Source organism: Lepidochelys olivacea (genome assembly GCF_965140295.1).
Source record: "Lepidochelys olivacea isolate rLepOli2 genome assembly, chromosome: 1".
NCBI classification, from domain to species: domain Eukaryota; kingdom Metazoa; phylum Chordata; order Testudines; family Cheloniidae; genus Lepidochelys; species Lepidochelys olivacea.
In genome coordinates, this window is record NC_140411.1 from 56,896,446 (window position 1) to 57,015,988 (window position 119,543).

The window sequence follows — 119,543 nt, forward strand, 5'->3', positions numbered from 1 at the left end:
GATAACGGGGGTAATATTTTGTACCTTGGGGAAGTTTTGACCTAAGCTGGTAAAGATAAGCTTAGGAGGTTTTTCATGCAGGTCCCCACATCTGTACCCTAGAGTTCAGAGTGGGGGAGGAACCGTGACAAATGTATTCCTTCCACCTGTTTTCTCTATACCTCTGAAGAGTCTGTTATTCCAATAAATGGCTGGAGTAAAGAACCTGAGTCAAACTGGCTTGCCTGCCACTGTTTGCATCTCCAGTGTGTGCAGTGACTTCGCTAAAAGTGTTGAACAAGTGCAGCAGTGTCTAATCCCATTTGTTTAATATCCTCTGGTGAAATAAACACACCTACGGAGAAGGTTCTCCAGGAATCAACAGACATGGACAAGTTAATTTCCTTTTTCCTTTTGTTTGCAAAGTATATCTTAATTAAATAGCCATTTTGTTCCATGGGTTTTGTTCTTAATTTATTTGTATCTTGCTGTAGTATCTGTCAACTTGTTTAAGCAAAAATAAAAAGACAACATTTGTTAAGGAGAAAGAGCATTACAGTGAAGGAGAGAAGACAAGAGGTCTTTCACTGGCTTCTACAGGTGTGTAGAATACTGCAACAATAGTTTTTGCTAGTACTCAAATTTGTTAATGAATTGACCACACTAGCAACCCTCTTCTGTTTATTTTCTACAATGCTTTTCTGTTCCTTTCCACACGTTTGTGCAATCTCAAGCTTTCCTGGCACCCATAGTATCAGAAAGCAAATGGCGAAGTTTTGTTTGTGAGGAATCACAAAAAACAAATTGTAAACAAGTACTCATTCCAGAATTGCTCATGCTCTCCTCATCTAATCAGGGAACACAAAAAGCACCACATGACTTATCTGACCAGTTACAACCAATCAACACAGTTCAATAGTGTGATGGAGTGTGTCAATGCCGCACTGGGCAAGCAGGGGTTAACCAGTCACTTTGGACCCAAGAGGCCACGCCCTCTTGCCTCTGCTGCACATGCTCCAGTTGGAGGGAGTAGATAAAAGGGAACATCTCACACCAGTCCTGGCTGCTGGAGGAGGAAGATGGATGTGCATTGCTGGCTCCTGCTGAGGTACCGCCAGCCTTCCAGATTACAGAATCAAGTCTCCCTGACTAGATTACGAGGGATTCCTATCTATGGAGGCTGACTGAGATGTCAAGCCTCTGCCCGGGAGGACAAGCCCAAAGTGGTCTTAGAGGTAGGAAGTGACCAAGGGAATATATGGGGAGCTGATACTTGAATCCTAAAGAGGGAGACTGCAGGCTTCACAGGGCCCTGGGTCAGAACCTGGTGGAGCAGGGTGGGCTTGGCACTGACAAGTGGCTATTACTGCTAGAGACCCCAGCTATAGACTAGTTAGTCTGTCCCCTCCCACCTGGGGGCTGAAGCCCTGTTTGTGATTGTTTGCCACAGCCAGGAGGCTCAGGAGCTATAGACAGTTTGTCTGTTCAGTCCCTCCCTGTGGGCCAGAACCCCTGATTGTTTGTCTGGCCCAGCTGAGAGTCCTGATGACTGTGTGGTGGAGTGTATCAACGCCACACTGGGCAAGCCGGGGCACCCACCCTCCAATGGATGCACGGAGCCCCATGACAAATAGTAAATTTTAAAGATATGCTGAAAACTGTTTACAACCTAGGTTAAAAAACTTGTGAAACAATTCATTAAATAGTGTTGAACAACAGATGTTAGAGGATAACATGCTCTGCTGGTGGATGGTCCACAAGCAGAAAAAGAGGCTAAATTGACTGGATTCATGATTCAGTATAAATTATTCATTGAGCACTGCTCTTTTCAGTGCTCTATAAAATAAAATCTGTCCAATTTCCTCTGTGTCACACTATCATTTCCATTTGCTTTCCCGGGGGGGTGTATTGGACAAAACAATGACATCAAAGCACTTTCTAGTAATTAAAAAGGAATGCATGCTCACAAGTTAAGCCATAGGATTTCCCTCCTGCCCCAAACAGCTGGAACCTGGTTTCCATTATTGCTTTTATTATAAACCAACCGGTTTTGCAGCTCTTCTCTCACACCCCCGCCCTACAGTGTTGCAATGAGTCATTCAGATCACCAGTTTCTCAACACTTAAAGTACTTGTTTCATCTTCTTCATTTGAACCAAAATATCCAGGCAGGTCAATCATCCATTGCTCCGATTCTGTTAAGCCAAAAGAATTATTATTGTAAAAGGCAAATTCAGGGTCTGTGGGGAAGCTCTGGCATTTCTCCTTTCTGTACTGGAGAGGGCTTAGAGCACTGCCTTGCTGGTAATTATCTTTCAGAGTTGAGATGGGTTCTTTCCTCAAAGCTCCTCGATAGTTTGGTGAAGGGCCCCTCCTACTTCTGTTTGGCTCTGGTTTGTCAGCTCCTGCTACTTGGCCTGCAGGCTGACGGTCACTGATCAGATCCGGCCTCCTCACTGGAGGACCCCCTTTGTGCCGGTATTTTGTGCCATAGCTCAGTGGTTCACCAGTTAACAGAGTGCAAGGAGACTGGTCAAACTTTTCAGAACTTGGATCAGCATCTTTAGATGTCGGCCGGGACTTGTCTACCAGTGCCTGACCCCAAGTTCTGGTCCTGGAGCTATAAAGAGGAATCTGCCGTGAGGTAAGAGTGGACATGCTCCGTTCCCTATAGGGCCTGACCTTTTTAGTTTCATGGAAACTGGCTGTTCTTCTGAACTGTGGGTTTCTGTGACAGCCTCTCTCCAATGGCTCCCCTTTGTTATCTTGGTATTTCAGGTGAGCTCGTCTAATGAGGGTCTGACTAGGGCTTGTTACAGGATTGGCCTGTGACAGTACAGAGTCCACCCTAGAATTAGATTTTTCCCTAGGGAATTTGAGATGATTGACTGGCTGATCCAGAAATGGAGATTTGATCCTGAATTTGTGTGCAGCAGCCTCCTCCTGGTTTTCTGTGCCCAGGGGAAGCACAGCTGTGGCATCGATAACGGTGTCAGTCAGAGGCGTCTGAGATACATGATACACCTTTGTGGTTTCAGTCAGGCCTTTCTTCTTCATCTCTTTCAGCTGTTGCTGTGCAAGGCGATAGCTGAAAATTGGAGGGATTATTTTTTGAGCATTTGACTGAAAACTGTCACTGACAGAGGTGTCGTCGTCTTGAGCAAACTGAAGGCTCTTCCTGCAGGTCAAAGGTATGTTAACAGGCTCTCCAGCATGTGCTGGAGGTGCTTCGCTGCCCTCTGAAAAGCTCCCCCGTTGCTTGCCGGCTTGACAGATGTTTTCTTCATCCGAGTTTTTGTGGAAGCTGGGTGAATGGACAGAGTTATGGCGCACAGAGGTGCTGCACTTCTGAGCTCTGCAGAGCTTCCTCCACAGGGTGATGAGAACAGTGGCTAGGATTATGAACAAGCACAAGGAGATGCCAGTGATGGTGACTACGTTATTAGCTTTCTGGTCCTCTTGGTGCTGTACAGAAGGAGGGGGTGTAGGCTTTATAACTGTAACAAAGAGTGAACACATTCTGTTATCAATGTTGCATTTTCACTGGACATTTGGAGTTTTAGATAAGATACTTTACAATTAAGAAAAAGAATCAATGAATAAAATACATTAAATTGTCTATTTGCCAGCATGTCCCTTGCTCACATCTGTCTTCAGATAAAAGCGGATAAACTTTGGTTTGCGGCAGCAAATCCACCTACTTTATATTGAGGGCGCTGCAGACTTGCCTACCTTTTAAACTTCATTTGCTTACCTACCTTTGCTAGTCTCACCTCTTTTCATGATGCCAGAAGAATATTTTATACACCTGGCCCTAATGTTAGGTTTGAGTTTCACAAATCCAGTGAGAAGCTTTTTGCAAGAGTTGGCAGGGTTTCTATGAAAGGAGCAACCTCATAGAGGCAGTGTGACCAACTGGAGGGGATGTCAGGCTCTGCCATTGGTCTGCTAGCTGACCTTGGGCAAGTCACATCACTACCCGTGCCTCAGTTTCCTCATCTGTAAAACAGTGATAAAGATACTTGCCCTTTTTGGAATAGCACTTGGAAATCTACAGATGAAAAGTGCTATCTAGGAGTTAACAATTTGCTACTGGAATTGATATATTAGGTCAGCCTAGTGGCTGATTTTAGGGTTTGTGAAAGGTATTTGTTCCCCTCATGCCAGGCAGATCCCCGATGTGAAAGGTAAGTGGCTTGACAGCCCTGAGGTCTAGAGAGAAGATGGACAGCATAAGCAGTGGCAGCACAAATTTCCCCACCTTGCCCTGAGAATGTTTCTCAGACTCTCACCCAGCGTTTCACCTCTGAGTCAGACAACTGAGTATTCTCCATGCCCGTTCAGTTCTGGGCTAAGAAGGGGTCTTGGGTTTTTTAGTATTGATATTTGTCTGTTATGAACTGGAGATGGACTTTCAAGAGAAATCCTGGTAACAATACCTTGCACAGCTATAGTGAGGTTCTCAAAGCATTTTACAAACATTAATTAGGCCTCACAGCACACCTGGACAAGTATTATACCCATGTTACCAAAGAATAAACCAAGGTGCAGAGAGATTGATTTGCTGGTGACTTTGGGCAAAATCACTCAGAGAACCCCAAAATCCTGGCTCTGAATCTACTTTTCTAGCCATTAGACAATACTCCTTTTCTAGTTTCTATCTAGCTTAGCTTTCTATTTAGTGCCTGTTATCATGGTGTTCAAACACTAATTTCTTATAGGCCACTAAACAGTTTTCTGATGGTAATGTTCAATTGTTACTGCCCAGACCTGGACAGAAATCAGTTATCTAAAAGTGAAAGGCTCAGGTATCCCTTTACCAGTCCCTCACCCCATCCAGTATCCACTCTACGCATTTACATGTATGTTATGGAGTGTCCACCATATAAATTCCCAGAATGCTTTTCAGTGTTCCACAATGACTGCTCAACTAACTGCAGTGTACATGCAGAATTCATAGCTGCAGTCACCAAACCACATGTGTACTCCCAAATTCAGGAAAACACTTTTTCCTTCCCACGGCCTTGTAAAATGCCACCTGGATAATTAGCTTGTTATTTATACCATATTTTTGGCTCAACAGATCCATAAGGAATGCACCTGCAGTGTGGCATGGTCACTAATTCAGGAAGTCTAGCAGTTCATTTTAATAATAACTTGTACATTCATTTCCAGATGTAAAGTCAAAAAAGCTGTACTCAGTTGGTCACTAGAGGCTCGCTGTCTAAGTAGCACTACAAAATTCTTAGTCACACGGTGGGAGGTGTGGGGAAAGATGATGCCATCAGAAGAGAGCCAAATTCTGGTCTTGTTTAAGTGTGACTGTGGCTGTGATTGAAACCCCTGGAGTTACTCCAGATTTATACCAGTGGAAAAGAGAAGAATATGGATCTGAATGTTTTAGTTGTTGTTTTGCTTCTCTCCTCACTTTCTTTTCTCACTGCTGTTTGTTGATCTTTTCTATTTATTTATGCTTTCCCTCTTCAGCCCTTCCACCAGGGTTCCAACCCTCTGTGCTGGCTTCTGTTACACTTGCTCCATCTACTGGACTAACGAATACAAATACAATAATGCTGAAACAGACTCTCCTAGATGGACCAGAGTCACAGCAGAGGATGGTCTGACACTATTATTTACAGAACAAGGTCAGCAGTACCCAGAGCTGGAGCACAATGTGAAAACATCTTTTAAATTCTACACAAGATTAAATAATTCAGGCATAATTCTGTAGTGGCACAAATCTGATTTTGGAGCAGGAAGATCAGAAAACAAGTGTAAAGGTAATTTGGCAGGGACACAGTAAGCTAGTATAACTTGCATAGCTGAGACATTCTGTGGGTATACAAAATGGGTGCACATTGATTTATGCACGGAGGGGAAGAGTGTAGCAGGAACAATGTTTCAATGTTGATAAATGCAAAGTAATGCACACTGGAAAACATAATCCCAACTATACATATAAAATGATGGGGTCTAAATTGGCAGTTACCACTCAAGAAAGAGATCTTGGAGTCATTGTGGATAGTTCTCTGAAGACATCCACTCAATGTGCAGCAGCAGTCAAAAAAGCGAACAGAATGTTGGGAATCATTCAGAAAGGGATAGATAATAAGACAGAAAATATCTTGTTGCCTCTATATAAATCCATGGTACCCCCACATCTTGAATACTGTGTACAGATGTGGTCGCCCCATCTCAAAAAAGATATATTGGAATTGGAAAAGGTTCAGAAAAGGGCAACAAAAATGATTAGAGGTATGAAACGGCTACCACATGAGGAGAGATTAATAAGACTGGGACTTTTCAACTGGAAAAGAGACAACTAAGGGGAGCGGGGGGGGGAACATGATAGAGGTCTACAAAATCATGACTTGTGTGGAAAAAGTAAATAAGGAAGTGTTATTTACTCCTTCTCATAACACAAGAACTAGGAGTCCCCAAATGAAATTAATAGGCAGCAGGTTTAAAACAAACAAGAGGAAGTATTTCTTCACACAACGCACAGTCAACCTGTGGAACTCCTTGCCAGAGGATATTGTGAAAGCCAAGACTATAACAGGGTTCAAAAAAGAGGTCCATCAATGGCTATTGTCCAGGATGGCCAGGGATGGTGTCCCTAGCCTCTGTTTGCCAGAAGCTGGGAATGGGCAACTGGGGATGGATCACTTGATAATTATCTGTTCTGTTCATTCCCTCTGGGGCACCTGGCGTTGGTCACAGTTGGAAGACAGGATACTGGGCTAGAGGGACCTTTGGTCTGACCCAGTATGGCTGTTACGTTCTAAAGGAAGTGTAGCAGATGACTGTTACACTTGGGAGAGTGGGAGTCAATCTGGGTTTGCAGGCCCAGATAAAAATGCTAAGGGCTGACTAACAGGAAGTACTTAGCGTCTGACGCTGTCAGGTACCATATGGCGTGCTCTCTCTCTATATATATATCTATATATGGCTATACATATGGTTAATGTATTCTCAATCTGTTCCACACAAACTTCCAGTTTTATCATATTTGAAATAAATTTTCATTATTGGCAGTATATATATTTTTCATATATTTTGAAATACATTAAAAATCTCTCTCCTCTGTTCAGAAGCTAGTGATAAAGCTGGACTGTGTGTGACTCTTTACTGGCTTCCTTTGCCTGAGCAACTGTGACAGACTGAGCCAGCCCAGATTGATCCCTATTGTGACCAGTGACCTCTCCCGCAATACTCAACACCAATACTCCCTTCCTTGTTGGCAGATGTGATGCCAACGTGGAATCCACCTTCATGGTATGAGTGTCCCTGGACCAGCCATTCTGCCTGTATCTCTCTATCCCCAGCAAACACACAGATGGACAGTACTGCATAGGTTTTCATCAGCCAGTTGGTGGAATTTACTCCAGGGATCCTGGCCACAATGTAGTCAATGGGAGTTTTCCATTGACCTGAATGTGGCCAGGATTTCATCCCCAGTGACTAAGAAGTCACAAGAACTGGTTTAAATGCTTTAGTTTCTCAAACCTATTATAATATGCATTTTGTCTTTTTCCCAGAGAAAGCAGACGCATGTCAAGGAGAAAAGCTCTAAAGAAAGCAGGACCACATACTAGAACATTCCTCTAGAGAGCACAGCGAAGTCTCTTTTGGTGTCCCAACACAGCCTGGTTTTGCTGGCAGTGATGTAAGACATTCTCTGTGTCGCTCACGGACACCATCCCCACAGGTCACGCTGCAAGGACTCCAGGGCTGCCACAGGCTCCATGTTTCTGTGGATATGTGAGATCACAGCAATGAGGAATGCAGCCAGACTCATTTCATCTTACAGCAAAGCTTTCAACTATCCCTCCTTTATATAAAAACTGATCAACCCCAACTCTGCAATTATAACCCTGTAAAGTAAATAGCTACCGGGGCCTGCGCCTGCTCCCATTGGAGTCAGGGGCAATGCTTCCATCACCTCCCATGGCAGCAGGATTGCACTCCTACTCTGTTAACTAAGGCCAGCAGGATATGCCTTGTACAACAGCAAATGGAAATGAATCCACAAGTCTTTCTAACGACTTAGAAGTTTAGGCATTTATAGGGTCCAGTTCCTACCTTGTGTACGCTGGTTTTACATTAGCATAGCTATTGATTTCAGCGGGGTTACCCCTGATTTATACTGCTGGGAGAGGAGTCCGAGGCCCAAAGGGACTATTGAAAAAGCAGTGTTGGTTTCTCTCCTGTTATCTTCATAACACACAAATTATGTTGAACCACTAGTTTAACAGTTTTTTAGAAGTCCTAATCTTTTATTGTTTGAGGGGGCACTCAAGGAGTTTTAGGATGAAAATTTAAGTTTTTTTTAAGGGGGCAAGGTTCAAGGAAGAATGCATTTTCATTATTTTAAATGCAATGAAAGCAGTTTTTTGTTTGAATTTCAGTATCCTCTTGCTGTGTTCATAACTCAAACTTTACAGCACTGAGAATCCAGAAGCTGAAAGTGACCATGCCTGCCAACTTTTGAATGCTATAAATAACATTAGGAAAGAAAAATACAACACCCTTAAACACTAATAAAATTCATTAGTCCTGGTGTGATTTTTTTTTGGAGAGACAGAACAATGTGTGATAGATATCTTGGGATTGTCCCCATTAAATATTATTAGTTGGCTTATAGGAACTGATTTGAAATGGACCAGAAATAAAACCATTAAACTGACTATTTTCATTATTTAGGAGGAGTAAAATGCAAAAAGTAAAACTACATAAATGATGGGAAAGTAAATTAGGGTTTTCTTAATTCTCTGTAATAATTCTGGTGTTGCTATTACTAATACAGGTCATGAAATTTAGTTTTAATTACATGATTCTTAACCTTATAGTGTCCCTATGACTCTTGCTTTAACCCCTGATTCATGAACTGTTTACACAAATCTAAAGAATGTGGTTGTATGACAGAGATGGAGGTTATGGTACATTAGGTGTAGTATTGTTCATGCTGTGTTATTACTTGCAAAGGACCAAAGGGGAAAATGCAACTGTATTTAAATATGAGGCTTTTAACTGCTTTGGGCCCCAATCCTGTAAATACTTGCAAACATGCCAACATCAGTAAATGTACACAGGTGAGTAGTCCTATTGAACTCAGGGATTACTTACATGCTTGAAGTTACTCACATGCATAAATGATTGCAAGATTGGAGCCTTAGGTTATCAGCTTACTCTCTTTTATATGCCTCTGTGACAAGTGTGTCATGCATATGTGGGATACACCTTGGTTTTACCCCTGTTAATCTCATTCAGTTATAGGAACAGATACTGCAAGATGTTGAGCTCCCCAATTGCTGCTCACTTTAGTGGGAGATGAGGGTCAGATCACATGATCAGGCTCAGCGACTAAATAAAATACACACAATTTAAATCAAAGATATTTTCTAATTTCAGGCCCTCTCCTGTAAGGTACCAATTCTCCTCATCTCTGCAATGATTTCAGTAGGAGCCGAGAGTGCACAATTCCTTACAGAAGACACTTGGGTCTGAATCCACAAAAGGACCAGGGTAGTGCAATGCTGCACTTCACAACACTCTACTTTTAGGCACCTAGAAAATCACAGGAAGGACAAGGTAATCTGAAAAACCTGAGTTAAGTGCTCAGATTCCCCATACAATGAACTGGGAGAGACAGGTTTCAGAGTGGTAGCCATGTGAGTCTGTATCAGCAAAAACAATGAGTCCTTGTGGCACCTTAGAGTCTAACTAATTTATTTGGGCCTAAGCTGTTGTGGGCTAAAACCCTCTTCATCAGATGCATTGAGTGAAAAATACAGAGGAAGGTATAAACACACAGCACATGAAAAGATGGGAGTTGCCTTACCAAGTTTGGGGGGGCGGGGGGGGGGTCAGTGCTAACGAGCCAATTCATTTAATGTGGAAGTGGGCTATTCTCAAATGTTGACAAGAAGGGGTGAATAACAAGGGAGGAAAAATCACTTTTGTAGTGCTAATGAGGCAAATGTAATCAAGGTGGCCCATTTAAAACAGTTGACAAGAAGGTGTGAGTATCAGCAGGGGGAAATTAATTTTTGTAGTGACAGACACCTTAGAATGTAATCCGCAAAAGCCAGCCTGCGAGACAAGGAGCTGCCTACAGTAGCTAATGGGGAAATGCTGACAAGATGGATGTTTCCTAAACCCCTCCCCTCTCATGGAGTTAGATGCCTAATTCCAGGCTGTAGCGAGGCACCTATCTGTGCTGGCGATTCCCTACCAGGAACCTCTCTCCTGGAGTCAGGTGGGTTTGGTGTCTAAGCTGCTTCTTGCCAGAATGAGTGAGGTGCCTGCCTCATGCCACATAAGATGGCTGGAAGAGGTGGTGATACTGGTGCCACCCACCTTGCTGTTTTAGCCCCATGGTGAGAGCACTCGCCTGGGATGTGGAAGACACAGGTTCAATTCTCCCTCTGCCTGAGGAGGAGAACACTTTTGAACAGAGGTCTCCCTCCCTCCATCTCTTGGGAGCCTTCTCTAACGACTGAGCTAGGGGATATTCTGATATCAGGCCCCCTCCATCTCCCCTGCTGAAGCTCTTCCATTGTATATAAAAGCTTAGCATTGGGCCAGAGACAGAATGAGTCTAGAGTCTTGTGGATAGGGCACCCACCTGGGGAGGGGGAACCCCCAAAATCCAGCCCCCCCCTCCTCCAAAGACTAATCATTTATCCAAAGTGGAACAGCTTCAAGAGGAGAGATTGAGGGAGCCCCCTATAAGACTGTCCCATGGATCAGTGGTTAGAGTACTCTCGTGGGAGACCTCCGTGCAAATCATTTCTTCCACACAGGCAGAGAGGAATTGAACTTGTCTCCCATAGCCAGGCTGAGCGTTCTAACAAGCAGGGGTGAAAGTAAGTCTAGAGACTTACCAGTACGGGGCTGGGCTGGGGCCGGCTCTGGCCCCTGGAAGGGGCGGGGCTGGGGGAGGTCAGAGCCAGCCCCGGCCCATCCCGTACCAGCAAGTGCCTCCCTCCCCCTCCCTGGGGTAACAATAGCAGCTGGGGGTTCTGGCAGTGGTTTAAAGGGCCCAGGGCAGTAGTGGTGGCCAGAACCCTGGGCCCTTTAAATAGTCTCCAGAGCCCCCGCCACCGCTTCCCCAGGGCTCCGGGGACAGGGCTCCGGCTGCCGCTACCGCCCCGGGCCCTTTAAATCGCCGCCCCAGCCCCGCCGCCACTACCCCAGGGCTCCAGCAGCGGGGCTCTGGCAGCAATTTCAAGGGCCGGGGGCTCCAGCTGCTGCTGGGAGCTGCAGGCCCTTTAAATTGCGCCTGGGGAAGCCGATCCACCCCGGTACGGCGCACCGGCTCTTGCCAGTACACCGTACCGGGGCGTACCGGCTTCCTTTCACCTCTGGCTAAAAGTTACAAGGTGGGGAGGCAATGGCACCACCACCTTCTCCAGCCAGATTTTGAATGGGACCTGTCTACCAGATGGGGCCTTATGAGTGAGAGCGCTGGAGGAACACCCATCTTTTCCCCCAGGTTATGAATCGCTCCGGGGCTTAGACATGAGAGAGGTGTACACGCACCTAGAGTGGGGCAGCAGTACACGTGACCAGAGGTAGAAACTTAGGTGGTAAGGAACTTTTACAGCAGAAATTTAGGTGCCAAGTGAGTTAGGCACCTACAGGTTAGGGGGCAGCCTAGCGGGTGTTTCGTGAATCGCAGTGAAGCCTAAAAGCAGAGCGTAGGCACCTAAGTCTGGGGTTCAGGCTCCTAGGTACCTTTGTGGCTCTGGGCCTAAGCACCTTGCAGGTTTGGAGCTCACAATAATCAAAAAGTCTCTCATGGGAGGAAATTACTTCTGTGAAAGATAATAGTTTTAAGCTTCGAATCTTTCCTTACAATCTACTAGAATTACAAAAAACAAAGGAAAAAAGAAAGTAAAGCACAACTTATTTTTCTCCATGGACACAAAATCATTAAGACAAATGGATCTAAAGAGCCAGGGGAAAATCTTTACTACAGAAGAAGACACAGACTGTAAACTAACTGTTAAATGTGAATTTTAAATGTAAAATTGGGGAGCCTATCAACATGCAGGTGTTTAACTGATGAGTTAGACAATTTGAAACACATTGGCAATTCGGGAGTCATGAAAAACAAACACAAGTGAGTGACTGTTTTAATTGTTTTGTGTAGCATCTCTCTCCAATTGTGTGTTTCATTCTCAACTTGCAATGGGATGCTATAATATAGCATGTTATCCAACAGAACAATCAACTCAGATTAATTTTCCCACCCAAAATGACCCCTCTAAAAATTGTACATTCAGTGCTCTTGCAAAGTTATTGCAAGAAGTTAAGGGCTGTCCATATTAGTACATCACATCAGATGTATAAAAAACTTATCTGGAATATGGAGAGTAAGGACCTGCTCCTTCTCCTATTGATGTAAATGGGAACAGGATTGGGCCCTAAGAGACTTGGAAAGCAGGCATAGTTTTGTAGTAATGGAGCAGTCTTGCACATAAGATCTCTTTTCTAATACTGTCATAACTGGTTACTTTGAATTAATCTGCAAATTCTATTTTTATCCCAATTAAAACCACATCAGCTAAATGTGTCAGATATGGATTCAGGCTATAAAACTAGATGGTTCTCAGATCTTCCTAGGGATTAGAATACTCACAGAATAAGGGGGTTTGATTAATATAATCTTACTTACTCAGGGACCTGGTGGAACAAATTTAGATGGAACTTTACCCGTGTCTCATCCTTTTCCTAGATACTGCTCTTCTGCTCCCTTCCCTTGGTAACTACTGCCCCTTCTTATGGTGGCTCTGCCCCTGTTCCCTTTCACCCTTCTTTGGTAGCAGCTGTACTCTCAAGGTGCTACTAACCACCTTCTCCTTATCCCTTTGTATTGCTCACTAAGAACACTAGGGATCAAAATTGAGCCCTGATGTAAGAAAGCACAACTCTCATTGGATTTAATGGGAATTGCATGCAGGCTGAACTTATCCTCAGGTATAACTAAGTGTAATGGGGTGAAATTAAGACCAGAAAGGTCAAGAAAACCTTCCCAATTATGAGTGCTATTGATACTATTTTTGATTATTTTTAGTAGAGTAAAGCCCAGAAACGTCAAATGGGATCAGGACTAGAACATGGAATATTCTCTCAAGCAAATTGGTGAAAGCCTTGTTGCTTGGGACATTTTAAAAGAGTACTGGACAAAACACAGGAGAACATAGTGAAGAGAACAAACTTCCGGCGACCCAGGTAATGCATACACTGGCCTAACAGGAATTTTGTATCTCACACTTCTATGGTATAGAACCAAACTAGATAGATAGATTAGCTGGATGATTTTACTAAAATCAACAGAGAAGCAGTTAACTTTTGACATTTAAGGTGCTATCATTAAGCTTCAGAGTTAGCACCCCATTGAGATGAATAGTCAGAGTGGCCACACCCATCTGAGCTATTGTCTCACGGCCCCTCTCTTTGCAGGTTTAGGAAAACTGCACAACCTTGGTTCACATTTAAAAGGTTTATTTCACAACCTTAGACAGGATAGACTTTTTTTAAACAAACGCTGACATTGTTTAAAAATGGATGGGTCTGAGATGAGAGTACTGGAATGGCATTTTGGTCTGTTCAGGGTTACCTAGAGATCTGTATTTACTACTCAGAGGATGTATGAGGAACTCCCTCTTCACAGGCATCACTAATGCTCTTGGGTGCCACAGCATAAGAGATGCATTCTGTACCCTTCCACCCATAATGCAGCACAAGGTGACCTAATCTCCTTGGTATGGGGTCCAGGATCTCAAAGCCAGATCTGTGCTCAAACTGCCCATTGGGCCAGAATCACAAAAGGATAATAGGTTACTCTATTTCTTCTTCTACATCTTACAAAAGAAAAATATTAACACATCTGTCTTTATTTCACAAATGCAGTCTGTCATGGGATCAAGGTCTTTAGACACAACACAGTCCCAAGCCAGGCTGAAGCACAGCCAGATCATTCAGGAGAGGGGCTTCATGACAAAGTTCTGACTTGGAATGCCACTCCAGCTCATGCAGAAGCAGCAAAGATTTCCATCTTTGTACTGTCTTCAGATGGCTGCACCCTTCACAGAATAACTTGTGCATCTAGAATGCTGCCATGGGCCTTTGAAGTCCTGCAGACACTGCCACAAAGTCAGATGTCCTGCAGTCTAATTAATTTGAAGTTGACATTTTATTTACAGTTACGTGGTATAGGGTTGCTTTTATCCGCTCTGTACAAGTAACTTGTCAGTCACTTACATAAATCCTTTCTTCACATGTGTAGCCTGATTCTTTCTGCTGGAGCTCATAAATACATTACTATAGTGAAAGCAAAGGCTACAAAGCAAATTGCAGGGAGTCATAACAAAGTGAATCCCACAAAATAAAACAGAAATAATGGGCACTGGAATGTATCTGTCTGACTCGATACTTATATAGACCACAGAACTGTAGCATCCAAGCACCTAGGTAGGGGAAAGAAATATAAATAATCTTTCTCCTTCTTCTAGCTATGGAAGAATTGCCTTGATTAATGAATGAATTTTTTAAATGTTTTGTGTGTGTCAGACACAGAGTAATGAGGGAAACTGAAGTTGATGAGATGAGTTTTCCATGCAGTGAGCGTAGAAGTAATTTTCAGGCTATACACTGGTAACTGAAAAGTTAGTAGTTTTACTTCATTCTGTTTTGTAGGTTTTAAAACAGCATAGCAGCACAACTGTAATTAAGCCACAGACAGTATAGCATCTCCTTACTTTATGAAGGACTGAAATTATAAAGCTCGTGTTAATTTTAGAGACTGTCAATCTATGAGGAGCTCTAAAATTCCAGTTTTGTCACTTCAACACACAAGAGAAGACAGAGGAAACATTCGTTCAAGAGACTGTTAAAATTAGGGATGGGCCAGAATCGGAAGCTCTAATCTAAAACACTTTGAATTTTGTGGGAGTGACAATTGGTTATATCCCTGGATTTGAATCTGACCTATGAATTTGATTCCAGGTCAGGTCCAAAACTAGAACGATCTCATTTTCACATTGTGGACTAGGATCAACAGAAACTGCACAATAGCTCATGAGAATGGAGTGGCGTCTGTCCCTGGGTTATCCTTGAACATAAACCACCCGCAAAACCCCATCCCCATCTAAACACCACCTCCTTAGCCAGTCTCTAGTTACAACTGCCCTCCATGAATCAGTAGTGATTTTGACACTCACCTCTCCCCTCCATGATACTGTGAGCACTACCAAACCTGGGATTCCAATCTACCATTCCCAACTGAAAGACTGCCAAAGAAACCTATGAGCTATGCACCCAGGAGAGAGTTCTTCCATCATGGCCAAATCCTGATCACATTAGCAAAACTCCCAGTAATTTCAAATGGGCGCGAAATTGGCCCCTAGCCACTATAGCAGTTTCTCATGTAATTCTTTGCGATTACCAGATTTTAGTTCCTATTGGGACTAGATATCCAGATAATCCACTGGCATGGCAGGTTTGGACTCGTGGTTAGAGTACCTCTAATGTAGTGGTGACATTAAACCATTGCAGTACCACCTGTTATCAACTATCCTGGTGTATCTGTTCACACACAAACAGAATTTTATTCCATCAGCAGTTAATCATGACTTATTTTGTCTGGTGCTATGAGACTCAAAAAGCTACAACTTCATCAATCCAGGTTATCATCCTTATTGACAATATAGAAGGATGGTCATTTTCCTACAGGGTTTCTAATTAAAGACGGAAAATGTCAATACAAACCTATATTCCTTCGGATCACCATACATTCCTTAACTCTTGGGGGCGATTGGCTTTGGCTTGAAATGTCAAAAAGTTCAAAGCAATATTTATTTTTCCCCATGTCAAACAAAGTGCAGTTAAATTCTGTTCTGTTGCTCCCTGGGCGTAGGACATTTTCATCTAGCCACATCGTTCTTTCACCAGGACGTCTGAGAGCTTCCTTATACACAGCAACCTTCCCATTGATGGCCATGCATGGAGGGGAGACAATAAACACCAGAATGGACGACTTGCACATCACTTCTGGTGCCACCACTAACTTGTATCCAAATTTGTGGATGAGGTCTATGGGCCCTGTTGAGGTGATGACTGAGTTGGTCTCCAATGATTTCAGTAACACAGTGACATACATGTCTTGATCAATAGGTGGGCAGTCAAACTCAACCCACTGGGATCCAGAGAGAAAGATTCCTTTGGTAGTTCGCATTCCCAATGCCTCATCAGAGCTTAATCTTCCTAGTTCATAAAGGCTGTTGGTGAATATCACGTCCAATGAAACCACTCTCTCATTCATAGCACACAGTTGTTTGTTCGTGAAAAGTCCAACCTGAAGGAAACTCCTGAGCGCCTCAGAGGTCCTGTTCAAGTCAATGTGAAATACAGGCCATTCCACACTTAGGAGGGTGCTCCCACCCCTCCAGTGGATTTCAGTGCCATTATCAATCTCAGAGATCATTCTGAACCAATAGTCCCCAGCACTCTTGAAATAGAAACATTCAAACCCTACCATTCCCTGTAACTGGCTTGGTGGAAGCTGTTTTTTTGCAATCGTCTGGTTGGTGCTGGCATTCAGCAGTAGGATGGATACATTCTTTGCTGTCACATTACCATTGACAAAGTACTGAAAATCAACAGACACTGTGTCGTTACTTAAGGCTACATGACACGGTCGCTCCAAGAGGAGATATTCCATTTCACCAAGAACTGAAAGAAAACAGTTTCACAAGATTGTTAATAAGCAAAAAGAAAAGTGAATACCACACATTTCATTAATATTATGGACAATCAGCTGCTTTAAGAAGTGGTGCCCAATCCTTTCAAAGCAAATGAATCAATTTAGTCGAGTAAGACCTTGGCTATACCAACTGGCGCTCACCCCTTTCCATTCATGCAGAGCTGTGGTTTGGAGCAAGTCAAGCTCCATCAGAAATTACAGTGTGCACAACGGGAAGAGCAGAGAACATCAGTCACACAAGCCTGAAGTATCAGAGCAGGTGATGTCTAGCAGCAATTGGAAACCACTGCTTTACAATTAATAACCATTTTATTTATAAAGCTTAATTACAGGACAACCTTACAGAAAAGATCCCTTAAAAATTCATATCTTAGTTATGAAGGCCTTTTGTAGTTCCCAACTTTAAAATCTATCAAGCAAAAGTAATCTGAGGTCCCACTTCTGAATTATCCTTCTTTATCTTTTATTCAAAATCAAGATCTCTCCCAGCTTCACAATGTCCTGCTGCTGTTCCACTTACTTTTACTATAATGAAAAAAAATAGAATTGGAGTTTCTAAAAGCAGAAGTGTAGAAAATACCACCCAAGTTATACAAATTAACAATACTATATGATGCTTTTTGAAGCCACTTTTCATACTGCTAGTTTACAAATCTTTCATAGAATCATAGAAGTGTAGCATTGGAAGGGACCTCAAGAAGTCTTCTAGTCCAGTCCCCTGCACTCAAGGCAGGACTAAGAATTATCTAGACCATCCTGACAGGTGTTTGTCTAACCTGCTCTTAAAAACCTCCAATGACAGAGATTCCACAACCACCCTAGGCAATTTATTCCAGTGCTTAACTCCCCTGACATTTAGGAAGTTTTTCCTAATGTCCAACCTAAACCTCCCTTGCTGCAATTTAAGCCCCTTGCTTCTTGTCCTATCCTCAGAGGTTAAGAACAACAATTTTTCTCCCTCCTCCTTGTGAAAAACCTTTCATGTATTTGAAAACTGTTATCATGGCCCCCCTCAATCTTCTCCAGACTGAACAAACCCAGTTTTTTCAATCCACCCTCATAGGTCAGGTTTTCTAGACCTTTAATCATTTATAATTAATCATTAATCCTCTGGATTTTCTGTAATTTTTCCACATCTTTCCTGAAATGTGACACCCAGAACTGTACACAATACTCCAGTTGAGGCCTTATCAGTGGGGAGAAGAGCAGAAGAATTACTTCTTGTGTCTTGCTTACAACACTCCTGCTAATGCATCCCAGAACGATGATTGCTTTTTTTTGCAACAGTGTTACACTCTTGACTCATTTAGCTTGTGATCCACTATAACCCCCAGATCCCTTTCCATAGTACTCCTTCCTAGGTAGTCATTTTTCATGTGTGCAATTGATTGTTCCTTCCTAAGTGGAGTACTTTGCATTTGTTCTTATTGAATTTCATCCTATTTACTTCAGACCATTTCTCCAGTTTGTCCAGATCATTTTGGATTTTATTCCTGTCCACCAAAGCTCTTGCAACCCCTCCCAGATTGGTATTGTCAGCAAAATTTATAAGTGAACTCTCTATGCCATTATCTAAATCACTGATGAAGATATTGAACAGATCAGACCCAGGACTGATTCCTGCAGGATCCCATTTGATATGCCCTTCCAGTTTGACTGTGAACCACTGGTAATGATGGTTTTCCAACCAGTTATGCATCCACCTTATAGTAGCCCCATCTAGGTTGGACTTCCCTCTTTTGTTTATGAGAAAGTCAATGTGAGACAGTATCAAAAGCCTTACTAAACTCAAGATATACCAAATCTACCACTTCCCCCCATCCGCAAGGCTTGTTACTCTGTCAAAGAAAGCTATTAGGTTGGTTTGACATGATTTGTTCTTGACAAATCCATGCTGACTGTTATTTATCACCTTATTATCTTCTAGGTGTTTGCAAATTGATTGCTTAATTATTTGCTCCATTATCTTTCTGGTTATTGAAGTTAAACTGACCGGTCAATAATTCCCCAGGTTGTCCTTATTTCCCTTTTTATAGACTGGCACTATATTTGCCCTTTTCTAGTCCTCTGGAATCACTCCCGTCTTCCCTGAGTTTTCAAAGATAATTGCTAATGGCTCAGATATCTCCTCAGTCAGCTCCTTGAGTATTCTAGGATGTATATCATCAGGCCCTGGCAACATGAAGACAGTAACTAGTCTAAGTAATATTTAACTTGTTCTTCTTTTATTTTAGCCTCAGATCCTAACTCATTTTCACTGGCATTCACTAGGTTAGACATCCAATCACCACCAACCTTTTTGGTGAAAACTGAAACAAAAAAGTCTGTTAGCACTTCTGCCATTTCCACATTTTCTGTGATTATTTCCCACCCCACTCTCCTCACTGAGAATGGGCTTACGCTGTCCTTAGTCTCCCTCTTGCTTCTAATGGATTTATAGAATGTTTTCTTGTTACCCTTTATGTCTCTAGCTAGTTTAATCTCATTTTGTGCCTTGGGCTTCCTAATTTTGTCCTTACATACTCGTGTTATTTGTTTATATTCAGCCTTTGTAATTTGACCTAGTTTCCACTTTTTGTAGGTCTCTCTTTTGAGCTTCAAATCATTGACTAATTAAGCCAGAGTGGTCTCTTCCCATCTTTCCTGTGCAGTGGGATAGTTGGCTCTTGTTCCCTTAATAAGGTCTCTTTGAAAAACTCATTTTATTTTACTAATTTACATCACAGAGATGCTTGAGGAGTGAAAGAGCTGAAAATAAAAGCAATGATAACAGCAGCATTTTTTCCCCATCTAAGATGTGGTGCAGCATGTCGAAATGACGTCATTTCATTATAAACGGAGTGGTTTTACTTTAAATCTAATTGTGGCATGAGCATGCTTGTACAGGTTATCAAATTATTCTGGAACATGCTTTGACTAGCAGGGAAAGACAATATCTAACGCACAGGACCTAGAGAGATCCCAGTTCTGCTATAATTCTCCTGTGAGACCGCAGGCAACTCACTTAGGAATCTGAGGCACAGAGAAGTTATCTGCAAAATGAGAATGACACTTATCTGCCTCACAGGGGTGCTGTGCTTTGGGACTTACTTCGTTAATATCTGTAAAATGCTTTGAGATTCTTGGATGGACATCTACATGCCATCACAAAAAACAAATGTCCCCATTTCTATTGTGAGCTAGATTACATCCCAAACTGTTACAATTGAAAGGCCTGTTAAATGTAGAACTGATCTCTTGTCATAGTGCTGGGAGCAAAGATGTGGGTTTGTGTAACGGGGCAGGTGCAGTATTTAATAACTGTCTGTAATTCAGTTTCTCACACATATTTTGAGAGCAAATAGCTGTAAATTTTGCACCATTTATATCTGGTCTTCATCTTTTTGGCCAGTGTGCAGCTTGTTACCACACCACATCCATAGAAGCAGACTAAATCAGGACTCCAAACTTTTCAAGGCTGTACACTAAGGTTGAGCAATGCATAGCTTAATTTTCTTGCTTGAGCTTGAAAATGTACTGAGAGTCAAAATACCAACTTCACTTAATTTAAATGTCAGGGATAACATTTTCAAAACATCTAAGTGAATTAGGAGCTTAAACCCCATTTTCAAAGTGAATTAGACACTTAGTAACTCATGTCTCTCTGAAAAGTCAATGGTTTTTAAGCACCTAGGTGCCTGTCACTTTTGAAAACTGGCATTTAGGGCTCCTACATCACTGAAGTGCATTGGAAAAAATTTTCATTGCTCTACATTCCCCCACTTCCTTTGAATTATGTGAACTACAGTGATATAGAAGGTTTGCCATACAACATTGCTCAGTTAGTTACTGGTGACAGCCAGGATTGCTTGCTGATACCCACAGAAATCTGTTCAGTATATTATGTTTCTTATTCTGAACAAATCCACAGCTGGAGAAGGTCCTCCTTCCGTTCAGATACAAATACAGCCTTCAGTTAAGTCATTTACATTTTTCACAAGTCCAGGACTATATTTCTGGGCACTCTTGAGATGGATTCTGTGCATGTTCCCAATGAACCAGATCATCTGTTAACACCACTACACATTAACATTTTCAAATGACTTTAGTTAAATATCTACAGTACGCCTTTTAGAGTTACAATACTCACCATAATCACAGAGCACAACTAACAATAGATTTGAAAAATCTTTCAACATCTGTTTCATTCTGATCAGTGGGCTCCCAGGTCCTTTTATTCCTCATGTCCTTTTTCACCCCCAAAGCGCACACACTTTTTTCAAGAACACCTGAAAATTAAAACTTCAAAAAATTAGAACCCTGTTGAATTTGCTTCATAAAAGAAAAAAACCCGGAACATTAGTTGAAAAACTTTTGACAAATACTTAATATCTCCATTTCCTCTTCTATCCACCTTACAATCAGCTACATATCTCCAGTGCACCTAGACATGCATGGCTACAATTCAGTATATAACAAAGTTCACCTCCGCAATGTCAGTTCCTGTATCAGAACAATGAGATTTTCTTATCGCTTTACCCTTCCAACCAACCTGTTAAGGTCTGGATAGCAATCCCATTGCAAAGACTGCAGTAGTCAGCTTTTATATAAGGATCATAGAATCATAGAATATCAGGGTTGGAAGGGACCTCAGGAGGTCATCTAGTCCAACCCCCTGCTCAAAAGCAGGACCCATCCCCAATTAAATCATCCCAGCCAGGGCTTTGTCAAGCCTGACCTTAAAAACTTCTAAGGAAGGAGATTCCACCACCTCCCTAGGCAACGCATTCCAGTGTTTCACCACCCTCCTAGTGAAAAAGTTTTTCCTAATATCCAACCTAAACCTCCCCCACTGCAACTTGAGACTATTACTCCTTGTCCTGTCCTCTTCCACCACCAAGAATAGTCTAGAACCATCCTCTCTGGAATCACCTCTCAGGTAGTTGAAAGCAGCTATCAAATCCCCCCTCATTCTTCTCTTCTGCAGACTAAACAATCCCAGCTCCCTCAGCCTCTCCTCATAAGTCATGTGTTCCAGACCCCTAATCATTTTTGTTGCTCTTCGCTGGACTCTCTCCAATTTATCCACATCCTTCTTGTAGTGTGGGGCCCAAAACTGGACACAGTACTCCAGATGAGGCCTCACCAATGTCGAATAGAGGGGGACGATCACGTCCCTCGATCTGCTCGCTATGCCCCTACTTATACATCCCAAAATGCCATTGGCCTTCTTGGCAACAAGGGCACACTGCTGACTCATATCCAGCTTCTCGTCCACTGTCACCCCTAGGTCCTTTTCCGCAGAACTGCTGCCTAGCCATTCGGTCCCTAGTCTGTAGCTGTGCATTGGGTTCTTCCGTCCTAAGTGCAGGACCTTGCACTTATCCTTATTGAAACTCATCAGATTTCTTTTGGCCCAATCCTCCAATTTGTCTAGGTCCCTCTGTATCCTATCCCTGCCCTCCAGCGTATCTATCACTCCTCCCAGTTTAGTATCATCGGCAAATTTGCTGAGAGTGCAATCCACACCATCCTCCAGATCATTTATGAAGATATTGAACAAAACCGGCCCCAGGACCGACCCCTGGGGCACTCCACTGGACACCGGCTGCCAACTAGACATGGAGCCATTGATCACTACCCGTTGAGCCCGACAATCTAGCCAACTTTCTACCCACCTTATAGTGCATTCATCCAGCCCATACTACTTTAACTTGCTGACAAGAATACTGTGGGAGACAGTGTCAAAAGCTTTGCTAAAGTCAAGAAACAATACATCCACTGCTTTCCCTTCATCCACAGAACCAGTAATCTCATCATAGAAGGCGATTAGATTAGTCAGGCATGACCTTTGCTTGGTGAATCCATGCTGACTGTTCCTGATCACTTTCCTCTCATGTAAGTGCTTCAGGATTGATTCTTTGAGGACCTGCTCCATGATTTTTCCGGGGACTGAAGTGAGGCTGACTGGCCTGTAGTTCCCAGGATCCTCCTTCTTCCCTTTTTTAAAGATTGGCACTACATTAGCCTTTTTCCAGTCATCCGGGACTTCCCCCGTTCGTCATGAGTTTTCAAAGATAATGGCCAATGGCTCTGCAATCACAGCCGCCAGTTCCTTTAGCACTTCGGATGCAACTCGTCCGGCCCCATGGACTTGTGCATGTCCAGCTTTTCTAAATAGTCCCTAACCACCTCTTTCTCCACAGAGGGCTGGCCATCTATTCCCCATATTGTGATGCCCAGAGCAGCAGTCTGGGAGCTGACCTTGTTCGTGACGACAGAGGCAAAAAAAGCATTGAGTACATTAGCTTTTTCCACATCCTCTGTCACTAGGTTGCCTCCCTCAGTCATTAAGGGGCCCACACTTTCCTTGGCTTTCTTCTGGTTGCCAACATACCTGAAGAAACCCTTCTTGTTACTCTTAACATCTCTCGCTAGCTGCAGCTCCAGGTGCGATTTGGCCCTCCTAATTTCATTCCTACATGCCCGAGCAATATTTTTATACTCTTCCCTGGTCATATGTCCAACCTTCCACTTCTTGTAAGCTTCTTTTTTATGCTTAAGATCCGCTAGGATTTCACCGTTAAGCCAAACTGGTCGCCTGCCATATTTACTACTCTTTCGACACATCGGGATGGTTTGTCCCTGTAACCTCAACAGGGATTCCTTGAAATACAGCCAGCTCTCCTGGACTCCTTTCCCCTTCATGTTAGTCCCCCAGGGGATCCTACCCATCCATTCTCTGAGGGAGTCGAAGTCTGCTTTCCTGAAGTCCAGGGTCCGTATCCTGCTGCTTACCTTTCTTCCCTGTGTCAGGATCCTGAACTCAACCAACTCATGGTCACTGCCTCCCAGATTCCCATCCACTTTTGCTTCCCCTACTAATTCTTCCCGGTTTGTGAGCAGCAGATCAAGAGAAGCTCCCCCCCTAGTTGGCTCCTCTAGCACTTGCACCAGGAAATTGTCCCCTACGCTTTCCAAAAACTTCCTGGATTGTCTGTGCACCGCTGTATTGCTCTCCCAGCAGATATCAGGAAAATTAAAGTCACCCAGGATCTCGATGCATTAAAGCAGGGGTTCTCAAACTTCATTGCACCGTGACCCTCCTTCTGCCAAAAAACATTACTGCATGACCCCAGGAGGGGAGACCAAAGTCTGAGCCTGCCCAAGCCCTGCCGCCCCGGATCAGGGTGGGGGCCAAAGCTGAACCCCGAGTCCCGCCTCCCTGGGCCGAAGCCCTTGCTCTTCGGCCCCAGGCATTGGGCTCCAGCAAGTCTAACATGAGCCCTGGTGACCCCATAAAATAGGGTCCTGACCCACTTTGGGGTCCTGACCCACAGTTTGAGAACCGCTGCGCTAAAGCAACAGGATTCATATAAAGTACAGATTGGTTAAAACTGAGAATACAACATGGATTCTGACCTCTGCACACATAGGCACTGAGAGATTATTGCTAGTGTTCATTGAATCATAGGACTGGAAGGGACCTGGAGAGGTCATCTACTCCAGTTCCCTGCAGTCATGGCAGGAGTAAGTATTATCTAGACCAGAGGTGGGCAAACTACGGCCTGCGGGCCACATCCTGCCCGGCCCCTGAGCTCCCGGCCGCTCCCCTGCTGTCCCCCCTCCCCTGCAGCCTGAGCGGGCCGTGCTGTGCCACCAGCGCTCTGGCCCACTGCTCTTGCTGGGCAGTGTGGTGGCGTGACTGGCTCTGGCATGGTAAGGGGGCGGGGGGTCCCGGGGCAGCAGTCAGGGGGCGGTTGGATGGGTCAGGGGTTCTGGGGGGGGCACTCAGGGAGTGGGGGGGTTGGATGGGTGGGAGGTTTTTTTGGGGGGGGCTCAGGGAATAGGGGGGGTTGGATAGGGCGTGGGAGTCCCAGGGGGCCTGTCAGGAGTTGGGGGTGTGGATAGGGATTGGGGCAGTCAGGGGTTAGATAGGGGATGAGGTCCTGGGGGGCAATTCGGGGTGGGGGTCCAAGGAGGGAGCGGTCAGGGGACAACGAGCAGGGGGGTTGGAGGGGTCAGGGATTCTGAGGGGGGGCAGATAGAGTGTGGGGGCCAGGCTGTTTCGGGAGGCACAGCCTTCCCTACCCGGCCCTCCATATAGTTTTGCAACCCCGATGTAGCCCTCGAGCCAAAAAGTTTGCCCACCCCTGATCTAGACCATCCCTGACAGGTGTTTGTCTACCCTGCTCTTAAAAAATCTCCAATGATGGAGATTCCACAACCTCCCTAGGCAATTTATTCCAGCGCTTGCATATATAAAACCATCAATAACTTTGCTTTCTGTTAACTGTTTTGTTTGTGTTTAAAGAGAATCCTCATTAGCACAAAAATGAATCAATATAAATCTGTCATTGATTCTCAGACTTCCCTTTTGGTTCAGGTTTATCAATATATTTAATAATCACTGTTAGATCTACAATTTGTTTGCACATCCTTGATATTAATCAGAGGGGGAAGGTGCTAAAATTTGGAGTTTCACCATCTATTTTATTGGTGAATCAGATATTTTAAGTCTAAATTTTGTCAGTTTCACCTGCAGTTGATTGTGCCACAATTATAGATGCCATTTTTGACAATTCGTCCTACAATGCATATTTTTTATTTTCGTTCCACTTATATAGATTAATCACAATTTTGTTTTAAAGTAAATCGAGTAAATCTCCATGAAGCTTGTAGTAAAAAAAAGTAGGACCATGACTATGATCGCAGCAGCAACAATTTGTTTGAAAAGGAAGTTACAATCAACCCAAAAGATAAGACCCTCCCAAAAGGCACTATTATCAAAGAAAGGCTATTATTATTATTTGCATTATAATGGTGTCTACCCTACTGTGCTAGATACTGTACAAACACAATGAAGAATGAGTTCTGGCTCGATAGAGTTTATAATCTAATTTTAAGATGAGAGAACACAGGTAGATACAACCAATAGATGGGGGAAGAGCACAAAGGTGACAGTGAGACAGTTTTAAGTCTCTCAGTCACAAGCAGACCATTCAATTGGTCAGTAATCGTAAACACAGTGAGTTCATTTAATATTGACAAGATTGTTAAAGTCATTGATCTAGAATATAGGAGGAATATCACATAAAAGTTTGTTATTTTCTTGGTTTCTTCTCCTGTATTCCCCATGTCCATCCTTCCTCCACATTCTCTTACCCAGCAGAGAGACTGATTAATAGTAGCATGCACAGCTTTGCAAAGCAATAAGTAAAGGGTAATATGATAATAAAGCCACATATATCTGAAGAATGTAATCATCACTGAGTCCAAGGCCTTAACAGGATTCTAAAAAGGATTAGACATTGATATAGGTAGTGAGAACATCCACAGTTATATTAGAGAGGATGCAGATTATACAGTGATAATTAAGCCTTATGTCTCAAGACATAAATTCACTGCTAAAGGTTAAAATGGGCAGATTATTCCATAACTGCCTTTTATGGGTATTCTTGCACTTCCCTTTGCAACATGTGGTACTGGCCATCGTCAGGGACAACATACCAGATCAGGTGGACTGTAAGTCCTGTATGGCAATTCCTCCATTCCTACCATAAGAACATAAGGATGGCCATATTGGGTCAGACCAAAGGTCCATCTAGCCCAGTATCTTGTCTTCTGACAGTGGCCAATGCCAGATGCTTCAGCAGGAATGAACAGAACAGGACAATTGGCTGTGAGTGACCCCAGTGTGTTAGGGAGGGAGTGCATCGGAGGTGAGGGGTGGCTGTGAGTGACTCCAGTGTGCGTGTGTGTGAGGTTGTCTTGAGGATAGGGGTGACGGTGGTGAATGCCTCAGTTTCCCCATCTGTAAAATGTGGATACTGACCTTCTGTGCAAAGCGCTTTGAGACCTAATGATGAAAATCATTAGATAAGAGCTAGGTATTATTATTATATCTCTGTGCCTCTGTTTCCCATCCCACCCTTTGCCTGTCTTGTCTATTTAGAGTATAAACCTATCGGGGCAAGGATTCTCTCTTACAAAGCATATGCACAGCACCTAGCACAATGGAGGTCCCAGAATTAGTTGGGGTCTTTAGGTGCTACTGTAATGCAAATAATAATTGCAACCTTCTCTTTTTTGGCCTTTACCCTTTTCATCTATTCAAAATTCCCCTGATAAAATCATCTCCTTAAATCCTTTCCAGTCTTTTAGGACAGGGATTCTCAACCAGGACTATGTGTACCCCCGGGGATATGCAGAGATTTTCCGGGGGTATGTCAACTCATCTACGTATTTCCCTAGCTTTACAACAGGCTACATAAACAGCACTAGCGAAGTCAGTACAAACTAAAATTTCATACAGTGACTTGTTTATATTACTCTACATAATATACACTGAAATGTAAGTACAATATTTATATTCCAGTGGATTTATTTTATAATTATATGGTAAAAATGAGAAAGTCAGCAATTTTTCAGTTATAGCATGCTGTCACACTTGTATTTTTATGTCTGATTTTTGTAAGCAAGTTGTTTTTCAGTGAGGTGAAACTTGGGGGTATGGAAAACAAATCAGACTCCTGAAAAGGGTACAGTAGTCTGGAAAGGTTCAGAGCCACTGTTTTAGGCTGTACCTACATGGAGAATTTTAGAAATTCTCCCACCATTGGCCTAGTACCAATGCTGCTCAACTGGTGGAAGCACTAATACAGATCAAGTGCCAGTGTGTTTACCACTGATTTGTCTAGATCTGCTCAGAGAAGGCTTCAATACAGTGATAAAAATGTTTGCATGCAGTCTACACTAGTGTTCTCACCTTCGCTAACACTGCTGGAGCATCAGCAGTTGGTGACCAACTGTGAAAGAACTGCTAAAAACTCTCAGTGTAGTGAAGAGCTTGCAGTCTCACATTTCAAGTTCTGAGCTTCAGTTTCAATCCTATACCCGTTTACATCTCTGCTCTCATTTCTTCCTGTTCCCTCTGGCTCCATACACATGCCTCAATCCTCTCCCCTTATTGCTCCCTCCATCTTTTTCTCCCATCTCAGCCTGGTGCAAATATTGACAGACTAGTATATTTAAGTCAAGTGGACTTATGGGACACAGCCTGCTAAATTTACATAGACTGTTTTCACCTATTCAAATGAGTTTTCCCACATACTAAAAATTACAGGACTCTTGCTTCATAGTCATGCTGCTGACTCTACTGATTTTATATAAAATAGATAGAAAACTCTTTACCACCCAGTGGATTCCTTTAATTTCCGGATCCGTTTTTACAGCAACTGCCAAAGATCCAAGAGCCAGTGTGATGGCACAAATATCTGTTCATTACCAGCTTCTGTAGGAGAATCATTATATTATGCAGCAAATATTCCCTCTTTGTAAAGGAAGGTAAGTCTTCATATAAAGCAGATTATATACTACACTTCAAAGGGCCTTCAATAGTTAACCAGATACTTAATGAACACTACTTGAGGATTTAGTTCAATAAGGTTATAAAATGAACTTGACTTAAAGCAACATCTTTCCACTCTCACAATTCTGACCCACTTCAGTGTTAAGGGGAGCAGCAATTTTGGTGGCTCCCGCACTTCTCCCAACAGCAAGTGCCCACCCTCCTCCTCCCTCTCAGATCCCCAATCTTCTCTTGCTCCCCTTTACCCACCCTGAGAAGCCTTGGAACCGCACCCCTCCTCTGCAATAGACAAAGAGATCCATTCATCTCACCTGAGCTATCAGCCACTTCCCTCCTGCTTCTCTACCCAGATAAGATGCTGACACCATGCCAGTGCCTCCCTGTCCTCAGCAACTTCTTGGACTCAGGAGCAGGGTGGGACCAAGCAGTGGGAGGAGGAGTGGCACACTGAGCAGGCAGACTTGGAGGATGAGAGGAGTTCCGGAGACAGGCAAGCGAATAGTCTCAAGTCTGGACTGGCTCCTCTCAAGACTCATGATTGAGCCTCTCCTCCACAGCAGCTCTTTCATCCACACTATAGTGTCCCCTAGCAGCTCATCAGGAAACTGGCCAGGGACACTGTCAGGAACAAAATAAAAATGGTCGGGGAAAATAAAATTTTACAAAATCTAAGACCAACAGAAATGTTGCCAGGATTTTTTTAAAATCTGGTGAAAAACAGTGTGCTTAATGTTTGTTCATTAATAAATGTTCTTCAACAGTCTCTGCAAACTAAACATTGAAGCATCTTACTAGTGCTGGAGAACTTGAGTGTGAAATCAACCAGAAACTCAATATCAGCACAAGTATGAAACTGGCTGACAAGTTCCTTTATATTGCCCAACATGAAAAGAATGCAAACGGTATAAACTGTGAAAAGAAAATATTATTTTAAAGTTTCTTATTTCTAATTATCTATACTTCAGGAAAGGTGACTAATTATTTTTAACCAGTAGCTCTTTAACTGCCTTTAGGATTAGCTGATTTCTTAAGGGTTAAGATCTGCTGGGAATTTCAGATCTTCTAATATAAACCCCCAACTCATTATAATCAACAGAGCAGTCTAGGTGGCATCATATTTTATCAAAACCTGATCAGTGTTGGACATATGAGCAAGACAATTTTGCATTGTTATTGTATGTGGTTTTATTCAAATTAGAAGTCTTGTCTTGAGTTGAAAGACACTAATGGCACTAGAAATGCCATGTGTAAGAAAGATATTACTACAAAGATGGTAAAGTCTGCTTCCACCAACATTTGGGGCCTAATCTCACTAAGTGCTGAGCTTTTATTGACATCAGTATGGCTAGGGAGCTCAGCACCTCACAGCAAGTAGCCAGCAACCTTCAGCCTCAGGACGTCTAGAACTAGTTTAGAGATCATATATATGGATGAGATTTCCTTTTGAAGGACTGCTGCGAGGAATGAATGATGAGTTTACTATATATCAAAGGATTTGGAAGAACTTTCAAGGAAGAATAAATAATGAATGTCAAGAATTAAATATACTGTATTGCCTTTGGTGGCATCAGAGATGGAATTCAAGCATCCAGTCTTTTACCCTTATGGGTTTCTTTTCTTTCCCTTTTAAAATATTTTCTGTGCTATTTAATTCTTCCTGGACTCCACTCATTAATGATGCTTTTCTGAAATCAAGGGAGCTACACAGCACCCTGGGAAGTATGTCAGTTTCACAGATGGAGAATTAAAGTACAGGGATTCAAACCAAATCCTCAAGGGTGTTTAGGCGCCTAATTTCCATTGATTCCAATGGAAGTTAGGAGCCTAAGTACTTTTTGAGGATCTAGGCCTAAGTGATTTGCCCAAGGTTTCATAAGAAGCCTCTGACAGAACTTGACAACAGATCTCCCGAGTCTCAATCCAGTGGTTTAAATGAGAGGCCATGCTCAGTAAAAACAAGAGTCCAACTATAGATGAGAGTTTGTCTTTGGTGCATTTCCATGTAGGCTGGTTATAAGTTTTCAACTAGCAGGGTTATCGAAGCTTCTCACTGACTAAATGGTAGCAGATGACAGAACGAGGAGTAATGGTCTCAAGTTGCAGTGGGGGAGGTTTAGATTGGATATTAGGAAAAACTTTTTCACTAAGAGGGTGGTGAAACACTGGAATGCGTTACCTAGGGAGGTGGTAGAATCTCCTTCCTTAGAGGTTTTTAAGGTCAGGCTTGACAAAGCCCTGGCTGGGATGATTTAACTGGGAATTGGTCCTGCTTCGAGCAGGGGGTTGGACTAGATGACCTTCTGGGGTCCCTTCCAACCCTGATATTCTATGATTCTATGATAAACAGGTACATATCAGAGCACTTCTCATAACACATTTTCAAAGAAGGTCCAATGGAAAAAGGATGAAGGATAAAGACTGGTATAAATATTGTATGTATTGAGATTGGTTGGTCAGCAGAAGTTAGAACTAGTTTGGCTCAGTAACACTAAATTTCCAGATTATTTTTTCTATGCTGTAACATGAAAACATTTTAGCCACAAGTAGCTGCATTCTCACATTTTTCTGCAGGTCCCATTGCTTTAAGGAACTTCTGTACTTGAGGGCACAGCTGTATATGTGTGGGGAAAAAAAGTGTTTTGTTTTAGTTTTTTTTAAAAAAAAAGTAGGGGGGGTGGAAAGGCTAACTGAGGTTGGAAAAAAGGTGTTAAGAGAAATGCAGTGTGCTATATTTTTAACTGTAGCACAAACAACATTAGCCAAGGGAATTAAAAAAAAAAGCTTATATGACTGTTTGCATCAAGATATTGGAAATATTTTCATGTGAATTTTTTTTTAAAGACGACGAAAAGTAAGTATTTAATTTAAATTCACTACTATGACGAAGTAAAGGTCTGCAGAAGCGTGCATCATTGCCAATTATCTTGAGGGCTACACTGCTACAATCCCAAAGAAACGAATGAGGCTGCACCGGCGCCGCTGAAGGCAGGATCTGTCCCATTGTCTGAAAAAGGCAGCGTGGAGCCCCAGGGAAGAGAACCGAGAAGGAACAGCCCGCGTTTAGTTAGGCGTTTGCACGAACCGGGTCCCTTCTGCCTGGGGAAATTGCGGCCGTAACGGCAAGCCCCTGTTAGGAGCACGCACTGAGCCAGCCAGCTGTCACACGACGCCAAGTCGGGGGCTGCTGCCGACCGGCAGGACGCGGATCTTTCGGAGGATCCTGCCGGCGCTGCGGCCAAGCGGACACCGTTTCCAGCGCTCCGCGCAGGACCCAAGCGCAGGGGAGCAGACGCATCCCGCCCACCCGCTGCCCGTGTCAGGAGCAATGGGCTGCAAACCCCGCCAGGCGCCCGAGCCTGGGGGCGAAGCGAGCCCTTACCTGAAGGGAAGGACGCCTCTCTCCCGCCGAGCCCGGCTCCGCCGCCGCCGCCGCCGCCCAGTGGGACGCGTCCCGGCCGAGCTGAGCTAGTCCCGCGCCCGGGCTGAGGGCGCGCCGCCCCGCGGCTGACTGGCACCGCTCTGTCAACGCCCCCGCGGCGCGGCGCTCCCCTGGCCGGGCGGAGCAGCTGGAAGCGCCAGGGGGCGCCGGATGGAGACGGGAAGCCCTGCCCGGGAGAGGGAGGTTCACGCCTCTGCGGCGCGTCCCACTCCCGCCCCGCCCCGCCCCAGAGAGCGGGCAGGGACCGCGGGCCCCGAAGCGTTGGCTGGCCCATGCACCGACCCCTCTGCCGAGGACCCACTGGAGCCCACAGCCAGGCCCTAAGCGGCCGGGCAGCCTATTAGCCCGACGCGGCCTATTGCAGCATAGGTCAGCCCCGCAGGGCTCAGGGGCAGAAGCTGAATGCAGGCCGAGGTAAAATAGTTTAACTCTCTCACTCCTTATGGACTATAACAGGGTTCAAAAAGAAACTAGATCAATTCATGGAGGATCGGTCCATCAATGGCTAGGAGCTGGGATGGTGTCCCTAGCCTCTGTCCCCCAAAAGATGGCAGATGATGGATCACTTGATGATTACCTGGTCTGTTCATTCCCTCTGGGGCCCCTGGCATTGGCCACTGTTGGAAGACAGGATACTGGGCTAGATGGACCTTTGGTCTGACCTAGTGGGGCCGTTCTTATGGAGGCTTCTTCTGTGTTTCAGACATTTAAATTTGCAAACCACCTCCTTAGTACAAACTCAGTACAGATTCTTCCTCAGTCCGATCCTCCCAACTTAACAGCAACCCCTACTCCAAATGAGGTCAGCCTAGAGAAACTGTTTGAGCTATTTTAGTCAACACAATCCAGGTGGTCTAAGGATTAAATGTGTCTCCAGCATCTACTTCAAAGTAAATGCTTCAGTAAAATGCTCCTCTCCTAGTGGAAAAACAAACACAGAGAAAAGGGTGGGCTGGCAGGGGGCCTGGGATCTCAATGCCAAGTGCCAATACTATGCACACTCCACCAGCCACTCAGCCAAATGGCCTGGCCCTGTCTTCTCCTGAACTCCTCCAGGTTTTGTGTCTTATGGTGGGTGTGAAGAATAAGCCGGATGCGACACACATGTTAAAACCAGGACACCATTAACCATTTAAACTGCCCCTTCAAAGCATGATGGCCAAAATTTTCAAACCCAATTGCCTAAAGTTAAGCACTGAAAACCACATTTCAGTGCCTACATCAGTAGCCTGATTTTCAGAGGCACCGTACCACAGCTCCCATTAAAAGCACTGAGAACCATGAGTGTCAGCACCTCTGAAAAAATTAGGCCACTTCTATTAGGCACTTATAAATATTGATTTATTTACCTAAATGTAAGCCCCATGCTTGAATAATACAGATATTGTTTTTATTGTTGTCTAAGAGTGGGAAGGTAGCAGGGGAATCTTCAAAAAACTTCTTACAGCTGAAGTATAAAATTGAAGACATAGCACTAAAATGCTTCAGTTAAGCCAGAGCAGCAGCCCCTAATATTTGTAGCACAGATATGAACCTGAAGCTACTGCATTTATGGCTATTCCTTGTACTCAAGATTTATAGAGAGCACTTAGATACTATTATGAAGGACAATTAAGAAAGGGATACTTAATTAAAAACTACCTTCTTGCAGAAAGACATTGTAGAGTAAAACAAATTCTTCCTTCTGTTTTGTGCAATGAACTGACCCCATGTACTTAAGATCACTGCTAAAACTAGTGTCCTTATTGCTTGGGTTACATCTCTCTCTCTCTCAATCTGCATAAATCTATCAATATTTGTTATATGTAAAGAATCTTTCTGCTTTCAGGCACTCAGATTCTATGGTGATGGACATGTTATAAGAACATGAACATAAATTATTTTGTATTTTTGTCTGAAAATATGCAAAAGAAGTTTTGGGTTTTTACAGTTAACTTATCTCAAATGATTAGGAAGATCAAGCATCCAAAAACATTGAGTATTTCTTGCCTCACCCAATATTGAAATCATGCAATTGGTACCTTTCATCTAACTATCCAGCAATTCCGCTGCAGCTCCCCCCCATCCCCCCCCCCCTTTCCCAGGTTCACTCATTGTGAAAGTCTCTCTATTTTGATCAACATAAGTTAAAATCTTTTCCACATGGTAATCTTGGTCCAGGGTGTTTTAAGCTTCAAAGGCAGACTGCCATCTGGAGTGCTGTCAGAAACATTCAGAAAGCTAGATAAATACTTGCATAGTAATTTGGACAATTTTCTGGAAAGCAAAGAGTAAAGTGTTACAGTAATAAAGACCTTTCAAACCTATGTTCCTCATCCTGACTTAGACAACCCAAGCATAGATATATGCTAACAACATTGGTCATCTCTTCCCCCACAGAAACTGATGGACATGTGGTTTCTTTATGCAGCCATGATGACCACCCATGTTTTAGTACTTGTAAAAGTTTGTTTGTTTGGGGGTCCAGTTCTCAAATCTCACTTGATATTACGGAGTTCTAACACCACTAAATGGCAAAGCACAAGCAGCAGCCATGCAAGCTGTCTCTCACTTTCTCAGGGACAAGACTCAGGTGAGATGAGGAGAGGTTGAGGGAGCTGGGATTGTTTAGCCTGCAGAAGAGAAGAATGAGGGGGGATTTGATAGCTGCTTTCAACTACCTGAAAGGGGGTTCCAAAGAGGATGGCTCTAGACTGTTCTCAATGGTAGCAGATGACAGAACGAGGAGTAATGGTCTCAAGTTGCAGTGGGGAAGGTTTAGATTGGATATAGGAAAAACTTTTTCACTAAGAGGGTGGTGAAACACTGGGATGCGTTACCTAGGGAGGTGGTAGAATCTCCTTCCTTAGAGGTTTTTAAGGTCAGGCTTGACAAAGCCCTGGCTGGGATGATTTAACTGGGAATTGGTCCTGCTTTGAGCAGGGGGTTGGACTAGATGACCTTCTGGGGTCCCTTCCAACCCTGATATTCTATGATTCTATGAGATGCCTCAGCCCTAATCTACAGGGGTTAGAGGATAACAGTCTTTCTTGCCAGCTCAGTCCTTGGCCTGTCTGATCACTCTGGCAACTAAAATCCCAGTTCATGCCAGCAGTGGGGGTGACTGATGTGGTCACATGCACTAGGAAATGGACTAAGGCCACCAGCTCATTCCACATAGGTCTCTTAAGATACCTGGTACTCTGCTGCCCAGAACAGATGTAACGCAATATCAGAGTGCTTTGTGTGAAATGGGTGATAAACCACACTCAGTTACCCCTTTTCCCTTTCAGTAAAGAAGTTGTAAAATAATGTTCATAATGACTGAGCAGTTGAGACTAGAGGGATTATGTTGTAAAAAAGTCTTTCTCCACGGGAGGCTCTGTTGAATTCCCAGCACTCAAATCAACGCCTCACTCATGCTGCCTACGTTTAACATCTGCAAAACCTTATATCAGTGAATGTTTCACCAAGTTTTTCCTCTATGGATAAGACTTTTTTTCTAATTTAGTCACAAGTACCTAAGAAAACATAATCTAGTTCTTTCATAGTTATTCAAAGGGTCTGGAAGACCTGGCAGTATACTTTACTCATAATACTGCGCACTTCTATAGTACCATTCATTCAGTGATCTAAAAATGCTCTAAAAACAGTAAGTAATTTTCAAGGCACCCTTGTGACAGAGGTTTTATACCCATTTTATAGCTAGGTAAACTGATTCACTGAGAGATTTAGCTGAAGTTACAGACAGAACCAAGAATAAAACCCAACTCTTCTAGACCCCCCACATGCCCTTGCTCATGCTTCCTTCATACCAATCTCTCTGCTTATTATCTGCTCTGCCAAAAGCAATATAATCCAAAAGTTTGCAATAAGGAAACAAAATTCTCCTTTTGCGATTATTTGGTTGAAAATGTAAGGTACTCAGATAATAGAGTGATGAACACAGTATGAAAACCTAGATAAGATTATTATGACGTTCATAACACCTTGTTTAGGTCTACACATAACAAACATGTTGTCATGCTAAGAACTGAAGTCCAATTTTGTTAAAGCACTAAATTTCAGCAGGAACAATTTTTTCATAGAACTATTTGACCAGCACGGATTTTTGAGGCAGCTGGCTAGCAGCAGACAAAATGTCTACTTCATTATCATTAAAGCTGGTTGTCTTTAAATAGTTTAGTCCCTGCTGGAAGTAAGCTCAAGAGAAAGATAATCGCTTTCCCAAAATATTCCTGAAAAATAAAACCCCCCAAGACTGTTGAAAGATCAAAAATAGTAATTGTTCAAGCATTACTTCTGGTGACATGTGGCAAGATTCAAGGTGATGAAATTTCTAGTATACCCAAATTTAAACATTTATGAAGGAATAAGGAATGGTCTAGTAAATAGTAAGAAGCTCTCAAAATACAAAAGCCCAGGGTTGATAATAATAGGTGAAGGGAGGCTAGCTAAAGTGAAGAGAAAAGTGGAAATATTACAGAACCATAATTATATATCCCTTCCCACCATTTCATCTTTTATTCATATTGGCTCCAGTTTCCCCTAACTCTCAAGTAACCCTTTGACTATATTGCACAGGCCAAAACATTTTGTGTTGTTATTTCACCATGTCCTTTAAACAATCCTTTTTTAATATGGTATCACAACCACTCAATATATTCCTCTTTTTTAAGTGATTAACTCACTGGGGCTTAATAATTATACTAGACACTAGGACTAATCCAGCACCATTGGGGTCAATGGGACTTTTGCCAGAAGCTTCAACAAGTGGTGGATCAAGCCTGTTTTAGGCTTGCAGGATTCTAATTCCTAATTCTGCAGTCCTCACCTGGCACAACTGATGTTGTCTTAATTGGTCTAATAAAAAACATTTATCATGGAGGGGGGAAAAAATCTAAAGTTGTCATATTTAAACAAGCATCTGAAAAGAACTACATAAAGGTAATCACTAAACACCTACAATATAAACCAAAATAAATATATTCTTATATATGTGACAATTAGTTATGCCCTGATTTTTCATTGCAAATAGTCCCTGTTTACTTCAAGAGTGGTCATGGAAATAAGAGAACTAAAAAAAATGTCAGCTTGAAACAGTTTCCTCCTGCAATCTTTTAAAAGAAAATTTAAAGTCCTATCTTGGAGTCAGTCCCTTTTTCTGTGGGTATCTGGATTTATAAATCAAAGAACTAGGAAGTCTTGGCCCTAGGCTCTGAGAGTACTGGTACCCACAATTCTAGAATATGTTACTGAGTATGTGTGCTCTTTTATATTATTGGGGTGTAAGTCTACCCAGGCAATCAGAAGCAGCAGACCTGTTCAGACTCAGGCCATTGGACAGAGTTTCTTTAGCTATTAGAAGAGCTTACTGTTGGAGAATTTGCAGATGATCATTTGTATCCTGCTGTTGTCACTCAAGAGATATTTCCAAACACTTTTTTTTTTTTTTAAAAGAAAGAATCCTTGATTTCTAATAACAATCAGGGCTAAAATCGGACCCGAGGTTCCATGTGCTGAACCCTAAACTATATACCGGTGGGAAGAGTGGCTACTGAGGGACTAAAAAAATAAATGTTTAGAGCTCTGCGGAAGTATATGTTTCCTGATGGAAGTGTGACAAGGCACTTCTGCTGAGATGTGTCTAACCACTACATTCCAGCAAAAGATACATTGTATCTTATCCATAAGGATACAATCAGACAGTGAAAATTTAAAAACTTATCCTATCAAACTGCCAGGCCTGTGACTTGTGGCTTCAAAGTTCCCCAAAGCATTTAGAAAACAGAAATAGACACGTTAAGAAAATCAGTTTATTTTTATTACTTTGTGGCAACGATTTTCTAATATATACAATTAAATTCTAAACGAGCCACATAATTTAACCCATGAAGTTTTCTCTCCCTATACAAAGAGAAAGGACTTATCTTGAAAAAAGGCCAAGGAAGTACCATAAGGCTAAAGCTAAGATGTATGTTGTACCGTTATTGCTCAACTGAGACAAACTAAGGGCTCTATGTGGGTTATTCCTGAGTAGGGGAATGGAAGCTAGGAGTGTAAATTTGGTATTTTCTTTTTACACTTGCATCATGACTGTGGAGAGGAAAAGCTGCCCCCTTATAAAGAAGGTTTCAGCCACCTAAACCAGTGGATCTTTCCCTAACATTCATGATTCTCCAGCAACACACAGACAGCAAGAACATCCACTTTAGGTGTCCTCTCTGCTTCTCAGTTCAACTCTTTGAGAGTACATTGTCCAGAGTAATTTGTACAGATCTGTCCCATTGTTTACTTGGAGGAGGTGAAAAAACAGAGAATGTGGAGGAGTTCAACTGGCCCCTCCGTCCCCACCCATAAATCTGGATCCCTACAAAGCTGCTGCAGAGAGAGTACAGAGCATTAAGAATATCCTGGTGCCAGTGCTTCCCCGTGTAATTCCTTTCCCTGCCTGATCAATGAGTTTTGGCTCCCCTCCACTTGAGGAAATGCAAGAACAGTGCCCTAAGAGAGCACGGCATGAAAGCTAACTAGGGAGATGCACTAGGGGACAGCATGTCTTTGCTCCAAATGAGCATCCTACAAGATCCTGCAATGAAGGCATGGGAGAGGAACACAAACAAATTTAAAGCAGAAGTACATGGGAAAACAAACAGGTAAACAGTAACTTTTCAAACCTCTATCAAAAACATGAGCGTGGGTAGGCCCTTCAACCTTGACCAAACTGTGGTGATATTGTAAGATTTCTAGAAATATTTTCAGACAATTAAAAGAACCTCTCTATTTCCTTTCTTTTAGCTTCCATCTGATTATTATTGCCATATCTTTAATTCAAAGCTACATCAATGTGGTCTTCATCCAAACTTTGAACTGAATTCTGCAATAATATATCATAATTGGTCATGTGGGCCTTTGACATCCACTTACCATCATCTATGTAACTTTAGCTCTTCTAAAACATATAACTAATATACAAGTCTACAGGAGTGACAGAAAATTATGGCTGTGTAATTGAATTCTGTAAATCCACAGCTTAGGTAAAACCAAAGGATTTACACCTCTTGACTGGTAAACGTGTGTGTTTTTTTGTTCCTCCTTTTAATATTAAAGCACTGGTTTCTGCAGACTAAGGATATGCAAGTTAACCAACCGTCTCTCCAAGACAGACACATGGTACGCAGCTTTGATCAATGACGTTTCTTTAGAAGTGCAAAAGGAAAAACAGCTCATTATGCTGCTGGACAGGATGTAGTGACAGAATAATTGATTTCCCTCAACACTATCTAAAGGAGCGGGCAAAAGCACACACAAACAGCAACATAATGAAGCTTTTTGGGGGAGGGAGAGCAAAGAAACGAGGAACTCTGCACTCACAATACTTCTTGTTTGTCTATTTAGCATTAGACATGACACATTAAACACTATGTTTTCCAGATTTTCATAACATAGGTTAGTTTCTATTTATATCTATAAAGAATTCCCTGGGCTTCGACTCCCAGAATTTGGGAACCTCACTAGGAAAAATTTTTATAGTTCCTGGGAAAAGGGAGCATTCAATATTGCTTTGTTCCTCAGACCTCAACATGCATAAACCATGTCACATTTCTCATCCCTATGGATATATGTCTCTGATCTGAACTCACAGACACACAAAATATACTGAAGTTGGAGAGTACAGAGAGGAAGCTTGCTTTGGAATGTACACACTTCTATTTCCTTGTTATCATCTGTAGGCAGTAAATGACAATGTTCTATGTACTGTTTGCCTCTGCAAACAGACCACAAAGGATATTTCCTCCACTTTAACTCTTGTGAAATCATCTCACTTCTCCTGAAGTGAAAAGTTAAACCGACTATAGAGTAAAACTTACGCTGACTATATATGTCAGCTTGCCAATTTGAGATCAGATGATTCTGACTCCATGATTCCTGTTACTTTCTGTAATATTCCTCTCCATTCCATATAAAACCACTCAGCATTTGAAATAGCTGAAAAAGCTTTTTCATCACAATATTCACCACTGTCTTGATTAACAAAGCAAAATCTTAAAATCTGTAATTTGAAGGGCTCCCCCTTCTGCTCTCTTGTGTTCAACCATTACATGATAAACATGCATGAACTACAATATCGTTAACTTTGTGTCATAAATAAGTTTGGATAGAATCTCAAGCCTTCCACTGAATCATCTCTGCAAAGATGGCCCATCTTTTCAGCTAGAAGCAGCCTGAAGAAAGAGAAAGAACTCTTGTAATATTTGGTAAGGGCAATATGATAATCAAGGAGTTATTAAAAATTATATTTACCTCTCTTTGGCTAAAAGAACAGACATCCCCACAAGCTTGGCAAACTCTTCAGCTGTAAGAGAACCCTTTTCAGATACCTATCAAAGAGAAAAGCATGGCATTAAAATAGTGTTGATCTTTTCCTTTCTATTACAGGATGAAAGAATTTTCTCCATTCTTTTAGTTCAGTCTCAGTTCAGAGGGTTAACTGTTACAAATTGGTAACAAATCCCTAGTGAAGACTACTGCTTTATCTGCATTTTTGTTTAAAAAAAAAAAAAAAGCAATTTTTGTCCAATACACTATGTAGTGTTTCAGAAGTGTGCTAAGTATGAAAAAGGAAGCATGCAGAAAAGGACAGGAACTAGTCAAACAAATGAAACCGTGTGTCTCTTTTGTGTGTGTGTGTGTATGTGTACGTGTAAAGATAACTTGTGAGAAGTGGGTGGGAAAAAAAATTGCCCATAAATAGCAATATACTTGTGCAATCAATAGTTATACAGCACAGTCATACTTAGTCTTCCCTAAGTGATTTTGTCAACAATGAAGTTTGGAAAAGGAAATGAAAGGCACCAAAGTTGGAGGGTCTTCAGTTTAGAAACTGAAGTCACCCAGGAGGAGAGTACGGAATTGTGGTTAATTAATTAAAAAAGGCCACTGTCCCAGTACTAACTTGTGAAAACCAGCATTCACTAGGTCTCAGGACTTTGGCAGGCCCAGGAGAAGCCATGTTTTCATGCAAATGAATTGTTCTTATATTTCTCCATTATTGCAGGTTCAAGCAGCCTTCCGACCCAGGCATACATGCCTTCTCCTGCAGCCCTCATAATTTGAGGGATTTATTCTGCATTATTCACTGCAATTTCTAATTATGTTGGAGTTATCCTATACAGAATCTCAGATTAAAGTAGGCCCTATACTCAGATGTGGTAAAGCTAAACCATTGAAACCTAGGGGTGAAACACAGAGCATACTGAGTAAACTGCACAATTTAATATGACCCATGGGTCGTAATAATTTTCCTTCCCAAGTCCCAAGTGACTTCAGCTTCTATGTTGATGACCCCTTTGATTCTCCTACCTCACCTGCCACTCAAACCATTCCACTCCCCTATTTCAATCCCCACACTGGCTTCCTCTCATCTTCCCTCAAAAACACAATCTTACTGTATCTGGGAGACTATACACAAGTGAGCTCTTAACTAGTCTCCAATCTCATTTCTTCCTCCTTTCCCCCTTATCCCTGTTTTTTCCACTCAAACCTCAGTCCTGTTCCCTTTGTAACCCACTCGTGTCTTCTTCAACGCCTATATCCCTGGAGCTTTCTTTTCTTGGAAGACACCCATCTTTCTTAATTCAAGTCCATTCCTTACAGCATATTTTTCTATGAAGCCTAGTGTTATGTCAAAAATCTGCACCACTTCATGATAAATCCACCTTCTCCACTGTGTGTCTGACCTTATTTATAATGTCCATGTGTCTGTTTAAAGCTGCCTGAGGAAGGGAATGTGTTTTTTTTACAATGCTGAGCACACTTGCTGAAGACAACAAATTAATACACCATCACCATAAAATTGACAAAAAAACAAAAGGAAAACCAATGAGTCTATTTTCTTGAAAGAAATGCAGAAAATTAACAAAAATGCATGAAATGTCCTAAAAGATAAATCAGAATTTAAATATTTCAATTTTAATAACAAAGGTGTTATTTGCGTTATAGCTATGGCATTTGTTTTGAGACCGTATTTGATGTTTTAAAGTATCCCTTTTAATGAAGGAACATTGTTCTGCACATATGGTTTTATATACATTATTCTGAGGAGTCCATTTCCAGTCTCAAGAGCAAAGGTGCATCTGCTAGCACTAAATGTTCTCATTTGACAGGACTTTTTGGAAACACCGATATGTAGCCTTCTCAGCTTGTGAAAATTAAGAGTGTGTGCTATGTTCTATAACGTGCAAGGGAAACACAGCAGATGATGTGGCAGTAACAGCATTTCACATATCAAAATGTATCACAGATATTAAGGTCAGAAGGGACCATTATGATCATCTAGTCTGACCTCCTGCACAATGCAGGCCACAGAATCTCACCCACCCACTCCTGCGAAAAATCAGAACCAGTATCGGCTGACTATGTTGTGCAGGTTCTACTACCCCTTTTTAATGGATCAAGACTACCTCTACGCAGTACCCTCTAACACAGGTAGTCTCCTCAAAGTAACAAACTCAATGTAAAATATGTATGGCACATACTATGTTCCGTTAACGTATAAATGCAAAAACAAGCCCACATTCTATACCTACATTTAATATCTGCTTTCAAATATACTTTCAATCAAACCACACAACGTCTGAAGCCCAATTTACTTACCGGTAGTTAATGTATGAGCCAACTACCATGACACCAAATAAACTCTTCCTACTATGCAAAAGATTTGAGGAAGGACTTTAAGGTAATGAAGTCTTACAAGAGCTCTAAGAGAGATTTATTCCTTGAGGAATGAACAGTGACCTAGAGCAGGTCTACATTACAGCGCTACATCAGTGCAGCACGTCTGGTGTAGACACACTCTGCCAATGGGAGAGCACTCTCCTGTCGGCATAATTACTCCACCTTGGTGAGAAGCGGAAACTATATTAGTGTTAAAGCATCTCCTGCCAACATAGTGCCAGTGTGGACAGCACAAGACTTGCACTGCCTGGCTGGGGGGGGGGGGGCGGGCTTTTTCACATCCCTAAGTGATGTAAGTTAGAGCAACTTAAGTGGTAGTGTAGACCTGCCCTAAGATTAATGTGTGTACAGCTCTCTAAAGATTAAAAATGCTATTTAAGTACAAAATATTGTTTTAGGATTTTGGAAGTGGAAAATTTTGTATTTCAAAAGCTCAAAAGGAAATCCTGTACCTCAAGTTTTACACCTAATGTGTCTAAGTTTTCCTAGCAGACAGATTACTGGAGGAAATGAAGTTCACATACTGTCTCTAAAGCAGAAGCCACCATTTCCTCTTCATTGTGGGACTGGAGCTCAATCACCATTACACCGCTGTCAAATAGACGAAGCCTAAAAATCAAAGGGAAAAGACCAAAAAAACTCAAATCTGCAAATATCAACAACGGAAAAATGTGTGTATTTAGCAGTCTCTTAGTTTCACACATCTAAATGTGATAACATGTCAACGAATCCATTGTAATAACTAAAAGAAAAAAATTGGAAGAGCAAAACTGAACATAAAAATCAACTGCTGAATCTTCACAAACAAAAACAGAAGAATAATTAACTGAACAAGGTGAACAAATGTATTAACGATGCACCAAAGTGGCTTTATTTTCACATCCTGAAAATATACGTTTGGCAAATAAAACCCCGGCAACTTAAATTCAGCCACATTTGTATTTTTTAGTGATCACATAATTTAGTTTTGGATGAAACGGAAGTAAATTTTGTTCATGCTGAATAACAATGGTGCACATATGTATTTGTTAGCGTTATCAATTGCACCTGAAGAAAGACCATGTGAATCGATTTCTGTAGGTCACATCTGTGGAAAGGAAGGATGGTCCAGTAGGTAAGGTGCAACCATGGGACATAAGAAACCTGGGTTCAATTCCCTCCTCATTACCTGTGTGACCTTGGGCAAATAACTTAGCTTCTCAATGCCTCAGTTCCTCATTCCTAAATTGGGGGTAATCCTATCTCAAAGGGGTGGTAGGAGGATAAATACATATTAAAGAGTGATAGGTGCTCACAAAATACAGCAAGGGGGTCCTTTTAAGTTGGATCAATAGACAAGTGATGTTTATGAACGTAAAGAAAATTACATAGGAAACTGAATTAATACTGACCTCTTAGAAGATTAAGTAACACACAGAAATAGGTTCACATTTTACATTAAAATGGATTTTGGAAGGTAAGGCATTTCACAAACTGTGTCTGTATAAGGGAATCAAGGGTCCACAGTTGAAAATTTATTTAGAAATACACGTGAAGGACTCTTACCTTAGGGGTAATTTCAGTGCCACTAGCATCTTACAAGCATTTACTAAATCTTCTGGAGAGAGCAACTATTTAAAAATAAGAACATATTTACTCACATTTTACACGTTAAATACACGGTATCACACACACACACTCAAAGAAGACAGACAACTATAGATGAAAAAAATAACAGAACAAGCAATGACGTAGTACACGATTGCATTTACGCCTTTCATCTCCCCCCCATGTCTTGCAGCCTTCTCTCACCCTCTTACTCCATTTTCTGCTCTCTTCCTATTCTTCCCTACATTACTCCTGTTCATGACTTGTCTCTTCAGGTAATTTATTTGATTACTGTCGTCCCCGTCCCCCCCGCTTCTTTTATTATTTCTGTGTCTGTCCCTCATGTTACTTTCCCTGTGTGAGGAGGGACTCCCCCTTTTTGTATGTTTCATTTTCTTATGCTAGCTGTCATCCTCCTTTACTGGTACTACAGGAAAGGCACATCAGAATGACATACTATGGAAGATGGCCAAAGATTGAATATTAGCAGAAAGATGGAGAACCGTCCCCCCCAAAAGCTCCATTTTCCATTACAAGAACAGCAATACATCCATCATTTTAAGAAGCTGGACTGCATGTGGTGGACAGTTAAAGATTTGTTTGACATTTCTTTCAAGTTCCTTCTCAAGCAGATTTAGTCAAAGAATACCACAAAATCAGTCTCTTACCTCCAATCCCCGAGCTCGGTTTACCAGACAATATACCTCTGTAAGTGACATTATTCCCCCTCGTTCCTGTGGAAACATGAAGCCAATAAGTGAAATAGTATTAACCTAGAACACAGAGCACACTATTTTGCATATAATAAAACATTTGGATGGATGAAAGTTTTAATCACCACGTGACATGTTAAAACAGAGAAGATAAACTATCAGCTTGATTTAAAAACATACACAGACAAGATCAATGATATCTAAATTATAAGTCAGTGTTCAAACTGTAATTTTCTTTAATAATTTCAAATTGCAGAATACCAATTATAAAATTCAAGAATTGTGGATTATTTGAAGGTTAAAATACATGTTAAAGTACATGGAATTTCATTATATTAAATCTTTTAACCAATTTATCAAGCTTCTGTTTTTCGAACTCACAGGGTTATAATGTAAGACAAAAAATCTAAGAGATAGTACAGTATGTGAGTTTCACATACATATTGAATGTGCATATCCTTTTTCAAATAGACAAGTTTCAGATAAATTAAAAACTGAAATTTTATTGAATTAAATAGAAAAATTGATAATAAAATCTCTATAGTAGCCTGTATTATAGCAGTGATATATATTAAGTTTACATTGAAACGGTTATTTTTAAGTTTCAGAGTTAACAATACATTGTTCTTAATGGAGCTGCTCATACTTTTGAGTCACAGAAGACAACTCTTAATTGGTTTATGCACTATTCATTTATTCAAAGTTAGTATTGCAACCATATAGATCAGAAACATATTTTTTAAAATAATAGCTTAGATTCAGAAGCACAATTCTGTGGCAAGGGGTGAATTCTGTAGCCACAGTATTTTCAAGGCCCTGCGGCGGGGAAAAGACGACTACTAATTGAGACCTATGAAAGAACTATCACACAAACTCTGTTACGTGGAAGATGAGAAATCATTATTACAAATAAAAATTCCCATAATTCCTTTTAGATATTTCTGCTGAGAAAGAGAATAAATGTTATTCAAAGGCAAAATGATGACTCCTCTAAAAGCTGAATTTAAGGTTGCATTATTGAAATCTTAGATCTTGAAAAGAGACACATTGTCAAGGTCCATGATACTGAAATGCACTGCATTAAAAACTCATCAAGATGCACAAAAAGAGCATCTCAGGGGCTTTACCTCTAGTGGTGCCTGTAGTATTCCAGCTAGTTGTTTTGCCAGTTGCATATGGTAATGTGTGCCAGATCCATACGTTTCCCTGGTAACTGGGTTAGCTATACCCATGCTCAACAGATAAGATTTAAACCTGATAGTCTACATAAAAAAGAAAAGCAAGTTGTATCAGTTATTTCACAGTTCTATTTTTTTTAAAAAAAACTTTTACACTTTTGTTTTTATAGTAGACTTCAACGCATTTTGGGAGATTTGAAAATACACAATGCCAACTATTGGGCAGAATATAAATTTATCAAAATGGTGACAAGCTCTACACAAGTCTTCAGAAATTTGTAAGGGACACTGAAATCTCCAAAAGAAAAAAACAGAAAATTGTCGTCTTCTCCTAGTTAATGGAGCGAGCATTTCGGACCCCTTTTAAAGCAAACTAAGTGGGGAAGAGACGTGCACATCCTGTAATCACTTCATACTAGTTATTTTTGAAACAAGGTCTCAGATGGACTGACTGTCTTCTCTTTCCACTGCTCAGATGTATTGTATAAAGAAAGCTTTTCATTAAATAAAAGTCAAGAAACAACAGGACATTAGTAAAATATTATTTATGTACATTATGAATATTATCACAATAGCTGTTTAAGTTTACACAGTGAAATGACAAAAAAGCATTTTGTGAAAATCTAGAAAGAAAGCATATTTACCTCATCTTCTGTGATGTCACCTTGTTTTTCTTTAATTTTGTTAGCTATTGACTTGGATAACTCCACCATTTCCTTAGCCTACCAAAACACACACAAATATGTCAGCTTTCAGCAGTGTATTCAGACATTTTGGTTAAAAGTTAGGAAATTGGTATAAATTTAGATAGATGTGCTGGTAAATGTCACATCCCATACCTTTTCCATTAACTTGCTGAGATCTTCAAAAGCCTAAAATGAAAAACTGACATTATAATATAGTCTGCCTAAAGAAATTAAATGATTTAATGAAGTAATTTTTCCAATGATCTTCCCAAACTCCAAGAATTCTGAATATTAGGGCACCTAATGCTTTAGACCAGCATGTTATCATTTCAAAGTGTTTATAGAGTTATAAATTCATGCTCTGGTTTACAAACAGGCATTTTTCCTTCCCAGAGAGCTTATAATTAAAATCAGACAAGACAAGGACAACAGAAAGTATACAGGAAAGTAAAACAATCCTTTGGTTTCCTGCATGGAAGACACATACTAATTTCTACTTAATACTGATTTACAAAATGTAAATAACAGAGCTCAGAGCTAAAGTACTGAGAGTTGAATTAAATTAAATTCATCAAGTTTACCCCTTCTTCCTAAAAACGTTAGGTGTATTTTTTTATTTACTCTCTCTCACACTCACACACACCCCCACCCCTAATTTTGGCCAGTGGAGAGCCCATAGTACAACTGTGGAAATGCTCATAGTGACATCACAATTCTGCTTTTATCAGTAGGCGTTGCTAAAATAGCAGGCAAGATCACAGTTCATTTGGAAATAACAAGGGAGATGGATTGCTAGGTTCGTTTCACACCACTCTTAATTGAGAAAACAAAGCTTTGAAAATTATTTGCAGGCAAAATTTACGCATCTAAATACTTGATTCTCAGAAGCAATTAGGTACGTAGACGTCTAACTGAACTAAATTCTGCTAACACAAAACAAGATCCCAATTAAGGCTTGTTTGAAATCAGGCTTATGAAATGCATTATTAGATAAAAGGCACCCTGTGATAAAATCTGTACTTGCTAGATCTGATAAAACCAGGGGGAAATTAAAATATTTCTATAAAGTATCAGATTTTTTACTACAATGAACTTTTATGGAACTTTTCTACAAAAACCATGTAAAAATTTGGATTTCCATCACAGGACAAATTATTTATTTTCAGGATTTTTAAAATACAAGTTACTTTAATAAAGGTGTGAAGTTCTCAAATATAAAATTGCTATATGGAGCACATAACACCAGATAAGCCTTTCATTTTTTTCATATTTTATTTAAAGAATAAAAAACAAACAAATGCTTTCAGTGTGTTAACAAGTAAGCAGATTTACAATTACCTCCCAGCAGCATAAAAATAATCATACACATGAAAAAAGTGAATTTAGCCTGTCAATATATCAATGCCACAGAAAGGCACTTTTACTGTCTCAAGGACAAACCCTCATCCCTCCTTCAAAATCCTCTCTAATAAATGGCTTTTGCGATATGTCCAGGTGGTCATTAATTTGGATTATTTTGGACCAAGTGTGTGTGTGTGAATGCATGTGGGGAGTCCCAGAACCCTAGAACCATCAGCGTTAGATCCGTGAGGGCAGCACCTCCCTTTTATAAAGAGGGCAACTCAGCTAGAACACCACTACAGACCACAAATGTAGCCAGCCTATGGTCCCAACGATTTAATAGTCTAATCTGAAGGTAACAAAAGCATGGCTTCCATTTAATGTAAAGATCTACACAGTAGACTTTTGCTAATCCTGAAGACCTGAAGAAGAGTTCTGCGTTTCGCTCAAAAGCTTGTCTTTTTCACCAAAAGAAGTTGGTACAATAAAATATATTACCTCACCCAGCTTGTCTCTTCTAGTCCACATAGTCAAATGACAATCACTCCCCATACATCTTGGCAAAAATTTAATATGGAGTGTTAAAGAAATTATAATATATTCCCATAAAATAATGAATTACCATTGTCAGATCACAGATGTTTGTGATACAGTGTCTTTTCTTTTAAAAATATTTGTTGACTTACTTGCTAATTTGCCAAATTCAGTACATTCGTAATGTGTCTCCCAGGCACTAGCATGAATTAAGGAGCTTCTACGTATTGAATTTTAATATCAACAAACAAAAAATTTTTATATCCAGGCTTTTACTAGTTTAACTCCAATCTCAACAACATGCATGAAAACATCACCCATTAAAAAAAAAATCCTTGACTTAGCTAAATAAATAGCATGTTGTGTATAGTTCCTCCTCTGACCAATTCACTCAGGGCAGGCCTGGAAACAAAGGGGAATGTGCACACACCTAACAGGAACTTCCTCAGATAAACAAAAGGCTAAAGAACTGGATTCTTATCAGCGGGGAACAGCAGATGCAGGAAACCTTTTCGTGGAACCCAGGGCACCACTTTTGAAATTAAGTCATTTATAACATTTAAAGCTGGGGGAAGGCAGGATTTCACAAATCACGTTTTTCCTTTGCTCATACAACTCACACAAATGGATTTCTTTTACTCTCTGACAAAGTCAGTGAGGAAAAAATAACCAGACAATACCTTTTGAACTATATACACAAGTAACTTCATTCATTACCTTCTTCATAAATGGGGGGGAGGGGGCAGACCAAACAACTAAAAGAAAAAACAAAACCCAACCACCCTTTAATGCTAGTAATAACTGAAAGATCACAGTAAAAGTGTTCACAAAGCAGGTACAAATTTCCTGTAAACTGGATCCGTGAGGTCTTTTTTTATTTTGCTATGTTGTGATACAAACAGTTGCCATATGAATGAATTTGTTATAGTTAATTTATGAAGACTTCGTGATGTTTCAAATCCATCTCTATTACTGTGACAAAACCAGTATAATCTTTTCTGTGATGAATATTTGCAGTCTCGGGATGGCTCCATTATATATAGAGCTAAAGCAGTGTTTCCCAACTACTGGTCTGTGGACCAGTGCCAGTCCCTGAGATCTCCCTGATACAGTTGAGGAAGGCAGCAAGCCAGCCCCTGTATCAAAAAGGTTGAGAAACACTGGTCAAAAGGCTTTTAAGGAGAGGAAAAGAATGAGGTGGACAGGGGAGGAATAAGCTTCTCTTGTACATGTAATATCTCAAATTCAACTATGGGACTGTTTGTGGGAAAAGCAGTTGTTTTCTCTTTGGAAAATATTTTTGCAGAAATTACTGTGACATCTGATTATTGAACACTTTGCCATGCATAATTATAAACAAATTAAAATTTAAAAATATGAATTTCTGTTAGATAAATTTACTGTATAGTAATTATTTACATATATAAAACCCCTTTGAACAATATACCTGGTAAATGAATATCTAATCTTCATCTGATCCATAATTAGACCTGCTAAGACAATAGTCTTGTTGGACTGGTCCCTTTCTGTAGAAGGCTCTTTGTTTTGCTTCCCCCCCTGAAAGGCCATTGAACTTTGCCTTTCAACTGCATTGAAATCCATAAACATACAAAGCATTTGGCACCAATGAATGTGCCTCTTGAAATGGAGCATTTAAATGAAATATTCTTAAACACCTGGGATAAGCCAGTTAAAGACATAACTGTAAATTACACACGTGTAATCTTTTCAGAGTTTTAAAACTTTCTACTGATGAAACAGTACACGGCTACATCTAGAAGAAAGTCTGAAGGAATGCAGGTGGCTGACCTTGAAACTTGAGCAGTATTTACCTCAGAAATGTTTTTGTCAGTCTCTTTTCTCTTCTCTTCTAATTTCCTCTCAATACCTACAATTCCTACAGCCCTTATTCTTCCTGCCTGCAAAATAAAATAGTTTAAAGAAAAGAAAAGGAAGCAAATGTTAAGAGTTCTCTCACCCACCTCCCTATGAAAGAGCTTATATTTACAACACAGGAAAACGTCCCACAAAGAACTAAGTAAAATGTAATGATTGTTAATGATCTGCAATACATCTAATTTCCTGAAAAACATTCCTTAAGTCAAGATCATAGTTTATCTACAATAACTTTCTACAAATAAGAAAAATACACCGAATACAGATTTGCTGCAGAATACTACAGGAAAAACACGTTATTTAAATTGTTAGTATAATGATGTATAACACAGCATCTCATGTAGGATACAGAGACAGTAGAGATAAGCTGGGATGCACAAACTGATGCTTCCCTAGTTTAACTGGAGCAAGCCTAGAGGTAGAGCATTTTCAGTGAGGATCCTGGATTTAGGAAGTTGTTCTCCCCATTGCTCCATCACAGTCTGAATAGGTTTCTCTGAGGGGAGATTTAGAAGGGTACGAGATTGGACATTCACCCCATTTATTGATAGTGCGTCATACAGATAATATGTGACACATACATGCAACATATGGGTTGACATCCTTTTACTAAATTGGAGAGTCATGTTAAATTTATCAGCCTCTTCCTGGTCTAGCCTCCAGATCTCTAACTCCACCCTCATTCTCCTAATCCTCCCTATTGATTTTGACACTCAATAGTACTTTCCATAAAATCTTGAAAAAGAACAGGAGTACTTGTGGCACTCCTGTTCTTTTTGCGCATACAGACTAACACAGCTGCTACTCTGAAACCTTAAAATCTTGCAAATCCTTGAGTTGCCATCCTCTCCTGGTTCTCTCACCATCTCTCTGCTCATTCTTTTAGATTCTCCAACTCTCTGTGTCCCAGAAGTCGCAGTCCTTGATCCCCTCCTCTTCTTGGTCTACACCTTTTCTTTAGGCGATCTCATCTGTGCACGTGGCTTCTACTACCACCTTTACATAGACATGAGCAAATCTACCTTTCCATTCCTGACCTATTTCCATCCAATCCTGTATTTCAGCCAGTCTCAACAGCTTCTCATAGATGTCTCATGGGCAACTTAACATTGCCAAACTGAACTCTCTCTGTCCCCTCCTATTCTCTGTCACCATTGACAACAGCACCACCCTCCCTACTGTAACTCATTAATATGATGGCTGTATCCAAAATGTCACCAGCAGTTTCCAAATACAGATGATGATGATGATATTCCCAAAGAGTTTATGATCTCAAAATACAGAAATAGATGAAAGAAAGCAATCTTGAAGATATTCCCAATAATCAAAACTGTTCATTTAAATCATAGCTACTCACACATATGACACACACAGACTCCAAGCAACTATATTAAAGCAATGTAAAGAGTCTAGAACCCACAAAACCAAGAAAGTATAAAATTAAGGCTGAAACTCCATCCTTCATCTTCCTTGTGTGTCTCATATTGTAGAAGTTTCTACACAGAATATGATTATTTTACATCAGAATTTCAATACCTACACATTATTAGAAGACTACAAATGGCACATCAAACCAAACACCATACTCACTCATAAATTAGAATTTCCTCGCTTTTGTGCCATTCTGAGAATACCATTAACTCTATTTTGAATGTATTTAACTATGTAACCTAACGGCAGGTTCCCAATTGTGTCTGAGTTCTTCTCAGATACAGTGAGGACACCCAGCTGCTCAGACCCAGTACAAGGGGGAACTGCAAGAGAACAGCTCTAGTTTATGCCAGTGGAGAAGCAGCCATGGTGGAGTTCAACTCTGCCATGCCCCCTTTCTGACCTCAGAATGCCAGGGGTGGGGAGGAGCTGATGTGGGCGATGGCTATGCTGGCAGCACAAAATGGACACAATAGACTGGAGATCTAAACCTAAGCATTCAAATATGAAGAGAAGTCTAACATAAAGAAGAGAGTATCAAGAATGTAGTAAGTACCTGTGGACCCCTGTTAATTTGAACGGTCTGAAAAACAGGCATGTTCTCCCATCTCCTCTGTGTCATTTCTTCTGACAACCGCCTATAGAACTGCATATGTTTAAAAAAAAAAAAAAAAGGCAATCCAAGTTTTGTAGAATATTTAACATCTCAGAGATCAACAAAATGAATTCCACTAAATATCAAATGCCATAACAACGTCACATTTATACTGGACTTTTCCTTTTTTTAGGATTAAAAAAAAGTTACAGACCATGCAATCATATACATTTCAATGGTAGCTGTAACAATTGTGACTTAAACATGCATGATTACATATCTCCATTCTAAACACATTCAGACAGTCATAACTTTCCAAAACTTTCACTTAAAGAGACTGAAATTTCCATCCTCAGTATCTGTCCAAAAGTGATAAAAAAAACTGAGCAATCCAGTTATTACTGATACCATTACCATGAGATTACGTTAATCCAGCCATGTGGATGGAATTGCAATGGAGCAATCCCATTCGTTTAGTTTGGGTTAATGCTAGTGGGTGGTGATGGTTTATTGATTGACAAGGCCTCCTACACACACAGTTCCACAGCAAATACTGCAAGATGAATAGTATCACTAATACAGGGAGAGCAGAAATATTTGTGACAAAACATTTAACCTATTTGGTTGCACTGTATGTACACATACCTCAATCTGACCATGTTCTTTGAAAGAAAGTTTGATGTAGGAATATTTGCTGCTCTGGAATGGGCCAGGCTCTTTGTTTGAAGGAGCTGGATGAAGATGAACCACTATTTTGGCACTAAGGAAAGGTGTAGGGAGAGAAGAAGGAGGGGAGAAAAAGATATATCCCTAATTTATAAAATAATATTTCTTAATCGTGCGAGTCAGGTTTAAAAGCTTAATCTAGTTCTATATTAACTGATGGTTATTTTACATTCAGAACATTTCAGATAATCCTTCAGGATTTTAATAAGAGTCAAGTACATTAAACAACACATTAATAATAATATATTTTTATATTATATTATTTTATCGCTATACTAGAATTTTCATAATAAAAATACTGTAACCCCTAAAAAATATAAAACCTCACTAATAATAAAACACATGTACAATCAACTCTCAGAAGATGATCTAGCATAAATATTAGAAAATTAAACAAAGATTCTTGAAAAAAAAAATTGAACTACAAACTGTCAAGCTGTACTTTTGATTAAGGCTTCCCACCTGCAATATAACCCCAAAAGGCTCTACAGTAACTCACAGCTGCTGCCAAAACACACTACCTTTCTCATGGAAACAAAAAGGTCTCAATATTATGTTTAAACTATCTCACCATGTGTGCCAGCCGAAGATTTTGCATATGAACTCATCCAAAACCAACATCCTAGGCTAACGTATGCATGAAAGCAACATGGTCTAGAATGAAGCCCAACAGCAAAACAACTCATGAAAGAGCACGGTTTCAGCAAATATAATAGCCCCATCTCATTTCATCACAATAATTCTATTATTCTTATCCAGCTTTAATAATATATCTATTTTGTTATTACTCTTATTTAGTCACCTCCTCTAGCACCAGATCTCGCAAGCCCCAGTGTATGGTTCTACCAAATGGGATAATTGTTTCAGCCTGTAGGCTGAAACAATTTGATCTGCTTATAACATCCAGGATACAGACATAAGCAGATGTAGACCAGGCACACTTCTTCATAAAAGCTTTATTTTTCCTTCGGTGTTAACGTCTCTCTTGTTGAACACATATCATACTGCTCTAATTATCTGTCAAGTGAGAGGGTCCCAGTTATTGGTCTTTCCTTCAGAATCAGGTTAGATGATGGTGTAAGTTACATCTGCTGAGAACTGAGCAGTATGCTCCTCTCCTGGGTTCCTACTCCCAACCAGCCTTGCAGAGCAAGAGACCTGGTCTGAGACCTAAATTTGAACACTAACCTATCACCATGGCACTGCTGATTAAGTGAGATAAACCCAATTATTCATTGCTACGAGCGGAAGACTGAATCACAAACTTAACCACTGATTACAGGGCAATTATTTAGCAAATCAAGTCACACACATACAATTTTTCATAACGACCCTCTCCCCCATTTGATCCTTGTATCTGAATCAGGACATCTGGGTTACATTCCTGGGCTCTACCAGACTTCTTGTGTGATTTTGAGCATGGCACATAACCTATGTGCCTAAGCTTCCAAAGTGAAAGACACACACCTTACCTTTTTCCTATGCCAGCTGCCTGCTCTTCAATGAAGACAATCTGAGAAAGAGGGATAGCAATGCAGCATTCCTAGAATAAGCAACACAGAATAACAACTAGAAATTAAAAACTATTTTCTTGAATGGCTTGTAAAATAAATAAATAAATTTTCATACTCTTTTAATCACTAAAAAAGTCAACAGTGCTAATATTTGTAGGAGGTTCTCCCACAAGCCATTTCATATAGAAGATGACGCTGGTTGCAATAGAAAATTATCCTTACGTTACTATTTAAAAAGGACTTTAAACTGAAAACTAAAAAGTGAACATGAAGGTATAAATTGTTAGATAATCAGACAAGGAAGGGACTTAGGACTGACACAATGTCCTTAACTCAGCCACTGGATGTCTAGGCACTTTAGGTGGTGTACAAATTTATTATTATTTGTAAAGTGGTCAGAAAGAATTAGATGCTTCACATACAGGTAAGTCAAGGACCCCACTACAGAGATCTTAAACACTGGCAAAGACAATGACAAAAGGTAACAATTGCTTCTTGTAGATATCCCATTTTTTAAGTTCCTAAGTCCAAAAACAGGTGAACTGACTCGAAGCATAAAGGTATCCTTGCAGGCTATGTAAGATGTTCTGCTAAAGAAGCAAAAGGAGGCGATACAGACAGACAGCTGGGTTAAGAGTGCAGTAGGTGTCTGAGATCACAGAATTTATTTGTATTTATTTTCTAATGCCCAACATTCTCATTGACACCAGTTTAGAACTACACATCTATGCATCAAACTAGGAAGAATTCAGTATTTTGGAAATCACAGCATTTTCCCGTACTGACCAAATACATATGGTACGTGACTGTACAGCAGCTATAAAACGGCTGCTGCTATTTGTCACAGTTTTGTTTTCACAGAAGATGCAATACCTAAAAATAATTATCGGTGGGGCTATTACAAAAGTAGCCTGACATTTCCCATTTTGAGACCCTGTTTTCTGATGCTTATAACTTTGCCAAACTTCAACCATTTGGGCTGAAGTTTCCTGTGCTGTCTCCCTCAGGTTGAATTACTTTGGAAAATTTCAGGCAAAACTGTTTGGTTGTTTCCTAGAGCAAGGATATGGAAAAAATACATTGTTTTGCCCATGTTAAAAAATTCTAGAACTTTTTCTTTAAACAGCTCTAGCACCCCTATGTTGTGGAGCAGGGACCTGAAATTTGGGTCGGAGATATTCTGTTTGCCATCCTTGTGAAAATCCACCCACACTTGGTCAAGTTACAAGCTTTTGAAAAAAATCGCAGTTTGCAGATGCTCAGTAGAGACTGGAAAAATAGTATGTGATCATATATTTAAAGACTATCATAATGCATACTCACAAGGGGGCCAAATTAAGATTGCACAGGCAACCTTAATTCTGGCATTCCTAACTGAGTGCTTGACTTTGTAGCCTTAATAATGTTCTTTTGACCTAGTTATTTTGTGGGCAATACCTGTATAAATTGTTCTTTTATAAGTAACATTACTTTGATACCATGTGAAAAAGAAACAGAGACAGGGCATGAACAGAACTCAGGACTTCATCAGGTCTGTTTAACTTCTGTTTCTTTTGTCAGCATTTTGACTAGTTTTAGGAAGATTTGCTGCTCCATCCCCCATTGTTCTCATGCTTTTTAAGGTGAGAAAAGGAAATGGGAAAGAAAATTATGGCATAAGACCCCATCCTTAGTAGTACGCTGCTCTCAGGGACATTTCAAGGCTGTGACCCAAAGCCCAGCAAACTTGTATGGTTTACAACAGAACTCTAGTCACAACTCCAAAATAAGACTTTTTTTTTTTTTTTTGGGTAGCCTCAGAATTTGTTGTTATCCTGTCTTCTAGGGCTTTGTTAAAGAAGATGCTTCCAGTGACAATGGGCTTTTGGGACAGGGATTTCCATCATAATGCTTGTTTGATTTTGATCTTTATGGGTTGTGGATTTCTACCTACTTGAATAATGGGGGATCAGTCTCAAGGATAACAGTTTCTAGTACACATCCTCAGATTCTCTCTTGCTTTGTATGCTGAGGAAGAGGATAAATCTTAACAGCACTGAAAAAAGGCAGGGATGGGTGAGTATTGATAGTAGACAAGCGGAATGTGGCGGCACAAGCCACCTTATACTGTACCTAGTTTGTTTCCATTACAAATCACTATGGTTTAAGTGACAAAATATGGATTCTCTTCCAGCTCATGCATATTTAACACAATTGTTAACTAAGGCTCTATATATTATTTTGAGAACACCAACAAAAATTATGTTTAAGTCTTAGATGCAATCTACCAATTTTTTTCAGAAGATATCCATGTACAGAACGATGGTTTTCATAGCTAACCCGACTATTGGTATGTAAAAAGATATTCCTGGTCTGAAAAACAGACCTCAAATTAAGACAACATGGATGTATATTAGACTGTTTTCTTTGCCACCACCAATCTTAATACATTGGAAAAACAGGTCTCTGCCTTGAGAAACAGAATGGGACGTAGGGATCTAAAGGGTGAACCAGTCAGCATTAGGCTTACCATTAACCAGACCTTAACTGTTAACCCCTGTGGCCGGCTGGTGGCGCCAGGCCAAATGATTGGAGCGGCCCCGACCGCACCAGGCAGGCAGGCCAGCTGGACCCTGGCCACAGCTGCGCCGGGCAGGTGGGACCCCAACCCCATCCGCGAGCAGCAGGCCAAGCCGCCGGGATCCCAGCCCCAGCCGCCCTGCGCCAGCCCACCAGGGCAACCTCAGTTAACAGTTAAGCGGTTAAACAATATAATTTTAATCATTTAAACAGATAAATTTTTAACTGATATTTACATCCCTACTAGGACGCTGCCCTTTATCAGATTGCATCTCTAGAGAAAGCATTCACGCACTTTAAAATAAATAGTACCAGGGAGACTTATGTGAAAACACACGGAAACCTCTCATGGGATTATAACTAGGGATCTACAATTGAAGTGTAACACTACCATGTTTGTAACACTACCATGTTTGTTGGAAGGACTTTCATATGCTGAAATTTAATCTCTAATTAGTATTCTGCCTTTATGTCATGTAGTTAGCTAGTGAACAGAAGCAGCAAATGGGAATTTTGCAAGGGAGTTCTCCAGGTGAAGGAGGAGAGACTACGGGAAAGTCTACACTTAAAATGCTGCATCAGCACAGCTGCTTTGCCACTTTAGTGCTTTAATAAAGACACTCTACCCCAATGGGAGAGAGTTCTCCTGTTGGCATAGTTAATCCATCTCCCCAGGAGGCAGGAGCTATGTCGATGGGAGATGCTCTCCCACCGACACAGTGCTGTCTACACCATGGCTGGGTCAGATAACTACGTTGCTTGGGATGTGGATTTTTCATACCTCTGTGCAACATAATTCTACCAATATAAGTCTGTAGTGTAGACCAGACCTGTGTGACCGTTGGGGTGAATATGTTTGCTATGTGCTTGCTTGATTAAAGATTATTGTCTGGTCCACACTAGAAAATTCACATCCCTGAGTGACATAGTTATGCTGACCTAAGAACCTATGTAGACACTGTTAGATCGACAGAAGAATTCCATCAACCTAGCTATGACCTCTAAGGTAGGTAGAATACCTCCACCAAACTGGAAAATCGCTCCCATCACTGTAGGTAGTGTCTACACTGAAGCACAACAGCAGCGCAACTGTGCTACTGTAGCATTTTAAGTGTAGGAAAGCCCTACAGTGTGGTCTGTTGTGGGACCTGTGTACTGAGCCAAGCGGCCTGCAAATCTAGGTTGAGAGCTCACTAGCAAGGCTCTAACCTGCTATGCTTTGATCCCTAATCCCTCAACAAGGGGGCGGGACTACCACAGGGAGAACAGGGGTTTAAAAAGCCAGCTCCGAAGTGACATGGGGAGTTTCATGAGGGAGTTTAGAGAGGGAGTGAAAGAGGCAGATACACTAAACTTAGGCCAATAACTTCCCTCCACAACAAAAAACAAAAGAAAACAAAAACCCCACGAGAGTAAAAATAAAACAGGCACAAGTCTGGCGAGAGAGTGGGGGCTATCCAGTTAACTGCACTGAATGCAGCATCTACAATTACCTGCCTTGTAGGCAGGTGGTATATGTGTGCATTTGGTGCAAGCAACTCATGACCCTCAGAGAGACTATATAGGCTCTTGAGGCCAGAGTGGCTGAACTGCAGGAGCAAAGAGAGAGAGACAGGTACAGACAAGACTTTCAGAGACACTGGTCCCACCCCCAGTTTGACAGCCTCTGTGCTGTTAAGCAGGATGAGAGTCTCAGGGAAGGAGAACATTAAGCTGGAGCAGAGGGAAACAATCCCATAATTGGAACCCTCCTTCCAGATGATGTCATGGTATCCTCTCGCAAGGAGAAAACTCCTCTTGGGGAGGGGACCCTCATTATTAGGGAGAGACAGGTAATAGTAACAGGGGATTTGATTATTAGAAATACAGATAATTGGGTTTGTGATAAATGGGAGAAGCCCATAGTGACTTGCTTGCTAGGTGTGGAGGTTGTGGATCTCAAGAGTCATCCAGACAGACTTATGTGCAGTGCTGGGGAAGAGCCAGTGGTCTGATACATGGAGGTACCAGTGACATAGGGAAAGGTAGGAGAAAGGTTCTGGAGGCCAAATTTAGGCTCCTAGGTAACAGATTGAAGTCCAGGACCTCCATGGTAGCATTCTCTGAAATGCTTCCAGTTCCACATGCAGGACTAGGAAGACAGGCAGAGTCTTCCTAGAGTTACAAGAGTAACTTGTTCCTAGAGTTCCAAGAGTTACAAAAGGATCTCACTAAACTGGGTGACAAAATGGCAGATGATAATCAATGTTGATAAGTGCAAAGTAATGCATGTTGGAAAAAATAAACCCAGCTATACATACTAAATGATAGGGTCTAAATTAGGTGTTACCAGTCAAGAAACAGTTCTTAAGAGTCATTATGGACAGTTCCCTGAAAACATCTGCTCAATGTGCAGCAACAGTAAAAAAAAAATCCTAACAGAACGTTAGGAACCATTAGGAAAGGGATAGATAAGAAAAAATATCATAATAGCACTATATAAATCTATGATATGCCCATACCTTGAATTCTGCATGCAGTTTTGGTTGCCTCATCTCAAAAAAGATATATTAGAGTTGGAAAAGATGCAGAGAAGGGCAACAAAAATGATTAAGCTTCCATATCAGGAGAGATTAAAAAGATTCAGAGATGACTAAGGGGATATGATAGAGGTCTATAAAATCATGAATGGTATGGAGAAAGAGAGTAAAGAAGTGTTATTTAGTCCTTTACATAACAAAAGAACCAGGTGTCACCGGATGAAATTAACAGGCAACAGGTTTAAAACAAACATAAGGAAGTACTTGTTCACACAAGGCACAGTCAACCTGTGGAATGCCATGGGATGCTGTGAAGGCCAAAAGTATTACTACGTTCAAAAAAGCATTAAATAAGTTCATGGAGGATAAGCCATGGTTATTAACCATAATGGTCAGGGACGCAACCCCATGCTCCAGGTGTCCCTAACCGTCCTACTGCCAGAAGCTAGGATTGGATGACTCAAAATTGCCCTATTCTGTTCATTCCATCTGAAGCATCTGGCACTGGCCAATGTTAAAGACAGGATACTGGGCTAAATGGACCATTGGTCTGACCCACTATGGATGTTTTTATACGGGTTCTCTTTTTTTTTTTGTCTTTTCTGTGTTGTTTTTGGGTCTGTGTGAATGGTTGGGGGAAGAGGGAAAAAGGAATGAGTTACTCAGTGGGCTATGAACATGTTGATAAATTATCTTAAAATTTCCAACCCCAGTTGATCAGACTATATTACCTCTTCATGTTGTGAGCATAAGGCACTTACACAGTGAGGAAAAAGTTTAGTCACATAAAAATTAGTTCTTTCTCGCACAGTCGCATCATTAAAAGTTATTGGTTTATTACGGAATGTATAGTCAACCCACGTACAAAAAAGATGGGGTACTTACATGATTTTTCAGATCTCTCCAGATCAGTCGGTGTGTGCTAAGCAGCAATACCCCCGTATCAAACTTTACCTTGACCAAAAAAAACAGATACTAAGTTAACCACAAATTTAACAAACAAGCTGGGTAAACATTGATTTTTGAAGCATTATATGTTGTCATAATATAGCACCCTAATTAATCAAATATTTTGAGAACACCCTGTTTTTGCTGCTAACACAAGCCAGCCAAGCTGATGAAGCCACAAAAAGAATTATTACCGGCGGATAACACTGATATGGACAAGCTTCCTTTTCAGCTGTATAAACTTTCCCCCAGGAAACCCGGCAGGGCCCTCCCTTCCCGAGGGTACCAACGCCCGAGAACAGCAGGCCGTTTCTAACAAGGCGATTGGCGTTTCAGGTTTTGCCCCGCTGGGAGTGCAGACATGCAGCATGCTAGACAGAGGACGGACGTGGGGTCCCTTCCTGCCCTACACTGCTGTGATTAGGGAAAGGAGTTAAAAACTAAAGCAGCACGTTGGGTGTCCAGTGCGAACCCCTCCCTGACCCACCAGGCGGTTCCATTTCTTCTCGGCTAAAGGAAGAGGCTGTTTGTTCCTGGCCTACCACAAAGCAACCCTCGCATCAAAAACACCCGGCAGGACCTAGCTTCCTGCCGGTACCGCCAGCTCCATCCACCGGACACCGAGCCAGCTCCCGCCGCTGGGGAGGGGGGGCAGCCCGGCCGGCCGGCAGAGAGAGAGGAGCACTGCGGCGGCCAGGGCTGGCTCAGGGCTCCGTGGCCGGGGCACTCAGCAGCGGGGGGCTCCTGGGCGGGGTGCCCCGGCTGCCCCTGCCCAGGGTACCGGTGGTGATCTCTGGGCCAGGGCGGGTGTTAGGCCCCGACCGCCGCTAGGCCCGAGCCGGGCGCTCCCTTTACCTTCTCCTCCCCGTCGTAAAGCCGCAGCCCGCGCTGCTGGATCACCAGGGTCTCGTTGATCTCCAGCAGGCCGCTGGCCCACGCGAACCGGTCCATGGCGGCGCCTCCGAGCGGCCGGGAACCCCGCGCCGCCGCCGGCTCCCCGCCCCTCTAGTCCGGCTGCAGCTTCCTCCGGAGTCCCAACCCCGCGCGCTGCGCCCTCTGCTGGCCGCCGGCCTCGGCCCCGGGTGCGGGGTGACTGTGAGCGCCGCCCCCGGGAGCGCCGGGCAGCGGGGAGACCGCGGGAGGGATGGGCCCGGGAGCCAGGCCAGGCCCCGCAGCTGGACAGGCACTTCCCCCGCGCTTGAGAGAGGCTGGGTGCCACAGTACCTCTGTGGGTCTGAATGTGCCCAGAACTCAGGCACTTGGGATCCAGAGTCCTGCCTCAATGTCTAGCCCCAGCTGTAGCTATTAAAGATTGGGCCAAACCAGCCACCCGGAGCCAGAATCTGATACCCCCTAAAGAAGTTCAGACCCAGATCCAAATTATTCAGCTTGGGAACATGCTCCATAAAGGGCTGAACCCGCTGGTGGAGCCCCCCCTCACTGTATAGAAGTCAACCTACAAATCCAAACTTAGCTGCTGGTGAATGGAATGGACCAACCCTTGGAGCAGCTGCTGAATACCAAACTCTGGGGAAGATCAAACCTAGGTCCAGTTCTATTTTATGAGAAAATTATATGTATGGGTAGTAATATGAATAATATATAAGGAATTAAGGCCAGCAGGTCATGATGAGTAGTAGGGCATAGGTGGGGAGCATAAAAGGGTATTTTTTCACAGACAGCAGTTCATATTGCCCATTTCATCTTTAAAGCATTTTACAATAAATAAATATGATCCAACTGTACATTGTGATCTGTATATGCATACTACTGTGCCTATATACAACACTAGGAAAGACAATGGGGTTGCATGTGGGCACAGCAGTTGCAGAATTGGAGCCTATCAGGTAAACATTCCAACAAAATATGGCCCTGATCCTGCAAACACTTATGCACATGCTTAACTTTACTCCTGTGACTACTCAGGGTAGTAAAATTAAGCCCATGTGTAGGTGTTCGCATTGGGGCCTCTCATTCCAATCCAATCCCCAGTGTAAAAGTGTCCACAACACACACAGCAAAATAAATTGGTACAGTGTGAATGGTCCCTTTTAAAGGGAAATGGGGCCAGCCCCCTCTCTGCCATAATTTGTTAGAATGAACATCTGGATCTCCTCATAAAAGAGCTCAGCAGATGGAGTGGAACTACAGGGAATGGGTATGCAGACTTAGTCCTGTGGAAGGTGTTTGAGATTTGCTTACTCAGCAAATTAGTCTATCTAACAAATCTTTATGGTAAGGCAAACTACTCAGAAAGTAGAAATCAGTTATGCACAAATGGAAAATCATCTGGACAATCTCATCAAAGTTGCCTCCAGCACTGGACAATACAGCTTCAACCTCCCTTTGTTACACAAACTTATTTACAACTTTTTTCTTATACATTGTATGTGTCTCCCATTTCCATGTTAACTCTCCTCCCCCATCAGTACAGTTAGTTCAAACCGATCTTTTCTAGTTTTTTAATTACTTTCTTTTCTTAGTCTCACAAATATGATTAGTCTATAACTGTTTACACATACACAGTTCTACTTGTGCTTACACTGTTAAACGTTTTCAGAACAGTCTTAAAATCCACAGCAGACCACTATCAGGCCTAGGTATGCCTTTGTGCCCAATACTCCCCACCATGAAGTCTGTCACACAGTCTGGAGTGGCTCACAACTGTGAGTGCCAATCTCAGGTCAGATTGTCAGAAAACAGGGCAGACACCCCAAACTGGTAATATATTCTATAATTAGCTTTCATCAAGCCAGTAACAAATGTGAACTCCTGGGTCACTATATTAATCTTACCAAGGAGTCACAGACAGTCCCTTAGGCTCCCCCACCTATCGTGCCACAAAGACAAACTGGACTTTGTGATAAAAGGTTATATAAGCCAAAAATCACATCACATTTGGCCAATCCCAAAGGATCAGTCACTTTTCCCCAGATCAATTTGGTTCCCTGGATCCAGAGATGAAAGTAAGCTGGTACGCCCCAGTACGGTGTACTGGCAAGAGCCGGTGCGCTGTACCGGGGTGGATCGGCTTCCCAAGGCGCAATTTAAAGGGCCTGCAGCTCCCAGCAGCAGCTGGAGCCCCCGGCCCTTTAAATTGCTGCCAGAGCCCCGCTGCCAGAGCCCTGGGGTAGTGGCGGCGGGGCTGGGGCGGCGATTTAAAGGGCCCGGGGTGGTAGCGGCAGCAGAGCCCTGGACCCTTTAAATCGTCCCCAGAGCCCCACTGCCGCTTCCCCAGGGCTCTGGCAGCAGGGCTCCAGGGACAATTTAAAGGGCCCAGGGCTCCGGCCGCCACTACCGCCCAGGGCCCTTTAAACTGCTGCCAGAGCCCCCAGCTGCCGCTGTTACCCTGGGAAGGGGGAAGGAGGCACTTGCTGGTACAGGATGGGCCGGGGCTGGCTCTGACCTCCGCAAGCCCCGCCCCTTCTGGGGGCCAGAGCTGGCCTCCGCCCAGCACTGTACCGGTAAGTCACTAGACTTACTTTCACCCCTGCCTGGATCTCACACCAAAGACAATGCTGGCAGGGAATTCTCTGTTAAATTAACTATAAATTTATTAGTTAAGAAAAGGAATGAGAGTTATTGAGAGGTTAAAGCAGGTAAAATATAATAGGTAAATCACAGTTTGTAACCCAAATGGTGGCAGTGATGTAATAAACTGCCAGTCTCCTCAAAGTCTTCTCAGGGTAACCCAGATTGCCTCTGGCAATCTTCACTTTGCATTTGTTATCTTCCCTGTCCGAGTCCAAACAGTCAACGATACAGGACAATTCCTTGAATCAATATTTGTTTTCTGGAGAAGAAGCTATAATCTGCACAGTGGCTTCACCCACGTGGGTTTGATGAGTAGGAAATGCAGATTAAATCTGTGAATTTTCATTGTTGAACACAACGGCCCTTGCTTTGAAAGTAGCACTCTTCTTCATTTACATTTCCAAGACTCCAATCGCCTTAATTACAGGGATATACACAATGTAAATGTACAGTAATGTAATAGCAAACATCTTAACACTAACCCACACTTTTGCTCTATGGTTAACTAATTACAGGGATATACATAATGTAATGAAATAGCAATCAATAGATTATAGATAAGTGAAGACAATACCATTAACATTTCCTTGGAACTAAACTAACACACAAGTGAATTGGCATGATTACAGTACAATACCTTTGGATACTCCTTTGATTTCTATTAGAATGAGTGAATTAGCCTGCAGCAATATCTTGAGCTGGCTCCTGACTAGACAGCATCACAAAGTTGTAGAATCTTTTTAAGGCTATGTCTACACTACGAAATTAGGTCGAATTTATAGAAGTCGGTTTTGTAGAAAGCGTTTTTATACAGTCGATTGTGTGTGTTGCCACACAATGCTCTAAGTGCATTTAGTCGGCATTTAGTAGGCAGAGTGCGTCCACAGTACTGAGGCAACTGTCGACTTCTGGAGCGCTGCACTGTGAGTAGCTATCCCACAGTTCCCGCAGTCTCCATCGCCCATTTGAATTCTGGGTAGAAATCCCAATGCCTGATGGGGCAAAAACATTGTTGTAGGTGGTTCTGGATACACATCGTCAGCACCCCCTTCCCTCCCTCCTTCCCTCTGTGTAAGCAACGGCAGACAATTGTTTCGCGCCTTTTTTCCTGGGTTACCCGTGCAGATGCCATACCACAGCAAGCATGGAGCCCGCTCAGCTCTCCGTCACTGTATGTCTCCGGCGTGCTGGCAGACATGGTTCTGCATTGCTACACAGCAGCAGCTATTGCCTTTTGGCAGCAGACAGTGCAGTATGACTGGTAGCCGTCGTCGCCGTTCTCCAGGGTGCTCTTTTAGCCAACATCAGTAAGGTCAGTCAGGGGCGCCTGGGCAAACATGGGAGTGACTCAGCCAGGTCATTTCCCTTTTAAGTTTCGTCTCATGGCGATTCAGTCCTGCCGGCAGTCCTATTGCATCGTCTTCTAATGAGCAGCCAGGAGACGACGATGGCCAGCAGTCATACTGAACCGTCTTCTGCCAGCAAGATGTATAAAGATAGATGAAGTGGATCAAAACAAGAAATAGAGCAGATTTGTTTTGTATTCATTTTCTCCTCCCTTCCTCCCTCCCTCCGTGAAATCAACAGCCTGCTAAACCCAGAGTTTTGAGTTCTATCCTTGAGGGCGCCATTCTGTTTCTCCTTGATGCAAAGCCACCCCCATTATTGATTTTAATTCCCTGTAAGCCAACTTTGTAAGCCATGTTGTCAGTCGCCTCTCCCTCCGTCAGAGCAACGGCAAACAATCGTTTTGTGCCTTTTTTCAGCGCAGATGCCATAGCACTGGGAACATGGAGTCCGCTCAGATCACCGCGGCAATTATGAGCACTATAAACACCGCACGTATTATCCAGCAGGCTATGCAGAACCATAACCTGCAAGAAAAGCGAAACAAGGCGAGGAGGAGGCGACTGCAGCACGGTGACGAGAGTGATGAGGACATGGACATAGACTTCTCACAAAGTACGGGCCCCTTAGAATCATAGAATATCAGGGTTGGAAGGGACCTCAGGAGGTCATCTAGTCCAACCCCCTGCTCAAAGCAGGACCAATCCCCAATTAAATCATCCCAGCCAGGGCTTTGTCAAGCCTGACCTTAAAAACTTCTAAGGAAGGAGATTCTACCACCTCCCTAGGCAACGCATTCCAGTGTTTCACCACCCTCCTAGTGAAAAAGTTTTTCCTAATATCCAACCTAAACCTCCCCCACTGCAACTTGAGACTATTACTCCTTGTCCTGTCCTCTTCTACCACTGAGAATAGTCTAGAACCATCCTCTCTGGAACCACCTCTCAGGTAGTTGAAAGCAGCTATCGAATCCCCCCTCATTCTTCTCTTCTGCAGACTAAACAATCCCAGCTCCCTCAGCCTCTCCTCATAAGTCATGTGTTCCAGACCCCTAATCATTTTTGTTGCCCTTCGCTGGACTCTCTCCAATTTATCCACATCCTTCTTGTAGTGTGGGGCCCAAAACTGGACACAGTACTCCAGATGAGGCCTCACCAATGTCGAATAGAGGGGGACGATCACGACCCTCAATCTGCTCGCTATGCCCCTACTTGTACATCCCAAAATGCCATTGGCCTTCTTGGCAACAAGGGCACACAGTTGACTCATATCCAGCTTCTCGTCCACTGTCACCCCTAGGTCCTTTTCCGCAGAACGGCTGCCTAGCCATTCGGTCCCTAGTCTGTAGCTGTGCATTGGGTTCTTCCGTCCTAAGTGCAGGACCCTGCACTTATCCTTATTGAACCTCATCAGATTTCTTTTGGCCCAATCCTCCAATTTGTCTAGGTCTCTCTGTATCCTATCCCTGTCCTCCAGCGTATCTACCACTCCTCCCAGTTTAGTATCATCCGCAAATTTGCTGAGAGTGCAATCCACAACATCCTCCAGATCATTTATGAAGATATTGAACAAAACCGACCCCAGGACCGACCCCTGGGGCACTCCACTTGACACCGGCTGCCAACTAGACATGGAGCCATTGATCACTACCCGTTGAGCCTGACAATCTAGCCAACTTTCTATCCACCTTATAGTGCATTCATCCAGCCCATACTTCTTTAACTTGCTGACAAGAATACTGTGGGAGACCGTGTCAAAAGCTTTGCTAAAGTCAAGAAACAATACATCCACTGCTTTCCCTTCATCCACAGAACCAGTAATCTCATCATAGAAGGTGATTAGATTAGTCAGGCATGACCTTGGTGAATCCATGCTGACTGTTCCTGATCACTTTCCTCTCATGTAAGTGCTTCAGGATTGATTCTTTGAGGACCTGCTCTATGATTTTTCCGGGGACTGAGGTGAGGCTGAGGTGAGGCCTTCAGTGTGCACATCATGGTGTCAGTTGGGCAGGTTCATGGCGTGGAATGCCGATTCTGGGCCCGGGAAACAAGCACAGAGTGGTGGGACCGCATAGTGTCACAGGTCTGGGATGATTCCCAGTGGCTGTGAAACTTTCACATGCGTAAGGGCACTTTCATGGAACTTTGTGACTTGCTTTCCTCTGCCCTGAAGCGTAAGAATACCAAGATGAGAGCAGCCCTCACAGTTGAGAAGCAAGTGGTGATAGCCTTGTGGAAGCTTGCAACGCCAGACAGCTAACGGTCAGTTGGGAATCAATTTGGAGTGGGCAAATCTACCGGGGGGGGGGGGGCTGCTGTGATGCAGGTAGCCAACACTATCACTGAGCTGCTGCTATCAAGGGTAATGACTCTGGGAAATGTGCAGGTCACAGTGGATAGCTCTGCTGCAATGGGATTCCCTAACTGTGGTGGGGTGATAGACGGAACCCATATCCCTATCTTGGCACTGGAGCACCAAGGCAGCACATACATAAACCGAAAGTGGTACTTTTCAGTGGTGCTGCAAGCACTGGTGGATCACAAGGGACATTTCACCAACATCAACATGGGATGGCCGGGAAAGGTACATGATGCTCGCATCTTCAGGAACCCTGGTCTGTTTCAATAGCTGCAGCAAGGGACTTACTTTCCAGACCAGAAAATAAACTGTTGGGGATGTTGAAATGCCTGTAGTTATCCTTGGGGATCCAGCCTACCCCTTAATGCCATGGCTCATGAAGCCATACACAAGCACCCTGGACAGTAGTCAGGAGCTGTTCAACTATAGGCTGAGCAAGTGAAGAATGGTGGTAGAATGTGCATTTGGACGTTTAAAAGCACGCTGGCGCAGTTTACTGACTCAGTTAGACCTCAGCGAAACCAATATTCCCATTGTTATTACTGCTTGCTGTGCGCTCCACAATATCTGTGAGAGTATGGGGGAGATGTTTATGGTGGGGTGGGAGGTTGAGACAAATTGACTGGCCGCTGATTACGCGCAGCCAGACACCAGGGTGGTTAGAAGAGTACAGCAGGATGCGGTGCGCATCAGAGAAGCTTTGAAAACCAGTTTCAGGAATGGCCAGGCTATGGTGTGAAAGTTGTTTGTTTCTCCTTGATGGAAAACCCACCCCGGTTTCACTCTACTTTCCTGTAAGCTAAGCACCCTCCCCTCCCGCCTTCGATCACCGCTTGCAGAGGCAATAAAGTCATTGTTGCTTCACATTCATGCATTCTTTATTAATTCATCACACAAATAAGGTGATAACTGCCAAGGTAGCTTGGAAGGGGTGGTAGAGAGGGAAGCACCAGGTGGGGTGGTGGAGGAGGGAAGGACAAGGCCACGCAGCACTTTAAAACTTTAAAACTTATTGAATGCCAGCCTTCTGTTACTTGGGCAATCCTCTGGGGTGGAGTGGCTGGGTGGCCAGAGGGGCCCCCCCACCACGTTCTTGGGTGGCTGGGTGAGGAGGCCATGGAACTTGGGGAGGAGGGCGGTTGGTTACACATGGGCTGTAGCGGTGGTCTGTGCTCCTGCTGCTTTTCCTGCAGCTCAACTGTACACTGGAGCATATGAGTTTGATCCTCCAGCAGCCTGAGCATTGACTCCTGCCTTCTTTCAGCAAACTGACGCCACCTACCATCTTCAGCCCGCCACCTCTCCTCGCGGTCATATAGTGTTTTCCTGCATTCTGAGATTGTCTGCCTCCGCATAATTTGCTGTGCTCTGTCAGCGTGGCAGGACAACATGAGGTTGTTTTTTTCCACCTTCTAATCTTCGCTAGTTTCTGGGAAGGAGAAACATATGCTGCTGGTGGAGGGGGGAAAAAAGGGAGACTGGTAGTTAAAAAGACACATTTTATAAAACAATGGGTACAGTCTTTCACGGTAAACCTTGCTGTTAACATTACATACATAGCACATGTACTTTCATTACGAGGTCGCATTTTCCTCTTATTGAGGGTATGCCGGTTTGGTGTGAGAGATCACTCATGCAGAGCCGGGCAGCAGAATTCGGCTTGCAGGTAGCCACGGTAAGCCACAGTCTTATGGCTTCTTTAACCTTCATAACATGTGGGAATGGTTTCAAACAGCAGTGCCCTCATTTCCCATATGAAGTAGCCATTGGGTTGGCCATTAAAAATGGGTTGGCAATTTAAAAGGAGGGTCTGCAGTTTTGGGGTTCACGTGCAGCAGAAACCCAACTAACCCACCTCCCCTCACACACACCCAATTCTCTGGGATGATGGCTTCACTCCTCCCCCCACAACGTGGCTAACAGTGGGGAAGATTTCTCTTCAGCCACAGGCAAACAGCCCAGCAGGAACAGGCACCTCTTAAGGTCCACTTACTAAAACCACCCTATTTCAACCAGGTGACCGTGAATGATATCACTCTCCTGAGGGTAACAGAGATAAAGAGAGATAAAGAACAGATGTTGTTTGAATGCCAGCAAACACAGGGACCATACAGTGCAATGCTTTGTTCTGCAGTGATTCCCTACTATGTGCTACTGGCCTGGCAAGGTAAAGTGTCCTACCATGGAGGATGGAATAAGGCTGCCCTCCCCAGAAACCTTTTGCAAAGGCTTTGGGAGTACATCCAGGAGAGCTTTATGGAGATGTCCCCGGAGAATTTCCGCTTCATCCCCAGGCACGTTAACAGACTTTTCCAGTAGCTGTACTGGCCGCGAATGCCAGGGCAAATTAATCATTAAACATGCTTGCTTTTAAACCATGTATAATATTTACAAAGGTACACTCACCAGAGGTTCCTTCTCCGCCTTCAGGGTCCGGGAGCTTGCCTTGGGTGGGTTTGGGGGGTATTGGGTCCAGGTCCAGGGTGATAAACAGATCCTGGTTGTTGGGGAAACCGGTTTCTCCACTTCCTTGCTGTGAGCTATCTACAATCTCCTCCTCCTCCTCATCATCTTCCTCGCCCCCAAAACCCGCTTTCGTGTTGCTTCCCACTCCTTGAACAGAGTCAAAGCACATGGTTGGGGTAGTGGTGGCTGCACCCCCTAGAATGGCATGCAGCTCATCATAGAAGCGGTATGTCTGGGGCTCTGAACTGGAGCGGCCGTTTGCCTCTCTGGTGTTTTGGTAGGCTTGCCTGAGCTCCTTAATTTTCACGCAGCACTGCTGTGAGTCCCTGTTATAGCCTCTGTCCTTCATGCCATTGGAGATTTTTTCAAATATTGTGGCATTTCGTCTTTTCGAACGGAGTTCTGCCAGCACAGATTCATCTCCCCATACAGCAATCAGATCCCGTACCTCCCGTTTGGTCCATGCTGGAGCTCTTCAGCAATTCTGGGTCCACATGGTCCCCTATGATGATGAGCTCTGCATGGTGACCTGTGCAGGTGAGCTCGCCACGCTGGCCAAACAGGAAATGAAATTCAAAAGTTTGCAGGCCTTTTTCTGTCTACCTGGCCAGTGCATCTGAGTTGAGAGCGCTGTCCAGAGCGGTCACAACTGAGCATTCTGGGATAGCTCCCGGATGCCAATACCGTCAGATTGCGTCCACAGTAGCCCAAATTCGTCCCGACAAGGCCGATTTCAGCACTAATCCCCTCATTGGGGGTGGAGTAAAGAAATCAATTTTAAGAGCCCTTTAAGTAGAAAAAAAAGGGCTTTGTTGTGTGGATGGGTGCAGGGTTAAATCGAGATAACGCTGCTAAATTTGACCTAAACTCGTAGTGTAGACCAGGCCTAAAACCTTGTCTACACTACACAGTTTTGTTGACAAAAGTCAGCTTTCTTCGACAAAACAATGGAGGTGTATACACAACAATGCTCCTCCTGCAGATGTAACTCCCCTGTTTACACTGACAAAATAAAACCACCTCGATGAGCAGCACAGACCTTTTTGCAACGTAGTTAGAGCAACGCAGTGTCAGTGTAGACAGTGCACTTGCTTGTCACCCTAATTGGCTTCCAGGAGGTGTCCCACAATGCCCATCATGACCACTCTGGTCAGCAGTTTTGAACTCCGCTGCCCTGCAGGTAAACAGGCATGCATTTAAAGGCCTGGGAATTTTTGAAATTCCTCTTCCTGAATGCTCAGCATGCACAGTTCATGCAGCATCTTCCCAGCTGACCATTCTGGCTTTCCATGAGTACACCAGAGCTGCTGGATCTGCGGGGAGAGGAGGCTGTACAGCTGCAGCTTCGCTCAAGCCATAGGAACTTTGATATCTAAGGGTAGATTGCTCATGGCATGCAGAAGGGACATGAAAGGGACATGCAGCAGTGCTATGCTAAGATCAAGGAGCTGAGGCAGGTGTATCAGAAGGCAAGGGAGGCCAACCATCACTCTAGTACAGCACTGAAGACATGCCACTTCTATGAGCAACTGCACGCTATCCTTGGCAGTCACCCCACTGCCAAGAGCTCCATGGATACTTCATGGGGAATGGAGCTAGGGGTCAGTGGAGTCAATCCAGAGGACAAAGTGGTGGATGAGGAAGTGGAGTTGGATGTGGAACATGCAACAGGGTTGTCCGGTGGTGTGGCAAGCCAGGACCTATTTTCGACCCCAGAGGAGTCTAGCCAGTCGCAGCACTCTGGCGCTCATGAAGCAGGAGAAGCAAGCTCTGGTAAGCACACATTTTGCTTTGATACTGCACAGTGATAGGAGATTGAGGTCCCATTTACTTTGTTAAATGGTAGAGGAGGGATAAGATATAGAAATTAACAACAGAGCCTATGCAGTCGGGGTATCCAGCAGAACAGTTTGTTAATGTATACTGGGATGTCCTGGGAATCCTCCATAGAAATCTCTAGGAAACTTTTGTGTGGCACTCAGCAATCCTCTGGAAAGATTCCTTGGCAGAGCTGCCTTGTTTCTGCCTCTGCTGTAGGAAACTTTGCTGTGCCAAATGGCAATTACTGCTGCAGGGACCAAAGCAGCACACAGGCGAGCAGCATAAGACCCGGTCTGAAGCTGCATGCATGCAGGAGATGCAGCCTTGCATCTTGAGTTACTCTCAGGAGTGAGATATCAGGTTCAATTACCTCAGCCTGTGGAAAAGGGTACCAACATTCAGAATACCCTCCTTAGGTGCATGTAGTGACCCTCTTCACAAAACCACCCAGACCCTCTGTCTCTTCTTATCCATTCTCCCTGCCCAGCTCCCCCACCCTGCCAATCTCATCATATTTGGGACTCTCGCCTAGTTATGTGCTAGCAAAGAGACAGTGAGAAAGAGGTGTATGTGACTTGAGATTCATGGCTTTGAGTGCACTCTCAATACTGTCTCTGTTCATTGTTTCTTTGGTTTCTGCAGATGTGTCCTTGAGGACCAACCCCTACACACTGGCAGAGCACTTCTGTCAGATAAGGAGACAAACCAGGAGGATATGTTTAGAGAAATGTTGCAGTCAACAGATGCAGCCCATACGGAATGCCATTCCATGCCTGCCCCAAACTCCCCCAACACATTCCTCGCCTGTTTCCACCCTTTGCAATCCACCCCTAGAAACCAGTTTTCATCATGAAACCAGAGTTATACACAGCTGTGAGAGCCTGAACTGAGAGACTGCTCCTCATTGCCATGTCCCACTTGAGGGGGGAGGGGAGAAGTGTTTTATCCTTTAATTAAAGTACGGTATTTGAAACAAAATGAGTCTTTATTTGTGTCATGCACATGGTAGTTGCTGCTAAAATTGAAACACGGTGGCTATAGACAGGAACTTTTGCTAACTACAATTAAAACTCAGGAAGCAAGTATTACTGAGTTATTTAAGGCAGCAAGTAAACATTGCCTGACCAAATGCATCAGATAAAGATGCATTACTAGTACTTGTTATCAAAATGTTCCTTCAGACCCTCCCTGATTCCAATAACCCCCCCACTGAGCCACTCTAATTGCCCTGGTATCTGGCTGTTCAAAATCGGCAGCCAGATGACCCACCTCAGCGCTCCACCCCTGGGGAAACTTTTCACCCTTCGCTTCACAAGTGTTTTACAGAGCACCGCAGGCTGCTGTGACCATCGGAATATTTTCCTCATTGAGGTCTAACCTGCCAAAATGGAAGCGCCAGTGACCTATTAATCTGCTGAAGGCACATTCAACAGTCATTCAGCACCTGCTGAGCCTGTTGTTGAAGCACTCCTTGCTGCTGTCTAGGTTCCCAGCGTAAGGCTTCATGAGCCATGGGAGCAAGGGGTACGTGGGGACTCCCAGGATCACTATGGGCATTTGCACATCCCCACTGGAATGATCTGGTCTGGAAAGAAAGTCCTAGCATGCAGCTTTCTGTACAGTCCAGTGTTCTGAAAGATGCATGCACCATGAACTTTCCCTGAACAACCCACACTGATGTCAGTGAAACGGCCCTGGTAATGCACCAGCACCTGCAAGATTATGGAAAAGTAGCCCTTTTGGCTGATGTATTCTGTCGCAATATGGTCTAGGGCCAAATATGGGTTATGCATTCCATCTATTGCCCCACCATAGTTCAGGAATTCCATTGCTGCAAAACCATTAGTTATTTCCTGCACATTACCCAGAGTCACAATCCTTCATAGCAAGAGATAATTAATGGCCCTGCACACTTGCATCACTGCAACCCCCACGGTGGACTTTCCAACTCCAAACTGATTCTTGACTGACGGTTAGCAGTCTGGATTTGCCAGCTTCCACACAGCAATCACCACTCACTTTTTCACAGTGAGGGCAGTTCTCATTCTGGTGTCCTTGCACCTCAGGGCAATGGCAAGCTCCGCACCCAGTTCTAGGAAGATGGTTTTGCACTTCTGAAAGTTCTGCAACCACTATTCATCATTCCATATATGCATCACAATGCAATCCCATCACTCAGTGCTTGTTTCTAGAGCCCAGTACCAACCATCCACCATGTGCAGCTGCTCCATGAATGCCAGCAGCAATCTTGAATTGTTTCTTTCCATTGCACACAGCAGGGCAAGCACCATAAATTCAGTTTGTTTCCCAGCTCATGAAATACTGCAGGATCAGCTGTTTTGTGTTCATAAGGCTCATCCATAGACTGGTCAGCAGTTCAGGATCCCTGCTTTAAGGCAGAGATGGTGATTGCAAAGTTTAGAAGGGCAGTTAAAAAACAGCACAAAATGAAGTCAGAAACCCATGGAATGATGGGACAGAAAGAACTGCATCATGGGATGGTGAGCACACCCCTGTGATCCATTCCCAGATCTCCCAGCAGCAGAGGGTGGGGAGATGCACAGTGGGCTAGTTACCCATGATGCAATGCTCTCTCTGTGGATTCAAAAGTACTGACTGTGGACGTGCTTTGCTGATACAAGGAGCATTGTGTGGACGTGCATAAGTGATGTAATTAAAGTGGTATATGGTCATAGCAGTCTCTGGCTCCAACCCTTAGGCAGGGTAGAGCCATAAATAGTTCAGGGGCCCAGGCCCTCAGCAAACAGTCTAGGGGGCTCAGGCAGGGGTTGAGCACCCAGCAAACAGTCTAGCATCCCAGCTCAGTAGGCAGTAGATTCACACAGGCCTCCTGGCTAAAGGTGGGGAGGCTGCCACCCCAGGGGTGGGGTGAAAGGGGATAGGGGGATACAGGCCTACCCAATTCCACCACATTCCAGCCCAGGGCCCTAACAGTGGCAAAGTGGTCTGCCACTGGGTCAGCAGGGATCCAACCACAACACACTGACCCGAACTCAGGCAGCAACTCAGCCAGACTGTAGTCAGCTGTCCCTGGGCCACTTGCTACCGTTCCCTGGGGTTGTACCTGGATCTCAGGCTTGTCCTCCATCTCCCCTGGGTACACTGCAAGTGGTAATCCCAGCCGCTCTTCAGTATCAGGTTGCTCAGACAGTTCAGACAAGTCCTCAGGACAGCAGAAGTCCTCACTAGGCTTCAGCTCCAGCAGGAGGATGAAGATATCTACCTCCCTTGGCAACTTCAGCCCAACTGAGCTACAGGGCCTGCCCTTTATAATTTCTGTTCCTGTCCTACCCCCTCTGCTTCCAGGCATGGCTTTCCTGGTTCCCTCACCAGGGGGCATCTGGCCCTCCCTCGCTGTCAATCTCCGAGGGAGGCTATGCCCCTTTGCTACACAAGGCCTAAGGCTTCATTAAAACCTGTATTTCCTAAACATCTCTTCTCTTTCCCAATTTCCTAACCAAGTTCCTAACCTTCCAAATTAATGCAATTAATACCACTAGTAGTATGGCTTACACAGTTACAAAGCCCATTGATATTATATGTATCTGTGGATGTTCCCCAATACTGCATGCTAATTCCTGCCATGGGACATTTCCCAGTGTACCTATGTTGCTTTGTATATTTCAACTCTCCTGTCTTAAGGTCAGCAAATGTTCTGGATGTCTGCTCATTAAGGCCTGCACATTTAAATGTAATGGTTGTATGACTCAGCTTAGCTATACCACACAGTCTAGGGCAGCACCAAACATAGGGGCATCAGCTGATATATTGTGGCTCTCATGCTTGGGAACTTGAAATATTACTTTATCCCCTATTTGGGTAATCTTTCTTGGAACCAAGCAGAACACTGGCCAGTTATAATAACATGTCTGTGTTCCATATTAGAAGCATCTGATCCATAAGGTTACACAATATTTGTCTTCTCCAGCCTTTGCAACCTTGGCTTGACTGTAGCCTGATTGCCTCAGCTGTATGGTGCAATTTCAGGTTTCTTCATCCAAGGTGAACCCACATGCGAGCAATTCACTCTGCACTATATCACAATGACATAATCAGGTACCATGCCTCTTGGAACAACGTGAGATATCTGGAGCTTTCCAGACTCCCCCACCCTCCTTACCAGTATCTGAGGATGAGTGACATATTCCTCTAAGATATAACCTGCCACGGTAGGTTCCAATGTACCTATGTACTGGACACTAATCACTCTTAATGCCTCACTTAGTCCTAACAGCAAGGAGCACTTTTGGCACCTTAGAGAATAACACATTTATTTGGGCATAAACTTTCATGGGCTAAAACTCACTTCATCAGATGCATGTAGTAGGAAATACAGTAAGCAGGTATAAATACAGAGTTCATGAAAAGATGGGAGTTGCCTTACCAAGTGGGGGGGTCAGTGTTAACAAGACACTTCAATTAAAGTGGAAGTGGGCTATTCTCAACAGTAGAATACCAAGGGAGGAAAAATCACTTTTGTAGTGTTAATCAGGGTGGCCCATTTCAAAGAGTTGACAAGAAGGTGTGAGTAACAGTAGGGGGAAATTAGTAAGGGGAAATTAGTTTTTGTAGTGACCCATCCAATGATGTGGTCTGGATGAAAGCTAGAGGCATGTAGGTAATGTAGGCATGTAGGTAAGTATAGCAGTCAATAGGTTCCCAGTATAGGGTGGTGTTTATGTGACCATCGCTTGTTTGCACTGTAGTGTTCAGGAAGTGGATCTCTTGTGTGGACTGGTCCAGGCTGAAGTTGATGGTGGGGTGGAAATTGTTGAAATCCTAGTGGAATTCCTCAAGGACCTCTTTCCCGTGGGTCCAGATGATGAAAATGTCATCAATGTAGTGCAAGTAGAGTAGGGGCATTAGGGGACGAGAGCTGAGGAAGCGTTTTTCTAAGTCAGCCATAAAATTGTTGGCATACTGTGGGGCCATGTGGGGTCAAAGTCATTATCTTCAGCCTCCAACTAAAACCTCTCCAGCGCATCATCAAGGATCTACAACCTAGCCTTGGCTGCCGGTGGGTTCTGAGTACCTGCTAATTTTTCTCCATGGGTGCTCCAGCCGTGGAGCATCCATGGAGTGGGCATCTGTGTGTGGGAGACCACAGCTCAAGTCCCTGAACTGAATCAGCCAGCACAGACTTGGTCCTCAGGCTCCTACCCACTAGGTTATAGAATCTATCTTTGTTTCTGGCTCAATTCATATTTATACAACGTGAAACAGCTTCAACAGGAATGACTGGCAGTGTCTGAAGCCAGTATTCTAGCCTTCTAGTTGGATTGTATTAAGCAAGTGGCTGGAGGTAACCTTGGGGCTCATAGTTGAACTCACAGTTTTTGTGTCTGGCCACTTGGAGCTTCACAGCAGCAGTGGGGCTAATCCTCAGATGTAGAGCAGGGTGAGAATTTCTTGATGAAAGGCTTTTTCAAAGGAAAATGCTGATTTGTGGAAACCAAAATTGTTCATGGGAAAAGAAAGGTTGTGACAAATTTCCAGCTTCAACAAAAAAATTAAAAAATATTGTCAAAATTATCAAAAGATCCTCCTCCACTTTCTAAACACATTTTCAAAACACAGAAGTTGTAGTTTTTTGAAGTTGATACAACTTTGTTTTGAAATTTAAGCTACTTTATAGTAAAAAAAAAATTGTTTACATTCAATTTCCTGTTTTACAATGAAGCCCATCATAGAGGTGTCTAAACTCCAGAATCCTTTGCTTCTCTGGTTGGCCTGAAATCCGTTCCAGACATAATCAAGGGATCTTCAGAAGGCTGATAAATGCCTTACCATAGGATTAACCTTTATACTAGGCTCTTCTTATGTAACCCTTCTGCCCGTCAGAGTTGGCAGCAACAAGGGCCGGGTTCAATATCTAGGGGTTCCATTCCAATAACACAATGCAAACCGGCTCGAGCCCCCACCCAGTGACCTGGGACAAATATATACCACCCCCGCTGGGCGCCTCCAAGAGGCAATACTTCCCCTCTCGCAAGCACATAGTCTGAGTGTAGCAAAAGTCTTTTAATAACAGAGAGAAACAATGTGGCATTATGTTGGGGAAACACCACCAACCGGATTCATAACACAACCCATGAGCAAAAACAACCCCACCCCAGGCAAATTGGGGCATGCCCTTTTCCCTTTGGTTCTTGAGTCCAGCAACCCCAAAAGTCCAATGCCCCAAAAGTCTCTGTCCCTGGTCAGGGCAGCCCCAGAGTTCGAAAGTTTATCGGCGGAGCTTTACCTCCCAACCTGGGTGGAAATGGGACGGGGGTAAGAGGCACCTTACGTGATCTGAAGCTGACCGCCCCATAGCTCCATAGCGGCGCTCCGCTCCGCCAGCCGCCCCACAAAACTCCTTCGCGCAGCTGCACTCCGCTCCACCAGCCGCCCCACGAACTCCTTCGCTCAGCTGCGCTCCGCTCCACCAGCCGCCCCACGAACTCCTTCGCTCAGCTGCGCTCCGCTCCGCCAGCCGCCCCACGAACTCCTTCACTCAGCTCCACGGCCCACAAGCAGCTCCTGCCATCCACACACTGCTCCGCGTCGAACTGCTTCACCAGCCATCCCGCAAACTGCTCCACAATATATCTTCAGGCTCCCCCACTACTTAACACAACACTCAGTGATTTCAGCTCTTAGGTGAATTCAGCTTATAGTAGGGGAGCCCCAGTGCTGGTGCACTGTCAGCCCAAAGTGAGCTCAGCAGCCTATAACTAGACTTCTAATGAAATCAAAATTAGCTCTGATATTCCACAGTGGAGAGAGGAGGAAGTACAATCAGCATGTAAGGCCCTCACCAAGGGGCCCATGCCACCAAGTATTAATACTTGTCCCCAGCCTCTCTCCATTCACACAGTTTTGGAACCCATGACCCTTGCCTAGCGAGTGCTACTTAGATGATGGTGAATCCCTCCATCGTAACAAAAGGCCACGTACAGTTCCAAGCACAGTTCCCATAATCAGGGTAATAACAATTTATTCTTCCTGCCCCAATAACAGAGACACTGGGGATCCCACAGCGGCCAAAGTGACCATTTGGGCAGCTATGGTCTCATTCTAGGCGTGGTGGGTGTGCCTATGCAAATGAGATCTGCCCCTGAAGTTCTTTTCCACAACTTGCCACACCTCACCACCAGATGTCAGGGTGGAGCTCATCCTGACACTGCTTACACTTATACAAAGAACCTCTTGGAAACGTCTGATCAGGTTATGATCTAATAAGGCTATCCTTAATGCCTATCGGACCTGCAACAACACTTATTGGGAGTCTTTCTGTCATGTTCATTGACTTCACTGGGTTTTGAATCAGATTCATGAAAGAGGAACCATTTTATCTTCTACTGAAATGCAGCTACTTCTGGGGTGGAAGGTGATAGTTGTGCAGCGTTAACATGAGCTGCTGAAAAACTGTTGAGGACAGGTATTTAAGAAAGCATCCTATATTCAAAGTGGGGTTGGGTAGGCAGATTGTAGCTTCTTACATTGGCATCTGGTCAGGAAACTGGGACTAGGATTTTTGAGCACCAGAGTGGCAGGGCTGAATTAATGCAGGAGCTTTAGGGGCTGCAGCCCAAGGCCTCAGGCTAAGGGGGGACCCTGCAGGCTTGCTGCGGCCCGCTACTTCTTTTCATCCAGCCCATGGCAAGTCTCTGTGCTGCGGGCCAAACACCAGTCCCCGAGCCTTGGCGCCCCCCGCCCCGGGGCTGGAGCCGCAAGCGCTGGCTCGCCGATGTACCCCTGCAGTCCCTAGGCGAGGAGAGTTCAGGGAATCTCTGCGCGCTGCCCCCAGCACCGGCTCCGCAGCTCCCCTTGGTCAGATACCCTGTGGCACTTGTGGGCACAGGCAGCGTGGACCGCGCAGAGCAGCCTGGCCCCTCTGCCTAGGGCCGGACATGCTGGCCACCTTGGGGAGCAGAGCAGCGTGGAGCCAGGGGAGGCAGGGATCCTGCCTTAGCCCTGTTGCGCCGTCGACCAGGAGCCATCCAAGGTAAGTGCTTCCCAGCTGAAGCCTACACCCCGCACTCCCACCTGCACCTCAATCCCCTGTACCAGCCTTGAGCCCCCTCCTGCACCCAAACTCTCACCCAGAGCCCACACCCCAAACCTCCTGCTGCACCCCAACCCCCTGTCCCATTCCTGGCCCCACCCCAGAGCCCACCCACCCAGCTGGAGCTGCACCCCGTTCATCACCCCAGTCCACTGCCCCAGCCCTGAGCCCACTCCAAACCCACAGGGGCCCCACAAAATCTAATAGCCCTGGGCCCACAGGAGAGTTAATCCGGCCCTGCAGGGTGGTCAGCAGCATTGTTTTCCATCTCTTCCAAAAAGCTGCATGTCCAGCAGCACCCTGCTGGGACATTGATTCCAAACTGACTCAAACAGAAGTGCTTCCTACTAAAACATCCACAGTACTCCAACAGCACATTGTTTTCTTTAGAGGTCACTTATCGAAGCACCAACCAATCCTGACGCTGCTAATCTTGTGAAATATTACAACACCACACTATTCTATGAATGCAGATAACCTGTAATGGCTTTTCCAGTGCTAAATATATGCACTCCTCTCTGGGGTTGTTCATTAATAAAGATAATCTGTGTGCATCTGCTACTAACTCACCCTGACTTGCCCATGCTCTCTTTATATAACTCTGCCTGTTTCTACCCTGTATTACTGCAAATTGCTGATAGTTCGTTAGAAGAGAGAGTTGGGGAGGAGGTGGGAAAGGAGGCAAGATAAAGCATGTGCTCAGAGAAGGAAGAAGGCTATGAAGAATATGGGGTGCAGTGTCATAGCAAGGATCATTCAAGGTCATAAAAAGGGCAAGAGCAGTTGATTATGAAATCCACCACACAGGGAAGAGAAAAGAGACAAAGAGTGTACCATCTGAACCTACTGAAGGCTTGGAAGGATCAAGAGGGCCTCCTCATAATTCTTTTTCCACCAGAACCTGAGCTCAACCCACAAGCACCCTTAATCCATGATTCTGGCCTGAACAGAAACAGCAAATACAACGACCTCCCCTTGGTGTTCTTAGCATTGCCAGAACAAACCCACCTAGCCTACAATCAAGTGGATACCAACCTGGGGGAAAAGGTTCCTGAGAATCTACAACCTATTCGGCAGAAGTTGTGGGAAATGGTCCGCCAGAAACTTTTGGCTGTGTTGGACCTCAGAGTCATTAGGGAATCCCCTAGTGCAGCCTTTCTGAAACCTGGGGTCTGAACTGCAAAGGGTGTTGCAAGCCTAGTGTAGGGAGTTTGCAAGAAGAGTCACCACGGGTCTGGGTTTTTCCAGACATGACCTCTTTTTTGTTCCTCCGATCTCCCTTCAGGCAGATTTTGGAAATATGAAAAAATGTCTGATTTTTCCTTGCCTTCCAAGCTGGGCAGCAGGAGAGTGGCGGCTGCTGGCCGGGTGCCCCGCTTGGACGGCAGTCTGACCACCAGCAGCAGTGTAGAAGGAAGGGTGGCATTGTATGGTATTGCCACCCTTTCTTCTATGCCAGTGCTGGTGATAGCTTTACCTTCCAAGCTGGGTGGCCGGAGAGCAGCAGTCCCTGGCAGATCACCGAGCTCAGAAGTCAGCATGACCACTAGCAACAGCGCAGAAGGAGGGGAGGCATGGTATGGTATTGCCACTCTTCCTTCTGCGCCACTGCTGGAGGAGGTACTACCTTCCAAGCTGGGCAACAGAGAGCAGCTGTCGCTCTCCAGTGGCCCATCTGTGAAGGCAAGGAAAAATCATGGATCGACAAAAGTTTTACTGACAAAAAGAGCTACCGCCGCTTGTTGGGGCTAGTTTTATTTTGCTGGCAGGAGAGCTCTCTCCTGCAGGCAAAGAACACACAGGAACATCTACCTGTGCCACTGTAAGGTATGCAGTGTAGACATAGCCTTAGTGGACTGCATTTGATAAAGGGATGCCCGCAGACTTCTTTCCAAAAGCCCTGTTCAACGTGTGAATGCTTCACTGTCTGTTTATTCTCTTTGAGTTTGAATGAAGGTAAAATTACTGTTAAAATCAGTTTAAATCAGCCTTTGTCATAACAAATAGAGATACAGAAATGCCCAATTATCTGTGAAAATAAACTGTCTTTGGATAATAGCAAATGCCCCCTTAACATGGGATTGAGAATCTATCTTCTGAGCATAAACTCTGTGTGTGTGCTTTTTTAATGTATTTGCCCTATGTCTAATGCCTCATGGTCTATCTATACTGCTGTTTATACTTGTGCTGGAGGGTAGAGGGGGCTCTACACGTAAAAGAGGCATGGAGCGTAGAATACTCTTAACCAAGCAAATCTATGTTCAGATCCTCATTAGTCTCCTAAAGCTGGGTGACATTTTTCAGCCAAAACTGTTTTTCAATGAAAAACCTAGATTCTGCAATTCTGAAATGTTTTCTGAATTTGTCAGTTTAGCTGAATTGTTTTGGGTAAAAAGAAACTCTGAATTTAAACATTATGATATTTTAGTTAGCAATTATGTTTTTGTTTCAAAATGTACTTAAATTTTATTTTTTGAATCAAAAATATGTAAAATGGTCAAACTTGAAAGGAAACATTTTGATTTTGTAGTAAGAAGGTTTTTCATTCAACCGGCAGTGAAATTTTTTCAACTCTTCACTATGCCAGAAATTTTGAAAAAAAAATTGAGTTTGAAAATTACAGATGCAGACATAAATATACTGACACATGAAGAGAAGGGAGGTAACTCAGTATATTTATGTCTGCATCTGTAATTTTCACTCCACGCATTTGAAGAAGTGGGGTTTTTACCCACGAAAGCTTATGCTCAAATAAATCTGTTAGTCTTTAAGGTGCCACCAGACTCCTTGTTGTGTTTGTGTACATAGATGCCCATTCATTTAAATTAAGTAGCTTGTTGCTTTTCTTTAAATAGTTTTGCCACTGAAGTGTGTGGCTTGGTTTTGGCTTGGTGATTGGCAGTGGGCGGTGCCTCCAAAATGGGGTTGGCTCGGTTTGGGCTTGCTGTGGAAAGGCAAAAAGAAAAGGAGTACTTGTGGCACCTTAGAGACTAACAAATTTATTTGAGCATAAGCTTTCGTGAGCTACAGCTCACTTCATTGGATGCATTCAGTGGAAAATACAGTGGGGAGATTTATATACACAGAGAACATGAAACAATGGGTGTTACCATACACACTGTACCAAGAGGGATCAAGTAAGGTGAGCTATTACCAGCAGGAGAGAAAAAAAACCTTTTGTAGTGATAATGAAGGTGGGCCATTTCCAGCAGTTGACAAGAACATGCGAGGAACAGTGTGTGTGTGTGTGTGGGGGGGGGACGGAATAAACATGGGAAAATAGTTTTACTTTGTGTAATGCCCCATCCACTCCCAGTCTTTATTCAAGCCTAAGTTAATTGTATCCAGTTTGCAAATTAATTCCACTTCAGCAGTCTCTCGTTGGAGTCTGTTTTTGAAGTTTTGTTGTTGAAGAATTGCAACTTTTAGGTCTGTAATCGAGTGACCAGAGAGATTGAAGTGTTCTCCGACTGGTTTTTGAATGTTATAATTCCTGACGTCTGATTTGTGTCCATTTATTCTTTTACATAGAGACTGTCCAGTTTGGCCAATGTAAATGGCAGAGGGTCATTGCTGGCTCACGATGGCATATATCACATTGGTAGATGTGCAGGTGAACAAGCCTCTGATAGTGTGGCTGATGTGATTATGCCCTATGATGATGTCCCCTGAATAGATACGTGGACACCGTTGACAATGGGCTTTGTTGCAAGGTTAGGTTCCTGGGTTAGTGTTTTTGTTGTGTGGTGTGTGGTTGCTGGTGAGTATTTGCTTCAGGTTGCGGGGGCTGTCTGTAAGCAAGGACTCGCCTGTCTCCCAAGATCTGTGAGAGTGATGGGTCGTCCTTCAGGATACGTTGTAGATCCTTGATGATACGCTGGAGAGGTTTTAGTTGGGGACTGAAGGTGACAGCTAGTGGCGTTCTGTTATTTTCTTTGTTGGGCCTGTCCTGTAGTAGGTAACTTCTGGGTACTCTTCTGACTCTGTCAATCTGTTTCTTTACTTCAGCAGGTGGGTATTGTAGTTGTAAGAACGCTTGATAGAAATCTTGTAGGTGTTTGTCTCTGTCTGAGGGGTTGGAGCAAATGCGGTTTTATCGTAGAGCTTGGCTTTAGACAATGGATCGTGTGGTGTGGTCAGGGTGAAAGCTGGAGGCATTTAGGTAGGAATAGCGGTCAGTAGGTTTCCGGCATAGGGTGGTGTTTATGTGACCATCGTTTATTAGCACTGTAGTGTCCAGGAAGTGGATCTCTTGTGTGGACTGGACCAGGCTGAGGTTGATGGTGGGATGGAAATTGTTGAAATCACAGTGGAATTCCTCAAGGGCCTCTTTTCCATGGGGCCAGATGATGAAGATGTCATCCATGTAGTGCAACTAGAGTAGGGGCATTAGGGGATGAGAGCTGAGGAAGCGTTGTTCTAAGTCAGCCATAAAAATGTTGGCATACTGTGGGGCCATGCGGGTACCCATAGCAGTGCCGCTGATTTGAAGGTATACATTGTCCCCAAATGTGAAATACTTGCGGGTGAGGACAAAGTCACAAAGTTCAGCCACCAGGTTTGCCTAGACATTATCGGGGATACTATTCCTGACGGCTTGTAGTCCACCTTTGTGTGGCAGGTTGGTGTAGAGGGCTTTGCAGCTTTTTTATCTTGTAGCTCTGGGAGCACCCCAGCCCTCAGCAGCTGTTTAGTTTCAAAGCTCTCTCAAGCAGCCCCGCTGGCCGTGGTACTGCCCATGCGCACTGCGTCAGGCGCCGCGTCTCCCAGGGAGCGAGCCCATTGGCCAGTTCAAGTCCCGCAGCCGGGCCAATCCGGGAGGCGCTACCGTACCGACCGCCTAATTCAAACGGCAGAGCTGGTGGTCGCAGCGGTTCGGTGGCTCCCTCCCTTTATATCGTCCGCGGCTATGAGCGGCCGCCTCCCCCCGCAGCTCCCGGCCACCCGGAGAGCCGAGCCGGCCTACAGAGGTAAGGGCCGCGCTCCCCCCCGTCGGGCCCCTCTCGCGGGGCGCAGCTGAAAGGCGCCCGGCAGGGCCCGTGGAGCCGCCCCTGAGCCGGGCTCGCCCCCCGGTGCTGCGGGCCCAGGGCCCCCCGCCAGGAGGAGGGAGCCCCAGCCCCTCCCTCGCCCCCTGCTCGGGGGCCCCGTCCCGTCCGCAGCTGGCTCCGGCCCTGAAACCTCCCTCCAGCTTCCAGCCGCCGGCGTGTCGCGTCGGGGGGAGACGGGCCTGCGGGCGAGTCCGGGTCTGAAATCCGCCCAGCTGCCGAGGTCCGACAAGGTGGGTGAGACGCAGTGTCTTTGACTGGCTCACCTGACCCGCCGTGTGTCTCTCATGTCCCGGGGCCACCGAGCCACAGTCCCACAACCCAGAGAAACGAGCCACGGGGGAAGGGGCAGGGTCCGTCCCTTGTGGCTGAGAAGGCGGGGGGAGGGGGGTAGCCTCTTCGTTCATTTGAAAACCTCGGGTTAGTTTACACGGAGTCAACTTCTTAACCCTCTTCTCCCGGCCCCCCAACCCAAGTGTGAACATGTGACCGTTCCAGGGACAGCACAATCCGACTCGTCTTTCATATACACAACTAACTACCACTACTGTTGTGCCTTAAAGATACCTTGTTAAAGAAACTGATTCTGCAACCCAAAATGGCTAAATTCATCCTAATTCTTCCTCCTTTTTAATCAAAAAAGGGCCTTGAGAAAGTATGCCTTGAAGATGATCTAATTTGGGACACTGTCAGATTTAAAGGGCGGGGGGAGCAAATTCCACAGTAAGGACACTCTGAGATCAGTCTGCAAACTTCAAATCTGGGGACTATACCAGATTATTTCACCTCTCTGGGAGAGGCTTTTTCTTGGGTACCTGGGAGCCCCAGCATAATGGGCTTTATGTAACAAAACCAACAACCTGAATAGCACCTGGAAGTGAAGTGGAATCTAGCGCAGTCTCTGGAGTACAAGTATAATGTGCTCCTGTATAAAATCTTATTAAGTGACTGATCAGCTACAATCATCATCATTAACTGATGTTTCCCTGTCTTCAAGTGTAGCCCCATTTAGAGCACATTGCAGTAATCCAATCTAGAGATGAGGAGAGGCATGTATGATATTGGTTAGATCATTATCTGAAAGGAAAGATCAGAACTTCTTAAGCAAGAAGATATAAAATTGCTCTTGACCAATACTGCTATCTGGTCACCACAGACAGTTTAGATTTTAAGAGAGCCCCAAGATTGGAAACTTGAGTAGCAAAAGAAGGGCCTACTTGGTCAGAAAAGAAAATGTTCTCAACAGGGTAGGTAAAAATGTGACTAAGTTTTATAAAATGCGTGGGGATTTTTAAGTAGAATGTTTTATTTACATGTTGGTAGGGTTTTTTTCCTTCCCACTTTATAGTCTGTAATTGCCAGCGTGGATGATTTTGTATTTGTTTGGTCAATTGTTAATAGAATTTCAGATTTATCTAGACAATTTTCACATTTAAAATGCTGAAAAAGACAAGTGAGGCCTTACCAACTACTTGACTATAAGAATAAAACAAATTAAAATAAAATTGATAAGCAAATAGCCCATTCTGTAATTACAACCAGTATTGCCTTTTGATATGTTGAGTTTCCACAAGTTGAGACCACTGAAATGCTTTGATTGGGCTATAGTCCTTCTTTTGACAGGCTTACTAGCCTAGTGGATGGAGGGAAGCCATAGACTTGATATATCTTGATTTTTAGTAAGGATTTTGACACTGTCCCACATGACATTCTCATAACCAAACTAAACTAGAAAGTTTTGCTGCTTTAAAATTCACAACACATCTGCGGCGCCCCCCCCGCCCCCAGTGTGGATGCAGTTATACCAGTATAAAAGTGGTTATACCAGTATAGCTTTATTCTGGCTTGGGAAAAATAAGCTATACAGTGCAGACTGAGTGGCTGTGTCACCCCTGCCCTGTAACCTGGGGTGCCCTTTACAATACCTTGCTTCTGTAGCCTCCAGCCTGGACTATTGACAAAAAGCATCCAGTATGTAAATCACTTCCAGCCATGTCTGTGTACTCCAGTGAGCCAGCCAGTCATACTTGACTCTTACAACCTTGGTTATACTGCAGGGTAACCCGAACATACCCCCAGTCCCAGATTTTCCCCCCAATAGGTCCTGTACTTCCCAGCCGTATCCTGGACAGTACAACTATATTGACCCTTATATTGTTTTAAGGAAGTAATGCGTGCATAACTTGTTACCCCAAATGGAGTTACCCAGACACTTCAATTTGAACACACTGGATTAGATAAAGCAATAAAATAAGTTTAATTACAAAGAGATTTTAAGTGAGTACAAATGAAGAATAAAAGTCAGAAATGGTTACAAGAAAAATAAAGATAAAATGGTTACTGGTGCCTAACTTTAACAAACTATTAGCTTCAAAGCAAAGCTTTTCATCACATGCTTTCGGCAGTCTTATTGACCAAACTCTTTTAGGTCAGGACCCCTCCCCCAGAATCCAATGGCTACTTCCTTTGTCTTTTCAGGTGCAGTAAATGTGATAGGCAGGATAGAAAGAGTGGTGCCTTGGGATGTCTGTCCTTTTTTATTGTTTGTTCCCCTCTTGAAAAACATTTCCAACTGAGACTCAGGAGACAGTCTATGTGAGAGGATATTCCCTTCTGTTCCCTCCTCTTCCCCTGCACCTGTTTGAACTTCCTTTGTCTTCCTTTCCTGTTTGATTAATTTAATTTACTGCTTAAATGCAAATGAAGGCAAGCACACATTCTTTTCTTTGCTTAGGATAAACCTGTTTGCCACCTTCTGTTTGGGCAGGGCTGTGGGGTTTGGAATCTGTGTTTTAATAACACCATACAGGGGAATCTTACAACTCAAATGTTGCCAAACATATTTTATCAGGACAATGCTGACCAGCAAATTGAAGTTTTCAAATACATCACTAGGCATACCTTTTACCGTACAAACAATATTACAATGGTGTGAACACAGGGTAGGCTGTCACAACTGTGTGTAAGGCACCTTTGTTCCGATGTAATGGAGTCCACACTAGGACTTTTATAAAAACCTTATACCCCTAACTGCCATAATTACACTGGTATAACTTTTCTAGTGCAGACCAATCCTGGGTCTAAAGAAACATCAGCATAGTGTTATCAGCATACTGGTGATAGTGGAATCCCAAATCTTCCTTAATGCCTTTCCTTTCCTCTTTCACAGTATTATTTTCAATAGACTTTAAACACATTGGACAGGAGGTGAGAAGAAAGCAAATAGCAAAGCAGGTGGAGACAGAATGGAATTTTTCTCTGGAGCTTATGCCTTAGAAAAATCTTTACCAGTTCTGTGAAAGGCAGATTTTTAACCTGTCACCTGAAGTTGTAGTGGGGAGCAAGCTGCCTCTAACAGCTGGTGTTAACTAAAGGCTTCCACAGATAGAGGCAACCAAATAAATGTGTATATTATATAGTATAAACATTCTTCCAAAACATGGCACCAAGAGGTGAAATATTAACAATGAATGTTAGGTTGTTAAAACTGTAATCCTAGATTAAAAGTTTAACACATCACACTATTGTCTAGAATTCAGATTTAAAATCTGAACACTGCATCCTTAACTTCTGATACAGGGAACAAAAAAAGGGGCCAGGGTACAAGGTTTGTTCTCCTTCTCACTTTATAGTAGATTTTTGAAAGGCCTGAAAAGTTTTAAACAACAAAATATAATAATAATTCTACTTGTTTTTGTTCACTTTTCTCTTACTGAATGACTCTGTCAATAACTGGAGAGCTACTAGTGTTATGACACTAGGAAAAACTGTGGGGGTGAAAACTGATTGAGATAGGAAGGGACTTCTATTGAGACCCTTAATACTGAATTGTGTGTAGAGGGGGGAAACCTGACTGAAGATTCAGCACCCTGTCCCTTCAGTTACGGGGCTGAGAGAATTCTGTCTACATCAGTTGTCCAACTCCTTCAGTAAAAACAGGGAAATTAAGGCTTCACATTCCTGAGTGTCTCATTGAGGTGTAAAAAATGGTTTGGGGGTTTTTTGTGTGTTTTTTGTTTTCTTTTTTTTAAAGAAACCAACCCTTTCAGGCCTTTTTACATGGTAAGACTATATCTAAATAAACATTTCTCCATGCTTGTTCTACTGTTGATTCCACATCTGGGTGGTGATAAAAAAGCACAAATATAAAATGATCTTCTTCAGATGGTTTTTACCAGTATTGTCTGTCTGTAGCCTCAGTGCTGGCATAAGCACCTCTGTGCCCTTTATGATAGCACTTCATTGTTGCTGCTGCAAATGGAACTGCGCCAACGCTAGACCTACAGTAGAAGAGGTGAAAAGTCCCTGTAGAGGCAGCCACAGAGAATAAAAGAACACCACTGTGACTTGGGGGTTCTTGCTCAATGGTTAATTTAGCAGAACGCCGACTGTGAGCCACGCTTGAATATGTACAAAGTGTTAAATGAAAATCATGCTAAAATTGCTCAGTGTGTGGATATTAAGATTTTTATATATAGTCAGAATTTTTTCTTCAAATCTCTGGGCCAGAGGCTTTATTTATTAATTTGTGTTTTGAGTCTTGTTTAAAATTGGCCTAAACATATTTCATTTTATTCTTATAAATTTGTTAGAAATGGGTTGAGCTGGAAATAAGGATTTTGTGTATAACTAAAAAATGTTCAGCTTTCTTTTAATCCATTAGAACAAAGAAGACAAAAGGTTGAAGAATACTTGTTGAGAAAAAAGGCCATTTCTGGATTGCTCATACAGGAGAAGCGGACAAACATCAGGTGGAGTCAATACCTTTGTTTAATTAAATCTGTCTACCAGGAAGGGACCAGTTTACCCCTTTACACTCTTGCTGTGGGAAACTGAATTACCAATCAATAGCACTTAACCAAATTTTAAAAAGTTACATTATTTAAATCTCTTTAGTTTTATATCATGGTCCTGGCTAAAAGCCTCTGAGTGTGGGAGGGGCTCAGGGCTGGGGCAGAGGGTTGGGGTGTGGGGGTCAGGGCTGTGAGGTGGGGCTGGGAATGAGGGTTCAGGGTGTGGGAGGGGGTTCTGAGCTGGGTCAGGGGGTTGAGGTGCAGGAGGGGGTCTGAGCTGGGCATACAGGCTCTGGGTCAGGGCTGGGGATGAGGTGTTTGGGGTGCAGGAAGGGGCTCCGGGTTTGCGGGGGGGCTCAGGGCTGGGGCAGGGGATTAGGGCACGGGCTTACCTCGGGTGGCTCCCAGTCAGCAGCGCAGCGAGGGTGCTAAGGTAGGCTTCCTGCCTGTCCGGGCACCGTGGACTGCGCTGTGCCCCAGAAGTGGCCAGCAGCAGATCCGCCTCCTAGGCAGAGGCGCGTAAGCAGCTCCACCACCCATTGGGAACCAGCCAATGGGAGTGCGGAGCTGGTGCTCAGGGCAGAGGCAGAGCGTGGAGTCCTGTGGTCCCTCTGCCTAGGAGCCAGACCTGCTGCTGCCTGCTTCCGGGGTGCAGCGCTGCGTCCGAACAGGTAGGGACTAGCCTGCCTTAGCCGGGCAGCACTGCCCCCGGGATTTTTAATGGCCTGGTTGGTGGTGCTGACCAGAGCTGCTGTGACCCAGTGCCTTACGTTCCACAACCCAGTACTTGGTTGTGACCTGCAGTTTGAAAACCACTGTTCTAAAGCAAAAATAATAGCTACTAACTCTGTCTCTCTTCTGTGTTGGCAAGAGGAACTGGTATACATGTTTTATGCTTGTGGCATGAAATATTTCTATGCAGTGGTTTTAATTTGTAAATTCAAACTGAAATAGATTTCCTTTTGGGACAAAATTACTATCATGCTATCTTGTGGAAACCATGAATGTTAGATCTTGGTGGTTTCCTTGTTTAACGTACAGAAATGTTACTATATTATATATTCAAAATATATTTTTAGCTATTCTTAACTCTTTGCTTTTGACTTTTTTTTTAAAAAGCAATAACAGAACTGGGAAAGCAGCTAGTGATAAACCAGAAGACAAAATAAAAGTCTTAAAATCTGCGAAGCAGAAAATGGTAAGTCTGTGTGAGGTCTTTTTTTCTTTTACATAACTGATAGAAACACTGGTAAAACTGCTTGTTTTGAATTTGTCGCTACAAATTCAAATAACCTTTTTTTTGTTTAGCATTAACATAAGTGACTTCCACAACATGAAAACTTGTACGCATGTAGCAGTAAATGATTAACTGGTTAGTGTGAACGAAATCTTAATCTGTGCTCCTGCAGAGCCTTATGAAGTGCAATCTTTATGAATATACTGTGTCCCAATTTTTTTTTTCTCCAGTACAGAATAAACCTTCTGAACTGACTACTAAGAGACTGAAGGGACTGATTAATGGAATTATTTTACTGTGACGTCTATAATTCAAACTGGAATAAATTCCATTATAATATCCTGTCTTCACATACTCATAACTTCAGGAAATAATTTTTGACTGACATTTTCCATGCTTAGTCTTTGTATTCTTTTTTTTTTTTAAGTTTGAGCAAAATCTCTTTAGCTGTTAAGGGAGTGGAAAGTTCTACTGTAAAAGTTCTATCATCACTTTAACAGGATCACAGTAAAAGCCATTGATAAAAAATTAATGTGGCATGGGTATAATTGTGAAGTGTGTGCTTCTCATAGTTATAAAGCACTGCTAAACCTACTGAGGATGTTTGGAAGTAATCTGCTAAAAATCTTAGAGTTTAAAAATGCTCTTTCCCCACTTGTAGATCACTACATATGGCCTTTCCAGATCTGATGCGCACAGAGATTGTTGGTAGGACAACTTGTAAGAGGAGATTGAACAATTTAAATTTAAATTTCCTTTCCAAAAACTGCCTTGTCAGGAAAAGGGGAAAATATGAGAATATACATCCACAATTTCAGGATTTCCAATTTGAAAGGTGTAGGCCATCAACCACAGAGTAGAACTAATATAACAAGACAATACAATTAGAAGTAACAGAATGAAATTAAGAAGGAAGGTTGGAACTGAGGGCTAGGTAGGAAGTTGCCCCATGGGGAGAACTTGAGCTGTAGAAAACCACCAAAGGGAAGAGTCGAGGAAACCCTTAGAGTAGATGAAAGGCATCAATATTTCATTGATAAGAGGATGAACAAGATGGGTTTCAGAGAGATCCGCTTCCTGTGCGGAAAGAACACTCTTAACTTGGTTAAGTCCTAAAACTTCCTTTCTAAATCTCATGCAGCATAAAAAGAGCTTTTTAAAAATTAGTGATGCCCTCCACAGCCCATGAGGTTCCAGACAGTTGTGTGAAATCTATAAGGCCTCTTATGATGCTGCATGGGGCTTGCCTTTCTCAAACAAGGCATGCCTTATGGCCCTAAATGTCATGTCCCTCTAATTGGTAAAATGAGATCCTTGAAATAAACTTTTTAAAAGCTAATTTTTTTGTAGTCTATGCTCTCTCATCTGTGTTTTCTGCAAAAAAAAAATCCTAAAAAAAGACCTAGAAAAAAGTTAGTGTCTCAAAAAGAGAAAAAGGCTAGTGCCCCAGAATGAGAGTTGACTTACATTTTAGAGAGAGCATCTTTACCATCAAACTCATTGGATCTTCCAACTTCATCTTAAACATGCTGATTGCTGCACTAAATCATTTACTGTAGAGCAGGGCTGTCAAACTCATTTGGACGAGAGAGTTGGATTCCATATTTAATAATCTGTGGGCTGGGATATAAATTCAGAACTTCATATTCCCCTCAACCTACAAGGACTCTCCTACTAATGTCAGGAGATGGCTTGCACAAAGACCAAGGGAAGAACACAGTATGTAGTAACTAAACTTTTTATTTATTCAGTACCTTATTGTCACATTCAGTAAGAAACATATACTCCCCTTTAGGCCACAGCTATTTACCCTTGTTTCTCTCCCTCTGTACTTCCCTCCTTGCAGCAACTTCCAATTCCAACTTTTGGAGGCCTTCACTCCCCACCACCTTTTCCATTTCATCTGCTAAAATAGTCAGCAATGAAATAGTTAATGTTGTATTTGATTCTCCAGTAGGATTACTAGGTGATGGGGTGTTTGAACCCGAGTTGCCATTTTGGGCTGTCTACTGCCTCAGGGAAAGGATGTGACATTGGTTTACACTCAGTTCATGTCTTACTCCTGGGGGAATTTTGCGCCACTCCATATACGCATAATTGAGCCCCGCAGATTTCTAATTTTTTGCACAGAAAAAAGCTTCTGCCAGAATGTTGCTGCCGTTCTGCCTTTTTACCACCAGAGGGTGCTGTGGTGACAGAACAAAGCTGCAGTTCTCTGCCAGTGAGGGAAGAGAACTATCTTGCCAGCAGGCCCTGTCAGGAGATGGGGACTAGTGGGGGAGGACAGACTGGGGCAGGGGCTGAATGGGAGTGGAGGCACAGGGCCACAGGGGGGAGGGAGGTGCAGAGACACATAGGGATGGGAGTGACTGGGTGGGGGGGACAGCCACATGAGGATGAGGGGATACAGGGTTGCTGGGTTGGGGCACAGACACATGGGGTGGGGGCACAGGGAGACATAGGGATGGGAGTGGCTGGGTGGGGGCACAGACACATGGTGTTGGGGGTGTAGAGCTACATAGAAATGGGAGTGGCTGGGTGAGGGCACAGAATTACTTTAAACCAGTGGCTCTCCCCCACTAGCCCCCATCACCCCCCCCCCAAAAAAAACAAAACAAAACCCTGTTCCATACTTTTCCCACCCATACCCAACAACCCTCCAAGTTCACACCCAGGCTCCTTCCTAGCAATTTGCTTCCCTCTTCCTCAGCTCCTCCATTACCCAACTCCTCCAAGCCTTTACACTGCTTCTGAGGGGTGTAGGAAATACGGTTCTGTATTGTAGTTTAAATGAATTATTACCAAGAGTTCTGTAAAATGTCTAGTAAGGAATCTACTTGTCAAAAAACATTTCCTGAATCATTTTTGTTGTCTGTTTTGTTTGACATACTTGTTGACAGGTATTTTGAAATAATTGACCAAAACCAATTGAAACTGGTGTGATTATATTGTGGTGTTTTCACAAATAAAATGTACAGAATTTTAAAATATTCGCTGCAAAATTTCTAATTTTCTGGCACAGAATTCCAGCAGGAGTAACATCGTCTGGAAGGCAATCTCTACAGTCGTATGGGCTAAAAACATTTTTTAAGAATCAAAACTTAGATTCTGCACAGTCTGAATCTGACCTGCAGGCTGTATGTTTGACAGAATTACTTTAAACCAGTGGCTCTCAACCTTTCCAGACTACCGTACCCCTTTCAGGAGTCTGATTTGTCTTGTGTACCCTGCGTTTCACCTCACTTAAAAATTACCGTTACAAAATCAGACCTAAAAATACAAACGTGTCCCACACATGATTACTGAAAAATTGCTTGCTTTCTCATTTTTACCATATAATTATAAAACAATTGGAATATAAATATTGTACTTATGTTTCAGTGTACAATATATAGAGCAATATAAACAAATCATTGTCTGTATGAAATTTTAGTTTGTACTGGATTCGTTAGTGCTTTTTATGTAGTCCATTGTAAAAATAGGCATATATCTAGATGAGTTGATGTAGCCCCTGGAAGAACTCTTTGTACGCCCAGGGGTACACGTGCCCCTGTGTGATGGGATCCTCAGCACAACTGCATGTGGAGCTCTGCACCCAGCTAGATTCATGAGTGGCTCTGGGAACATTCATGCAATCACAGAGTAAGGCACCAGCCAAATCTCTCCCCCCCCCCCCCCCCCCAGTCTTGTACCTCAGGAATATACCCTCTTGCTCTGCTCAAGACAAGCAATGCAAGTTTATTAATTGGTTCACCACTTCCTCAATGGAAAGTTGATATACGCCAGCCTTTGTGAACCTGAGCAGATTTACCACACGCTTTAGGCAAACTCACTGGTAAAGGTAAACAGAAAAACAAGTTTGACTAAAAAAGATAGATTTTTTAAGTGATTATAAGTAATAGGCAAAAAGTCAGTTAGTTACCAAAATAAAATAAGCATGCAGTCTAAACTCTCAATCCTATTAGACTGGACAACATTCTGGGTTAAGCAGTTTTTCTCCCCCTACTGGATATTGTAGTTCATAGTACACAGGTTTCACTCTTGAAACCTCGGCCGGTGTCCTTGTTGCTTGCACCATATATGGGGGGAGGAGAAAAAGCCAAGCATGGGGCCAGTATGTTCTGCTTTATACCCCTAGTCCATGTGCTTGGAGAACACAAGTCCAGGCATGTCTGGTGGGTATTGCTGAGTCACCAGGCAAGGTTGAGCAATTCCCTGGGTGTGGCCTTGTGCAAGTAAGTCATTGCATGGTAGCTCCCTTGCTGGACAATGGCAGCTGATAGTTGTTGGACACCCGCCTGGGCATTGGTTAGCTACCTTGTCTTTGTCTCTAGGGTTCTAATATCTGGACAATTCCCCAACTCAGAATGTTTTAGTGACAACCATACAACACAATCTCATAACTTCATATACACTAATGATATACATATTTAGATAGAACCATGACTTTCAGCAGATCACAGGGGGTGAGGGATAGCTCAGTGGTTTGAGCATTGGACTGCTAAACCCAGGGCTGTGAGTTCAATCCTTGATGGGGGCCATTTAGGGATCTGGCCCAAAAATTGGGGATTGGTCTTGCTTTTAGTAGGGGGTTGGACTAGATGATCTCCTGAGGTCCCTTCCAACCCTGATATTCTCTGACAACCTTTCCACTGATGCCTCACATAGCATGCTTTATATAAAATATCACAATTTATATATAAATGATGAATATGGGGGTTACAGTGCACTCCCCCCTGCCCTAGATTCTAGAGACAGTGGCCTCTTATCCTTATTTAATGCTTGGGTGAGGATTTTGCAGTGGCAAGCAGAAATAACAGTTCACATTCCCCTTGTTTGACTCCCTTGTAGATGTGATGCATCCCCATTTTCTTCAAGGCCAACTTTCCGTATTAATTTTCTCAAGTCTTGTAAGCCTACAACTGTTTGGAAGGCTTCTGCATTTCATTTCAGCAACTTATATTATGCTATGCATTTTTAATATCTTCATGTTACTTCTAATTTCAGGAAGATAAAGAAAATGCTAATAGACCTCCAGGGACTCAACCAAGCAACGCTCTGAAAAAAAGCACAGCTTCTTCGAAGGATGAAACCTTGAAAACTACCACCATATTGACAGACTCAACTGTAGGAACAAATTGCAGTCCTGAAGATTTTTGTTCAGCTATTAATGCTTCCAAAAATGAACTTACTTACCGTGTGTCATTTAGTCAGTCCTTCCTGCACAAAAGAAACATTAAAGAGAAGCAACTGATTGCAGACAATCAGAACTCTGATGCCAGCCTGCCAAAGAAACATGTGCCTGGCTCATATTGCGGCAAGGTTATCCCATCGAAGATAAACTCCTTTCGAAAAACACTAGAAAATGAGGATGCAAAGAGTTCTTTAGCAAACCAGAAACCTATAACTCCTGCCACCAAACCAGCAGTGAGACCATCATCCACCTGCAGCAACAATGCAGTCATAAATAACATTAAAGCCACAAATTTGGCTAGTGCTACTAAACCTATACATGCCCCGCCCTTCCAGAAGAGACCACCTGTGAGGGCTTCTCATAGTACCCACTCAAAGTCCATCCAGAACAAGGAGAAACAAATCACAAGAGTGTCTGTAAATCATATGACTGTCCAAAGAAAGCCTGATAGAAGTGGGCCACCATCATTAAAGACAGCTCTTCACAATGCTAAGCCCCCTTCTGTACCTACGGCAAAGAGAACTGAGGTTCCACTCAGAGATGTCAGATTAGGAACTTCAGCGAAGTCTGTTTCTGTAACCTGTGGGACCAAGGCCACCCAGGATTCAAAAGCTGGGAACAGAAAATATGTTCTGCCAAAAGAGACAACGGAAGAGAGAAGGTAACTGGATTAATCAAATTATGGGTGGGTGGTGTGTTAAAAGATTATTTTCCCCTCCAGCCCCCCTCATTAAGCAGCTCTCAGTAGACTTGTTTCAACTGTGAGTGGATATGCTCATATTGCTTTTAGGTCCACTAGTAAGTTTATATATGGAAATTCTTGCGCTCAGAACTGCAAACTACCTTTTATGGTTGAAAGCCATCAGACTCTGAAGAAACCAAGATTTAAGACTGAGTAGAACTCCAATATTAATTGCAGCAGCATTTTAGGCTCTCAACTTGTCCTGCTTCCTTGTAGTTTTTGCAGTATCAGAGAAACACGTCTCCAGTGTCTCAGGCCTTCTTGTGTTGGCCTTGGCAAATCTGCCACTGGTGTACATGTAATCAAACCACAGACACCCAACAACTTACAAAAAATAGCTTCGTGCATGATGTACGTAGAAATGAGTGTAGTATTTATTAGAAACTGTGTGTAATGGGGGGGAGAGAACTAGATTGCTTCATTCATGAATAGAATAGTGTTTTCCAGCTCTAGATCAGAGATCTGAATCCAATCTAGATAATTAGTGACAGTTGTTACCAACTAATGGCTGTCGGGTGTCTTGTATGAAATGAATTGGCATTCTTGATGCAGTCATCCCAGTAGGTATCTATAATTTAGCAATAATTGGCAGTTTCAGCATGAAGCCAAAGGATTCAAATGGGGCTAGAGTCTGACCTATACTCTTAAGAAATGGCCCTTTTGAAATAGGACCCAGGCCTGCTATGGTGGGGAACTTGGACTACCACACCATATGTTCTGCCTGTTCTGTGGATAGAGGGATTCTGTCTTTAGGACTCAGTCTAGTGCTTCTCATAAGTATAAACTCAGTTCAAATTTTTGTTCTCTAGACTTAAGGGGCCATCCAAGTAGCTTAGAAGCAGTTCTCTGCACTATGTAGGAAAAGCAGGGTTGATGGTGGGTTTTTGTTAGTTTTTTTTTTTTGTACCCTCAATTTTTTGCTGCTGTTAGATAAGAGAAGATAGAAGTGTCTCAACTTGCTGATCATAAACATCTCTAGCAGATAGAAGTAGCGGCATCAAGGGTTTCAAAGGCTCCTATCAAGGCATAGGTAATAGATGCATGGCTTGATGTTTAGAGAGAGGTGATAATTAAGAATTCTTTAAGAATTTTCCTCATCTACCCTCAAAATATGTTTTTATGTGACTTATGTTGACTGGCCCTAATCTTAATCCTTGTGTATATATGGTGAAAAATAAGCTATTCTACAACAGATGCTAATATACTGATTTACTTAAATGCAGAATTCGTCTGGCTGAATGGAAGGTAACCAAAGGAAAAGTGATAAAGAGGCCACCATCTACTGTGCTTCAAGTAGCCCCGCCTGAGACACAGGCATCACAAGAAACTCCAAAAGAACCAGTTGAGTCTTTCTGGGCTACCATAGTAGAAGAGGATGAACAAGGATTATTCAGTGAAAATGTCAACAAAACTCTTGCAGAATGTCTGCATTTAACAGAACAGGTATTCATTTTGTTGTATACTAACATCATGATCCTGTATGCCCTTAGTGTGTGGAACTCCCATTGATCTCAATAGTAATTTCATATTCTGAGGGCTTGTGTGATTCAGCCCCAAGTACCAACCACCTGATTTAGGAAGCAAGATGCACACTAGAGTTGACTTTTATGTGGTGCTCAGTATCAAAGGAAAGGTAGTAATTCCATAGTCCACTTGCTGCTGCTTTAATTTATTGAACTTTTTTACAAAAGTTACCTTTAAAAAGTGACACTTCTAGAACTTGGAGAAGAGAAATTATCTCCTATTTCCTAACACTCTGTACAGACAAAAGTTTCATTTTGAAGACTAGGTGAATGAATAGCACATCCTGATGAGATAGTGATTGTAGCACATTCAACAATAGTTCGCACTAAATATTTTTCATAACTACCAATTTAATCAGGGTCACTAGAAAAAAGAGAAGCAAATACAAGTTTTCAGTAACAATTGTATAGTCACTACCTTGGAATATGTTTATTAGGATTGAGTCTTCCTGTCATTTTATGTAAATATTTAGGGTTTTCCTGGGGATGAAGTACATGCAATGCTGGAAAAACTGATTCAGAGTGTTCCAGATGCAAAAAAACTTGCAAAATACTGGGTGTGTCGCATGCGTCTTGAACAGCTGGGCCCAATTGAAAAGATCATTGCTGTTTACGAGGAGGCTATTCTGGCAGGAGCACAGGTGAGAAGTGGAATCTTGGGCCTTTCCCAGTGAAAAGGCGTGATGGATGTAAAAACTGGTGCATACAGAAGAACTTCTATATCAGGGGTCAATGGGCTGACCGCGGGCCAAATCCAGACCACCAGGCGCTTTTGAATGGACCCTGAAATCTTTTTATTATCAATATTGTTTATAAAAATCATTTTCTCTGGAGTTTGGTCCTTGACTATACCTTGACCAAGAAATTTGGACCTTGACAAAAAATAGACTATCCCTGTTCTATATATTAACACTGGCTGCTTCTAGTAAAAGGGGTGGCTCACTTATATTGAATTAGTTAATTAAACATACAAGCTGTATAAGCTTCATAAGCTTGTTGCAATTGTGAATCTCTTTACATTTATGCTGCAACTTCAGTAAACAGCAACTATTACTTTCAAGGGGAGAGAAATGAGCATCAACAATTACTTCTAGAAAAAATAATGAAAAACTATAACTTCTAATGTATGCAATATTGTTGTAGCTGTGTTGATCCCAGGATATTAGAGACACAAGGTGGGTGAAGTAATAACTTCTTATTGGACCAACTTCTGTAGGTGAGAAAGACAAGCTTTGAAGCTACACAGAGGTCTTCTTCAGGGTTGGGAAAGGTACTTAGAGTTGCAGCTAAATACAAGATCAAACAGAATGTGCTAACTACTTACGATTCTCAACCCCTTGGACCAGTGGTCCCCAAAATTTTGAGGGTTGCGTCCCCATGCTTCCTCCTGGAGTGTGGAGGGTGGGTGGGGTTGGGGATGTCATGGACAGGGTAAGGGGGCCGAAGCTGGGGGTGCAGGGGTGGGTCTGGAGTCTGAGCCACGGCTAGGGGCTAAGGTTGGGGGTGATGGCAGGAGCAAAGTCGCAACCAGGCCGCAGTGAGGGTTGGCAGTGGAGCTCTGCTGAGGCTGGGGATGGGGCCAAGCACGAGGGTGGGAGCTGAGGCTGTGGCTGGCGAGCGTGGGAGGGTGGTCCCTCCCTGTCCCCTGTGGGGGCTGGCCCAGACTCACCGTGCCGCCCGGAAGGCCTGTGGTGGGGGTGCGCCCCACTTTGGGGACCTCTGCCTTTGACGTAGGCCGCAAAAGATTTAGACTGAAAACTGACTCAACAGAATTCAACTATATATACAGACAATAGATTTCCAAAGAGGTCTGCACCCCCATTCAAAAATTTTTAGGGGTTTGCAAATGAAAAAAGGTTGAGAACCACTGTTCGAAGGGATCATTTAATGTGAAGTGTCCTGCTAAGGCCCCTGTAGCCCTCTGACAAAGAAGGGGGAGTTAGTGGGTTCTAAAGATGAGCCTGGGAGCTTAAATTCATAACTTTGCTAGACACTAAAAATAATGGTCTTAATAAAGACACTGGATTTATGGCTCATTACAACAATCTGTAACCCACTAACCCTCCCTTTTTGTCATATGACTACAGGAGTGTTTACGGGCCACTTCACCTTGAATAATTCCTTAGAACAGTGGTTTTCAGACTTTTTTTTTTTTTTCCTGGTGACCCAGTTGAAGAAAATTGATGCCCATGACCTAGCGGAGCTGGGGATGAGGGGTTTGTGGTGTAGGAGGGGCTCAGGGTTGGGGTGCAGGAGTGGGTCAGGGCCCTGGGGTGGGGCCAGGGATGAGGGGTTTGGGGTACAGGAGGGGGCTAAGGGTTTGGAGGTGGGACGCGGGCTTACCTCCGGTGACTCCCGATCAGCAGTGCAGCTGGGTGCAGAAGCAGGCTTCCCGCCTGTCCTGGCACCATGGCCAACGCTGTGCCCCAGAAGTGGCCAGCAGTAGGTGCGGCTCCGCATGGCTTTTGCCTGTGGGGGGTGCTGCCCTCCCCCCCAAGCTCCCATTGGCAGGGAACCGGTGCTCAGAGTGGGGACAGTGCATAGAGGCCCTTGGGGGGGAGGGGTGCCGCCTACGAGCTGGACCTGCTGCTGGCCACTTAACGGGGCACAGTGCGGTGTCAGAACATGTAGGGACTAGCCTGCCTTAGATGGGCAGCACCACCGACGGGACATTTAACGGCCCCGTCAGTGGTGCTGACCAGAGCTGCCATGACCCAGTCCCTTCCATTCTATGACCCAGTTCTGGGTTGCAACCCACAGTTTGAAAACCACTGCCTTAAAATATCTACCAGATTGTTCTTGTATTTAGCTGTGACACTGAGTACCTTTCCCAGACCTGAAGAGCACTGTGTAGCTCAAAAGCTTCTCTCTCTCACCAACAGAAGTTGATCCAATAACAATTTTACCTCAGCCACCTTGTCTCTAACTTCTAATATTACTTTTACTTTTATTTATAGGATTTGCTAACATTAAGGTTGCAAAAGAAACCCGACTTGTATGCAAAAATTCAGGTTCTAGCAGGAACAGTAATGCTACCACATTGTACAGGATGAATCCTGTGCAGTGTGGCAAAGTTGATGTTGCAGTCTTTGCTTGCACACTTTGACTCATCTTCAAACTCCATTAACATATGGATTTATAATTAGGCTTAGCAGAATGTTTTTTATGTTTAAGCATTTTTTTCAGTTTTTTATCACTTACATTTTCAGTAGTTGGTTTTGTTTTGGGTTTAAATTTTCCATTTGCGGGAAATTGGGGGGAAAATTATTTAATGACAGTGGATGCTGTGATTCAAAAAGTTAAAGCTTTGTAATTGTTAAAAATATAAATTGTAAACATCACATATCAAAATATATACAGCAAATATCCTTAGTTTGATTTAAGTTCTCAACCAGCATGTTTCTGACTTTGCCTGTCTGTAAATTTTGGTTGTGATTGATGGAAATATTTTTCATCATTGTGTGTGTGCGTGCATGCATGCATGTTTGTTGAAATCAACATTTACCAATAAAAATCTAATTGTTCTAAGCCTGTTTATAATACAGTTAACCAACTGTAATGTTCATAATATAACTTAAGGTGATGCAGTCTGCATCACCTTAGTTATTCTAGAGTTTAATGTGGAAATTAAAAATAAGTAGGGACTATAAAATCAGTCTCTCAGAGCTGACTTTATGGGCCATTAATGGAAACAACTTTTCTTCCAGCCTAAGGATGAGTTACGACACACAGTAGCAGACATTATGAAGAATACTGATAATCTTCCAAAGTCAGTTGTTGGTAAGATTGAATACTCTATTTCTTTGTTAATTTAAGGTTATCTGACACTGAATAAAATGTGTTAAACTTTTTAAAAAACAGCGTGCACCCTATCTCAGGTTTCAGAGTAACAGCCGTGTTAGTCTGTATTCGCAAAAAGAAAAGGAGGACTTGTGGCACCTTAGAGACTAACCAATTTATTAGAGCATAAGCTTTCGTGAGCTACAGCTCACTTCCTCAGATGCATATCGTGGAAACTGCAGCAGGCTAGTTTCCACGATATGCATCTGAGGAAGTGAGCTGTAGCTCATGAAAGCTTATGCTCTAATAAATTGGTTAGTCTCTAAGGTGCCACAAGTCCTCCTTTTCTTTTCACCCTATCTCATTCAGTCGTGTGGTGTGGAAGCTGATCTGTTTAGTGTCTAAACTTCAAATTGTCTGAAATATAATGCAGAGTTTGATTAAAACTTACTGATTCCTCCTCAGCTTCTAGCATGTTGCCAATAGTGACAAGTGACACTGGCAGACAGGGGTCAGCCTGAGGTTCAAATGTTTCAAAAAGGTCAGGGGCTAAAATCAGTAACTGTAGCAGATTGTCTTGAGTGGCACAAAGGTATCAGCAACTACCTGCAAATTCCTGCTGAGGAATCATCCAGTATGGTGAATTAAAGGTGCCTAGTGTGGTGGTTTTTTTCCTCAAAAAGTACTATACACCTGCCACCTGAAAATCAGGTTGCTTTCAGGAAGGTCAAGTTGACGGTTCCAAATCATTATTTGCCTTTGGAAATTTAGGCCATTGTGGTTTGTGGTGATTCACCTTGCTTGTGGGGAAAATGTGGTTTTAGCAACCTAGGTAAAACTAAGGCCTATGAAATGCTATTGTGCAATAGATTGTTGTAAAAATGGTTTGGTGTGCAGAAGCTGTAGAATTTCAAAGATACCCCTTACTGGCTACTGAAGAACATGGTGAAACCACTGACTTTTGTATCTTGTTTTACACTCTGATGCTAGTTACTAGATCCTTAATTGCAACTAATCATGACTGTGTTCCTATTTCTAACTTTGTAACTTTCAGAGGAATGTGTGAAGGAAGAGGTTATCAACAAAGAAGCTAACTCTTCAGTAGAGAATGTAGAGGAAGTCTTCAAAGAGCTCAACTTGGATGATGAAGAGAAGGCGGAGATTAGCAATGAAGTCATCAAGAAAGAGGAAACAGATTCATCCTTGAAGCCAAGACAAGAGACCTTACCTAAAGAAAGTAAAAAGCATAGAACAAAGTACAAAGAACAAAGTAAGAAGTCTGCAAACTACAAAACTGAAGATACAATAAAAGATGCAAACTTAGAATTTAAGACGCCTGAAAAAGAAAAGGAGGGGTCTTATTTAATTAAATACAATTTGTCAACCACTCCATACTTAGAAAGGTAAGATCACTTATGGTAATCTTAAAGTTCCTGCTCTTCCACAGTGTCTGGGGAAACCATGATATGTATTTGCATCACAACTGCAACAAATCAAACGTCCTAGCCTAGTGAACATCCAGTTTGGAACTGGAATTCCAAGAGTCTAATCTTTTGAGGGCTGCTTCTCCTTTCACCATTGGGATGAATGGGTGGAGAAAAGCTTTACATCTAAAGGAAAGACTCTTTTATAGGCCTGTCACAACTCAAATCTTTCAAATTGACACAAGCCATCTGTCTGGGCTTTTCTTTTGGCATAAATATCAATTGTCTCCACACCTTTAAGAGGATCTTATTAGTCACAAAATTTAAGTCTTTTCCTCTCGGGGTTAACACTGAAGAGCCTAGGATACTTACCCTGAACGCTACAAAGCAGAGCTTCCCGTGCTCAAGATCCCACAAGTACATAATGTATTTTGGGCAAGTGCTGCCCAGCTTTGGAACCTGTATTGCTGTATGCCTGGTGTAGAAGGCTGTACACTCTGGAGGATTTAGGGAGAAGTCAGGCGGATATATGTGTTTGCTTGGAATAACTCTTGGCAAGCGGACGTAGTGGAGAAGAACTCTATCCTGGGGCAAAATGAATTTAGTGCTTAAAACAAACTTCTCTGGATTTAGCTTCTGGGGGCATTGCATGTGGTCATTATCTTCTCTCTTTGCTGCGGATGGGGGAATGGGAGGGTACAGTTGGCTAAAGCAGGAAGCATGTTTGTATAGTTTCTGACAGGCTTTCATGTGGATGTTTCCATAGAAAGACAGTAAGACTAACTGTGGCTCAATATACATCTTTAATACACAAATGTGTTTTTTGTTTTTTCTCTTTTCTGAAGTGTGAAGAAAAAGATGCAGTGTGAGGCAAATGACTCTGCTGTTAAAGATATAAAATTCTTGACCCCTGTGAGGCGTTCTCGTCGCCTTCAGGAGAAGTTGTGCAAGCTACCAGATATGTTAAAGGATCATGATCCTTGTGTTGGTTCGCTTGAACAGCTGGGAGAACTCGGAGCTGTAAACAATGCCTTTATCTACAGACAGAATAGTGCACTACAAGAACCCATTATTCATCTGGAAGAGCAAGAAGAGCAGTAACTTTAGTGGGGAAGGATTTACAAATTTTGATTCATTCCTGGTTTTGCAATTGGTGTATTCTGTTAAATATACAGAGCTGGCTTATAACTCAATGGTTTTAAGACTGTTCAAGCAAATTCCATATGGCTTATTTTGGAGTACAGCAGTTGCAGAATCAAGTATAGTGCAAACTTCTGTTTTATTTGAGAGAGAACTTTAAACTGTCACTTGTATTTCATAAATTTTTCTCTTAAGCTTTGTAGCAAATATGTAGTGTTGGTTGGTTTTGCATTGTAAATATTTTTCTTTCTTTGTTCAAATGTTACATTGAATACTAATTAGGGAATGGATTTAACATACTAATAACCTTATAATGGATGTCTAGCCATGGTGACCCCTCTCCCCATTATAAGCTAAATAGTTTAAAAATTCACCCAATTTACATTCTTGCTCTAAAAGAAAACATAAAAATGATGATCAATGAGGGGTATGTATTGATGTGTAACAGATTTGCTGAACTGGAAAACTGAAATCAAATACTAAATTAAATAAATGGTGAACTTCAAAATAGCTACTACATGCAGTTTCTGTTTTAGAGTCTGATCCAGTAAAGCACTTGAATAGTCCCCTTGATTAGTGTATTGAAACTGTAATATAGGCTTGTGTTAAGCTATCTGTAACATAAGGCTTTATATTAAACTTACCAATTTGAGTTACATTTGCTTTATTTATACTAACTTGTTTACATCTTAAATTCAGGGGACTAGAATTGCAGAAAGTGATTTTTCCAGCTGATGCTTGGAAGATGTCCTCAGTCCAAGAGATGTCACCAGTATCTTTCAAATGCAGGATGGACAATGGATTTTGCATAGATATCTGCTTACTTCTCTCCCTCCTCCCATAGTTTAAAAAAATGGTTGGGCAAAGTGATCTCTTATTAGCCAACATGATTAGTTACAAGCTACCATTTTGAATGTTCACTTACAATCTTTCCACATCATAAACTCAAATAGTAGTTAACAAGCTTGTTTCCCTTGTTGGCAACTTCACCTGAGAAATAGAATTTAATGAGTATTGGAGCTGAATTACTCTTTTCACTACAGAATTCTCCATGTTAGAGAGAGAGCAGTACAAACTTCTCCACACCCCACTGGCTGTGCAGTCAGTGCATAGTATCCGTCATCTCTTATGCACTAACTGAACTTAACTGAAAATACCAGCTGCCCACTAATTCCTTAAGATTATACTGGAACTCCACAAAGAGGAAGCAGTACGGTTTAGAAGAACCATGTTAGGTAGGGAGGTATCTATCCACCCTCACTTCACTCTAAGGCCAGGTTTATAGGTAAGTTTTGCTAGCATACAGATTGGTTAGGAGCATGGAGAAAAATGTCACTTCCATAACCAACGTAGACTCAGTGTAGGTGCAGTCATGCAAGTAAAGTCCTCTTGCTTGCTGTACCTTTATTTTGTTTGGGAAACTTGTATAAACTACTGTTTTTACAAATAAAGTAACTTTTGCTGGTATAAGCTGTCTCCATTAAGAGGATTTGCAGATGTAGATAAATATGACTAGCAATAAAAGCACAGAAACCCCTGCTGGTCTTTCATTATAGAAAATATATGGTACTCTCACCCTGGTGTGAATTTCTTGGGTCCTTGTGGCTATCACCTATAAAATAGGAGCTGTCCAAACATATATGAAAACTCCCTGATTTGAAGAGATTACAAGATAAGACTGACTTATCTGAAACTAGTAAATTGTACTTGGCCCAGTACATTTTTCATGTGTTTATTATTTACTACATTAAGAAGCAATACAAAAACTAACAATGTTAGGCCTGAGGCTTCATGTATCTCTAGCAGAAACTGCACTTATGCCTTCTGTAAATTAATACAAACTAATGTGGTTGGTGCTTCTCCATTTGCATGTTGTTTGCCTCGATAGTTTTTAAATGGAATGTACTTTCAGTCTGATAGTGTGAGGGGCTGAGTTAGTTTTGATATCTGCAATATTACAGAAACTGAAAATTTTTTTTTTCTTCAAGTGCTTGTTCACATCTATTCCAATCAGGTGTGTGTGGGCCGTGTGCACTGTTGTTGGAAACCTTTTCCCTTAGCAGCTCCTGTCAGGTCAGCTAGGGAGCCCCTTCGAGTGGCACCAATATAGGACCCTAACAACCCCTTCAGTTCCTTCTTCCCTTTCGTGGCAGTATTGGAACAATCTCTCGCTTGCTTTGCAGGTGCTCCCTTAGCCTAGTTACTTATTCTTATCGGTTTATTGTTTTGTAGTATTAGTGTAGTTATAAGAAAAGGAGGACTTGTGGCACCTTAGAGACTAACCAATTTATTTGAGCATGAGCTTTCGTCAGCTACAGCTCACTTCATCGGATGCATACCGTGGAAACTGCAGCAGACTTTATATACACACAGAGAATATGAAACAATACCTCCTCCCACCCCACTGTCCTGCTGGTAATAGCTTATCTAAAGTGATCATCAGGTTGGGCCATTTCCAGCACAAATCCAGGTTTTCTCACCCTCCACCCCCCCACACAAATTCACTCTCCTGCTGATGATAGCCCATCCAAAGTGACAACTCTTTACACAATGTGCATGACAATCAAGTTGGGCCATTTCCTGCACAAATCCAGGTTCCCTCACCCCCCTCCCAAAAACCACACACACAAACTCACTATCCTGCTGGTAATAGCTCATCCAAAGTGACCATTCTCCCTACAATGTGCATGATAGTTAAGGTGGGCCATTTCCAGCACAAATCCAGGTTTTCTCACATCCCCCCCACCCCCATACACACACAAACTCACTCTCCTGCTGGTAATAGCTCATCCAAACTGACCACTCAGTTTGGATGAGCTATTACCAGCAGGAGAGTGAGTTTGTGTGTGTATGGGGGTGGGGGGGATGTGAGAAAACCTGGATTTGTGCTGGAAATGGCCCAACCTAATGATCACTTTAGATAAGCTATTACCAGCAGGACAGTGGGGTGGGAGGAGGTATTGTTTCATATTCTCTGTGTATATATAAAGTCTGCTGCAGTTTCCACGGTATGCATCCGATGAAGTGAGCTGTAGCTCACGAAAGCTCATGCTCAAATAAATTGGTTAGTCTCTAAGGTGCCACAAGTACTCCTTTTCTTTTTGCGAATACAGACTAACACGGCTGTTACTCTGAAGAGTGTAGTTATAGTTAGTTGCTATAGAGCAGTGGTTTTCAAATTTTTTTCTGGGGACACACTTGAAGAAAATTGATGCCCGTGACCCCAGGAAGCGGGGGATGAGGGGTTTGGGGTGTGAGAGGGGCTGGGGCAGAGGGTTGGGATGAGGGTTGTGGGGTGGTGCCAGGAATGAGGGGTTCAGGGTGTGGCAGGGGGCTCTGGGCTGGGGCAGGGGGTGTGGAAGGGGGTCAGGGTTCTGGGATGGGGATGTGGGCTCTGGGATGGGGATGAGGGGTATGGGGGTGCAGGAAGGGGTTCCAGGTTGGGGTGGGGCTCAGGGCAGGGGTGTGGGGTTGGGGACATGGACTTAATTCTGGCAGCTCCTGATCAGTGGTGTAGCCGGGGTGCAGAGGCAGGATTCCTGCCTGTCCTGGCACTGCAGACCGCATTGCACCCCAGAAGCGGCCAGCAACAGGTCCTGCTTCTAGGTCCTTCTTGCCCACAGGCACCGCCCCTCCCCTCCAGCTCCCAATGGCTGGGAACCAGCCAATGGGAATATGGAGCTGGTGCTTGGGGCAGGGGCAGCACCCGGAGCCCTGTGGTCTCTCTGCCTAGAAGCTGGACCTGTTGCTGGCCACTTCTGGGGCGCAGCGCAGTGTCAGAACAGGTAAGGACTAACCTGCCTTAGCCAGGCAGCACTGCCGACGGGACTTTGAACCGCTAGGGTCCCTGGGTTCTCCGCAAGGTGACCCAGTGCCTTACATGCCATGACCCAGTACTGGGTCATGACCTGAACTTTGAAAAACACTGCTATAGAGGGTGTGAGCAGGATGGTTCCCATCTCCTCACCACTTTCAGGGCTCTGGGGCATGCTGCGGTACAAGTCTCCGGTACTGGTGACACCAACACTGTCCAGAGCCAAGCCCGCAATGATGCAGCGCTCTCAGTCACTGGACTGGCATGCCTGGAACCGCTCCCGATCACCATAGCCACATCATTCCCCAGCGCTGTGATCAGCGGGAACACATCTGGCACTGGGGGCACGGTGCTCCATCTCCCCAGCACTGAGCATGCATTGGCACCAGTCCAGAATGCTCGCACAAGTGGCACCAGCAAGCTGATTGCTGGCACCAGAAAGGCAGCACCAGTCTCCCTCACCAGACCGTTGGCACTGGTCATCGGCAAGATCATTGCAGCACCGATGGCTGACCCATGGGGTCTCGGCACCGATGGGGTTTTCGTCCTTGGGCTCTTCAGAGTCTGATAGAGACTCCAGGTGCCGAAGGAACATGCGTGTGGCTTGGCAGCCACAGTGTCAACCTCCCACACAATGGCATTTTTGGACCCCCTGGGCTTACCATCAGGCCCAGGGTACCCCTTCCAGAGGATCTAGATCAGTGACCTCTGGACGCCCTCCTTCCCAGTCACCTAAGGATAGACCTGCTACGCAGGGAGCTGAAGAGGCTCCCTCCAGGCCAATCCCACAGACTGAGGAGGTGGGCATGAAACCTGCCCAAAACCTGCCGGCACCTCACAAGACATCAGCCCCTGAGGAGCCAGTGATGGAGCCTGGTGTAGTCCAAGAGCAACCCAGGCTGCTCGAGGGCCAGGAGGACCCTGTACCACTGCTGGTGACCTCATCTTCCTCACCCGATGAGGTGGTAGCAGGAGTGTCAGCCATAGGGCCCCTGCCCATTGACCACAGGAAACACCAAGACCTACTCCACTGCATTGTCCGCAACGTGGGCCTGCACGCGGAGGAAGTGGTTGAGGCAGAGGACACAATGGTGGACATTCTTGCCCCAGAAGGGCCTTCCTGGGTGGCGCTGCCATTAATAAAGACCATCCAAAGCACTAATAAGACCCAGTGGCAGACACCAGCCTCCATCCTACGCACCGCCAGAGGAGTTGAGAAGAAATACTTTGTCCCTTCCAAGGGCTATGAATACCTAGTCTCATACCCACACCCTTGCTCCCAAGTGGTCTTGGCAGTAAATCAGAAGGAGTGTCGGGGCAACAGGCACTGGCCCCGAAGTCTAAGGAGGCTAAACGCATGGACCTATTATTGAAGGAAGGTCTATACTGCTGGAGGCGTCCAGCTGAGGATAGCCAACCAACAGGCTGTCCTCAGCACGTATAACTTTAATTCTTGGTAGTCTATGATCAAGTATAAGGAATTGCTCCCCACTGAGTTAAGGTTGGAATTTTCAGCCATTGTTGAGGAGGGGGAAGCGATAGTGAGGACCTCCCTTGAGCTGGCTGACTCAGCGGCCCATACCATGTTCTCTGGGGTGGTCATGAGGACCTTGTGACTCCAAGCTTCCTGCTAACCCCCGGAAGTTCAACAGACCCTTTGAGGGCACAGGGCTGTTTTTGGACCAAACAGACCCTAGGCTGCATAGCCTTAAAGACTTGAGGGCAACTATGACATTGCTGGGGATGCACATGCCTGCTACCCAGCGCAAACACTTACTGCTGCTGTTCATAGAATCATAGAATATCAGGGTTGGAAGGGACTTTAGGAGGTCATCTAGTCCAACCCCCTGCTCAAAGCAGGACCAATCCCCAATTAAATCATCCCAGCCAGGGCTTTGTCAAGCCTGACCTTAAAAACTTCTAAGGAAGGAGATTCTACCACCTCCCTAGGTAACGCATTCCGGTGTTTCACCACCCTCCTAGTGAAAAAGTTTTTCCTAATATCCAACCTAAACCTCCCCCACTGCAACTTGAGACCATTACTCCTTGTCCTGTCCTCTTCTACCACTGAGAATAGTCTAGAACCATCCTCTCTCGAACCACCTCTCAGGTAGTTGAAAGCAGCTATCAAATCCCCCCTCATTTGTCTCTTCTGCAGACTAAACAATCCCAGTTCCCTCAGCCTCTCCTCATAAGTCATGTGTTGCTGTTGCTGGGGCTTAATCAGCCTTGCCCGAGGCAGGACTCCTACTGCCATAGGGGTAAGTATAACAGCTTCAAGCCTTCAAACCTGCCTTCAGGGCAGGGACAGGGCCCCACCAAGCCATCATTGGGCTCCAAACAAGGATTTTGAAAGTCCGCCTGAAGGCAGTGTACCAGCCACTTTACCAGATGTTTCCCCGTGCTTCCTGAATCATCTGTCCCACTTCTACTGTGCTTAGTCACAAATAACATCGGACCACTGGATGCTCCAGAGGGTAGGAGTGGGATATTCTCTCCAGTTCTGCTAATCCCCTCCCTCCCACCCCCCTTCCCCATCCCTCTTCAGGGACCTTTCTCCGAGCAACTCCTTATGCAGGTGGTGCAATCGCTCCTTGCCATAGGGGCAGTGGAGGAGGTTCCGCAGGAGCTAAGGGGCAAGGGATTCCACTCCTGATACTTCCTTATCCCCAAGGCAAATGGGGGGTCTCAGACCCATTTTAGACCTATGAGACCTATGGTGATGTTGAAGTTCCATGTGGTCTCCCTGAGCATGATCATACTTTCTCTGGATCCGGGAGACTTGTACGCCGCCCTTGATATGAAAGATGTGTACTTTCACATTGCCATTCATCCGGCCCACAGGCGTTTCCTGAGGTTTGTGGTTGACCACAAACACTATCAATTCATGGTGCTCCCGTGCGGTCTGTCGACGGCCCCCTGAGTGTTCACCAAGTACATGTCGGTTGTCATGGCTTTTCTCCGCAAGAGACAGGTACAGGTATATCCCTACCTCAACAACTGGCTGCTGCGGGGGCACTCCAGGGAGCAGGTGGAGTACCAAGTCCAGTTGGGTCAGAGACACTTTTGAGAGACTAGGACTCCCCAATGTAGACAAGTCAACGCTGTCCCCTACCCAGAGAATAGAATTCATTGGGGTGGTGCTGGACTCTGTGCAGGCGAGAGTAATCCTGCTAGAGTCCAGATTTCAAACAATGACAGGCAATACCCCACCACAACTGCAAGGGGCTGTCTGAGTCTCCTTGGGCACATGGCAGCCTGCACCTATGTGGTCAGACACACGAGGCTGAGGCTTATCCTCAACTTATCCAGGCTGGAACAGTTTGGATTCCGGAGTGACAGTACCAGAGCTAATTCTAAAATCCCTTTAGTGGTGACTAACTTCTTGCATGGTTTGCAAAGGAGTCCCTTTCAGCACTCCTCATCCCTTCATGACCCTGGTAACAGCTGCATCCGCTCTCAGCTGGGGGGGGGGTCCACCTAGGAGACCTACAGATGCAGGGTCGCTGGTCACAGATCAAGCTCTCGCTTCATATCAACATCAAGGAGCTCAGAGCAGTGCGACTAACCTGCCAGACTTTCCTGACCAGAATGCAGGGGCAGTGCATGGTGGTGATGACCAACAACTGCCATGTTTTACGTAAACCAGGAGGGTGGAGCCCACTCCTCCCCTCTCTGTCAGGAAGCTCTCCAGCTTTAAGAATTGTCTGGCCCAGTCCATTCACCTGGAGGCGTCCTAGCTCCCAGGAGTATGGAACGAGCTTGCAGACCACTTCAGCAGGTCATTTTGCAACCACAAGTGGTCCATCCATCTGTACGTCACCTTCTTCACCCCAACCTCCAGTCCCTCCACCTCATGGCTTGGAAGCTTCATGGTTAAACCCCATGGAGCTCTAGTGCTCAGAACAGGTGAGGGAAGTACTGCGTGGTAGCAGGAAACCACCTACTGGAGCCACTTACCTAGCTACGTGGAAAAGGTTCTCATTCTCATACTGCTGTGAGCAGCGCCTCACTGCTCCGATCCCCTTGGTTGGAGTAGCTGTCAAGAAGAATTTGAAGGGGGGGGCAGTTGGGTCAGTAGGGTCCTATATTGAGTGCCATTAAGGTGCCATTCCAGGTGGCTTCCTAACTGACCTGACAGGAGTTGCTAAGGGAAAAGGTTTCAGATGACTGTGCACATGGTGTGTGGAATTGATGTGAAGGACATATTTCAAAGGACAACAGCTATGAGAAGATGAGTAACTGTTTTTTCCCTATTCTTGAACAAGTAAATAAAGTTGTGACACACAGAGGAGCAAAAAGCAAATCCCCAGTTCCAAGCACTCCTTATTTCCTTGCCATTAAGTCAGATCTGAATTTTGTCCTTTGGGGTGGGGGTGATAAAGCCCTAGCTAGAGAGACCCTGCCATTTGAGAAGCCCAGCTCTGAATGGGCAGCGAGGTTGAACTCTATCCAAAGACAGTTTGCAGAGTGGGGCAATAACTGGATGAGGGGTGTTCTGGGACACACAGTGTGCTAGGGAACACCTGTGCCTCTCGAACAGTAGGTAGAGGAGTACTTGTGTTACCTTAGAGACTAACAAATTTATTAGAGCATAAGCTTTCGTGAGCTACAGCTCACTTCATCGGATGCATTCAGTGGACAATACAGTGGGGAGATTTATATACATAGAGAACATGAAACAATGGGTGTTACCATACACACTGTAAGGAGAGTGATCAGGTAAGGTGAGCTCTTACCAGCAGGAGGGGGGGAGGGAGAGGAACCTTTTAATAAAGACTGGGAGTGGATGTGTCATTACACAAAGTAAAACTATTTCCCCGTGTTTATTTCCCCTCCCCCCCTACTGTTCCTCAGATGTTCTTGTCAACTGCTGGAAATGGCCCATCTTGATTATCCCTACAAAAGGTCTGCCCCCCCCCCTCCTGCTGGTAATAGCTCACCTCACCTGATCACTCTCCTTACAGTGCTGTATGGTAACACCCATTGTTTCATGTTCTCTGTGTATATAAATCTCCCCACTGTATTGTCCACTGCATGCATCCCACGAAGTGAGTTGTAGCTCACGAAAGCTTATGCTCAAACAATTTGGTTAGTCTCTAAGGTGCCACAAGTCCTCCTTTTTCTTTTTGCGAATACAGACTAACACGGCTGCTACTCTGAAATCGAACAGTAGGTGCCGCTGATGTCCCCTTGCATGATCGGGGGCGGACGTTAGACATCCCCCTTCCCCTGGCTGCTCGCTTGGGTGCAAGCCCCAGCCCTAGATACAAAAGAGCATCTGCAATAATAACCCTACCCCCCCCCCCCGATGTTCTGGTTTAACTTGGATTTAAACTTGAAGAGTGGTCAGTTTGGATGAGCTATTACCAGCAGGAGAGTGAGTTTGTGTGTGTATGGGGGTGGAGGGGATGTGAGAAAACCTGGATTTGTGCAGGAAATGGCCCAACTTGATTGTCATGCACATTGTGTAAAGAGTTGTCACTTTGGATCAGCTATCACCAGCAGGAGAGTGAATTTGTGTGGGGGGGTGGAGGGTGAGAAAACCTGGATTTGTGCTGGAAATGGCCCACCTGATGATCACTTTAGATAAGCTATTACCAGCAGGACAGTGGGGTGGGGGGAGGTATTGGTTCATATTCTCTGTGTGTATATAAAGTCTGCTGCAGTTTCCACGATATGCATCCGATGAAGTGAGCTGTAGCTCACGAAAGCTTATGCTCAAATAAACTGGTTAGTCTCTAAGGTGCCACAAGTCCTCCTTTTCTTTTTGCGAATACAGACTAACACGGCTGTTACTCTGAAACCTCCCACGTGGGTTCCTTGGATGGCTTTTGTCCGCTAACCATAGAGATGACCCCGCAGTGTCCCACGCTGGTCTCACGACAGAGAGGAGGGGCGGGGCCTGGCTCGGAGCTGGTGCTTGAGCGAGGCGGTCGGGCTGGGCCGCCCGGGAGGCGGGGTCTGCGGCAGCCGGCTGGGGGAGCTGCGGCGGGGAGCGGCTCCAGCACGGTACGGAGCCCGGGGGGGGGCCGCGCCCGGGGACGGAGAAAAGGCGGGGGCGGGCCTGCCCTATGGCGTGGGGGCCGCTCTCCCCAGCCCCGGGGGAGGCTGCTGCGGTAGTGCCGTGCCTTGGCCGCCCGGGGAGTGACACGGCTGCAAGAGCAGCTAACCCTGATGAACTCCACGGGTGCACACGCTTAGCCTGGATTCCATTAGGAGTGCTTTGTTGTGGACTAGGATGAGGCGAATCCGGAAGAGGGCACTCAGTCCGGAATCAGAGCATCCACACACGGAGTTACCAGGAATGGTTAAGCTGCTTTAAATTCATACCCTGCTAATTTTCTTGCATAGCCCAGGTCCAAATCTAGCCAGCCAGGGCGCAGATCCCCCTTGCTGTGTAGCTCAGGGTGGCTCCTCTCCACCGAGGCTTTCACAGACCTGCTGCCCACACGTTAATTCTCCTCATTCAGTGTATCTGTCCTAGGTCGGCATTGTTTCTATTGTTCATTTATACCCCTCAGAGGTAAAATGGGATGTGCTCTCGTTTCCTGGCTATGCATGCTGAGGAATTGATCTTTGACCCTCTCAAAGAGCAGCCTGCACCTAACAGCATTTGCAGGTGTTAATCTACAACAGAACCTGGGAAGTCTTGGTTGAAAAACTTTACTTTGTCTAGTGAAAAGAAACCTATAATCAACAGCAAAAGACTTTTTTCTATACTAGAAAATGTATCCATTGTTGACAATGGGTGGGACTGAATGGACAATGAACTCTTTCATCGCCAACATGAACAGGATGAAACTATATTAGGCAGCTTCAGAAACCAGGGTTTAATTTTGTCCTGAGTAGTGCTCAGCCGTGGTGGTTTCTGAACTGATGCTAAACATGGTTTGGTCTTGTCCGCACTGTTTTGAGCACCAGCTTAGCTGTGTACAGTGCTGATGCCTATTGTTAGCAATGGATATTCTTCCTAATGTAGTTACAGCCTTATTGTTCTATCCCCTTTCCTTTCTTCAGTGTGGTCTTGTCTGCCGTAGAGCTAACACTGGAACAACCTCACTAATATTAGCAATGTTAGAAACCCTAGTGTAGATGGGCCACCAGCTGCCCTCACTGTTGCTGGCACTTTTTGATTATATTTGTCATAAACAGGGTTTGATGGAACAGTCCTTAAAATGCTGGTAGCTCATTTATGCTAGGGCTCCTGACATTGCAAACCTGCTGGATAGAAACTGGTGCTAGCTCTGGTGGGTTATTTCAGAAACATTTCCTTACAGAAGATGGGGTGTGAGAGTACTTTTGGCTACATTCTCTTAACCTTTCAAACTTCTTATCCACTCATTATGATTAATGTTCTTTACATCTAAGTGAAATATCATTTGGGTTTTTGTTAAATCCTTAATCAAAATGAAGGGTAAATTTTGTGACCATTATAAAAAGTTGACAGTAAGGGTTATAGCATATGAAACTCATGTTGGTGTTTGGGATGTGTGCTACAACACCGTTCCCCTAGGATTAAAGGTGTTAATCAGAGCTGGCTCTACTGTACATGCAATTTCCTAGGACAACAAAATACGTATTAGAGGAGTCAAAATGTTTATAAGCTTTTCAGTTTGCTTAGGGTAGCAAAAACCCAGACTGTAACCCTAACCAAACAAGATAGAATAGGGTAGTCATTCAGTGAGGTTAAAGAAAAATCCAAGTGATATCAGAGTCCAAAAAGGGATTGTTGAGCAAGCATACGTTGTTACCATTTTATCATTAAATAAAGAAGATGAACTCAGAATTGATGGAGCAGGAGAGAAGGTTAGCAGTGGAAGGTGTTCTGGGTTCTTCTTCTCAACACTTGTGTAGCCTTGGGTGACAGCTGATCTGTTCTTCAGTTTGCCCTCTCTAAATAATGGGATCTGATTTGTCATTTGATGATGTTGCCATTGCCACAGGAATTAAGAATCTTAAGCCTAAAAGGGGAGTGAATTAAGGGAAACCTTGTGCCTCTTCTGCTGAAAATGTGAATGTTATTTTGAGTAGTTTTGGTGTTAGAGGTTTCTATTCTGAAAGTTACACTAAGATGAAATAAATGTAACATAACTTTTGTACTGTGATTTGTGAATCTGTTTTGACTGTGACCCATTCTTTTTAATGTTTATCACACATCCTATGTCTTGATTCTTAATTTTCGGATTTTTAATTTTAAAATGATAGATTTACTATTCATTCTCTGAACAAGCATGAGTTGGATCTTTTTGTTAAGACACACTATTAGCCTGTTAAGGCCTCTAAATTTATTTTCCTTATTGGGAGATAAATATTATTCATCAAACCATGCATGCACACATGTGTACGTATGTGCACTCCCACACACCATCCTACAGGTTTGATGAATATTTATCTCCCAATAAAGAAAGTAAATATAGCAGCTTAACATGTTAATAGTGTGTCTTAATAAAAAATTCCAATTCATTTATATATATGAATGAATTGGAATTATATATATAAAATCAATTAGTGGGGTACGAAGGCCATTCAAAATAAATTCCACTAACCCTTTATAAACCCACAGCACTACCACGTATTTTGCTTATGCCAAGTATTTTTCATATCCCTGTGCCTGTAAACCTGTCTGTTTGGGACTATGAATCCAGCTGCAAAGATGATGAATAAAAGGAACATCTAGCACTTCACAGGCGTACTATGGAGATTAATTCATGTTTTCAGAGTGTTTTGAGAGTTCTGATTATAAGATGCAATAGATGTACAAAGTATTACCATAGTGTGAGTTTGCTTTGTAGTGAAATTTTCTGAAAATCTTATTCTTAGTAAAGTCAGAATAGCATTGAACATAAATTCATTTTTGTGGCAGTTCTGAGCAGTTGTCACTGCCATCATGTTATAATTATATATTTTTGTTATTTTGTCATTTTCTCTCATACAGATAATGTTAATCAAAAATACAGCTTCTGAATTTTTTCCAAAAATTAACTGATTTAATTATACAGTTTGGAAGAAATCCTTGTGAAATATAACATTTAAGGAAACGTAGAAGACTTGGACTTACAAACAATGGAAGAATACACTGTGTTAAAAGTACTTGGAGAGGGGTCCTTTGGGAGAGCTCTTTTAGTTTTTCATAAGAGTAGTGACCAGAAATATGCAATGAAGGAAATAAGACTTCCCAAGGTAAGTGTTTACGCTCCCCTTCTTTGTATTTGTTATCTTAATGCTTTAGCTGCCTTTTAAAAACTCACTTTTCCCTCCAACATGGGTAGGCTACGACTATTCTTGAGAAAGTGCAACATTTCAGAACTTAGGTCCAGATCCTTCAAAGGTATTTAGGTGCCTGACTCCTAGAGTTAGATACCTAAATACCTTTGAGAATCTGGGCCTTAGCCAGCCCAGTGTTAAGTGCCTTCATTGGGAGATCAGGGTGTTGAGAATCTTACAGGATCTGGCCTTTAATAAGTACTGCAAGACTGAGGATGTTACTGGTAACCAGTAAGCACTGACCAGCATCACGTTTGTGGTGGAAGATTAGAATTATGGCACATGAGAAGTTATATAGAGTTAAATTCTGGTTCTGCTTGAAGTCAATGGCAAAATTCCCATTGACTTCACTAGGGACAAAATTTCACTGCAAAGAGGAAGTAGTCGGGTCATCATATTGTTTGTTGCTGAAATTCAGTTATTTCAAATTACTTGCTTTTCATTCAGCTATCCAAGAAAGCTCAAAATTATTTTTCACAGAGGCCTTGGTTATATCCTGATTAAAGTTAAGTTTTTATACTAAGGCACATTCAAATAATCTGATATAAGCTCTGATAGACCTTGAACTGTTCCAGAGCTAGGACTTGCTGCTGTATTACCTAGTTCTGCAGTGGTCTGAATAGAGAATCATAAAGTGATGTAGTAAGGTATCCTGTCTATTCAAAAAAGCATACATAGTGGCTCTAAAATACTTACGTTCTCTAAGTGGTTTCCAAACTTGTCCCGCCGCTTTTGCAGGGAAAGCCTCTGGTGGGCCGTGCTGGTTTGTTTACCTGCCTCATCTGCAGGTTCGGCAGATCATGGCTCCCAGTGGCTGCGGTTCACGGCTCCAGGCCAATGGGAGCTGCTGGAAGCGGCGTCCAGTACGTCCCTCGGCCCGCGCCGCTTCCAGCAGCTCCCATTGGCCTGGAGCAGTGAACCGCAGTCACTGGAAGCCACGATCGGCCGAACCTGCGGACGTGGCAGGTAAACAAACCGGCCCAGCCCACCAAGGGCTTTCCCTGCACAAGTGGTGGAACAAGTTTGGGAACCACTGCTCTAGAGATACAATTCTGGAAAGTTTATTTAGTGTGCTATTTTTCACTTACTGATTTTACAATTATGGATGGAGTTTTAAAGTTTCTAAATGAATGGCTTTTTAAAACAGTTGAAGAAAATAAATTGAAATCTAGTGCTTCATGTCATTTTCAAAACCAGAATTACTTTTGTAGTATATATGAAGATTTATTATTGCAACATTTGTATAATTGATTATTATACAATTTGTTTTCAGTCTCCATCTGATGTACAGAACTCTAGGAAGGAAGCTATTCTGTTGAGTAAAATGAAACACCCAAATATTGTTGCCTATAAGGACTCATTTGAAGGTAAATATATAGGTTTTCAGAATGTATCTATTTACATTATTTAGACTGCAAGCTCTTATTTCGCTTGCAAGCTTTTGGTGGGGCCTGGATTTTTTTCTTTATACCTATCTGTAAAATACATAGCATATTGTTGGTG

At 43.4% G+C, this 119,543-nt stretch overlaps 4 protein-coding genes across 9 annotated transcripts in view; 2 read left to right on the forward strand and 2 right to left on the reverse strand.

Moving 5' to 3' along the window:
• Positions 1–445: 445 nt before the first annotated feature.
• On the reverse strand, positions 446–31,608 carry THSD1 (thrombospondin type 1 domain containing 1). Of its 4 annotated transcripts, XM_084639425.1 has the most exons (7): positions 31,479–31,608; positions 28,411–28,717; positions 27,922–28,021; positions 20,879–21,017; positions 15,756–16,718; positions 7,571–7,729; positions 446–3,475 (listed from the first exon to the last, which is right to left on the reverse strand). In XM_084639425.1, the coding sequence occupies exons 4-7, from the start codon at positions 20,934–20,936 to the stop codon at positions 2,079–2,081; spliced, it is 2,577 nt and encodes an 858-aa protein (XP_084495551.1). In that variant the 5' UTR covers positions 20,937–21,017; positions 27,922–28,021; positions 28,411–28,717; positions 31,479–31,608; the 3' UTR covers positions 446–2,078. The 4 variants fall into 4 exon arrangements, with proteins under 4 accessions (XP_084495551.1, XP_084495550.1, XP_084495553.1 ...); XM_084639424.1 differs by lacking the exon at positions 27,922–28,021; XM_084639427.1 differs by lacking the exons at positions 7,571–7,729; positions 27,922–28,021.
• A 5,711-nt stretch (positions 31,609–37,319) lies between these two features.
• Positions 37,320–61,618, reverse strand: VPS36 (vacuolar protein sorting 36 homolog). Its single transcript, XM_084617892.1, has 14 exons — positions 61,337–61,618; positions 60,419–60,487; positions 54,414–54,484; positions 52,861–52,975; positions 52,177–52,266; positions 50,126–50,212; positions 46,572–46,604; positions 46,377–46,454; positions 45,682–45,816; positions 44,510–44,575; positions 43,800–43,864; positions 42,779–42,863; positions 39,822–39,898; positions 37,320–39,742 (listed from the first exon to the last, which is right to left on the reverse strand). Exons 1-14 carry the CDS (start codon positions 61,430–61,432, stop codon positions 39,649–39,651), a joined length of 1,161 nt encoding a protein of 386 aa, XP_084474018.1. The 5' UTR covers positions 61,433–61,618; the 3' UTR covers positions 37,320–39,648.
• A 23,277-nt stretch (positions 61,619–84,895) lies between these two features.
• Positions 84,896–105,611, forward strand: CKAP2 (cytoskeleton associated protein 2). 2 transcript variants are annotated; one of them, XM_084617514.1, is made up of 9 exons: positions 84,896–85,051; positions 89,790–89,877; positions 91,039–91,117; positions 96,164–97,011; positions 98,316–98,535; positions 99,089–99,256; positions 102,323–102,395; positions 103,450–103,798; positions 104,665–105,611. In XM_084617514.1, exons 1-9 carry the CDS (start codon positions 84,991–84,993, stop codon positions 104,918–104,920), a joined length of 2,142 nt encoding a protein of 713 aa, XP_084473640.1. In that variant the 5' UTR covers positions 84,896–84,990; the 3' UTR covers positions 104,921–105,611. The 2 variants fall into 2 exon arrangements, with proteins under 2 accessions (XP_084473640.1, XP_084473641.1); XM_084617515.1 differs by lacking the exon at positions 84,896–85,051 and adding an exon at positions 85,088–85,359.
• A 9,075-nt stretch (positions 105,612–114,686) lies between these two features.
• NEK3 (NIMA related kinase 3) overlaps positions 114,687–119,543 on the forward strand; it is a 29,695-nt gene continuing 24,838 nt past the window's right edge. For both annotated transcript variants that reach the window (XM_084617726.1, XM_084617727.1), the window contains exons 1-3: positions 114,687–114,785; positions 117,712–117,956; positions 119,314–119,407. In XM_084617726.1, the coding sequence (XP_084473852.1) occupies positions 117,840–117,956; positions 119,314–119,407 (211 nt within the window). In that variant the 5' untranslated portion in view covers positions 114,687–114,785; positions 117,712–117,839. The remainder of the gene's footprint in view (positions 114,786–117,711; positions 117,957–119,313; positions 119,408–119,543) is intronic.

What these genes read in the sequence shown, in the direction of transcription:
- THSD1 (XM_084639424.1), bottom strand. Translation starts at nt 20,936, where the DNA reads ATGAAACAGATGTTGAAAGATTTTTCAAATCTATTGTTAGTTGTGCTC. An exon ending in GGTGATCCGAAGGAATATAG is followed by an intron (nt 7,730 to 15,755) that starts GTTTGTATTGAC and finishes ACATATCCACAG; the next exon opens with AAACATGGAGCCTGTGGCAG. An exon ending in CTCTCTAGAGGAATGTTCTA is followed by an intron (nt 3,476 to 7,570) that starts GTATGTGGTCCT and finishes TCTTTGTTACAG; the next exon opens with TTATAAAGCCTACACCCCCT.
- VPS36 (XM_084617892.1), bottom strand. Translation starts at nt 61,432, where the DNA reads ATGGACCGGTTCGCGTGGGCCAGCGGCCTGCTGGAGATCAACGAGACC. An exon ending in GGAGAGATCTGAAAAATCAT is followed by an intron (nt 54,485 to 60,418) that starts GTAAGTACCCCA and finishes TGCTTATTCTAG; the next exon opens with GAATGCTGCATTGCTATCCC. An exon ending in TACTACAGGCACCACTAGAG is followed by an intron (nt 44,576 to 45,681) that starts GTAAAGCCCCTG and finishes ATGTTTCCACAG; the next exon opens with GAACGAGGGGGAATAATGTC.
- CKAP2 (XM_084617514.1), top strand. Translation starts at nt 84,991, where the DNA reads ATGAGCGGCCGCCTCCCCCCGCAGCTCCCGGCCACCCGGAGAGCCGAG. An exon ending in CTATTCTGGCAGGAGCACAG is followed by an intron (nt 99,257 to 102,322) that starts GTGAGAAGTGGA and finishes CTTTTCTTCCAG; the next exon opens with CCTAAGGATGAGTTACGACA. An exon ending in TCTTCCAAAGTCAGTTGTTG is followed by an intron (nt 102,396 to 103,449) that starts GTAAGATTGAAT and finishes TGTAACTTTCAG; the next exon opens with AGGAATGTGTGAAGGAAGAG.